Raw genomic sequence first — 144,179 nt, 5'->3', positions numbered from 1 at the left:
TAATCGTACAGACCTGTAAATAGGAATGATTACTCTGTTTTCGGTATGCAAACAAATGGAATGTTTACATATGTATGGCATGTCCAGTTGTACAGATCATTAAAGTATTTTATGAATAAAGTATAATTTTGAAATAAAAAAAAGTGTACTGCCTGCAGGATTTCCCTGCGGCAGACTATTTCGACGTGACCTTCAGGAGCGTGAAGAATTGCGAGCAGCTCCTGAAGGTCTTCAAGGAGAAGGAAGGGGAACCTTTGTTCTCCATGTTGTCGTTTGTCCCGTTGCGTGTGCTTCCTGCGCAGAGGAGTCGGGTTGTTACAATCCATATGTACAACCCTCACGTCCCAGCAGCAGATGTCCTGACCTTCCTGAGAAGATACGTCCAGGTCGAGGGAGAGAGTACCGATGTGGTCGATCCTTTCAGGATCTGGACCAGCAAACGACAGGTCAGGGTAACCCTGAGGGTCGATGCCAGTGGGAACATCCTCCACCCACCCTCCAGCTTTGCCATTGGAGAAGCAGAGGTTACCTGACATACGCAGGGCAGCCGAAGGTGTGCCGAACCTGCGGGAGGTCAGGCCACATGGTGGCAGATTGTAAGGTGACCGTCTGCTGAAACTACAAGCAGGAAGGCCACCCGACCAAGGAATGTAAGGAGGCCAAGAACTGTAATCTGTGCGGAGAGGTGGGCCACATGTACAGCAAAGAGGGAAGCGACACCTACACGACGAGGATATAGGCAGCTCTTCCGACGGTGAGGACGGGCGCAAGGAGGGTCGTCACCAGAGGAAGAGACAGAGCACCACAGGGAGAAAGGAGGGCAGCACCGCCCAAACAGGAAAAGACAATCCCACTGAGGGGATGGGGAAAGGCCTCCCCCCCACTCGGTGAGAACCAAGGGGTACCCACCGGCCCACAGGTCCAGGTAACTGGGAGCAGCGGCCCAGTGACAGCCCCGCTGTCAGATGGAGAACTGGACGGTGCGGATCCTGGGCCCAACCCAAAAACACCAGAGCAGGGAAATGGCTCCAGCGTGGAACCGGACAGCTACCTCAGCCCTGGGAGGGTCCAGTAGTTTGCTGTCACCATGGGGATGCACACAGATACCCCAGAGGGGCAAGACCAGCAGCAAATGGACACTGTTAACCTTGTAAACTGTTAAAATGGGGTTAAAAATTGCCAGCATCAATGTGCGTAGCTTCAAATTGGCTACGCGATGTGTTTCTACGATGGCCTTCCTGGCCGACGTTAAAGCCGACGTCCTGTTTCTGCAGGAGTGTGGGATACCGCACCTCAGCAGCTACAGGAGATGGTCGAGCTTGTGGGCCCATCGTCCGTCAGTTTGGTCGAGGGGCAACAATCGCCACGCCTCCAGCCTGGGTATCCTGTTGCGGGGAGGTAACTTCACCATCTCTGAGGTTAAGGAGGTGGTGGGCGGGCGCCTCCTCGTCGCCGACGTCACGGACAGGAATGCTCCCCTGAGACTGATTAATGTGTACACCCCAGTGGGTAAGAGGGAACGGTTGGCCATCCTGCAGCAGCTTCCACTGTTGCTGGCTACGTCCAGGCCAGTCATTCTGGCCGGAGACATCAACTGTATCATTGATGCAGATGGACGATCCGGCGGAGGGGGAGGGAGGGGGGGACAGTAAACTGGACGCCACGTCCAGAGCCCTGATGGACACGGTAAAAGATGCCAAGTTGCAGGACGTCTTCAGCGCCCCTGCAGATGGAGCGCAGCGTAGATACACCTGGTCAAGGGCAGACGGGTCTATCTGCTCAAGGATCGATGACCTGTTTATGTCCCGAATACTCTCGGTCAGATCCACTGACATCAAGCCAGTGTTCTTCTCTGACCACTGCCTCCTGCTGGCAAACTGTCACCTACAGGACGATAGCTGGCTGGTAAGGGAACGTGGAAGCTAAACACAAAGCTGTTGACCCCGGGAAACATTGAGGAGCTCAAGAGGGACTACACAGGTTGGAGAACCGTGAAGCCCCTCTTTGAGTCCCCAACGGACTGGTGGGAAACAGTAAAAGGGAACATCAAGAGGTTCTTCATCCTTAAAGGTGTTCAGGAGGTGAGAGAGGGGTGGGGAAAACTGTCCCAGCTCCAGGAAAGTATGCAGAACCTGCTCCTGCTGCAGACGATGGGGGTTGATGTCACGGAGGACCTCAAGGAGGTGAAGGGCCAGCAAGCCTCGCTCTTTGTCTCGGAGGCCTCCAAGATAATCGTCCGGTCCAGGGTCCACTCGGTGGAGCAGGACGAGACGTGATCACGTTTCTTCTTCCAGGAGGAGCACAAAGAGAGCTCCGTGCTCAGCAGCCTGAAGGAAGAAGATGGCTCGGTAATGTCATCTCAGGCTGACGTCATGAGGATCAGTAAATCCTTCTATGCCAGCCTGTATGACGCGAAGCCTACCGACAGCGCGGCCTCCCAGTCGTTCCTGTCCTCTATCACGGAGGTCTTAGACGACAGAACACGGGAGAGGCTGGACCAGCCGCTATCTCTGGACGAGCTGACCAAGGCCCTCGAGTCCTTTGAAAAGAATAAAACTCCCAGAAGTGACGGCTTACCGGTCGAGCTCTATTCCGCTCTGAGGGACTTGATTGGCCAGGACCTGCTGGAGGTGTATGTCAGTATACCATGAGTGAATCCATGAGGAAAGGCATCATCACCCTCATCTACAAGCGGAAGAGGGCGAGGGAGGAACTCAGAAATTGGAGACCAATCTCACTGTTGAGTGCAGATTACAAAATTCTGTCAAAGGTAATCACCAACCGGGTCAGGTCTGCTCTGGGGTCTGTGATTCACCCCGACCAAACCTGTGCTGTACCGGGCAGGAAGATCGCTGAGAGTCTCACACTCCTCAGGGATACGATCATCTACATGCAGGACAGAGGGGTGGACACCTGCCTGATCAGCCTGGACCAGGAGAAAGCCTTTGACAGGATATCACACAGGTATATGAGGGATGTTCTCTCCAAAATGGGCTTTGGGGAGGGAATCTGCAATTGGATCAGACTGCTCTACACCAACGTTGTCAGTGCAGTCCTGATGAAGGGCTTATGCCCGAAACATTGATTTTCCTGTTCCTCGGATGCTGCCTGACCTGCTGTGCTTTTCCAGCACTACACTCTTGACTCTGATCTCCAGCATCTGCAGTCCTCACTTTCACCTTACAGGGCCAGATGGCTTCCTCCTGCTCCTATTTGTTACACTATGTTTGTCTTCCTTTCTTTCAGGCATTTTGTTTAAATTCCTCAAAAGGTTCTGTGGACAGAAGGATCAATGTCCTCACTGGAATACAGTTCCACACACACTGACTTTTACTGGGATACAGGGTTCCAGACACTGACTCTCACTGGGATACAGGGTCCCACACACACACGCTGACTCTCACTGGGGTACAGGGTCATCTCCCCCCCCCACACACAAGGACTCTCTCTGGGGTACAGGGTCCCACATACACACACACTGACTCTCACTGGGATACAGGATCCCCCCCCACACACAGGGACTCTCGCTGGGGTACAGGGTCCCACATACACACACGCTGACTCTCACTGGGATACAGGATCCCCCACACTCACTGGATCTCACTGGGGTACAGGGTACCCCACACTCACTGGATCTCACTGGGGTACAGGGTCTTACACACACACACACACAGTGGCTCTCACTGGGGTACAGGCACCATGGCATTCTCAAGTACTCACACAGGCAGCTGTCGCCTGTGTCCATTCTGCAGTTTGCTTGATAACTGGATATTGAACTCCGAGAGAGACAGTCTAGCAAATTCCTTTGCTGGGGCTTTCAGAAACCAACCTCCACCCGAAACTAACACTGCTGCCTCTGCCTGATGCTACAACTGATGTTAGCTCTCTCCCTACAGCCTGGTACCATAGTCGTACCTCTCCAGTGTGTATAGCCCAGTGCCACACACCACTGCATTCACGCTGTGGGAATGATGTTAACAAATTGTGCAGAACTGACAATTAAACAGACACATTGAAGATTTAAAAACATGGTTTCACTCAGATTTTTAGAAAATGTAAACCTCTAGTTGTGAAGTTGCACCATAGGTTGGATTGAAACTGTAAATTTTTGCCAGGGTGACACAGGAAGCACAGAGAGATTAAAGCTCCTTCCTCATCAGCTGGTAGGGACCAGATGGGAATCTGATACCATGACACACACCTCAATCTGTCATCCACACAAGATGATTGCCCTCAGCTTTTCAATCCCAATACTACTCAAAGCATTAGGCAGAATGTTAAATCACAAAACCTTCAAAGCTGCTTTCCCTTTAGCTTGGGGATAATTTTAAATCATATTGAAGCACCCAGAATCAGTTCTCAAGCTGATACCACAATCTAGTATCGACCCAGTCACAGACACCCACCTTCCCCCAACCCAGGGTCGACATTTTCAGAGATCTGCGGGCTACAGACTGTGAGGGTTTACGTTGATATTTGCAGCTGGTCTTTGACAGCGATTGGATTGTCACAAGGCATGGCCCATTACCTAAAAAAAGCCCTCTCTCTCTCTCCACCCATCACTCGCTCTGTCCCTTCCCCAAATCTCCATCCAATCCCTTCCCCACCCTCACTCTATCTATCCTTCAAAACCTCCTTCCAACCCTCACTCTCCCTTCATTCATTTGCTGTCCAATTTTCCTTTCATCCTGTCTCCTTGCAACCTTTCCTGTGTCTCTATACCCTCTCTCCCAGTTTCCCCCCTCTCTCCCCAGTTCCCTCTCAGTTATCCCCCTCTCTCCCCAGTTCCCCCCCTCTCTCCCCAGTCCCCCCCCCTCTCCCCAGTCCCCCCTCTCTCCCTAGTTTCCCCCGTTACCCCCCTCTCTCCCCAGTTACCCTCCCCTCTCCCCCCAGTTTCCCCCCTCTCTCCCCAGTTCCCCCCCAGTTATCCCCCTCTCTCCCCAGTTACCCTCCCCTCTCCCCAGTTGCCCCTCTCTCTCCCCAGTTTCCCCCAGTTATTCCCCTCTCTCCCTAGTTATGCCCCTCTCTCCCCAGTTCCCCCCAGTTATCCCCCTCTCTCCCTAGTTACCCCCCCTCTCCCCAGTTCCCCCCCTCTCTCTCCCCAGTTCCCCCCCTCCCTCTCCCCAGTTCCCCCCCTCCCCAGTTTCCCCCCTTCTCCCCCCAGTTTCCTCCCTCTCTCCCCAGTTACCCCCTCTCTCCCCAGTTACCCCCTCTCTCCCCATTTTCCCCCCTCTCTCCCCAGTTCCCCCCCACTCTCCCCAGTTCCCCCCCAGTTATCCCCCTCTCTCCCCAGTTACCCTCCCCTCTCCCCAGTTACCCCTCTCTCTCCCCAGTTACCCCTCTCTCTCCCCAGTTTCCCCCCTCTCTCCCCAGTTTCCCCCCCTCTCTCCCCAGTTTCCCCCCTCTCTCCCCAGTTACCCTCCCCTCTCTCCCCAGTTTCCCCCAGTTATTCCCCTCTCTCCCTAGTTACGCCCCTCTCTCGCCAGTTCCCCCCAGTTATCCCCCTCTCTCCCTAGTTACCCCCCTCTCTCCCCAGTTTCCCCCCTCCCCAGTTCCCCCCTCTCTCTCCCCAGTTCCCCCCCTCCCCAGTTTCCCCCCTTCTCCCCCCAGTTTCCCCTTCTCTCCCCAGTTTCCCCCCCTCCCTCCAGTTACCCCTTCTCCCCCCAGTTACCCCTTCTCCCCAGTTCCCCCCCTCCCCAGTTTCCCCTCCCCTCCCCTCCCCAGTTACCCCCCTCTCTCCCCAGTTTCCCCCCTCCCCAGTTCCCCCCTCCCCAGTTCCCCCCTCTCTCTCCCCAGTTCCCCCCCTCCCCAGTTTCCCCCCTTCTCACCCCAGTTTCCCCTTCTCACCCCAGTTTCCCCTTCTCTCCCCAGTTTCCCCCCCTCCCTCCAGTTATCCCTCTCCCTCCAGTTACCCCTTCTCCCCAGTTCCCCCCCTCCCCAGTTTCCCCTCCCCTCCCCTCCCCAGTTACCCCCCTCTCTCCCCGGTTACCCCCCTCCCCAGTTCCCACCCCTCTCTCCCCAGTTTCTCTCCCCCCTTGCTGGAGCCGGGAGCCGGTTTGCTGGTGTCGGCCAGGCGGCTGCCTTACCGTGGGCTGCCGCTCCAGGAGGAAGATGTTGCGGCAGCGGCTCTGACACCGGGCCGTGTCTCCCAGGAGGCTGTCGAACGGTTGGACAGCGGCGGGGCTGCAGGTGGCGGCTGCGGCGGAGAGGAGCAGGAGGAGAGCGGCACCGGGACAGGTAGCGGCTCGCTCCATTGTTCAACCCGCGGGACAGAGACACAGAGACAGAGAGAGAGAGAGAGAGCTGCGGCTGTAGGAGCCTGACGTCAGGGAGAGGCAGAGGGGAGGGACTGAGCGGGGCAACAGATAACACAGGGGGTAATAAACACAGGGGTAATAAACATGGGGAGGGGTAATAAACACAGGGGGTAATAAACATGGGGAGGGGTAATAAACACAGGGGGTAATAAACATGGGGAGGGGTAATAAACATGGGGAGGGGTAATAAACACAGGGGGTAATAAACATGGGGAGGGATAATAAACACAGGGGGTAATAAACATGGGGAGGGGTAATAAACAGGGGGTAATAAACACGGGGAGGGGTAATAAACACAGGGGGTAATAAACATGGGGAGGGGTAATAAACACAGGGAGTAATAAACATGGGGAGGGGTAATAAACACAGGGGGTAATAAACACGGGTATAATAAACACGGGGAGGGGTAATAAACACAGGGTAATAAACACGGGGTAATAAACATAGGGGGTAATAATCACGGGTGTAATAAACACGGGGTAATAAACACGGGGAATAAACATGGGGGTAATAAACACAGGTGTAATAAACACGGGGAAGGGTAATAAACACGGGGTAATAAACACAAGTAATAAGCACGGGAGTAATAAACTTGGTAATAAACGCAGGGGTAATAAACACAGGGGTAATAAACATGGGGGAATAAATATGGGGGTAATAAACACAGGGGTAATAAGCACAGGAGTAATAAATACGGGGGTAATAAACACAGGGTAATAAACACGGGAGTAATATGCACGGGTAATAAACACAGGAGTAATAAACACAGGGGTAATAAACACAGGGGTAACAAACACAGGGCTAATAAACAAAGGGTAATAAACACAGGGTAATAAACAGTGTCATAAACACGAGGGTAACAAACACGGGGTAATAAATACAGGATTGTAAAGATGGGGGTAATAAACACGGGGGGTAATATACACATGGGAAATAAACACGGGGGTAATAATACATGGGGTAAAATTTGGGGTAATAACACGGGGGTAATAAACATGGGGGAAATAAACACGAGTAATAAACATAGGGGTAATAAACACGGGGAGAATAAACACGGGGGTAATAAACACGGGGGTAATAAACATAGAAATAATAAACAGTGTCATAAACTCAGAGGTAATAAACACAGGAGTAATAAACACAGGGGTAATCAACACAGTGTCATAAACACGGGGGTAATAAACACAGGGGTAATAAACACGGGGGTAATAAACACAGAAATAATAAACAGTGTCATAAACTCAGGGGTAATAAACATGGGATAATGAATACGGGGTAATAAACACAGTGTAATAAACACAGGGGTAATAAACACAGGGTAATAAACACAGTGTCATAAACACGGGTAATAAACAAAGTGTCATAAACACGGGGGTAATAAACAGAGTGTCATAAATACAGGGGTAATAAACATGGGTAATAAATACAGGGGTAATAAATATGGGTAATAAACAGGGCAATAAATGCAGGGGTAATAGACACAGCAGCAATAAATATAGGGGTAATAAACAGGGGCAATAAAACAGGAGCATTAACGCTGGAGCTATACATACAGGGTCATTAAATACAAGGGCAATATATAGAGGCATTCTCTGGGGTGAGAAATACAGAGACATTAAGACTGGGTGATAAGTAATTATAGGTGTAATACCACTGGATAATCCATACAGGGCAATAATAATTGTGCAATAAATTTGGGGAAATAACAATGAGTGATAAATGCAGGATCAACAATATTGGGGCAGTAGCTACCAAGCAATAAGTACAGGAGTAATAGTATTGGACAATCAATACAGGGCAATATTAATATGGCAATAAACACTGGGGAAACAACACTGGGGTAATAAATACAGAGACAATATTGGAACAATAAATATGTGGAATAATATTGGGGCAATAAATACAAGGGTTGTAATGAGAAAATATCTTGTAAAATGTAAGTACATGGGATTGGGGGTAGTGTGCTGACATGGGTAGAGAACTGATTGGCAAACAGGAAACAAAGAGGAGAAATAAACTGGCCATTTTTCAAGTGGTTGTCAATGACTCGTGAGGTACTGCAGAGATCAGTGCTCAGTCCCCAGCTATTCTCAATGTAAATTAATGATTTAGATGAGGGAATTTAATAGAATATCACCAAGTTTGCAGGTGACACTAAGCTGGAGGGATGGGGAAGTGTGAGGAGAATGCAAAGATGATGCAGTGTGATTTGGGCAGGCTGAGTGAGTGGCAAGCACATGGCAGATGCAGTATCATGTGGATAAATGTGAGGTTATCCAAGGTATCAAAAAACAGGAAAGCAGAATATCATCTGAACAGCAACAGATTGGGGAATGGTACAATGAGGCCTGGGTGTCCTTGTACACCAGCCACTGAAAGTAAGCATGCAAATGGGGAAGAAGGTAAATGGGATGTTGGTCTTCATTGGAAGATGATTCAAGGTACAGTAACAGCGATGACTTGCTACAATTATACAGGGTGATGAGACCACACTTTGGAGTGTTTGTTGCGTGCAGTTTTGGTCTCCTTATCTGAGGAAGGATGTTCTGGTGATGGAGGAAGTGCAACAAAGGGTTACCAGTTTGATTCCTGTAATGGCAGAATTGATGTATGAAGAGAAACTAGATTGATTAGGACTGTATTCATTGGAGTTTAGAAGAATGAGGGGAATCTCATAGAAACGTATAAAAATTCCTATAAAGCCTATAAAGCAGGACTAGATAGAGTAAATGGAGGAATGAAGGATGTTCCTTCTGACTTGGGTGTCCAGAACCAGGGACGACAGTCCAAGGATACGGAGTAGACCATTTCAGACAGAGATGAAGAGAAATGTCTTCACCCAGGGAATGGAGAACTTGTGGAATTGTCTGCCACAGAAAATGGTTGAGACCAAAGCATTGAATGTCTTCAAGAAGGAGTTAGATATTTATCTGAGGGTTAAAGGGAATCAAAGGTTATGGGGAGCAAATGAGAACAGAAAAATAAAATGAATGTGGCCCTTATACTCTGTATCTACTTATCTCAGGGCCTTTTCCTCACCTTCTTCTCTAGACAATAATGAATTTTTCTCCCTAAAATATACTTTATTCACAAAATTTATTCAAAAATACAATAAACATTTCAAGTTAAACTTACAGAATTTGCAATAATATTCAATTGTCCTCATTCAGCAAGTTCTATCCAATATTTAATAGGATTCTCGATAGGCATCTTGCAGGACTGGTGTTTCCCTGTATCTGCTACCTTGTTCTTCTAGATGGAAGTGGTCATGGAGTTGGAAGACGCCGTCTAAGGATCTTTGATGAACTTTTGCAGTGCATCTTGTAGATAGTACACACTGCTGCTTCTGAGCATCGCTGGAGAAGGGAGTGGATGTTTGTGAATGTAGTGTCAATACAGTGGGCTGCTTTACCTGGATAGCATCAAGCTTCTTGAATGTTGTTGGAGCTGCACTCATCATGCGCCTGACTTGTGCCTTGTAGGTGGTGAACAGACTTTGTGCCTTGTAGGTGGTGAACAGACTTTGTGCCTTGTAGGTGGTGAACAGACTTTGGGAAGTCAAGAGGTGAGTTACATGCTGCAGTATTCCTAGCCTCTGACTTGCTTTTGTAGCCACTGGATTTTTGTGGTGAGTCGAATTTAACTTATGATCATTCATAACCCTTAGGATGTTGATAGTAGGGAATTCAGTTATGCTAACACCTTTGAATGTAAGGGGGCAGTGGTTAAATTGTCTCTTGTTGGAACTGGTTAGGTGAGGTGATGACCTCATGGTATTAGTACTGGACTGTCAACCCAGAGACCCAGAAAATGTTTCAGCTAATTATGGAATTTGATTTCAATAAAATATCTCAAAATAAGAGTCCAACGATGACCACGAATCCATTGTCGATTGTTGGAAAAACCCATCTGTTTCACTAATATCCTTTGCCGAAGGAAGTCTGCCGTCCTTACCTGGTTGAACCCATATGTGACTCCAGACCCACAGCAATGTGGTTAACTCTTAACTGCCCTCTGGGCAATTAGGGATGAGCAATAAATGCTGGCCTAGACAGTGAGACCCACATCCTATGAATTAATTTAAACAGTTGTGTGACGTGAATGTTACTTGTCAGCCATTGTCAAGATCTTGTTGCATTTGTACACGGACTGCTTCAGTATCCGAGGAGTTGCGAATGGTGCTGAACACTGTGCAATCATCGGCGACATCCCCACTTCTGACTTTATGATGGAGGGAAGGTCATTGATAAAGCGGCTGAAGGTGGTTGGGTCCAGGACGCTACCCTGACGAACTCCCACAGAAAAATCCTGGAGCTGAAATGTTTGACCTCCAACAACCACAAACATTTTCCTATACGTCAGGTACAACACTAACTAGTGGATAGTTTGCCCCTGACACCCATTGATTCCAGTTTTGCTAGGGCTCCTTGATGCCTCACTCCATCAAATGCAGCCGTGAAGTTGAGGGCTGTCACTCTCCCCTCCCCACTGGAATTCAGCCCTTTTGTCCATGTTTGAACCAAGGCTGTAATGAGGTCAGGAACTGAGTGGCTCTGGTGGAACCCGAACTCAGCAGGTTATTGCTGAGCAGGTGCTGCTTGATAACCCCTTCCATCACTTTACTGAGGATAAAGAGTAGACTGATGGGGTGGCAATTGGCAATTTATTCTGCTTTTTGTTGATAGGGCATACCTTTTATTTCCTGATAAAGCTAAAAAGGTAGGAATAATCCAAAGGTTAGCCCAGCAAAGAACAGGCAGTGAAACAACAGAATGAAGTAATATTGACTTACCAGTGAAGCAGCTTGAGCCTGAGGAAAAATTAAAGCAACTCAAACTCTAACACAAGCTTGTTGTGGAATTTGAAAAGGCAGAACATGGCAAGGAAGAACCAAGAAAGATAAGAAAAGGTAGATGGAATTTAAAAGAGCAGCAATGGAAATGAGAAAATGAGAATTAGAATGGCAAAAGGAGAGGGAAGGAGGAAGGGAGAGACCACAAAAATAAACTTAAAATGTCCAGAATTAAAAAGATCCTCAAATGCTGATGTAGGGCATAGTGGGGAAAAGCCTAGTCTGAATCTAAAATAAGGGAATGTTTGTATTCGTACAAGCCACTAAAATTTGAGGAAAAATTGTGGAGGAATTCTTCATGTCTTTGAAGAAAATGATGGGCTGACTGAATTGGCCAGAAAAAGAGTGAACATTGTCCATGCAGAATACGTTGGCAGGTGAAGCCCAGGAAATATAAGGTCCATCGTTAGAGGTGAATTTAGGGATCATGGTGCTGGATATGTATGAATTTGTGCCAAAGGAATATAGGCAGAGGTGTAGGAATTTAATGGAACAGCCTGTACAAACCTACACTGAATTTGAAAGGGTCAAGAGAAGAAATTTTAACAAGTAGATACAAGCGTTAGAAGTTGCAACCACAGTATGAAGTCCTTGGAGAGATCATTAAAAGAATTTTAAAACTCCCTATTCTTCTGTAATTAAACCTCATGTTGAAGACCAAAGGGTTGCAACTGCTAGACAGGCTGATTATCTGACGGCTGATTATGAGCTGATCCATTAAAATAAAGCTTTATTCTGTTAATCCTAGAATGTGAAAGGAAGGTAAACTGGGAGAGTGAAAGGAAGGCAAGTAGCCAAGGTAAGGGAATACTCCAAGGTCTCTTCCTCAGGTCAGAAAAGAGTGAAGGTAGAGATGAAAATCAAAGACTGAACTGTTTTCATTGTATTGAGGTGGAACATAGCTACTTAGAATGCTGGAAGAAGTTAGGGGTTTCCAAGACTGAGTCCAAAAGAGGACTCAAAAGAAACCTCCCATGGATTTAATTGTAGTTTTGTGTGCCACCAAGAGACTGGAAGTAAACACTGTTGAGTCCAGCAGAAGTATATCAGATAAATTAAAAATATAGAGGAACTTTATCTAAGGGAAGACAATCCTTTTAGAACGAAGATCATAGCACATTACAGCACAGTACAAGGTCTTTGGCCCTTGATGTTGTGCCAACCTGTGAAAATAGCCTGATGCCCACCTGACCCAAACCATTCCAGGTTGAGCTGGTTGAGCAACAGGATACAAAGGGTAGTAGTTGAAGGGAGTTTCTCGAAATGGAGAAAGATGACCAGTGGTGCTCCACAGGGGTCAGTATTGGGGCCACTGTTGTTTGTCATATACATAAATGATCTGGAAGAGGGCATTGTTGGTATGATCAGCAAGTTTGCAGATGACACAAAGATTGGTGCAGTAGCAGAAAGCATAAGGAACTGTCAAAGAATACAGGAAGATGTAGATAGACTGGAGAGTTAGGCGGAGAAGTGGAAGATTGAGGTCAATCTGGGCAAATGTGAGATGATGCATTTTGGGAAATCTAATTCTAGAGTGAATTATACAGTAAACGGAAGAGCCTTGGGAAAAGTTGATGAGCAGAGAGATCTGGGAGTTCAGGTCCATTGTTCCCTGAAGGTTGCTGCACAGGTGGATAGAGTGGTCAAGAAGGCATATGGTATGCTTTCCTTCATCGGACGGGGTATTGAATATAAGAGCTGGCAGGTCATGTTAAAATCATACACGACGTTGGTTTGGCCGCATTTAGAATACTGTGTACAGTTCTGGTCGCCACATTACCAAAAGAATGTGGATGCTTTGGAGAGGGTGCAGAGAAGGTTTACGAGGATGTTGCCTGGTATGGAAGGTGCTAGCTATGGAGAGAGATTGAGTAGATTAGGTTTATTTTCATTAGAAAAAAAGGAGATTGAGGGGGATCTGATTGAGGTTACAAAATCATGAAGGGTATAGACAGGGTGGATAGAGACAAGCTTTTTCCCAGGGTGAAGGATTCAATAACGAGAGGTCACGCTTTCAAGGTGAGAGGTGAAAAGTTTAAGGGGGATACACGTGGCAAGTACTTTACACAGAGGGTGGTAGGTGCCTGGAATGCGTTGCCAGCAGAGGTGGTAGAGGCAGGCACGGTAGATTCATTTAAGATGCATCTGGACAGATGCATGAGTAAGTGGGGAGCAGAGAGATACAGATGCTTAGGAATTGGACGACAGGTTTAGACAATGGATTTGGATCGGCTCAGGCTTGGAGGGCTGAATGGCCTGTTCCTGGGCTGTAAATTTTCTCTGTTCTTTATTCTTCCATTATTATCCATATGTATGTCCAATGCCCATTAAAATACACTTAACATCAGCAAATCTATTACTGTTGCAGGCAGGCTGTTCCACACTCCCACTACTCTGAGTAAAGGAACTACCTCTAATATCTGGCCAAAATCTATCAACCCCCAATTTAAAGCTATGTCCCCTCGTGTTGGCCTACACCATCTGAAGAAAAAGGCTCTCACTGTCCACCCTATCTAACCCTCTGACTATTTTATATGTCTCGATTAAATCACCTCTCAACCTTCTCCTCTCTAATGAAAACAGCCTCAAGTCCCTCAGCCTTTCTTCAGAAGACCTTCCTTCCATACCAGGCAACATCCTAACAAATCTCCTCTGAACCGTTTCAAAAGCTTCCACGTCCTCCCTATAATGCGGTGACCAGAACTGCACGCAATACTCCGCCTGCAGCCTTACCAATGTCTTGTACAGCTGAAGCATGACCTCGTGGCTCCGAAACTCAATCCCCTTACCAATAAACGCCAAAACACCTTATGCCTTCTTAACAAAACCTATCAACCTGGGCGGCAACTTTCAGGGATTCATGCGCCAGGACACCGAGTTCTCTCTGTTCATCTACACAGCCAGAAATTTTACCATTAGCCCAGTACTCAGCATTCCTGTTACTTCTTCCAAAGTGAACTACCTCACACTTTTCCGCATTAAACTCCATTTGCCACTTCTCAGCCCAGCTCTGCAGCTTACCTATGTCCCTCTGTAACCTATAACCTCCTTCAGCACTATCCACAACTCTACCAACCTTAGTGTTATCCACAAATTTACTAACTCACCCTTCTACGCCCTCATCCAGGTCACTTATAAAAATGACAAACAGCAGTGGCCCCAAAACAGATCCTTGCAGTACACCACTAGTAACTGAACTCCAGGATGAACATTTCCCATCAACCACCACCCTCTGTCTTCTTTCAGCTCGCCGATTTCTGATCCAAACCGCTAAATCACCTTCAATCCCAAAACTCTGTATTTTGTGCAAAAGCCTACCATGTGGAACCTTATCAAACACCTTACTGAAGCCCATATAGACCACATCAACTGCCTTACCTTCATACACCTGTTTTGTCACCTTCTCGAAGAACTCAATAAGGTTAGTGAGGCACGACCTATCCTTCACAAAACCGTGTTGGCTATCCTTGATCAAATTATTCCTTTCCAGATGATTATAAATCCTATCTCTTAGAACCTTTTCCAACACCTTACCAACAACTGAAGTAAGGCTCACTGTCCTATAATTATCAGGATTGTCCCGACTCCTCTTCTTAAACAAGGGAACAACATTTGCTATCCCTCAGTCTTCTGGCACTACTCCTGTCAACAACGATGACATAAAGATCAAAGCCAAAGGCTCTGAAACCTCCTCCCGGCTTCCCAGAGAACCCGAGGATAAATCTTATCTGGCCCAGGGCTCTTATCTATTTTCCCATCTTCCAAAATTGCTAAAACCTCCTCTTTGTCAACCTCAATCCCATCTAATCTTGTAGCCTGTGTCTCTGTATTCTCACTAACATTGCCCCTTTCCAATGTGAATACTGATGAAAAGTATTCATTAAGCACTTCCCCTATGTCCTCAGATTCCACACACAACTTTCCACTGCTATCTTTGATTGGCCCTAATCTTACCCTAGTCGTTCTTTTATTCCTGATATACCTATAGAAGGCCTTAGGGTTTTCCTTGATCCTATCTGCCAACAACTTCTCGTGTCCCCTCCTAGCTCTTCTTAGCCCTCTCTTTAGATCTTTCTGGCTAACTTATAACTCTCAAACTCCCTAACTGAGCCTTCACATCTCATCCTCACATAAGCCGCCTTCTTCCTCTTGACAAGAGCTTCAACTTCTTTAGTAAACTATGGCTCCATCTCTCAACAACTCCCTCCCTGTCTGATAGGAATATACTTATCAAGGACCCGCAGTAGCTGTTCCTTGAATAAGCTCCACATTTCAAGTGTGTAGATCCCCTGCGGTTTCCTTCCCCATCCTATGCACCCTAAATCTTGTCTAATTGCATCATAATTGCCTTTCCCCCAGTTATACCTCTACCCCTGTGGTATATACCTATCCCTGCCCATTGCTATTGTAAACGTAATCGAATTGTGGTCTCTATTGCCAAAGTATTCGCCTACCTCCAAATCTAAAATCTGGCCGGGTTCATTTCTCAGTACCAAATCCAATATGACATCGGCCCTTGTTGGCCTGTCTACATACTGTGTCAGAAAACCCTCCTGCACACATTGAGCAAAAACTGACCCATCTAAACTACTTGCACTATAGTATTCCCAGTCAATATTGGGGAAGTTAAAGCCCCCATAACAACTACCCTGTTACTCTCACTCCTATCGAGAATCATCTATGCTGTCTTTTCCTCTACATCCCTGGAACAATTCAGAGGCCCATAGAAAACTCCCAAAAGGGTGACCTCTCCTTTCCTGTTTCTAACCTCAGCCCAAACTCCATCAGTGGATGAGTCCTCAAATGTTCCCTCAGCTGCTGTAATACCACCCTTGATTAACAATGCCACACCCACACCTCTTTTACCATCTTCTCTATTCTTACTAAAACATCTAAATCCTGGAATCTGCAACCATTCCTGTCCCTCCTCTAGCCATGTCTCTGAAATGGTCACAACATTGAAATCCCAGGTACCAACTCATGCTGCAGGTTCACCCACCTTATTCCGGATGCTCCTGGCATTGATGCACACACATTTCAAATCAACATCCTAATTGCTGGCACCCTCTCATGACCTTGTAAACCTATCCCTGACCTCACTATTCTCAACCTTCTGTACACTGGAACTGCAATTCAGGTTCCCATCCCCCTGCTGCATTAGTTTAAATCCCCCCCACCTGAAGAGCATTAGCAAAATCCCCCCCCCCCCCAGGATATTGGTACCCCTCTGGTTCAGGTGGAGACCATCCTGTTTGTAGAGGTCCCACCTTCTCAAGAAAGAATACCAATTATCCAAGAATCCCAAACCCACCCTCCTGCACCATCCCTGCAGCCATGCGTTCAGCTCCACTCTTTCCCTGTTCCTCGCTTCGCTGGCATGTGGCACGGGTAACAAACCAGAGATAACAACTCTGTTTGTTCTAGCTCTTAAGCTTCCACCCTTGCTTCCTGAATTTCTGCCTTAGATCCCCACCTTTCTTCCTACCTATGTCATTGATGCTTACGTGGATCATGACTTGGGATGCTCTCCCTCCCCCCCAAAAACACAATAACCAACATCACAAACCCTGGCACCTGGGAGGCAATACACCAATCGTGAGTCTCTCTCGTTCCCACAAAACCTCTTGTCTTTCCCCCTAACTATGGAGTCTCCAATGACTCTGCTCCTCTTCCCCCTTCCCTTCTGAGCAACAGGGACAGACTCTGCACCAGAAACCTGTGCCCCATTCCTTACCCCTGTTAAGTCATCCTCCCCCAACAGTATCCAAAATGGTATACTTGTTGTTGAGAGGAACCACCACAGGAGATCCCTGCACTGCCTATCGTTTCCCTTTCCTACCCCACCTCCATGTGGCTGTGGAGTAACTACCTCCCTCAATAGCCCCCTCCCCCTCATGAATGATCCGAAGTTCATTTAGCTCCAGCTCCAGTTCCCTAACACTGTTCTTCAGGAGCTGGAGTTGGGCGCACTTCCCACAAATGAAGTCAGCAGGGACACTAGAGGTGACCTCACTTCCCACATACTGCTGGAGGAACTTTCAACTGCTCTAACCTCCATTCCTGCTATTCTAAATTTCCAAATAGACTGCCGGATGAAAAAAAACAAATGAAACATGAAAGAAAACACTTGTCACCTTACCAACCAACACACAGAACTATTCTTTTGTTTGGAGGAGGAAGATGGGTGGGAGACACTACCTGAGTCGTGTTTCAGGTAAAGCAACTACCCAAATAGGTGACCTCGTCGACAACCTCCTGCTCGACGCTCCTGCACTTCCTGCTGCTGGAACAGCAATGCTGCAGCCAAGCCCCTAACTATACCTAGGCATATGGGAGCTACTCAAACCCTTAGCTGGAGAAGGATTTAGTTTTCCGACCAATCAAAGCAAAATAATTGCACAGAGGTCAGTAGCCCGACACCAAGCAACCCTTTATCTACTTTATTTGGAGATACCGGTGTTGGACTGGGCTGTACAAAGTTAAAAATCACACAAAACCAGGTTATAGTCCAACAAGTTTAATTGGAGTCACCAGCTTTCAAAGCACTGCTCCTTCATCAGGTGGTTAAGCAGTGCTTCAAAAGCTAGTGCTTTGAAAAAAACCTGTTGGACTATAACCTGGTGTTGTGGGATTCTTTTTTTAACTTTGGTTACTTGTGCACAGTACCCTGGCTGTGACCAGCCAGCTCAGAGTCAGTCCCCTGAACTGAGGAGATTCTGAATCCCCTGTTTATATCAGCCAGGGCTCCCTGGTTGACCCAGGTTAACAACCCCAATCAAAGATCTCATAGTCAATAAGATCCACCTGGTTCCAATTGCTAGAGAAAGCCAAGTGTTAATAAATGGGATAAGTGGAGAGTATACACTCGTTCCCTTGTACAATGACCAGTTGGAGTGTTGCTTGCTCTCTGAGCTAGAGGTAGTTAGTGTTGTTAAGATATTACCCGGGGATGGAGTTCATTTACTGGGAGTAATTTGGCAGGAATGAAAAATCATAGCTTCACATATAATCACGGAAAGTCTGAGTGAGGCAAAAAGACAGAACCCATTCCAGGTATTTTTCCATTATGTATAGTCACCAGAGCAATGCTTAAATAAAGTCCATCACCAGAAGTCACAGTAATGCTACAAGCAACTGTTAGAATAGCTGAAACTCTATTTAAGAATGAGAATGCTTTAGTATGGCCACATCAATAGAGGTTCAGAAAACAGACCCGGGGTTCAGTAAGTTTACACAGACAGCTCACACTGTGGCGGGAGCTGGTGGACTACCAGAGTGTTATTACTTCAAATTCAAAGTTCTGATGAGAAAGTGGAGACTCCCTCATACACCTGTGGATGAAGAATGTACAGTGTTTCATCTAGAAGTGGTCCTGCCCAGATATCATTAGGAGATATTGCAAGTAGAGCCTGCAATTCCAATGGCAGGACATACAGGAATACAGAAACTGCAGGCATCGAAAAACAGCCGTTTTACATGGGCCAGGGCCTCATAAAGTCACTGCGCACTTTTGTGAAATGTGCCATTCATGTCTGGGTGTAGGAAATGTCAGCATATAATCAAACCAGTTCCATGTGAAATAACACAAGAGGAATTAAAAGTTTCCCAGATGAAAGTGGGAGAATGGGTAGATAAATATTGAGCAACTGGAGGGTTTCAGGTGAAAGATAAATGATTGGTATTGTTTTTGCAAGGTGAGTCTCTACTATTCAGTGATCCATACAGAGTATTTGGGAGGGTGTTTAAAGTGACTTATCTGATAAATACTCCTGATTGTAGGAATGAAACCTTGGTTATGAAATAAAGTGATTTATATGGATGGCTGCATGCTTTGAAAGCAATGAATTTGACATCAATTGTGAGCCTGGTTTGTGCAAATGTGGTTTCCAGCAATGTGCAGACAAATTAGAATGAGGAGGTTGTTACACATTAAGCTGAATGGTGTTTTAGGCTCAGTGACAAAGATCCTCTGCCTGTCAATAACCATGAGATCGATTGCCAAGTGGCTGAACAACTTGGGCTGTGAATAAGACAGAGAGTGAGAAGCCTTCAGGGTCTAAAGAGAAACTAGAAGGTCCACAGCAGCCGGAAACTCTCTCTTTCTCAGTTCTCTGCAATAAGCCATTGTAAACCTGAGGAAACCAGCTTATTGTTCTGTCCACAGATGCTGCAAGTTGTGCCTTTGAATTGGATAAATTAGAGCCGTTCATAAGTAAACCAGCCACCCTGTGCCCCTTGTAAACCAATAGAAGCATTAAAAAAAATGTCAAGCAGAAATCTTCAGATGAACAAAAGCCAACACTCCACAATAAGGACGTTGGAACTGTTTCCAGTTTCCCCTTTGCCCATTGTGTTTGCCCCCTGTTTGTGTGTGTGTGCGTGTGTGTATGTAAAGAAGAGTTTATAAGGGATTTAGAGCTTAAGTTTGTAGAATTTACTTAATTTATTTCTTTTCCTGTAGCTAGATTCTAACTACCTGTAATAAATAGGACTGGTGTTAATACAGACACTGGACCAAGCTTTCTAACAGCCTGGGTCTGAAAATCAAGTAATTTGGAGATTTTGCACAATTCTTTTAAAAGCATTGAGCTTTTGTGATGTGGAGTTTGATTTCCAGCTCACGACCCCAATATGCTGAAATGGCATCATCCTGTGCTGCTTTCATTCATAATTCCACAAAGTTCCCAGAGTGCTTGCTGAAGTTGAATTGTTTCCTGCTCACACTCCCAGGGACTAAGGAAACCCATTTTAATAAAGAATTCTGGTTAAACAATTTATACGTCTTTAGTGCCCAGCCTCTCGCTGGGTTTCAGTCATCCCTCTCTTGGTGTTATAAATTATAACCCTCACATTGCTTCTCAAAACTTGATTTGCTCTCTACTGTTTCTTTAATAAAGTCTTCATCAAATCAGTTGTTAACCATCCAAATATTTAAATGTCTCAGCACCAACTGGAGTGTCACAGGTAACTGCTTTTAATCATTTACTTCTAGCATGACACAGCAATTTATAAAAGATGTCACAATATCTTCAAAAGTATTTTAACAAAATAGGATACTTTAGTAATTTCTGTCTCACGGTGCAGGTGGTATGACTCAAACCAGACTCAACCAGACTAATTTTAGAGATATTTGTGTGTGAGTCACACGGGAGACAGTGATTATCTCAGGAGAGGTGAAGAATTTAAGTAGTGGAATGTGTGGTGATTATCAGTTAAACCACTTTGACCATCACTGATTATTGAATATAAATCAATGCAAAACAAAAACTCGAAAGACTTCAACCTACGATCACACTGACCCTCCCAGTGGAGGACAGAGGGAGTGTCACAATGTTGGAGGGTCAGTGCTGAGGGAGTGCCGCACTGTCGGAGGGTCAGTGCTGAGGGAGTGCCGCACTGTTGGAGGGTCATTGCTGGGGGATTGCCGCACTGTCAGAGGGTCAATGTTGAGGGAGTGCCGTGCCATTGGAGGGTCAATGTTGAGGGAGTGCCATACCGTTGTAGGGTCAGTGCTGAGGGAGCACTGCACTGTTGGAGGGTCAATGCTGGGGGAGTGCCGCACTGCTGGAGGGTCAGTACTGAGGGAGTGCCACACTGTCAGAGGGTCAATGCTGATGGAGTGCTGCACTGACGGATGATCAGTACTGAGGCAGCACTGCACTGTCGGAGGGTCAGTGCTGAGGAAGTGCCGCACTGTCAGAGGCTCAGTGCTGAGGGAGTGGGCACTGTCGGAGGGTCAGTGCTGACAGAGTGCCGAACTGTCGGAGGGTCAGTGCTGCAGGAGTACTGCACTATTGGAGGGTCAGTGCTGAGGGATTGCTGCACTATTGGAGGGTCAATGCTGAGGGATTGCTGCACTGTTTGGAGGGTCAGTGCTGAGGGAGCACTGCACAATCACAGACTCTTTATGAAAGGAAAGCTGCACACTGCCAGGTCCATACTGAGGGAGCACCACTGTTGGAGCGTCCTCATTGTGAATGTGCTGCATGGCCTGAGGATCAGTACTTATAGCACTGTCCAAGGGCACGTACTGAGCAAGAGCCACACCATGGGAGGGGAAGTACTGAAGGGGCACTGAACTGTTGAAGAATCAATGCATTGTCTCGGGTGCATTGTCATTGTCAAGGGTTATAGGGGTCAATGAATGAAACTCAGTCAGATTTGCCAAAATCTTATTGAAGAGTGGAGCAGGTTCAAAGGACCAAATGACTTGCTCCTGTTCCTAATTTGTTCCAGTGAGTTAGTACTGTGGTACAGCTGCATTAGCAGAGGTGTCACCTTCTTGATGAAACATTACATTAACGCCCTGTTTATCCATTCAGGTGGATGGAAAAGGTTCCACAGCTAATTTTGAAGATCAGCAGATAAGGTTTGGTATTCTGGGACCAAAACGTAATCCTCAAAACAGCAACTGACCTGATTGTCAGATTGTTATCAGGTTGCTGCTTGTCAGAGTTTGCCATGCCGATTGGCTGCCATTGCCTCCCATCTTGGTGCAAAGGCTGAACATTGAAACATGTCAATTTGTTGGAAAGCATTTCAGGACACACTGATGTTGTGAAAGTTCTTTATATGAGCACGGTCATTTTTTTCTCAGCACAGAGTACTGAGAATCAGGTAACCTTATCAGACCAAGTGGTTGAAGCTCTGAAACAATCTGGGAGGAGTGGTCTGAGCAGAAGTGAGTGCAGTCTTACTCATAAAACAGAGAGAGAGGGAAGCTGCTGAAAGGCGATATGAAGCTAGAGTCTGGTTAATTGTTCAGCAAAATTCCCTACAATGACACTGCTTGAACCCACAGCAATCCTTCTGCATTTGAATAATGATAATTAAACTTCTGGAACTTTCTTCAGCACTGCTTTGAAAGAAGTGCAGTATATTGTAAGTGTGCATCTTTCCAAAACTGATCCACCTGCGCAGTTTGGGCCAGTCCTGAATGTGAGTGAATAGCATGCAATAACGTCCAGCCTGACCTCACTGAGTGTGTGTTTACAGATGGGAACAATTGCATCCTCTGGCCTGGTTGATGGGTCAGCTTGCTGTCAGCCGTAGGTCTCTGATCTTTCCCACACACTCTGACTGATTGTATAGAGAACAGTTGAATGATGTTTAACCCAGCCAGAGAGTTTGCAAAGTCACAGGGCACCCTGAACAATTCCAGGCAGAAAATAGCGACTGCTTGGGTTTTCTGGTGTGGGGTGGGAAGGGGAAGGCCTGATTTATTAACCCTGGCAAGGCGGGAATACCTCTGATGGCATTGGGATTGAGCGTTCAGCAGCCTGAATGAAGTTACTACGGAGTTAGTTGTTCTCGACGTGAACAGTATTAGGGCAGTAGCATTGGCCTCAGCGTCCCAGCCATTGGACAAGCAACAGGATCAGCCAGGGATTGGAGTTTCATGGGACAGTGGAATTGTTTGGAACGAAAGAAGGCCATTCAGTCCCATCACATTGTGCTGGGTCTTTCCAAGAGTAATCCAGTATATCCTGCTTGTCCACGCTGACCCCAAGCTCCCACAATTATCCTTGCTCAAGGATTTATCCATTACTGTTTTGACAGCTACTTGTGAAGCTGTAGCACTGTCATTAGGCAGAGCATTCCACATCCACAACACAGTACCAGAATAAACACAGAGAAACAGAGGATCAATACCCAGTAGATCCAGAATTAAGATAATTGGATAAAAAAAAGGGAAGAAAGAAAAGAGCATTCAGTATTTGGTGTGAGGTACTGATTTAATGCAGTGCCTGAAATGTCACTGGAAGCAACGTTAACAAAAACTAATCACTAGGGTAAGGGCACCAGGTACCAGTTGGCTGGAGTAAACGTGTAGAATCTATGCTCCAGTCAGAGTCCGTGTACGTGTGTGGGAGCCATACCCAAGGTAGATGTTGGAGAAGGTGGAGTTTAGACTGATGTTCTGAAGTAATGTTAAGAACACTGTATCATGCAATCACAGCATTCTTGCAATGATCTGTCTTTGCAATGCAGTAAGTGATCAGGTTATGAGGCACTACTGTTACGGTTAAGGACAAGAACAATTCACGCATAAGGAACAGTTCACACAAGTGTGTTGCCATGGAGTAACCAATGTATGTAGTCATGGCAACAGATTTTGAGCAGTTAGAAATACAGGACAATTATGAACTTCATGATGAAAGTGCACAAGATAATCAGCTTGGGTACAGAGTAGAGCTCTCTCCACAGTATCCCCAGAGAAACCTCTCTGGACAGTGTGGGGTTTATCAGAGTGCTACAGTGAGGGTTATGGGGGATATCAGAGTGTTACAGTGAGGGGTGTGGGGTCTATCAGCGTGTTACAGTGAGGGGTGTGGGGTCTTATCAGAGTGTTACAGTGAGGGGTGTGGGGTATATCAGCGTGTTACAGTGAGGGGTGTGGGGTCTTATCAGAGTATTACAGTGAGGGGTGTGGGGTATATCAGCGTGTTACAGTGAGGGGTGTGGGGTCTATCAGAGTGTTACAGTGAGGGGTATGGAGTATGTCAGGGGGGTACAGTGAGGGGTGTGGAGTCTATCAGTGTGTTACAGAGAGGGGTGTGGGGTCTATCAGAGTGTTACAGTGAGGGGTATGGAGTATGTCAGGGTGGTACAGTGAGGGGTGTGGAATCTATCAGTGTGTTACAGAGAGGGGTGTGGGGTCTATCAGAGTGTTACAGTGAGGGGTGTGGATATATCAATGTGTTACAGTGAAGGGTATGGGGTCTATCAGTGTGTTACAGTGAGGGGTGTGGGGTCTATCAGTGTGTTACAGTGAGGGGTGTGGGGTCTATCAGTGTGTTACAGTGAGGGGTGTGGGGTATATCAGAGTGTTACAGTGAGGGGTGTGGATATATCAATGTGTTACAGTGAGGGGTATGGGGTCTATCAGTGTGTTACAGTGAGGGGTGTGGGGTCTATCAGCGTGTTACAGTGAGGGGTGTGGGGTATATCAGAGTGTTACAGTGAGGGGTGTGGATATATCAATGTGTTACAGTGAAGGGTATGGGGTCTATCAGTGTGTTACAGTGAGGGGTGTGGGGTCAATCAGCGTGTTACAGTGAGGGGTGTGGGGTATATCAGAGTGTTACAGTGAGGGGTGTGGATATATCAATGTGTTACAGTGAGGAGTATGGGGTCTATCAGTGTGTTACAGTGAGGGGTGTGGGATCTATCAATGTGTTACAGTGAGGGGTGTGGGATCTATCAATGTGTTACAGTGAGGGGTGTGGGGTCTATCAGAGTGTTACAGTGAGGGGTATGGAGTATGTCAGGGTGGTACAGTGAGGGGTGTGGAGTCTATCAGTGTGTTACAGTGAGGGGTGTAGGGTCTATCAGAGTGTTACAGTGAGGGGTGTAGGGTCTATCAGAGTGTTACAGTGAGGGGTATGGAGTATGTCAGGGTGGTACAGTGAGGGGTGTGGAGTCTATCAGTGTGTTACAGTGAGGGGTGTGGGGTCTATCAGAGTGTTACAGTGAGGGGTGTGGATATATCAATGTGTTACAGTGAGGGGTATGGGGTCTATCAGTGTGTTACAGTGAGGGGTATGGGGTCTATCAGTGTGTTACAGTGAGGGGTGTGGGGTATATCAGTGTGTTACAGTGAGGGGTGTGGGATCTATCAGTGTGTTACAGTGAGGGGTGTGGGGTCTATCAGAGTGTTACAGTGAGGGGTATGGAGTATGTCAGGGTGGTACAGTGAGGGGTATGGAGTCTATCAGTGTGTTACAGTGAGGGGTGTAGGGTCTATCAGAGTGTTACAGTGAGGGGTGTGGATATATCAGTGTGTTACAGTGAGGGGTGTGGGTCTATCAGTGTGTTACAGTGAAGGTGTGGGGTATATCAAGGTGTTATAGGAGGGGTGTGGGATCTATCATAGGTGTTACAGTGAGGGGTGTGGGGTCTATCAGAGTGTTACAGTGAGGGGTGTGGGGTCTATCAGAGTGTTACAGTGAGGGGTGTGGGTCTATCAGTGTGTTACAGTGAGGGGTGTGGGGTCTATCAGAGTGTTACAGTGAGGGGTATGGAGTATGTCAGGGTGGTACAGTGAGGGGTGTGGAGTCTATCAGTGTGTTACAGAGAGGGGTGTGGGGTCTATCAGAGTGTTACAGTGAGGGGTGTGGATATATCAATGTGTTACAGTGAAGGGTATGGGGTCTATCAGTGTGTTACAGTGAGGGGTGTGGGGTCTATCAGCGTGTTACAGTGAGGGGTGTGGGGTATATCAGAGTGTTACAGTGAGGGGTGTGGATATATCAATGTGTTACAGTGAGGGGTATGGAGTCTATCAGTGTGTTACAGTGAGGGGTGTGGGGTCTATCAGTGTGTTACAGTGAGGGGTATGGGGTCTATCAGTGTGTTACAGTGAGGGGTGTGTGGTATATAAGTGTGTTACAGTGAGGGGTGTGGGATCTATCAGTGTGTTACAGTGAGGGGTGTGGGGTTTATCAGAGTGTTACAGTGAGGGGTATGGAGTATGTCAGGGTGGTACAGTGAGGGGTATGGAGTCTATCAGTGTGTTACAGTGAGGGGTGTAGGGTCTATCAGAGTGTTACAGTGAGGGGTGTGGATATATTAGTGTGTTACAGTGAGGGATATGGGGGATATCAGAGTGTTACAGTGAGGGGTGTGGGTCTATCAGTGTGTTACAGTGAAGGTGTGGGGTATATCAAGGCGTTATAGGAGGGGTGTGGGATCTATCAAAGGTGTTACAGTGTGGGGTGTGGGGTCTATCAGAGTGTTACAGTGAGGGGTGTGGGGTCTATCAGAGTGTGACAGTGAGGGGTGTGGGTCTATCAGTGTGTTACAGTGAGGGGTGTGGGGTCTATCAGAGTGTTACAGTGAGGGGTATGGAGTATATCAGAGTGGTAGAGTGAGGGGTGTGGGGTTTATCAGAGCGTTACAGTGAGGGGTGTGGGTCTATCAGTGTGTTACAGTGAGGGGTGTGGGGTCTATCAGTGTGTTACAGTGAGGGGTGTGGGGTCTATCAGTGTGTTACAGTGAGGGGTGTGGGGTATATCAGCGTGTTACAGTGAGGGGTGTGGGTCTATCAGCGTGTTACTGTGAGGGGTGTGGGGTATATCAGCGTGTTACAGTGAGGGGTGTGGGGTATATCAGTGTGTTACAGTGAGGGGTGTGGTGTCTTATCAGCGTGTTACAGTGAGGGGTGTGGGGTATATCAGTGTGTTACAGTGAGGGGTGTGGGTCTATCAGTGTGTTACAGTGAGGGGTGTGGGTTCTATCAGTGTGTTACAGTGAGGGGTGTGGGGTATATCAGTGTGTTACAGTGAGGGGTGTGGGTCTATCAGTGTGTTACAGTGAGGGGTGTGGGGTCTATCAGTGTGTTACAGTGAGGGGTGTGGGGTATGTCACAGTGTTACAGTGAGGGGTGTGGGGTCTATCAGAGTGTTACAGTGAGGGGTGTGGGTCTATCAGTGTGTTACAGTGAGGGGTGTGGGGTATATCACAGTGTTACAGTGAGTTGTGTGGGGTCTATCAGAGTGTTACAGTGAGGGGTGTGGGTCTATCAGTGTGTTACAGTGAGGGGTATGGAGTATATCAGAGTGGTAGAGTGAGGGGTGTGGGGTTTATCAGAGCATTACAGTGAGGGGTGTGGGTCTATCTGTGTGTTACAGTGAGGGGTGTGGGGTCTTATCAGAGTGTTACAGTGAGGGGTATGGAGTATGTCAGTGTGTTACAGTGAGGGGTATGGGTCTATCAGTGTGTTACAGTGAGGGGTGTGGGGTATATCAGTGTGTTACAGTGAGGGGTGTGGGATCTATCAAAGGTGTTACAGTGAGGAGTGTGGGGTCTATCAGAGTGTTACAGTGAGGGGTGTGGGTCTATCAGAGTGTTACAGTGAGGGGTGTGGGTCTATCAGTGTGTTACAGTGAGGGGTGTGGGGTCTATCAGAGTGTTACAGTGAGGGGTGTAGGGTCTATCAGAGTGTTACAGTGAGGGGTATGGAGTATGTCAGGGTGGTACAGTGAGGGGTGTGGAGTCTATCAGTGTGTTACAGTGAGGGGTGTGGGGTCTATCAGAGTGTTACAGTGAGGGGTGTGGATATATCAATGTGTTACAGTGAGGGGTATGGGGTCTATCAGTGTGTTACAGTGAGGGGTATGGGGTCTATCAGTGTGTTACAGTGAGGGGTGTGGGGTATATCAGTGTGTTACAGTGAGGGGTGTGGGATCTATCAGTGTGTTACAGTGAGGGGTGTGGGGTCTATCAGACTGTTACAGTGAGGGGTATGGAGTATGTCAGGGTGGTACAGTGAGGGGTATGGAGTCTATCAGTGTGTTACAGTGAGGGGTGTAGGGTCTATCAGAGTGTTACAGTGAGGGGTGTGGATATATCAGTGTGTTACAGTGAGGGGTGTGGGTCTATCAGTGTGTTACAGTGAAGGTGTGGGGTATATCAAGGTGTTATAGGAGGGGTGTGGGATCTATCATAGGTGTTACAGTGAGGGGTGTGGGGTCTATCAGAGTGTTACAGTGAGGGGTGTGGGGTCTATCAGAGTGTTACAGTGAGGGGTGTGGGTCTATCAGTGTGTTACAGTGAGGGGTGTGGGGTCTATCAGAGTGTTACAGTGAGGGGTATGGAGTATGTCAGGGTGGTACAGTGAGGGGTGTGGAGTCTATCAGTGTGTTACAGAGAGGGGTGTGGGGTCTATCAGAGTGTTACAGTGAGGGGTGTGGATATATCAATGTGTTACAGTGAAGGGTGTGGGGTTTATCAGAGTGTTACAGTGAGGGGTATGGAGTATGTCAGGGTGGTACAGTGAGGGGTATGGAGTCTATCAGTGTGTTACAGTGAGGGGTGTAGGGTCTATCAGAGTGTTACAGTGAGGGGTGTGGATATATCAGAGTGGTAGAGTGAGAGGTGTGGGGTTTATCAGAGCATTACAGTGAGGAGTGTGGGGTCTATCAGAGTGTGACAGTGAGGGATATGGAGTATATCAGAGTGGTACAGTGGGGGGTGTGGGTCTATCAGAGTGTTACGGTGAGGGCCTTGAGTTATATCAGAGCGTTAGAGTGAGAGGTGTGGGATCTATCAAGTGTGTTACAATGAGGGGTGTGTAGTATATCAGTGTTACAGTGAGGGGTGTGGAGTATATCAGCGTGTTACAGTGAGGGTGTGGGTTATATCAGAGTGTTATAGTGAGGGGTGTAGGGTCTATCAGGGTGTTACAGTGAGGGGTGTGAGTTATATCAAGGTGTTACAGTGAGGGGTATGGGGTCTATCAGGGTGTTACAGTGAGGGTGTGGGTTATATCAGAGTGTTATAGTGAGGGGTGTAGGGTCTATCAGCGTGTTACAGTGAGGGTGTGGGTTATATCAGAGTGTTATAGTGAGGGGTGTAGGGTCTATCAGGGTGTTACAGTGAGGGGTGTGAGTTATATCAAGGTGTTACAGTGAGGGGTATGGGGTCTATCAGCATGTTACAGTGAGGGGTGTTGGTCTATCAGCATGTTACAGTGAGGGGTGTTGGTCTATCAGCGTGTTACAGTGAGGGGTGTGGCCTATATCAGAGTATCACAGGGAGTGAGTGAGGACTGCAGATGCTAGAGATCAGAGCTTAAAAATGTGTTGCTGGAAAAGTGCAGCAGGTCAGGCAGCATCCAAGGAACTATCACAGGCAGTATCACAGGGAGGGTTGTGGTATATATCAATGTGTTACAGTCAGGGATGTGGTATATATCAGTGTGTCACAGTGAGGGTTGTGGTATATATCAGTGTGTTACAGTCAGGGGTGTGGGGTATATCAGTGTGTTACAGTGAGGGGTGTGGGGTATATCAGTGTGTTACAGTGAGGGGTGTGGGGTATATCAGTGTGTTGCAGTGAGGGGTGTAGGGTATATCAGAGTGTTATCGTGATGGTGTAGGCTGTAACAGAGTGGTACGGTAATGGAGGTGGGGCATATCAGAAAAGTGTGGAGATTCTGAGTTTTTGCCTTTTCTGCTATTATAAGTTGGAGAGTGATTTTCGGATATTCAATGCTGTTTACTGTCCCATTAAGTGTTCCCTGAGCCATTCACCAATATACAGAGTGAGTCATCGCTTAATTATTGGCACTAGCTGCGGGATAGGCTTGAACAATCCGTAGGCTGACTGGAATTGTAGGCAGCCAGGGTTAATTACAGGAAGGATTATTCAGTCTAACACAAGAGGCGTAATTGTGCAGGGAACGACCGAACTTTTTTCAGAATAGTGAACACTGATGAACTGAAGGGGTTTGGAGGGTGGGGCACTGCAAGGATCAACTTGTCACATTACAGCCTGAAAGGTAGAGGACTGCGGAACTCCCTGGCAGGCAGTGCACAGACCTGGAACATTCTCCTGCAGAATCACTCATTCAGACACCAGGCACTGGGAAGAAACTCTCGCTCTTTCTTTAAGTATTTTTCTGACTGATTTGACCCCAACACCACAGGGAAACTTGTAATTTTTAATCAAACAACAGTGGAAGTAAGATGCCGTCGCTCGTTTTCCTTCTTTTGTTGTGTCTGATGAAGCTGGTTTGGAGTCTAACACGTAAGTCGCACTTTGAAAACCAGTTGGGAAAATGTTGCTTTGGCTGATATGAAATGAGGGGGTTAAACTCTGTCTGCACTGGACCCAGAGTAACAGGTATATGAAGCAAGTGAGAGGTCAACTAGTGGTGCTGGAGGACCAATGTGAAACTGTTAAACATTGCTGTGGATACAGAGGGGTCAGTGTCACCCATACTTACCTTCAGTGTGTATTGCTTGGAACTAAACCCTTGAATGCAATCAAGACGTGAGTTACAAATAATTGCAATTCCTGTTAAGTTCTCCCTTTGTTATTGTGCAGCAGGAAACTCTTAAAACCTGGGAACTGCAGAGGGATTTAAATTTTATAATGTTTCTTTCTCTTTGTTTTTTAGTCATTATGTGGGTTTGATGAAAGACGAGGAGAGAGGATAGAGAGAGAAAAGAAAAGGAAAGGAATGAAACAGTTAATGGTGGGGGGTTGGGGGGGTGTGGGGAGGGAGGTGTGCAGATTGATCTGCTAAATGAAATAATGAGAAAGAATGTGGTCGACTCAGAGAAAACATGAAAGACCCTGGGAACGAGCTGAGGCCAAAGTGGGAGTGTAATAAAAGGAGGATTTAGTCAGAGCCCCAGGGCCACATGCACACACCTCTTCCCAGGACAGAGATTGGTAACACAGACCGACGGTTCCTGGAAGTGTTGACTGATGCTGTCTTCAGAGCTGAGAGGAAATCAGTGTGGACCTGCCGTTACACAACTTGGAATGTGCTGGAGGCTGGTGAACAGGACTGTGCTCAGAACCTGCAAACAGGCCATCAGGCTGTTAGCAATTACTGTGAGAGGCAACCTTCAGTGAAAACTCCCTCTACACTTTTCAACTGGAAGAAATGGTCCCCTTATATTGTTCCTCATCAAACACTCCCAGGACACGGACAACACGAGGTTAGATACAGAATAAAGCTCCCTCTACACTGCCCCCATCAACACTCCCAAACATGAACAGCACGGGGTTAGATACAGAGTTAAGCTCCCTCTCACTTTCCCCATCAACTACTCCCAGGACAGGGACAGCACGGGGTTAGATACAGAGTAAAGCTCCCTCCATGCTGTCCAATAATGTACCATGACCATATTGTCTACAGCCTCCTCAGATGTTCGTGTATGACCTGATCCTGAAGAAATGATCTCATTTCTGGTTCTTGGAACATGTGGCCAACAGTTTTGAAATACTTATTTAATATTTAAAGCTGGAAAAAAAGACGTTTTGTCCAACCCCATCACTCCCCTTGCTTATCTTCTCACAAACCTAGTATCACAGACTATCAACATCCCTTCCTGGTCCTTTCTCTCTGCTGTGTTTATCTAGCTTCTCCTTAAATTAGCATATTCATCTCCACCACTTTCTATGGTCCACATCCTCTGTCTTCTCAACTCCTGCTAGTTGCAGCTTGCGGTGAAACGCCTTGAGGTGAAGATTCTCCTAAAGGTGGAAGCGGCCTGACAGTGGCTCCCCTTTCAGACCCCAGTGAGAGGTTAGAACCTCCTACCAGGCCTGCTGTCAGTTGCTGAAAGGGCTGAATGCAAACCGTCTGCCTAATGTTTCTTGACAGTGAAGGCCTCCTCTCGGTCCTGCTCTCATCCTTTCTCCACTACCTCTCTACGATGTAGGTGAGTGAAATTTTCGTGGTTCCTTAAATGTCATGACCTTGGGATATCCTACAGTCAATCTGAGATAAGTTTCCCATACTGTCACTGTTCATAGAATCACAGAACAGTGATAGTATGTGTTGCCTCTCTGTAGGAACTCTTTAGCTGCTCCCACTCCCCCTGCCTCCTCTCCACAACTGAAGTTTCCTGCGACTTTTGATTTTCTGAGGTCCACTGTGGTTTCTGGAATGGGAGGGGGGAGGTGGGAGGTGTGCTTAATGTGTCCACGTGGCAGTCAGCCTGTGTAGACCCTCTGAGTGACTGTGGGATCTCCATAGATGAGAGGGAATAATCCTGCGCATTTTCCCTCCTCAGACAGGAATCCGATTCACTTGGGAATGCCCTGATTGGAGCTGTCACCTTTAGGACGGGAATACGAAGCTTCACCACTCAGTTCATGAAAAAGCTTTTCTTCATGTTGTCTCCTGTCCTTTTGTCATTGACACTAACACTGTGCCCTCGGGTTCTCGATCCTCCCAACAACTGTAATTTAGGAAAAGGCAGTCTCTTTTTAAAATAGGATTCACAGTCAACTTGACACCAGCAGTTTATAGTGTTGTGCAGGATTTAAAGCCTGCTCCCATTGCAGCTCCCAGATCTGCTGCTGAAACTCCACTTTTGGAAGTGGCGTTGAATATAGCCTCTGATCTAACAGCAGACGGGAAGTCTACCCGCTGAAACATAGTCTGTTTTTAACCCCAAAGGAGCTAGGTCATTCAATTACTGATCTTAGCCTCAAGCTTGCTGGTATCAGTGGGGGGTCAGTAGGGTGGGGGTGGGGGGGGTGTTATTGCTGCTGAGCTTCGAGAGCCCAGGCAGCATTGCCAGTCTCTGCCTTTCATACAGATCAGGCAGGAGGACAGTGGGATCTCCCAAAGAAGCCAAGGCTGGGGATAATATATAACAAAGACCTGCATTTATTTATCCCATTTAATAACGTTTAAAACCCTCAAGATGATTCATATGAAGGTAATACTTGACATCAGGCCAGTTATGACGACATGAGTGCTGCGTTGCCAAGAATTTCATCAAAGAGAAACAGACTGTCTGTCTTAAAGAAAAAGAGAGAGGTCCACGGACTGAGAGTTTTAGGGAGGAGTTGAACAACGTGGGGCTGAGGCAATTAAAGGCATGTTGACCAAAGAGGGAGGTGCACCGAGATCTCAGAGGGTGGTGGGGATTCAGACGGTGCAGGATTGAGATGGAGATTCTGAGGGGGATTTGAAACCAAGTATGACGATTTCAAAATCAAAGTGTATTTTAGGCTGAATGACAATGAGCTCCAGCAGAGGGTCAGTCAGTACATAGTGAGGTTAGCAACGTCAGCAACAGCACAATCACTAACTGTGACTCAGTGGGTGACACTCTACCCTCTGTCAGATGGTCACAGTCTGGATGACATTATCCAATGTAGTGCTGCACTGCCAGAGGGAGAGACAGAGGGCTGCACTGCCAGAGGGAGAGACAAGGGGCTGCACTGCCAGAGAGAGAGACAAGGGGCTCCACTGCCAGAGGGAGAGACAAGGGGCTGCACTGCCAGAGGGGGAGACAAGGGGCTGCACTGCCAGAGGGGGAGACAAGGGGCTGCACTGCCAGAGGGAGAGAGAGAGACAGAGGGCTGCACTGCCAGAGAGAGTGAGACAGGGCGCTGCACTGCCAGAGGGGGAGAGACAGAGGGCTGCACTGCCAGAGGGAGAGAGAGAGAGAGAGAGAGAGAGGGCTGCACTGCCAGAGGGAGTGAGAGGGGGGCTGCACTGCCAGAGGGAGAGACAAGGGGTTGCACTGCCAAAGGGGGAGAGACTGGGGGCTGCACTGCCAGAGGGAGTGAGATGGTGGGCTGCACTGCCAGAGGGGGAGAGAGAGAGAGAGAGAGGGCTGCACTGCCAGAGGGAGTGTGTGTGAGAGAGAGAGAGAGAGAGGGCTGCACTGCCAGAGGGAGTGAGAGAGAGAGAGAGAGAGAGAGAGAGACAGAGGGCTGCACTGCCAGAAGGAGTGAGACAGGGGGCTGCACAGCCAGAGGGAGAGACAAGGTGCTGCACTGCCAGAGGGAGAGAGAGTGGGGCTGCACTGCCAGAGGGAGAGACAAGGGGCTGCACTGCCAGAGGGAGAGACAAGGGGCTGCACTGCCAGAGGGAGAGAGACAAGGGGCTGCACTGCCAGAGGGGGAGAGACTGGGGGCTGCAATGCCATGTGGAATACAGCATTGCTGGGTTGCTCCTTTGTGCTCCCATAGGGTGTGCTTTTGGCAGATGGAGGTAACGTTGCACGTGAGAGTGTCTGAGGGAGCACTGCACAGTCAGAAATGCTGCTCTTGGTGTGAGACTTGATTGAACAGTCTTGCTGCTGCTGTTTGGATGTCATATATCAATATCTATAGAAGAGCAAGACGCCAATGTCCATCCCTGAGAAACCGCTGACCATGTTGTTTGTGGGAGCTGGTCGGGTACAAAGTGGCTGTGGTATTTCTTACATTCCCACAGTGACCACGTGTCCAAAGCAATATCACTGGCTGTAAAATACTTTAGCACAAGTTAAAGTCATGAGTTTCCTCAATTTGAAGGGGGAGAATTCTGGGTAAGGCAAGTTCTATTTTGTTTTTGCTGTTTTAAATGTTTCCTTCCTTTGCAGCACTTGCTGTGGTTGTGCCTCAGGACCCCATTCTGACCATTGGTTCATCTCTGACTGCTACATGCATTGTGAACCCTGAGGCTAACGCGGACGCCCAGGATCTGTACTGGACACTGAACGGCGAGCAGCTTCCTGCAAACTTGTACAGTCTAGTGAATGACAGTGCACTGAAGGTGACCCTTCGTGGACTCAACGGCTCACGGCAACAATCCGGTGATAACCTTTTGTGTCACCGTAGTGACAACAGAGTCCTGGCTGGTTCATGTCTCTATGTGGGCTGTAAGTTGCTCTTGCTCCTAATCACTGTTAGCACCAGGATCCTGTCTGAGTGTGCATCATATGTGATGAGCACACTTAGCTATGAGTGTGCAAATGTGAGTTCTAGAACATAGAACATAGAAAAATACAGCGCAGTACAGGCCCTTCGGCCCTCGATGTTGCGCCGACCGAAGCCTACCTAACCTACACTAACCCACTATCCTCCATATGCTTGTCCAATGCTCGCTTAAATGCCCATAAAGAGGGAGAGTCCACCACTGCTACTGGCGGGGCATTCCATGAACTCACAACTCGCTGAGTAAAAAATCCACCCCTAACATCTGTCCTATACCTACCACCCCTTGATTTAAAGCTGTGTCCCCTAGTGACAGCTGACTCCATACGCGGAAAAAGGTTCTCACTGTCAACCCTATCTAAACCCCTAATCATCTTGTACACCTCTATCAAATCTCCCCTAAACCTTCTTTTCTCCAATGAGAACAGCCCCAAGTGCCTCAGCCTTTCCTCATACGATCTTCCTACCATGCTAGGCAACATCCTGGTAAACCTCCTCTGCACTCATTCCAATGCCTCCATATCCTTCCTATAGTATGGCAACCAAAACTGCACACAATACTCCAGATGAGGCCGCACCAGAGTCTTATACAACTGCAACATGACCTCAGGACTCCGGAACTCAATTCCTCTACCAATAAAGCCCAGTACACCATATGCCTTCTTCACAGCACTATTTACCTGGGTGGCAACTTTCAGAGATCTGTGTACATGGACACCAAGATCCCTCTGCTCATCCACACTACCAAGTAGCCTACCATTAGCCCAGTAATCCATCTTCTTGTTACTCCTACCAAAGTGAATGACTTCACACTTAGCTACATTGAATTCCATTTGCCACCTTACTGCCCAGCTCTGCAACTTATCTATATCGCACTGTAACCTGCCAGATCCTTCTTCGCTGTCCACAACTCCACCGACTTTCGTGTCATCTGCAAACTTGCTCACCCAGCCTTCAAACCCCTCCTCCAGGTCATTTATAAAAATGACAAACGGCAATGGTCCCAAAACAGATCCTTTTGGAACACCGCTAGTAACTGCGCGCCAAGATGAACCTATACCATCAACTACTACCCTCTGTCTCCTTCCAGCCAGCCAATTCCTAATCCAAACCTCTAATGCACCCTCAATGCCATACCTCCGTAGTTTTTTTCATTAGCCTACCATGGGGTACCTTATCGAACGCCTTGCTAAATTCCATATACACCACATCTACTGCTTTACCCTCGTCCACTTCCTTGGTCACCTTCTCAAAGAATTCAATAAGGTTTGTGAGGCACGACCTGCCCTTCACAAAACCATGCTGACTATCCTTGATCACATTATTCCTATCCAGATGTTCATAAATCCTATCCCTTACAATTCTCTCTAAGACTTTGCCCACAACAGAAGTGAGACTCACTGGCCTATAGTTACTAGGATTATCCCTACTCCCCTTCTTGAACAAGGGAACCACATTCGCTACCCTCCAGCCTTCTGGCACTATTCCCGTAGGCAACGACGACATAAAAATCAAGGCCAATGGCTCTGCTATCTCCTCCCTAGCTTCCCAGAGGATCCTAGGATAAATGCCATCAGGCCCAGGGGACTTATCTATTTTCATCCTTTCCAGTATTCCCCAGACCTCTTCCCTACATACCTCAAGGCCATCCATTCTAATCACTTTTGACTCAATATTCACATCAGCAACAATGTCCTGTTCCTGAGTGAATACTGACGAAAAGTATTGATTTAGTGTCTCACCAATCTCCTCCGCCTCCACACACAACTTCCCACTACTATCCTTGACTGGACCGATACCTACCCTAGTCATCCTTTTATTCCTGACATACCTATAGAAAGCCTTTGGGTTTTCCCTAATCCTACCAACTAAGGACTTTTCATGTCCCCTTCTCGCTGCTCTTAGCTCTCTCTTTAGATCCTTCCTGGCTACCTTATAACTCTCAATCGCCCCAACTGAACCTTCACACCTCATCTTTACATAGGCCGCCCTCTTCCCTTTTACAAGGGATTCCAATTCCTTATTAAACCACGGCTCCCTCACAAGACCCTTTACTCCCTGCCTGACTGGTACATACTTATCAAGGACACCCATTAGCTGTTCCTTGAACAATCTCCACATATCATTTGTGTTCTTCCCTTGAAGCCTATTTTTCCAATCCACACATCCTAAGTCATGCCTCACCGCATCATAATTTCCCTGCCCCCAGCTATAACTGTTGCCCTGCAGTGCACACTTATCCCTCTCCATCACTAGAGTAAAAGTCACCGAGTTGTGGTCACTGTCCCCAAAGTGCTCACCTACCTCCAAGTCTAACACCTGGCCTGGTTCATTACCTAGAACCAAATCCAGAATAGCCTCACCTCTTGTTGGCCTGTCTACATATTGTGTCAGGAAACCCTCCTGCACACATTGGACAAACACCGACCCATCTAACGAACTCAAGCTATAGCTTTCCCAGTCAATATCTGGGAAGTTAAAGTCCCCCATAACAACCACCCTGCTACTTTCACTCTTCTCCTGAATCATCCTCGCAATACTTTCCTCTACTTCTCTCGGACTATTAGGAGGCCTGTAGAAAACTCCTAACAGGGTGACCTCACCTTTCCTATTTCTAACCTCTGCCCACACTACCTCAGATGGCAAGTCTTCCTCCATCACCCTTTCTACTGCTGTAATACTATCCTTGACAAGCAATGCCACACCTCCCCCTCTTTTACCCCCATCTCTGACCCTACTAAAACATTTAAACCCTGGAACCTGCAACAGCCATTCCTGTCCCTGTTCTACCCACGTCTCTGTAATGGCCACAACATCGAAGTCCCAGGTACCAACCCATGCTGCAAGCTCACCTACCTTATTTCTTATACTTCTGGCATTGAAGTATACACACTTCAAGCCACCTTCCTGTTTACAGGCACCCTCCTGAGAGATCGATGCCTTGTTCCGAACCTCCGTACACTCAAGGTCCTGTACCCTAAAGCTACACTCCAGGTTCCCATGCCCCTGCAGAGTTAGTTTAAACCCTCCCAAAGAGCACTAGCAAACCTCCCCCCAAGGATACTGGTGCCCCTCAGGTTCAGGTGGAGACCATCCTGTTTATAGAGGTCCCACCTTCCCCAGAAAGAACCCCAGTTATCCAGAAACCGGAATCCCTCCCTCCTGCACCATCCCTGTAGCCACGCATTTAACTCTTCTCTCTCCCTATTCCTCGACTCTCTATCACGTGGCACGGGTAACAAACCAGAGACAACGACTCTGTTTGTTCCAGCTCTGAGCTTCCAACCTAGCTCCCTGAAAGCCTGTCTAACATCCTCACCCCTCTTCCTACCTATGTCGTTGGTGTCAACGTGGACCATGATCTGGGGCTGCTCCCCCTCCCCCTTGAGGACCCAGAAAACACGATCAGAGACATCACGTACCCTTGCACCTGGGAGGCAACATACCAAACGTGAGTCTCTGTCGCCCCCGCAAAACCGCCTATCTGTGCCCCTCACTATTGAGTCCCCAATAACTATTGCTCTACCTTTCTCCACCCTTCCCTTCTGAGCAACGGGGACAGGCTCCGTGCCAGAGGCCTGAACCTCGTTGCTTACCCCTGGTAAGTCGTCCCCCCCACAAGTATCCAAAACGGTATACTTGTTCTTGAGGGGAACGACCGCAGGGGGTCCCTGCACTGGCTGCTTCCTCCCAGTCCCCCTCACTGTCACCCATCTGTCTATAACTTTCAGAGTAACTACTTCCCTAAAGCTCCGATCTATGACCCCCTCTGCCTCCCGAATGATCCGTAGTTCATCCAACTCCAGCTCCAGTTCCCTAACACAGTCTTGGAGGAGCTGGAGATGGGTGCACTTCTTGCAAGTGTAATCAGGAGGGACGCTAATGGCTTCCCTCACCTCATACATGTTGCAAGAGGAACATTGCACTGCCTTCGCTGCCATCCCCCGAAAAGGTAAACTTTAAAAACTAGATCTAAAGAAACAAACAAGCAAAATGCAGCACTTACCTGCTTGCTGATCACTGTGCATCAACTGAGCATTTTCCTATTTGCTGGTGGGATGTGGGTATCACTGGTTGGGCCCAGCATTTATTGTCCATTCCTAGTCACCCCTTGAGATGGGGGGGTGGGTGAGCTGCCTTCTTGAACCGCTGCAGTCCACTTGCTGTGCGTTGACCCACAATGCAGTTAGGGAGGGAATGCCAAGATTTTGACTGAGCGACATTGAAGGAACGGCGATATATTTCCAAGTCAGGATGAAGACTGGCTTGGATGGAAACCTGGGGGCGGGGGCGGTGTTTGTGTTCCCATGTATCTGCTGCCCTAGTTTTTCTAGATGAAAGTGGTCATGAGTTTGGAAGGAGCTGTTTGAGGATCTTTGGTGAATTTCTGCAATGCATCTCGTAAATAATACACATCACTGCTACTGAGCGTTAGTGGGAGAGGGAGTGGATGCTTGTGGATGTGTTGCCAATCAAGCGTTTGCTTTGTCCTGGATGGTGTTGAGCTTCTTGAGTGTTGTTGGAGCTGCACCCATCCAGGCAAGTTGGGCGTATTCCATCTTACCATCAGTTACAACCTCTGTAACATTGCCATTCCCTGTCCTTACATAGAAACAGAAGATAGGAGAATGAGGAGGCCATTCAACCCTTCCACCCTGCTCCACTATGGCTGATTGTCCAACTCAATAGCCTAATCCTGCTTTCTCCCCATAACCTTTGATCCCATTTGCCCCAAGTGCTATATCAAGCTGCCTCTTGAATACGTTCAATGTTTTGGCATCAACTACATCCTGCGATAATGAATTCCACAGTACCTCAACAATTACCTCAATCATGTACTGCTCAAATGCTTCATCTAGACCTTTGTTATCATGGGATTTGATGATTTGAACCTGTCCAATCTCCCCCTTCCAACCTTCATTAAAAGGAGCTCATCCAGAACTCTGCAGCCCTCTAACACTAGATTCTGAACATTTTTCAACTGCCCAGCTGTGCACACTGACCTGTATCGGCTCTCAGGCAAAAGTGAGGACTGCAGATGCTGGAAATCAGAGTCTAGATGAGCACCACTCTAATCTAGACTCTGTATTGGCTCTCAGTCTGACAATGCCTCAGTTTTAAAATTCTTGTCCTTATTTTCAAATTTTTCTGTGGTGTCACCCCCACTCAATCTATAGTCTTCTTCAGACCCAGCACCCTTGAAGATCTCTGCACTTCTCCAGCCTCTTGCATGTCTCCCATGTTAATCGTTCCACCTTCTTGGTTGACCACTTCTCTCTCCTACCTCCAATCAAGCTTCTTGTCATCTGTCAAAGTGCTGTATCGCTTTAAGGGTTCCAGTGTTAAATTCCATTTGATACTTGTTCCTGTGAAGTATATTGGACATTCCATTGCATTGAGAGTGTTTTATAAATGCAACTGTTGTATCTGCACTTGTGAATGTCCAAGTGAGTGTCTGTGTGCAGATATGCCTGTGTCTCTATGCGTGTATCTGTAAGTGTTTGTGTGTCTCTCTAGAGTCATAGAGTACTCAATGCTCTGACCAATGAAGGCAATCATGCCAAACACCACCTTCACTATTCTGTCTACCTGTGACATCACTTTCAAGGAACTATGTACCTGCACCCCTAGGTCTCTCTGTTCGACAACACTCCGCAGGACCCTATCATTAATTATGTAAGTCCTGCTCTGTTTTGTCTAACCAAAATGCAACACCTCACATTTTTCTAAATTAAACTCCACCTGCCATTCCTCAGCCTACTGACCCAGTTGTTCAAGATCCCATATTACACTTAGGTAACCTTCTTCACTGTCCACCATACCGTGTGTGTGTGTGTGTGTGTGTCTGAGTTGTTGGGATTCCAGTTGATGTTTCTGGGCAAGTAAGATCCAGAATGAAATCTGGCTTTGATACATTAAATTCTGTTTTCTTTATAAATTAATGTGGCGGTCCTAGAGAAAATGAAATAAAGCAAACCAGGCTATAACACAATATAATGCAGTCTGAAATGTTTTGAGAAACAGCTCTAAACCTCACCCATGACTGCTCCACACACATCTCCTGCCCCTGAAGGAACCTGCTGCTATTCATTGGAAGTTGAGCTTGCCTTCTGCCCAGTTAAACTACTTGAATTTAAAAATAGTTTTGAAGGGACCCTTGTGGTGCAGTGGTAGTATCCCTATCTCTGAAGCAGGAGGCCAGGATTCAAGTCCTACCTGCTCCAGAAGTGTGCTATCTGAACTGCCTATTAGAAAATATCTAAAAATAGTGTTGAGACACAGGGCAGGATCTGCCATTCATTCTGCTTTGGTCTGGGCTTCATGGTAAGTGCATGCTCTTCAGTGAGCCTGCTGGTTCTGCCCCCATCATGGTCCAACATTTACTCACAAGTTCTCTCTTATCTTTCTAGCAATGGCCAATTGCTGTTGAAAGTGGACAGGTTTTGTTGGATTTGTAGTTAATGTCACAGGGACCACTCCCCCCATTCTCTTGTTGTTCAACACATCCATCCTGTCCACTGCCAAAGGAAATGTGAACAGAGTCTTCTTCACCCCAAAGAGATGTTTCTTATCTGTCCAACAGCCCTCCCTGTCCTAGAGCAGGAACTATCATCTCAGGATAAGAGGTTGGCCATTTTGGATTGGAATGAAGAGAGATTGCTTCAACCAGATAGTTACAATTCCCCCTGTGGTGTGGATGCTCCAACACTCTGGGTGTTAGATATTTGGGTTCCAAGGGAATCAGGAGGAATTGGTAGACTACAAGAATAGAGTAGAATGGCAGCCTGATCTGACCAAGCAGGATCATGGGACTATACAGCCAAGTCTTGCTACTATTCCTTCGAGCTCTTCAAAGGATTCAGTCATTCCATTAAAAGCTCACTACTTCTGAACAATAAGATGGGACCAAGTCAGCAGGTGTTCCCTGGACAGAACCGTGAATTCTGAGACAAGAAACCTTTCAGCAAATATACCTTTCACTCTGCTGAGCGGCTGAAATGTAGTTGTTGCTTTATTTTTTCTCTCTCTCTCCCTCCCTCCCTCCCACATGGAGTTCCCCCGGAAAAGCCTACCAACATTACCTGCTGGTCAAAGAACACTAAGGACCTCACCTGTAAATGGAACCCAGGAGGTGAGGGTGAATCCTTCCTTCATACCAACTATACACTGAAATACAAGTTACGGTAAGGCACTGCACATGGCAGCCCTTCTGCTTTGTTGGTTAACATACAGGTCAAAGGATCCAAACTGAACACACTCAATTCAACCTATTTTAATAATCAATAGAAATTGACAGCCATTTATCCAATTTGTTAGTGATATAAAGATTGGTGAAATAGTGAGGAATGCAGATGCATAATTACAAAGAGACATCGACAGGTGATATTGTTGGGTAAAACTGCAACAGATGAGTTTCAACACAGGAAAGTGTGAGATCATTCAATATGGACCAAACAGGAGTACACTTGAGTGTTATTTAAATACTGAAAATTTAGGAAGAGTGGAAGTCTACAGAAATGTAGGTGTCTATGCACATTGGTCACTGATGGAGTTATAGACAAACTAAACAACACCTGGAGTAACTGTGAACCACACCTGAGAAAGGTACACGACACAGGCTTTGGAAGTAATGTAGCACAGATAGGACACACAGGGTAAATTACTAGATGAGATGACAACAGAGAATGGGAATAAAAGGGTCCTCAGGATAGCAGCCAGAGTAGTGTTCTGCAAGGGTCAGTGTTGGGGCCACAATTTTTCACTCCATACATTAATGATCTGGATGAAGGAACCAGGGGCATTCTGACTAAGTTTGCAGAGGATACAAAGACAGGTAGCATTGAGGAGGTCGGGAGGCTGCAGAAGGATTTGGACAGGTTGGGAGAGTATACTCCATCTGCCACTTCTTTGTCCAATGTGGGAAAGTGTGAGGTAGTGCACTTCAGTAGGAAGAATAGGGGCATGGACTACTTTCTAAATGGGGAAAAAAATCCAGAAATTTGAAGTGCAAAGAGACTTAGGTGATCTAGTTGAGGATTCTCTCAAGATAAACTTGCAGGTTGAGTCTGTAGTTAGGAACACAAATGCAATGATGGCATTTATTTTGAAAGGACTTGAATATAAAAGCAGGGCTGTACATCTGAGTTCTATAAGGCTCTGGTCAGACCACATTTGGAGTATTGTCCACAGTTTTGGACCCCATATTTCAGGAAGGATGTATTGGCCCTGGAGCATGTTCAGAGGAGGTTCAGGACAATGAAATGAAAAGCTTATCATATGAGGAACATTTGATGAGTTTATACTCGATGGAGTTTAGAAGGATGAGGGGGATCTAATTGAAACATACAGAATACTGAATGTCCTGGACAGAGTAGATGTTGGGAAGTTGTTTCCATACTGGGAGAGATTAGGACCCGAAGCACACCTTTTCGAACAGAGATAAGGAAAAACATCTTCAGCCAGAGAGTGGGGAGTCTATGGAATTCACTGCCACAGAAAGCTGTGGAGGCCAGGGCATTGAGTATATTTAAGACTGAGATAGATAGATAGGTTCTTGAGTATCAAGGGGATCAGGGTTACGGGGAGAAAATGGGAGAATGGGGTTGAGAAACTTAGCCATGATTGAACAGCAGAGCAGACTTGATGGGCTGAATGGCCTAATTTCTGCTCCCCTATGTCTTATGGACTTATGGACATAAACTAGGTTTATATTCTATGCAGTAGAGAGGGTTATGGGGTAAAGTGATTGAATGTTTTTTTCAGGAATCTAAAAGGGAGTGCCTGGGTAAGTAAAGAGAAATTATCTCCACTGACTGGGGAGATGATGGAGAAAGAGACACAGAGTGGAACTATTTGAGTGACAGTTGGTACAGGGAAAGTGGTATTTGAATAACTCACTGGAGTTGTTTAAAGAGGCAACAGAAATGGTCACTGATGGTAATGCTGTTGATGGCTGTACATGGACTTTCAAAAGGCATTTGATACAATGCCACACAACTGTCTTGTGAGACAAAAAGGCCAAGAAAAGATGTATGAAAATATATTGGAGACAAACTGAATTGAGGCATCAAAAGGTCATTTGATGATTATTTGAATAGAAGCAATGTACAAGGGTAGGGGGAAGAGGCAGGAGAATGGCAGTGTCGTAAACCTCGTTGGAGAGCAGGTACACCTTTCATCACTATAACAATTCAGAGATCCTGAGATTCAACTCAATGGTCTCTATGGGTTGATCTTGATTTTGTGCAATGATAAAAAATGAGCAATGAACAAATTGGTGGAAATGTAAATGGTGTCATGTGATTTGTGTTACCACGTGAATGTTACCTATTTCATATAATGATTGAGTGAGGAGCTAGCCCTAATGCTCCACAATGATAACATTTCTGACACTGCTCTCCTCAGCTGGTATGGTAAGGAGAACGAGTGCCAGGAGATGGCCAGGGCCGGACCAAACTCTTGCTACATTCCCAAGGATCTTGCCCTCTTCACTCCATATGAAATCTGGGTTGAGGCATCAAACAAATTAGGGACTGCAGCTTCTGATATCCTGTCCCTGGACATCCTGGATGTGGGTAAGAGACTTGGATAGAGTTTTCAATGTACTATTGGAGGCATGATTTGAAAGGTCAAAGTATAAGTGATCCAGGACTAAACTCCCGTTTTTCTCTCTCTCACACACACACAGTGTTAATGCTGGGACACAGACCCCTGTTATATATAAACACACACAGTCAATGCTGGGACATGGTTCCCTGTTATATATACAGACACACACAGAGTCAATGCTGAGACACAGTCCCTTGTTATATATACACACACACACACAGTCGATGCTAAGACACAGTCCCTTGTTATATACACACACAGACGATGCTGAGACACAGTCCCTTGTTATATATACACACACATACAGTCAATGCTGAGACACAGTCCCTTGTTTTATATATACATACAATCACACACACTCACACACACACACAGTCGATGCTGAGACACAGTCCCTTGTTATACACACACACACACACACACACACACACAGTCAATGCTGAGACACACTCCCTTGTTATACACACCACACACACACACAGTCAATGCTGGGACACAGACCCCTGTTTTATATATACATACACACAGTCAATGCTGAGACACAGTCCCATGTTATATACACACATAGACGATGCTGAGACACAGTCCCCTGTTTTATATATACACATACACAGTCAATGCTGTGACACAGTCCCCATATATACACACACTGTCAATGCTGAGACACAGTCCCTTCTTATATACACAAATACTCAGTCAATGCTGCGACACAGGCCCCTGTTTTATATACACACACACACACACTGTCAACGCTGAGACACAGTCCCCTGTTATATGTACGCACACACACAGTCAATGCTGAGACACAGTCCCTTGTTATATACACATACACACAGTCGATGCTGATATATACACACACACACACACACACAGAGTCAATGCTGGGACACAGACTCTTGTTATATATACATACACACAGTCAATGCTGAGACATAGTCCCTTGTTATATACACACACACAGTCGATGCTGAGACACAGTCCATTGTTATATACACACACACACACACAGTCAATCTTGACACACAGTCTCTTGTTATATATACACACACACAGTCGATGCTGAGACACAGTCCCTTGTTATATATACACACATACACAGTTAATACTGCGACACAGTCCCCTGTTTTATATACACACACACACACACACACACACACACACTGTCAATGCTGGGACACAGTCCCCTGTTATATGTATGCACACACACAGTCAATGCTGAGACACAGTCCCTTGTTATATACACACACACACACACACACACACACAGAGTCAATCTTGACACACAGTCGCTTGTTATATATACAGGCACACAGTCAATGCTGAGACACAATCCCTTGTTATATACAGGCACACAGTCAATGCTGAGACACAGTCCCTTGTTATATACACACACACAGTCAATGCTGAGACACAGTCCCTTGTTATATACACACACACAATCGATGCTGAGTCACAGTGCCTTGTTATATATACACACACACAGTCAATGCTGCAGCACAGTCCCCTGTCTTATACACACACACACACACCGAGTCAATGCTGGACACAGTTCCCTGTTTTGTATATATACACACATAGTCAATGCTGAGACACAGTCCCTTGTTATATATACACACACATAGAGTCAATGCTGAGACACAATCCCTTGTTATATACACACACACATTTGACGCTGAGACACAGTCCCTTGTTATATATACACACACAAATATACAGTCAATGCTGAGACACAGTCCCTTATTATATACACACACACACAGTCAATGCTGGAACACAGTACCCTGTTGTATATACACACATACACAGTCAATGCTGCGACACAGTCCCCTGTTTTTTACACACACACACACACACAGTCAATGCTGGGACACAGTCCCTTGATATATACACACACAGTCGATGCTGAAACACAGTCCCTTGTTATATACAGACACAGTTGATGCTGAGACACAGTCCCTTGTTATATATACACACACATACATTCAATGCTGAGACATAGTCCCTTGTTATATATACACACACAGACATTCAATGCTGAGACACAATCCCTTGTTATATACACACACACATTTGACGCTGAGACACATTCCCTTGTTATATATACACACACAAATATACAGTCAATGCTGAGACACAGTCCCTTATTATATACACACACACACAGTCAATGCTGGAACACAGTACCCTGTTGTATATACACACATACACAGTCAATGCTGCGACACAGTCCCCTGTTTTTTACACACACACACACACACACACACAGTCAATGCTGGGACACAGTCCCTTGATATATACACACACAGTCGATGCTGAAACACAGTCCCTTGTTATATACAGACACAGTTGATGCTGAGACACAGTCCCTTGTTATATATACACACACATACATTCAATGCTGAGACACAATCCCTTGTTATATACACACACACATTTGACGCTGAGACACAGTCCCTTGTTATATATACACACACAAATATACAGTCAATGCTGAGACACAGTCCCTTATTATATACACACACACACAGTCAATGCTGGAACACAGTACCCTGTTGTATATACACACATACACAGTCAATGCTGCGACACAGTCCCCTGTTTTTTACACACACACACACAGTCAATGCTGGGACACAGTCCCTTGATATATACACACACAGTCGATGCTGAAACACAGTCCCTTGTTATATACAGACACAGTTGATGCTGAGACACAGTCCCTTGTTATATATACACACACATACATTCAATGCTGAGACATAGTCCCTTGTTATATATACACACACATATATTCAATGCTGAGACACAATCCCTTGTTATATACACACATATAGTCAATGCTGAGACACAGTCCCTTGTTATATACACACATACACAGTCAATGCTGGGACACAGTCCCCTGTTATATGTATGCACACACACAGTCAATGCTGAGACACAGTCTCTTGTTACACTTACACACACACACACACACACAGTCAATCTTGAGACACAGTCTCTTGTTATATATAAGACGCACAGTCAATGCTAGACACAGTCCCTTGTTATATACACACACACAGTCAATGCTGGAACACAGTACCCTGTTGTATATACACACATACACAGTCAATGCTGTGACACAGTCCCCTGTGTTTTATATACACACATACACACACACACAGTCAATGCTGGGACACATTCCTTGTTTTATATGTACATACACACAGTCAATGCTGAGACACAGTCCCTTGATATATACACACACACAGTCAATGCTGAAACACAGTCCCTTGTTATATACACACACAGTCGATGCTGAGACACAGTCCCTTGTTATATATACACACACATACAGTCAATGCTGAGACACAGTCCCTTGTTATGTACACACACACATTCGATGCTGAGACACAGTGCCTTGTTATATACACACACACAGTCAATGCTGAGAGACTGTCCCTTGTTATACACACACACACACACACACAGTCGATGCTGAGACACAGTCCTTTGTTATGTACCCACATACACAGTCAATGCTGCGACACAATCCCTTTTTTATATACACACACACAGTCAATGCTGAGACACAGTCCCTTGTTACAGACACACACACATTCGATGCTGAGACACAGTCCCTTGTTATATACACACACAGTTGACGCTGAGACACAGTGCCTTGTTATATATATATATATATACAGACACACACACACACATACAGTCAATGCTGAGACACAGTCCCTTGTTATATACACACACACAGTTGACGCTGAGACACAGTCCCTTGTTATATACACACACAGTCAATGCTGGGACACAGTCCCCTGTTATATATACACACAGTCGATGCTGAGACACAATCCCTGTGCACGGTGGCACTGCTGCCTCACAGCGCCTGAGACCCGGGTTCAATTCCCGCCTCAGGCGACTGACTGTGTGGAGTTTGCACGTTCTCCCAGTGTCTGCATGGGTTTCCTCCGGGTGCTCCGGTTTCCTCCCACAGTCCAAAGATGTGCAGGCCAGGTGAATTGGCCATGCTAAATTGCCCATAGTGTTAGGTAAGGGGTAAATGTAGATGTAGGGGTATGGGTGGGTTACGCTTCGGCGGGGTGGTGTGGACTTGTTGGGCCGAAGGGCCTGTTTCCACACTGTAAGTAATCTAATCTAATCTAATCTAATCTAAACACACACAGTCAATGCTGAGACACAGTCCCTTGTTATATAAACACACACAGTCAATGCTGCGACACAGTCCCCTGTTACATATATGCACACACACACACAGTCAATGCTGAGACACAGTCCCTTGTTATATACACACACACATTTGACGCTGAGACACAGTCCCTTGTTTTATACATATACACACACAGTCGATGTTGAGACACTGTCCCTTGTTATTTACACACACACCCACACACACACACACACACACACACACAGTCAATGCTGAGACACTGTCCCTTGTTATATACACGCACATACACAGTCAATGCTGGGACACAGTCCCCTGTTTTATATATACACATACACAGTCAATGCTGGGACAAAGTCCCCTATTTATATATACACACATACACAGTCAATGCTGGGACACAGTCCCCTGTTTTATATACACACACACACACACACACACACACACACACACACTGTCAATGCTGGGACACAGTCCCCTGTTATATGTATGCACACACACAGTCAATGCTGAGACACAGTCCCTTGTTTTATACATATACACACACAGTCGATGTTGAGACACTGTCCCTTGTTATTTACACACACACCCACACACACACACACACAGTCAATGCTGAGACACAGTCCCTTGTTATATACACACACAGTCAATGCTGAGACACAGTCCCTTGTTATATACACACACACATTTGACGCTGAGACACAGTCCCTTGTTATATACACGCACATACATAGTCAATGCTGGGACACAGTCCCCTGTTTTATATATACACATACACAGTCAATGCTGGGACAAAGTCCCCTATTTATATATACACACATACACAGTCAATGCTGGGACACAGTCCCCTGTTTTATATATACACATGCACAGTCAATGCTGGGACATAGCCCTCTGTTTTAAAGACACATAAACACACAAACACTCACAGCTTTGGGACACATTGCACTAATGTGGCCATGTGGTTGTTTACTGTTTGAAACAGTTACCACGGATGCTCCATTTGACGTCCAGGTGAATCGGGTTGGTGATCTGGAGGATCAGCTCAGTGTCCGTTGGAGCTCCCCACCTGCATTGAGAGACTTCCTCTTTCAGGCCAAGTATCAGATCCGTTATCGTGTGGAGGACAGCACTGAGTGGAAGGTAAAAGGGGCTGGGCCACTGTGCAGGGGTGGGATAACAAAATGAAGGCACATAGTTTTTGATTGTCTATTAGGGAGGGGAAATTCAGCCAAGATTCCAGGTCACCATCTCTGTCCTGGAACCTCTCTTGATGTGTGTACACAAAAGTATGCCTGTGACCGTATAGATGTGTATGCATGCAGCTATGCTTACAGATTGAAGAATTAGAATTAGAAGCCCTACTGTGTGGAAACAGGCCCTTCGGCCCAACAAGTCCACACTGACCTTCCAAAGTGTAGCTCACCTAGACCCATTCCCCTACATTTAGCCCTGACTCATGTACCTAACCTACACATCCCTGAACACTATAGGCAATTTAGCATGGCTAATTCACCCATCTTGCACATCTTTGGACTGTGGGAGGAAACCAGAGCACCCGGATGAAACTCAGGCAGATGCGGAGAGAATTGCAGACTCTACACAGTTGCCCGAGGCTGGAATCGAACCGGGTCCCTGGTGCTGTGAGGCAGCAGTGCTAACCACTGAGCCACCGTGCCACCCTGTGTTGTATGTGTTGTCATATATACGTGTTTCTGAGTATATGTGTGGCCATGTACACACGTAAGTAATTAGCTGTGTGTTGTACATGTACCTTATTCAAGGTCAGGTTGAACTGAACTGTGATGGTTCCTGTGGTCCAACCTCCTGCTGCAGCTGAGTGCCCAGAGCTGCAGACAAACACTGATTGAAGTAGCAGCAGGGAAAGCTCTGCAAATCCAAGCAGGGGCAAGAGGACAGTGTTGATGAAGTCCTGGGTCAGCACTGCAGGTTTCACTCAATAGGCATAGAAATGGGGTTACAGCTGATCTGTATCCTAGCTGTTTACCCATCCTGGGATGATATCCATTAGCTTCCTCACCCATCAATAACCCAACTGTCTGAAATTTCCACCTGCCCTTGAGCTTCAACGGGTTAATGGGGCGGAGCTCCAGGTTTCGGGTCCTTTTTGTGTGAGACAATAGACAATAGGTGCAGGAGTAGGCCATTCTGCCCTTCGAGCCTGCACCACCATTCAATATGATCATGGCTGATCATCCTTAATCAGTATCATGTTGCTACCTTATCTCCATAACTCTTGATTCCACTATCTTTGAGAGCTCTATCCAACTCTTTCTTAAATGAATCCAGAGACCAGGCCTCCACTGCCCTCTGGGGCAGAGCATTCCACACAGCCACCACTCTGAGTGAAGACATTTCTCCTCATCTCTGTCCTAAATGGTGAGGAAGTTGTCTGTGACAACACCCCACTTTGCATTGTCTATCCTTGCCCCTTGCATTTTGTTCTCCCTTCTAATGATGAGACCAACATTTGTTGCTCATCTGTAATTGCCCTTGGACTGAGTGGCTTGCATTTAAGGACTAACCTTGTTGCTGTGGGGCTGGAGTCACATTCTCCCCTTAAAGGGCATTAAGGAACGAGATGGGTTTTTACAACAACTGTTGATAATTCATATGGTCACCGTCACTCGCACTAGCTTTGAATTCCAACTGCATTTAAATTCCCCCTCTGCTATGCTGGGATTTGAATCCAATATCTCCAAAGAAACAGTCCGCATCTCTGCATAACTAGCTGAGTGCTACACTACCATTACCGCACATCTGCTCTGGGTTCTATCACCCGAAGAAAAATATCTGTATTGACCCTTTCAGTTCCTTCAGTCATCTTAAACATGTTAATTAGATCATCCCTTAGTCTTCCAAACATGACAGGTGAGTAAAACCATTAGATATAGATGCAGAATGAGGACATTTGGCCCATTCAGTCTGCTCCATTGCTGATACCTTTTCCCTACCTTCTCCCTACAACCTTTGATCCCCTTCCTAATCAAGAAGCTCCCTGCCCACATAATGTAAGCCACTCTCTGCCACTTTCTGACTGCAGGTTGTGGATGACATTGGAAACCAGACCCTGTGCCGACTGGCAGGGCTGCGACCGGGCACTGTGTATTTTGTCCAGGTGCGTTGTAACCCTGTTGGCATTTACGGTTCAAGGAAAGCTGGGATTTGGAGTGAATGGAGCATCCCCACAGCTGCCTCCACCCCCCGGAATGGTGACTATTTCTTTGCACTTTCCAATATCTGAATATGACAAAAAAATCAAAAATGCAGGTACCCAAATCCACAACACAAAGCGATCCCAAATTCAACAATAGGCAGGCAAACCAGAGAAGGTAACAATGCAATAGGGTAGAAGGGTTACAGTGGATCAACTGCTGAAGCTTGGTTCAGGGATATTAAAGGGGCAATGTAGAGATTTAAATCTATATCTAACACAATGCTGTACATGTCCTGGGAGTATTTGATGAAGACAATATAGAAAGAGCTTTACTTCAAGTTTAAAATAGTAAAGGGAGCTTTCCTCTGTATCTAATCCCATACTGTACCTGTTTTAGGAGTGTTTGATGAAGACAGCGTAGAGAAAGATTTATTTCAAGTTTAAAATAGTAAAGGGAGCTTTCCTCTGTATCTAACCCCATGTTGTCCTTGTCTTAGGGGTGTTTAATGGGGACAGTGTAGAGAAAGCATGTGCTTTACCTGTGCTGATGTGAACAGTGTAGAGGCAGCTTTTCTTCCAGTTTGCAAGAGTAGATTGAGCTTTACTGTGTATCAAACCCCATACCATCCTTATCATGGGAGTGTTTGATGGGAACAGTGTCAAGGAAGCTTTATGTTCAGTTTAAAAGAGGGAGTTTAGTCTGTATTTAACCTGTTGCTATACTTGTGGTGGGAGTGTACGATAGGGACCGTGTAGAGAGTTTTATGCTCTGTTTGAAAAAGCAGGGGAGGCTTGACTTTCCCTTTTAAAAGAGTAGAGTAGGCTTTACTCTCAGCTTGAAAGGATAGAGGAAGGTTAGAGGTTTACTTATCTAATCCTGTGCTGCTCCTGCCCTGGGAATGTTCTTTGGAGGCAGTGTCTAGGGAGCTTCACTTTCAGTTTAAAAGAGTAGATGGATCTTTATCTAACATGATCAAAGGCAGTGTAAACAGACAGGATAGTGAGTTGTTTGGGTCTCAATGGTGTGGTGGAAGCATAGATTTTCAGTATGTTGTCTTTTCACAATGAGCTAATTAGCAAGGCTCCCCCGGTGTCTTGGCAGAGAGATCCGGTGGTACTTGCTACCAGAAGAGTGGGGAGAGCAGCTCCAATCTGCGGCGTGAGCTCAAGCAGTTTTTCGGCTGGGTTAAGAAACATGCCTACGGCTGCGCTGCTCTGAACATCAAACTATACGACCAATGGCGCGTTTGGCTGCAGAAATCGCACAAGACACGGAACCAGGTACACACATAACTGACAGACTCTGGCTAGTGTCCTTGCAGAACAGGCAAACACTGCAATGGTTTGCATTTAAAATATTAGAGTGTTGTCAACAATAATGTACCTCTCTGGAACTGTAGTTATGGTTGGAACATCGGAAACATGTTTACCAATTTGTACAAACCAAGATCCCACCGATTGTAATGTGTCAAAAGATGAGATAGTCATATAATTTTCTTAATATTAGTTGAGGGATAAATATTGACTAGGAGACAACTCATCTGTGGAATAGTTCCCAGCAGAGCTCTCACATCCACCCAAAAACATCAGACTGGCATTGCTTTAATAAAGACAGTAGCTTTGACAGTACAGCACTCCCTTTGTACTGCACTGGGAATGTTCAGCTTAGATTACAGGCCTCTGGGATGGGCCATAAACCCAATGCCCATTAAGCACATGTTGAGCAGTTATGGAGCATCACAATCAGGTGCAGAGTGGTGCAGGGATAGGTGGGTGTTCACCTACTTTCAAGCCTTTGGGCTCCAGTGAAGAAAGAAAACAGCAGATTATAAATGGTCACCTCTGCTGCCTCCACTTTCACCAACTCGAATCCTCTCTTGTTCTCAGCCATCATTGACTCTTCCGCCCTTTCTCTTCTCCCAGAACCAAGAAGTCGCCGTTTTCATTGGACTGCAGGAAGGTGAGTCAGATTAAGCTGGTAAGTGAGTGATTACTATAACAAATCAGTTAAGAGAGAGTGAGCACAACACTGTTGAGAGAAATCAGAGATAACGTTTCAGGTTCAGTGACACTTCCCCGGAACCTAATATTTCCCGCAGGCCAATGCTTTTTCCCATAGCTCAGCAAATATTTCTCCAAATCCCCTTTGAAAATGACGATTGAATCTGCTTCCTCTTGGGCAGCATGTTCCAGATTTACTTGCTGAATAGAAATATTTCTCCCATACCTCCCTAATTCCTGCTGTTCTTTTGCAAATTCTCTTAAATCTGCACTCCCTCTAGTTACTGACCTTCTTCTCTCTGAAATTAGTTCCTTTTTATTTATTCTACTTGAACCCTTCATGATTTTGAACACATCCATTAAATCACATTTTAAACTTCAATCCAGAAACATGGAAAATAGGAGCAGGAGATTATTCAGCCCATCAAAATCTCTCTGCCATTCAACATGATCCTTTGTCTCAACATCACAATTCTGCACTCACCCCATGACGCTTGACACCCAATTTCTTCTCATCAATCCACGAACCCTTGTTCCGGACCCTTAGAAAGGGATAAATAATACCCCTGTCTTCAGTCATAGAACAGAATCCCTACAGCGTGGAAGCAGGCCATTCGGCCCACTGAGTCTAGATTGACTGTCCCAAGAGCATCCTGCCCAGATCCACACCCCCTCCACCCCATCCCTGTAATCCTAAATTTCCCATGGCCAATCCACCTAACCTACACATCCCTGGATACTATGGGCAACTTAGCATGGCCAATCCACACAATCTCCACATCCCTTGACACTATGGGCAACTTAGCATGGCCAATCCACACAACGTACACACCCCTGGACACTCTAGGCAACTTAGCATGGCCAATCCACCTAACCTACACATCCTGCTGGAAGCTAGAGCACCCAGCAGAAACCCACGTAGAGACAGGGAAAGTGTCTGTGTGGAGTTTGCATGATCATCCGAGGGTGGAATCAAACCCAGGTTCCCAGTGCTATGAAGCAGCAGGGCTAATCACTGAGCCACCTTGCTGCCCAGTTTCCAGGAAGCTTCTTTACTTCCTCCTCTCCATTCAAACTCCCACCTAGTTTTCTGTCATCAGCATACTCCGAGATTATACTTGATTCCCTCATCCAAATTATTAACATTGTGAATAGTTGGAACCCAATGCTTGCAGCAATTTTCCTACAACTGCTATCAGGCAACCAAGTTGGAAATTTCTGTTTCTATTTCCCCCCTTTTTTAAGTAGAGGAGTTACATTCGCTATGTTAAAACCTGCCAGAATCTACAGGATTTTGGAAGATGACAAGCAATACATCCACAATTTCCATGGCCCCTTTTTTCATACCCTGGCATGCAGATTGTCAGGCGCTAGGGACTTATTGGCTCTCAGTCCTATTAATTTGTTTACTTTTTTGCCAAATACTGATTTCCTTCAACTCCTCCTTCTGAAATGACCCTAGCATTTCTATTTAGGTCTTCTTTTGTGAAGACTGAAAAAGTCATTGTTTAATTGTTAAAAATCACACAACATCAGGTTATAGTCCAACAGGTTTAATTGGAAGCACACTAGCTTTCGGAGCGTCGCTCCTTCATCAGGTGGTAGTGGAGGGCTCAATCCTAACACAGAATTTATAGCAAACATTTACAGTGTGATGTAACTGAAATTATACATTGAAAAATTGTTTGTCTGTTAAGCATTTCATCTGTTAGAATACCATGATAGTTTCACTTCTTTCATGTGAAAATCACAAAACCTTTTTTTTTAAAAGTTGCGTTCTCAGGTTAGCTGTTAACAATGGGGTGATAAGGCAACTTTTTCATGCAGAGGGTGGTACATGTATGGAATGAGCTGCCAGAATAAGTGGTGGAGGCTGGTACAATTGCAACATTTAAGAGGCATTTGGATGGGTATATGAACAGAAAAGGTTTGGAGGGATATGGGCCGGGTCCTGGCTGGTGGGACTAGATTGGACTGGGATATCTGATTGGCATGGATGGGTTAGACCGAAGGGTCTATTTCCATGCTGTATATCTTTATGAATTATGAATATGTTGAAGGTGTTAGCCCCCTGTGTTCTCTGTCTATGCCATGATGTTTAGATTGATTCTAATCTAAAAAGTGAGATAATGGAGCTTTACATAAATTCATGCAGTTTTTGAGCTCTGAGTTCTACATGAATGCATGCAGTTTTTGAGCAAAGTACAATATAATCCTGAAAGTACAAATTTACCCTTCAAAATATATGTATGCATTTGGGTGTGTGTGTCTGTCTGGGTTCGGGGTTGTGAGTGTGAGAAAGTGTGTGTGCGTGTGTAGTGAGTGCAGAGTGTCTTAAGTCTGTGAGGGGGTGCACGTATGTGTGTCTGTAAGGGTGTGTGTGGGTGTCTGTGTGCGTGTATGTGTGTATAGGAGTGCCTGTGTGTGTGTAGCAGTATCTGTGTGTGTGTGTGTGTGTGTGTGTGTGTGTGTGTATAGTGCAATGGTGATCCCCTGTAATGTGACAGGAACCCAAGGTCCCGGTTGAGGCCCTCCCGATGGGTACTGAACTTAGCTATCAGCCTCTGCTCGGCCACTTTTCTCTGCTGCCTGTTCCGAAGTCCGCCTTGGAGGATGGTCACCCGAAGGTCTGAGGTCGAATGTCCTGGACCACTGAAGTGTTCCCCAACTGGGAGGGAACCCTCCTGTCTGTTGATTGTAGTGATTTTTAACTTTGTACACCCCAGTCCAACACCAGCATCTCCAAATCATTGTTTAATTGTTTTGCCATTTCCTTGTTATTCATAATTAATTCTCCCACTTCAGGCTGTAAGGGTCTACATTGGTCTTCACTCATTTTTTTAAAAACTCATAAAAGCAAACCCTTCAGTGATTCTATGTTCCTTGCAGGTTTACTCTCATACTTCTATTTTTATTCTTAATCATCCTAATGTCTCCTTTGAATTCTAAACTGTTCCCAGTTCTCGGGCTTGCTATCTTTTCTAGCAACTTTAAACAACTCTTCATTGGATCAAACTCTATTTTTATTTTGTTAACCGTGATTGGGCCACATTCCCAGCCTCTCCAGTTTACAAAGTTAACTGCCCCCTGAAGCAATCCTGGATGCAAGTCAGTTGTATTAAAGAAACCAATCCAAGCAGACTTTTAATGAACAGACATTAAAGAAATAAGAAAAACATGTTGCTGATGTCCTCTTACATTTTCTAAAATAAAAACAGGAAGTGCTGGAGAAACTCAGCAGCATTTTGGAGAGTTAACTTTTCACATCCAATGTGATTCTTCTGCCGATACATTTTCTATGTGTTGCTCACACCCCTGCCCTGGAGATTAATTTTAAATGTTGGAGCCTATAGGGTTATCCTGGAGACTTAACAACCATTCAGGATGTCAATAATAGGATTTTCAGTGTCTCGCTGTCTTTGTCTGTGGTTTTATTTATTGCTCTGTATATCTTGCTGTCTTTATTCACTTAGCTCTTTGTGAACCATATTTCTCTACTTCTATTTCAGATTCTCCAGGCCGGTAACTCCAGAGATTCTTCTTCAAAAGGACAGATCCCTTTTGGGGGAGGATTGGTCTTTGATCCAACATGAATGTGTGAAGCACCAGCAGCCATCCCAACCCTTCATTCTCATTGTTAGTCACAGAGCAGTTACAAACACTCCCGTAGGTGTATTCATTCATTAAAGAAAGATATACAAGCTGATTTAGTGACAGCAAGTGTTTAGACACAGAGTTCACTTCAGTGATCTATAATCAAATCCATCACTGGGGTTGGAGGCCATTCCTCTAACTACTGGTCAACATTTCATATTTAACAATCTTGTCTTTCAGTTGTGTTTTCAGAGCCTTTAGCATTCATGTCTATTTCTTGTTCCTAACATCCCCTTTGTGTAGTTTGGTGTTCATTTTTGTTTTATAAAATTTCTTGTGAAGTCTGTTGGAGTGTACTTAAAGGTGCTGTATGAACATCAAGTGTTGTTAAATAGTCCAACATCTCAGCAGGATAGAGTACTTAAAGTTCTGAGGAAAATCCGCCCAGTACAGGGAACTATGTCTTTGCACATGAATGCAAAAAGCGACTGAACCAAAATATTTGGGATTGATCATTTGTTTACTTTCTAATAAACCATTTTAATGTTGTTAAATGTTAAGATTTTCCTTTGAAGCAAAATTCTAGACAGCAAAAGCAGAGACTCTTGGAAGCCCTGAGTGATTGTCAGATCCTACCTTCACAGATAGTTCAGTGGGTGAACTGCTCCAAGAGGTGCTTAACCACAAGTGGCACAGAAATTTAGGAGATGCCACCCCAGGATGTTGTGGGGTTTTAGGATCAATTTGTGCCCCTCCTCATTTGGGGAGGGTTTGTATTGTAAAGGGCAGAATAAATTATTGCACTGACCATTAGGACATCCAAGGATGGGCAATGAATGCTGACCAGTGATGCCCATATCCCATGAAGAAATAAAGGAAAAGATTTGACTAAAGCATTTGATAAGGTCAATAGGGTCAGGACTGAGTCGATTGGCTCCTCAAACCTCTACCAACAGTCAGTAAGATTATGGAATTTGGCTTCTTTATTCAATCACTCACAGGTCATTAACATTACTGCCTGTGCTAGTAATTCAGCTACTGCAGTTAGTATAGTGTAGGAAGCAAGTCACAGGATATTGACCCAGTGACACTAAAGGAATAGTAATATAGTTCCAAATCAGAATGGAGAGTGACTGGAGGGGAACTTACAGGTCATGGCGCTGCATTTGGGTGGTAGGTTTAGAAGGTGCCAGCAAAGCCTTGCCAAGTTCCTGCAGTGCATCTTGTAGATAGTACATGCTGCTGCAACAAGCTATTAGCAAAGGGAGTGAACATTGTTAGAGGATGAGGCACTAAACATGTGGGCTGCTTTGCTTTAATTTGGTATGGTATAAAGTTTTGTGTGTTGTTGGAGCTGCACCCTCTTGACTTGTGCCTCCTAAATGGGGATAGGTTTTGTGAATCAGGTGGTGAGTCACTTGCTGCAGGATTCCAGCCTTTGACCTGATCTTGTAGCCAAAGCGTTTATACAGCTGGTCCAGTTTTCTTTCTATCCAATGGCAAGCCCCTCGATATTGATAGTGAGGGGATTTGGCATTGGTAATGCCATTGAATATCAAGGAGAGATGGTCGTTGCCCTGGCATTTCTGTAGTATGAATGTTACTGACAACTTATCAGCCTACGTTGATCTAAAGTGGCATTCACACTATTTTGTTGTTGACCTCATGAGCCTTGCCCTCTTGCATCAGTCAAAATCTGCCTAAGCATCTCCTTGAATATATTCACAGAACAAGCCTCTACTGTTGCTGGGGTAGAGAAATTAAATCACTTCCTATCCTCAGAGAAGGAATTTCTCTTTGCCTCTGTCTTAAATAGGAGACCCCACATTTTTAAGCTGCGTCACTGGTTCCAGATTCCCTCACAAGGGTGATGATGCTCAGTGTCTACCCTGTCAAGTGTGTGGTCAGTGTGGGTTTGGCTGGAGTGTGAATCAGTGAGAGACTGGCCAGAGGGTGGGGTCAGTGTGGGACAGGCCGGAGGGTGTGGTCAGTGTGGGTCAGGCTGAAATTTGTGTTCAGTGTGGGACTGGTTGGACTGTGTGGTCAGTGTGGGACTGGCCAGAGGGTGCAGTCAGTGTGGGTCAGGCTGGAATTTGTGTTCAGTGTGGGACTGGCTGGACTGTGTGGTCAGTGTGGGACTGGCCAGAGGGTGCGGTCAGTGTGGGTCAGGCTGGAATTTGTGTTCAGTGTGGGACTGGCCAGAGGGTGCGGTCAGACTGGGACTGGCCAGAGGGTGTGGTCAGTGTGGGACAGACTGGAGGGTGCAGTCAGACTGGGACTGGCTGGAGGGTGCAGTCTTCAACAGACTGACCAGTCCCCACATCAGGTCAGGGTTGTTGGAGTGTCCCACGGTTACACTGGCATTAATAAAGGCTAAGCTGGGTGCTGGGGAAAAGATGAAGCACTGCCGCTGTTAAGCGGTAGCACGGGAAATAAGTACACTAAGAAAATAACCAGGAGATTTAGAATATCCTCAAAAAATATAACCAAGAGATCTGGAGTGCCCTCAGTGTAGGGGGCTGACCCTGTGCTGGCCAGGGCAGGCAGTGTGTTCCTGTTGCTGCTGCTGGTTTCCTACGGAGGAGGACGAGAGTTTTCTTTTTCTCTCCCCCTTGTTTAAGGTAAACTTTTCGATTTTTGGTTTTCTTTATTGTTCGTTATGTTTGTTTTTCTGGGTTCCTAAGGAAAACAAAAAGAGAAAAACAAATAAAGGCAAAGCTCGTCGCTGAGCTACGAATTCCACGTCACCTGGCTCACAGACTAAATAATGCCCCCACACTCTAAAAGACACTCACTTTTGGGAACACAACATTACAATTTCTTCAGTACCAAAGTGCCATCATGGTATTACACAAATGCTGTTTGATGGCATTACACTGTTAAAGATCTGTTAAGTCCGGCATTCCCAAAGTGAAGTTGCAACCTCAGAGGCAGTAATGGACATCATGTAGCTATGCCAATTCCTTCTCAAAGATCTTTCCCTCACCCCCAGTTTTCACAGGGCATCACACCCCAACTCACCTTCAGTTCTCAAAGGAACACAATAACTTTCAAGCATCTAAATGGGGAAAACATTTGGAATGCAGTGTTTTAGGTTGTGGGTTCAAGTCTCACTGCAGAGATGAGCTGATAGTCCAGTCTGCCACTCCCAGTGCAGTACTGCACAATTGAAGATGTAATCTTTCAAAGGGAGCATGCAACAGAGACCTGCCTCTTCAGACATATGTGACAAATTCCACAGCCAGTTTTGTACAACAAATGGGGACTCCCCCAGTGATATTGAGCCCTCAAATTACCATTAAAACAGATCAGAGTCCGTCTCACTGCAGTTTATGGGATCTTGCTGTGTTCAGTAGCTGCACTTCTTGTCTACTGAACAGGTAACCGTTCTGAGATTATTTTAAAAATGCACGTTTATCCTTTTCCTTGCATAATATAGAAGCAACGGCTAATATGGATGTTGCAGTTTGAAATAGTTGACAAGAAGCACACAGTCATTTATTTCTCTGAACAGTTTACACAGTGAGTCAACAGGAAGTGCAAATGACATTCAGTAATTCCATCACTGCTTAGGGTCTGCGCTGAGTCCTTGCTGAATCTTGGGATGCATGGAATGAATCAGGTCCCTCTGGAGAAAGGGAAAATTGTTCCAAAGATCTTTGTTCCTTTCCTGCACCTAGACAGCAAGAAATTATCGGGGCTGATTTGGTGACAGTGCATGTGATGAAGAGCAGAAGCTCCAGCTTCAGGAGATGCTTAATGATGCCGAGGTCTCTAACAGATCAACAACACTGGTGAGAACAAATCTATCCGCTGGCTTCGATCTCCTCTGAATCGTATTTGAAGTCCTGAAGAATCTCATTAATTGCCTCAATGGTTTTCCTAATCCTGGAGAAAATGATAAATACATTGTAAAATCAGGAAGGATGGAGAGGCTTGCAAGAAATAAACCCACTGATTCCTCCCCTATGCAGCCTCTGTGCACTGCTCTCAGGTGCCTTGGCAAAGTAATCGTACACACAAGGCAGGGAGTGGCAGCGAACTATCTGACTCAGAGGTGTACCACAGTGAAGTTCAGTCTTATTCAAGCAGTGTGTCCAATCGCATGCACAGTTCAACAAAGAGGGAAGCAAGAGTGTTGGGGCAATCACAGCCAATGTAACCTGCAGCCAAAACTCTCACCAAATTCCTTCCACCAACCTCAGAAGAGAGCATTTACAACCGACAGCCCTTCACATGCTACAGGGAGGAATTTTATTTATTCATAGGACGTGTGCATTGCTGGCTAGCCAGCAGTTCTAGGTTGATCCACAATACCTTTAGGAAGGGAATTCCATGATTTTGATCCATCGACACTGAAGAATTTGGATTCAGAACTAGCTCAAAGGTAGAAGACAGAGGGTGGTGGTGGAGGGTTACTTTTCAGACTGAAGGCCTGTGACCAGTGGTGTGCCACAAGGATCGGTGCTGGGTCCACTGCGTTTCCTCATTTATATAAATGATTTGGATGTGAGCATAAGAGGTATAGTTAGCAAGTATGAAGATGACACCAAAACTGGAGGTGTAGTGGACAACGAAGGTGGTTACCTCAGAGTACAACAGGATCTTGATCAGATGGGCCAATGGGCTGAGAAGTGGCAGATGGCATTTAATTTAAATAAACATGAGGTACTGCATTTTGGAAAGGCAATTCAGAGCAGCTGTTATACCTTAATAGTAAGGTCCTAGGAAGTGTTGCTGGGCAAACACACCTTGGAGTGCAGGTTCATAGTTTCTTGTAAGTAGAGTCACAGGTAGATAGGATAGTGAAGGTGTTTGATATGCTTTTCTTAATTGGTCAGAGCATTGAATATAGGAGTTGGGAGGTAATGTTGTGATATTATTTAGGCCACTTTTGGAATAGTGCATGCAAATCTGGTCTCCTTCCTATTAGAAGGATGTTGCAAAACTTGAAAGGGTTCAGAAAAGATTTACAAAGATGTTTTGAGGGTTGGAGGATTTGAGCTATGGGGAGAGGCTGAATAGGCTGGAGCTGTTTTCCCTGGAGCATTAGAACAGAGGTTTATAAAATCATGAAGGGCATGGATAGGATAAATAGACACAAAGTCTTTTTCCTGAGGTGGGAGAGTCCAGAACTAGAGGGCGTAGGTTTAGGGTGAGAGGGGAAAGATATAAAAGGAACCAAAGGGGCAACTTTTTCATGCAGAGGGTGGTATGTGTATGGAATGAGCTGCCAGAGGAAGTGGTGGAGGCTGGTACAATTACAGCATATAAAAGGCATCTGGATGGGTTTTGAAAGGGTTAGAGGGATATGGTGGCAAATGCTGGCAAATGGGACTAGATTAGGTTAGGATACCAGGTTGGCATGGATGAGTTGGACAGAAGGTCTGTTTCCATGCTGTACATCTCTGACTCTAAATGGCAACATATTTACAGGTCAGGATGTTGAGTGGCTTTGAGAGGAACTTGCAGGTGATGGTGTTCCCATGTATCTGCTACCTTTGTCCTTCTAGATGGAAGTGGTGGTGGGTTTGGAAGATGCTATCTAAGGAGCCTTGGTGAATTTCTGCAATACATCTTGTAGACAGTACACACTGCCGCTACCGAGCATTGGTGGTGGAGGGAGTAGATTCATGTGGATGTGGTATTAATCAAGTGGGCTGCTCTGTCTGGGATGGTGTTGAGCTTGTTGAGTTCCATTGGAATTGCATCCATGCAGGCAATTGTGGAATATTCTATCACTCTCCTGACTTGTGCTTTGTAGATGATAAACAGGCTTTGGGAAGTGAGTTATTTGCTGCAGTATTTTCAGGCTCTGACCTGCTCTTGTAGCCACTTTGATTCTATGGTGTCCAGTTGTGCTTCTGGTCAATGATAACCCCCAGGATGTTGATAGTGAGGGAATTCAGTGATGGCAACATCGTTGAATGTTAAGGGTGGTGATTAGGTTGTCCTTATTGGAAATTATCATTGCTTGGCATTGGTGTCACACGAAATGTTACTAGCCACTTGTCCCTCTAAGGCTGGACAGATGCATCTGTACTCAGCAAATTGGTACGGATGAGGTCAAGAAAGTTTTTCCCTCTAGCAGTGATGTCCCTTAGGACCCAACCAGCTCAGTCAGTAGTGCTGCTGCTGAGCCACTCTTGGTAGTGGATATTGAAAACCTCCTCCCAGATCTCAGCCCACTCTTCACCCCACCCTATCAACATTTCCTTCAACCCTTGATCTCATTTACTGATCTAGCTTAGACACATTAACAGCTTTCACTTTAAAATCCCTCGTTCCATGTGGGACCAAGTTCCACAATCCCACCACACTCAGGGAATTCAGGAGAAACCACTTTACCCAATCAGTGGATTTATTAGTGACTCTCTTAAATCCACAGCCCCAAGTTTAAGTCTGCCTTACCAGGGGCACATCCAGTCAAGCCTGAGCTCCATCAGGTTGCTTCTCAGGTCATTCTTTTCCAGGTAAGAGTATCAGCTGCTTGGTCTAGCCAGTTGGGCACGAGTGCTTTGCAGAGCATTCTGAGCTGAATGTCAGGCAACAGGGCCTTCGTGGAAACAAGACGCCAGGCCTGCCATTGGTGATAGGACACTGCACTGTGGGAATGGACAGCATCTCCCCAAATGTAGGGCTGATAACACGCACAGAACAGCAATGCTCATACCTCTGCTTCAGTTCTCGGGCCTCCTCCTGGTAGGTCTCGTTGCCTGGATGGTCCAACATATTCTGCTTGGCAAGCTGTAGCCTGGCTGTCTAGAGAATAAGAAAAGGGACTCTTGTCAGAAACTTACAATTCTCCAAGGTAAAGGGCACTTTACTTTGTACATAACCCCATGTTGTACCTTCCTTCTTAAAGTCATTCACTGTATGTAGGAGTCACTGGCTGGGCCAGCATTTAATGTCCATCCTACTAGTCCTGAAAGGTTGGTGATGACATGCCTTGTTGAACTACTGCAAGTCATTTGGTGAAGGTGAACCCACAATGATATCTGTCTTTTGCACTCATGTGCTGGGCTAAATATTCAGGGCTATGTGAACTTTTTGAAAGAAGGTAGACAGGAAAGTGTGGTGGAACTGCTTTGATAGTGTACAATGGAATAAGTACAAATGCAAGAAATACTCTTGGATTGGAAGTAGAAGAATCCACATTTGTAGAGATAAAAAAATAACAAGGGCAAGACAATACTGGTACAAGTAGTCAATAGGGCTATCGAACAGTTGCTATACTATAGCAAACATAGGGAATGCTGGAGAAACTTAACAGAATGGGAGTATCTGTGGGGAAAGGAAAGAGAGTTAACATTCTGAGTCTAGTGTGACTCCTCTTCAGAACTAGACTGTAGGACAGAATAAATTAAGTATGAATTATGAAGATGAGGGAGATAATGAGGGCATGATAAAAAAAGTACATTAAAATAAGTGTGATTTTAATCTTCATGTAGATTGGGAAAATAAAATTGCAGAGGGTCCAGGGGAAATATTCATAGTATACATTTGTGACAGCTTCCAAGAAGAACATGTGGATCCAACCAGGGATCAGGCTGGTTTGGCTCTGGTAGTATTTTCCCTCACTCTTCTAAACTCCAATGAGCACAGGACAAACTACTTAACCTTTCTTCATCTGATAGTGCCTCCATACCCAGGACCAATTTATGCAACTTATTTTGGGGGCAGTTCCCTTCTCTGGACTGCCCCCAATATCAGCATATCTTTTCTGAGATAAGGGTACCAAATCTGTTCAATGTTCGAGGTGTGGTCTACCTAGTGCCTTGTACAGTTATTGTAAGACTTCTCCATTATTATGCTTCATTCCCTTTGAAATGAAATGCCAACATTTCAGAACTTCCCTAAACCTGCTAAACATTACAGTTCATCTGCCTTTTGCCTGTTCACTTAAACTTGACATATGATTGGCTTTAATCTCAATAAACACAGCCCGGACCACAGGAGTCCCTTTCAAATAGATAGCGGCTCCGATACCTTCCCAGTGGGAGATCAGCTAAACCAGAGTTCTCTACAGTCTAATGTGTGGGTTCCCACTCTTTGTTCCAGTGGCTTTCCCTGATCCCCTTGAGGTCCTTTTTCCAACTCACCAATTCTAGCTTTTCCCGTTCCCGTTCCTGAACTCTCGCGATGTGCTCAGAGAGATCTGGGCGATCATACTCCTCATGAAACCGGTCCTTGAGCTGAATCACTTCCTTGGAGATCCGGTTAAATGCCTGGGTGATCTCGTGCACCAGCTGCCGGTATTTGATAAAGTCATAGTTGGGAGCAGAGCGGAGATACGCCTGATGTCCTCTGGAACCGGAGAGTTACGGGAGGAGAAAGTTTCTGATTATTATTCAACAACTTTGTATGTTTTAAACTTCTTTGACCCTGGCCCCGAGGCACACAGACCTAATGTCAGTCCTTTGCCTAAGTTCAGCCCAGTGGAGGGAAGGGCCAAGTGGCTCTCAGGCTGAGGCATTTCAGTTTGTCTCCTGCCATCTGAACCAGTATAAATCAGTAACAGTGTATGCTCCAGGCAGTTTCTATAATAGAGACAGGAATGAGAAAGGAAAATGAGAAGCAGAATGGAGAAAGTGAGTGCATCAATAAGGCAGATGTAGAGAGTCAGGGAGGAGCTGTGGATGCTTCAGGATGGTTCCAGGTGAAATGGAAACTGGAAGTGACTGCTGTTCTCTGTTTGAAACTCTCACTATAATCACTGTGGTACTACATCTGCCAAATGTGTCCTCTTTATAATATCTGGTTAGTTATTAACGAATATCCGCACAGGCTGGGTATGTGAGTGAGTATGTTCATGGGCCACTGATAATGAAAGCAGAGAATACTAGAAATCTTGGATGGAGAAAGTCCCAGAGGGATCCAAGATCCAATGAACAGATAACAAACCCATGGCATGCAGGCTCGAGGAGATTCAAGGTCCAATTACAAGGAAATTAGAAACAAAAACATGAGTTACTGGAGCTCAGCAGGTCTGGCAGCATCTGTACACAGGAGGCATGAATAAATAGGATGGCTTATGAAAATAATATTGTATGGGGTGCCATTCAGACAAGACAGTCACACCATAGATAAACAGCTCCCTGTTTTAAAAAGTGCACAGGAAGATACAGGAAAATTGTAGAACTATTTTCTTCTAGAATAAATAACCACCTCAGATTCTGTGTAAATTGGTCTCATACTCACAGATCAAAAAGCCGATAAGCTTCAACACGCTCCTCCTGTAATGCATAAAGGGTCCGCACCAGTGTATTCAGTCCATTTGCACTCTGCGACCAAAAAACAATGAATGTAAAATGTTAATTGGGGGCACAACAAAAGGGGTGGTGCGGTGGCTCAGTGGTTAGCACTGCTGCCTCACAGCACCAGGGAACGGGGTTAGAGTCCCACCTCAGGTGACTGTCTGTGTGGAGTTTGCACATTCTCCCCTGTGTCTGCGTGGGTTTCCTCTGGGTGCTCCTACTTCGTCCCACAGTCCGAAGATGTGCAGGTTGGGTGAATTGGCCGTGCTAAATCGCCCGTAGTGTTAGGTGTATTAGTCAGAGGGAAATGGGTCTAGGTGGGTTACTCTGCAGAGGGTCGGTGTGAACTTGTTTGGCTAGAGGGCCTGTTTCCACACTGTAGGGAATCTAATCTAAAAGCATAATACTATAGAAGAATTGCAAGTGCTGAAGAAACACAGATCTGGCAGTATCTGTGTGGTGAAAAACAGAGTTAACATTTTGAATGAAATATGACTTCTTCAGAATTGAAGGGACAGAGAAATGCGAAGAATTTTGTGCTGTTAAAAATGGGGAGAGTGTGGGAAAGATGACCAAGGAAGGTCAGGGACAGGGTAGTGCGCCACTCTGCTGCTTGGCCTTAGCTGGGGTTATATGGCCATCCTGACATTTCAAATAATCTGCTCATCAGAGCTGGTAATATCAAGGATAGCAAAGTCAATGAAATCAAAAACTACCGAAGTGACCAGTATGGGCTTGTGACAGAACCTGCTCATGCTTACAAGAAAGAAGGCATCAACTTGGGTAGTAGTTGAGGTTCAGAACAATGGCAAGATCTCCAGGGGAGAACAGGCTGCCCTCAAGTCCAGCCATTACTGTCAAGAGGTTGGATTCACAAAATTAATCTCAAGAAGCAAGGACTGCTGCCTCTGACCTTCAACAATCCTGTTGATTATGACAAAGTGCAACCAGAAGTTCAAGTCTCCATCAGTGGGCTGAAGCTTCTCACTTGTACCCTTACGCACCAGGAGGGCAGCCAGAATACAGTAATGTTCAACTACAGCTTCAACGAGGGCCAGGCTGAATGGTTCAAGCCAGCAGTGTACTCAACAGGATGAAGGTGCAGGAGTAAAACCCCTGGAGGATAGGGAACAGGGGGACTGTGCCCAAGGACTCAGTGGTACTTGTACAGCTTTGCACCATGACATTCAGCAACTGTGCACAGTCGAGTCTGATACTCAGATATCACACTTGGACAATCAAAGCCCATGTCAATGACAAATTTTTAAATATAATTTGTTCATTGTTTCCTAATCCGCTGTGAAGTGAATGGATCTAATTTCCGTGGTCTTAGATGTTATTTATTTTTAAATTTTCTGTACATTTGTTTTGCCCATTTACTCACAGAAACCAAATCACACTTCTGTGGGAGGTGAAGGCTTACTGATATTATCACTAGACTATTAACCCAGAGAGAAAGTGAGGACTGTAGATGCTCAAGATCAGAGTATAATAAGTGTGGTGTGGGGGATCCAAGATGGTGACGGCTCAGCAAGTCTAAGTCTATAGTGCTCCTCCCAAGACTTGGGCAAAGTGGGCCACCCGCCTCTACCACGCTCACCATATAATTTAAAATAGTTTTTACTTAATGTAATTAGTTGCTCAGTAGTAATTTAGACAGTCTAGTCTCCTGTAAAAATGACTAGGGGGAAAAGGAGCCTGCAGTTCTCAGCCCCTCCCCCACCCTCCCCAGCTGCAGCAGAGGTGTCCGCAGCCGCCCCGGGGGACTTACCTACGGTGGCGAGTCTTGTGGAAATAACCTCCAAACTCGACGCCTTCATCAAAGAGTCCCAGAGCTGATGGGACTCACTCACAGTCGCGCTACAAAAGCACGGCCGAGACATCAAGGAAATCGAGCGCCGAGTTGGAGGGGCGGATTAAAGGCCACAACCTCCGAGACCATAGCAGAATCGGCTGTGGATCTGGTCCAGCCTCTCGAACAGCAAGTCCGGACCTTCGAGAATCACGTTGACGACCTCGAGAATCGAGGTCGTTGAAAAAATATGTTTGCTGGGCCTTCCCGAATGGGAAGAAGGAGGCCAGCTTACAGCGTTTCGAGCAGTGGCTTCCACAACTGTTAAATCTGGAGGCTGGATCAGGCCGGGTGAGGGTGGAATGGGCCTACCGGGTTGCAGTGCACTGGCCTGGCTCGAACCAGTGCCCCCACCCGGTCCTGTTCCGGCTGCAGAGCTACAAGGAGAGGCAGATGCTTTTGGAAACTTCCAGAAATCTTGGGAAAGATCCCCAAGCCATGATTTATAAAGGATCCAAGATTTTGTTATTTCAAGACTTTTCCCCAGCTTTGGTCTGAAAGAGGAGGCCGTTTGACAAAACGAAGAAACGCTTAAGGGACTTAAACATTCAGTACTCCTTGTGCTACCCAGCTACGCCACGCTTCAGCCATGAAGGGTCTGTGTATAATTTCGGATCACCAGAGAAGGCCAAGGAACTTTTGGACTCTCTTAGATAAATTGTAAGAGTTAATTGATGTTGTTTTTCCCGCCCCCCCCCCCCCCCCCCCCCCAACCCCGATTTACCCCCTTTAAACGGGAAGATCTCCGTTTAATTTTTTTATTTCGAAATAGTTTTTTTTATTATATTGATCTGAGTGTATTAAAGAGCTTTTATTTTTGTGAATTTTATATGCTCTATGGTCGGAATGTTTTGGATAGGGTTTCATTACAGACTTTTTTACAGATTACTTACACTGTGGAACAGGCCCTTCGGCCCAACAAGTCCACACTGACCCGCAACCCACCCAGACTCATTCCCCTACATTTACCCCTTCACCTAACACTACGGGCAATTTAGCATGGCCAATTCACCTAACCTGCACATTTTTGGACTGAGAGAGGAAACTGGAGCACCCGGAGGAAACCCACGCAGACACAGGGAGAATGCACAAACTCCACCCAGTCAGTTGCCTGAGGCAGGAAATGAACCCGGGTCTCTGGCGTTGTGAGGCAGCAGTGCTAACCACTGTGCCACCGTGTCGCCCATCTTCTCCCGAGGGGTCTCGGACTTGCCCGGTGATTATGGTTGATCAGTCAATTAAATGGTGCACCTGGAATATCATGGGGTATAATCCACCAATCAAAAAGGAAGAAAATATTATCAAATCTCAAGAAAGAAAGGATCGATATAGATCTCCTTTCGGAGACACATTTATTGGATAAAGAACATCTGAAATTATGACAGGGAAGAGATTATTTTCCATTCTCTCTTTCTGTGCAAGGAAAAACATTTTGGTAAACTGGGTGGCTGAGGGCCCTCATGGACTTTCGAGTTGGCACAGAATAATTATGGAATATACTCCCCTTGACTCCCTTACAAATATGGTGCACCGGATAAAAACGAATTATTGCATAAAATATGGCAGCCCTTCTTGAATTTCACACATACAGTTATCTCGGTCATCCTAACAAGGGCCTTTATTTAATTACGAGGATGAACCTGGCTGGTCTGGGTCCTCTTAGGAGAGGAATCCCACACGGATACGGGTTTTGTACTGATCTGATGTTAACACATTCCGAGCATGTATATCACTACTCAATTTCTGTTATCCGTCGGTTTTTTTCTCTTGAATAATGTAAGAGATTTAATCATACACTCTGGTTAGTTGTAGGTTAGATGAGTAGTTAGTTGAGTTTTTTTTTCTCCTTTTTTTTCTGTTTGATAGATTTTGGTTATTATTTATTTAAGATTTAATTGTATATCAATGTTTATATTTGGATTTTTTTTAAGTTTTCTTTTGTAAACGTGTAAAAAGATGTTACATTTTCAATAAAAATATCTATTTAAAAAAAGTGTGGTGCTTGAAAAGCACAGCAGGTCAGACAGCATCCAAGGAGCAGGACAGTCAACGTTTCAGGGATAAGCACTTCTTGATGAAAGGCTTATACTTGAAACATCAACTCTCCTGCTCCTCAAATGCTGCCCAGCCTGCTGTGCTTTTCCAGTGCCACACTTTTCGACTATTAATGCAGAAACCCAGGTCATGTTCTGGAGACCTGGGCTTGGGGCACGGGGTGGGGGCTGAAACCTCGGGCGACCCTGATCCTCTCCTCGGCCCTTAGCGGGTTTGAGCCCGGGGGACACAGCGATGGGGGTAGGAGGTGGCCTTACTTCAGGCCTCTATCTCTCCGAAGGCGCCGGCGCTGAGTACAGGGTTAGCCGCCGCGAAGGCTCGTCTGAAGAAACAGGCCGCACTCACCATCCTCCATCCAGAGCGCGACCGGCTCAGGGACTTGCTCCTCTCAGCCGCCTGGTCCTCCTGCGACAGCATCATCTCAGGCCAGGCTGCGTTACTGCAGGCCAGGTTTGACCTCCCACAACAGCATCAGCTCAGGCCAGGCTGCGTTACTGCAGGCCAGGTTTGACCTCCCACAACAGCATCAGCTCAGGCCAGGCTGCGTTACTGCAGGCCAGGTTTGACCTCCCACAACAGCATCATCTCAGGCCAGGCTGCGTTACTGCAGGCCAGGCTAGTCCTCCCGTGACAGCATCATATCAGGTAAAGCTGGTTATTGCAGCCGATGAACATTAAAGATCATTGATATTAAACTCATATTTCCATTTGCCAGCATTTGGCCCATATCCCTCTAAACCCTTCCTATTCATATACCCATCCAGGTGCCCTTTAAATATTGTAATTGTACCAGCTACCACCACTTCCTCTGGCAGCCAATTCCATACACGTACCACCCTCTGTGTGAAAAAGTTGCCCCTCAGGTCCCTTTTAAATCTTTCCCCTTTCACCTTAAACCTGTGCCTTCTAGTTTTGGGCTCCCCTACCCTGGGGAAAAGATCTTGGCTATTCACTCTGTCCATGCCCCTCATGATTTTATAAACCTCTCAAAGGTCACCCCTCAGCCCCTGACACTTCAGGGAAAATAGACCCATCCTATTCAGCCTCTCCTCCAAACTTTAAACCTGGCAACATCCTTGTAAATCTTTTCTGAATCCTTTCAAGTTTCACAACGTGCTTTCTCTAGCAGAGAGATCAGAATTGAATGCAGAATTCCAAAAGTAGCCCAAATAATGTCCTGTACGGTTTCAACATGACCTCCTAACTCCTGCACTCAATGCACTGACTTATAAAGGAAAGCATACAAAACACCTTCTTCACTATCCTATCTATTTGTGATTCCACTTTCAAGGAGCTATGAACCTGCACTCCAAGGTCTCTTTGTTCAGCAAAACTCTCCAGGAACTTACTATTAAGTGTTAATAAAGCATACAATGGTTCTCAATTTTATGAATGGGCACAGAGTACAAGAGCAGGGAGGTAATGATGAACTTGTACAAGTCACTTGTTAAATCTCACCTGGAGGATTGTGTCCAGTTGTGGTGCCACATTAAAGGAAAGATATAAATGCATTAAATGGAGTGAAGAAATAATTTACAAGAATGGTTCCAGGGATGAAAAACTTCAGTAGTAAGGATAGATTGAAGAAGTTGAACTGTTCTTTTTGGAGAGGAGATTTGATGGAGGTTTTCAACATTATGAGTGGGCTGGAAAGAGTAGGTAGGGAGATGCTGATCCTGCTGAAAAAGAAAGAAAAAGGAATGAGAGTGCATAGAATGAAAGTGATGAGCAAATGAAGCGAGGATGATGTAAAAACAACTTTTTCTTACAATGAGAACTTAGGGCCTGGAATACACTGACTGGAAACATGACAGAGGCAACTTGAATTGAGGCATTCAAGAGGGCACTGAATAGAAATGGTGTGTCAGGATAAGGTGATAGACACTAGGTAATCAAACAGGCTCACACACAATGGACAGAATGGCCTCCTCCTGTGCTGGAATATTTCTGTAGTTCGGTCTTTCTTGCTGATCCAGAAGTTTCTTACTGGCCTCCCTCTTCTGAATGCTTCCTCTGGTTTGCAAAAGGCACAGGGTGCTTGATTCAATTGTATAATATTTCTAATGTGCTAATTGTGAGTCACAGCTTCCAGCAATTACTGAAGGAACGAGGAACTGTTTCTCTTCAGGATTAAAGTGAGTTTTGACTGCAGAGAACAGAGAGAGACTGCCCTTGGGCTGATGGAAATCAAATCCCTTTTCAGTATCCCAGTCCCAGCTCCAAGCTGTTCAGTTACCTGCCAACCGATTACATGGCTGTTGGCAGGCAAAAGGCCTTTGTCATTGACAACTGGTCACTCGGTCATACACCAATCATTTAGTACCATCCATAGCTGCATCTGAATGCAGAACCTCTCTGCTCCTGTTTGTCTGCAAACACTTCAATTTCTGCTTGTTCAAACAGCTCACAATGCTCACCATAAATGCGAGCCTCTCAAACTATAGAGCAATATTTTCAAAACACTTTTTAGAAACAATTCTTCCTCATATCAGTCCACAACTTTTAAAAAAAAAACACAGAAACAGAAAGGTGCAGTCTTCTATAGGATTCACTGGATATTGTCTGGGATGAAGCATTTCAACGAAGGAGAGGGGCTGGATAAGTTTGGGATTTTTTCTTTTGAGCAGAAAGGGCTGAGGGGGTCCTGATAGAGGTATGTAAGATTATGAGGGTCAGGAACAGGGTGGTTAGAAAATAACTGTTCCCCTTAATCAAAGAATCAGTAATGAGGGGCAAAATTTTAAAGTGAAAGGCAGGAAGTTTAGAGGGGTTTGAGGAAGAATCATTTTTACCGGAGGGTGGTGGGCATCTGGAATGCACTGTCTAGGAGGGGAGTTGAGACAGGAAACCTCACAACCTTCAAGATATACCTGTGTAAGCACTTAATATCATAATATTCAAGGCTTTGGCCTGGTGCAGGAAAGTGGGACTAGTATAGAGTTAAGATTAGTTATTGGTTAGCATGGATTCAATGGGTTGAAGAACCTGTGTTCTGTGGGATTCTATACAAGAAATTAGTTCAGCCTCAGTTACAATAATACATTCAGCTTTGAGAGGGGTGTGAAGGCATTGGAAAGAATGCAAAAAACATTTACAGAGAATAGTGCTAAAAGATAAATTAACTTAAGTCGCAGGCTTGGAGAAACTGTCACTATCTTTCCTTCTCCACCAAAAACAGAGAGACCTGACTGAACTACTCATGATAAATGAGGGGTCTGGGATGATTAAATAGGAAGAAAGCATTCTCTCTCAAGAAATGATTGAGATTGAGAGAGCATATAATTAAAGTACTTGGTAAAATAAACAAAAAAAGAGATTTTTTTTCTAACTGCTGTACACTGGGTCAAAATCTTGGAATCCCCTCCCTAAGGGCATTGTGGCTCTACCTACAGAATGTGGACTGCAGTGGTTCCAGAGGCAGCTCTCCCCACCTTCTCAAGGGGCAACTAGGGACAAGCAATAAATGTTGGCCCAGTAAAAGATGCCCACAACCCTTGAGAATTTTTTAAAAATTACCCCACCCCGGCTGTAGAACCACAGCTCACCTCTTCATGTTCAAGGAGTCAAGCAGGGATCCAGGTTCAGTTCTGGTCTTGGGTGACTATGTGTGGAATTTGCACGTTCTCCCAGTGTCTACGCGGGTTTCCTCTGGTTGCTCCAGTTTCCTCCCACAGTCCAAAGATGTGCAAGTTAGGTGGATTAGCCATGGGAAAACAGGGTTACATGGAGAGGGCAAGGGTGGGGGGTCTGGGTGAGATGCTTTTTAAGAGGGTTGGTGTGGACTTCGATGGGTCTGTTTCCACAGGGATTCCATTCTGTTAGATGGATAAGACCAGGAGCGCACTACCTGAAAAGATTGGTGAAATCTAATTCCATTGGTATCTTCAAAAAGATTAATTGTGTATGTCCTTAAAGAGAGTGAAGAACAGAGTGGGCCAAGGGGCAGCACAAATTTCACAGAGAGTTCGCACAGGCGCACTGTAGGATTCTGTCCTGCTCTTCGACAGGATCCTGTCTTCAGAACGAAAACCACAGAAGGCAGGGTTGGTTTGCTGTTAGTTTTTGTTTATTGCTTGGTTGAGTGTACAGGCAAGACCTCATCACAGGAGGCTGACCATCATCAGTATTCACACAAAAGCACAGCTCACTGAACAGGGTCCCCCTTGGAATCTCAGAACCTCAGCCCCCAGGCCCAGCTGGATTTCTTGGGGCAGGGACAGAGGCTGAGGTGGGGTGGAGATGGTGGGAAGGTGAGGGGAGGGGGATGGGGGGACATCTGTTGGTACAATGAGAAATGGAGAAGCAAAAAACACACTCCAAAATGAAGGCTAATTCACAAAAGAAGCCCTGGCTAGTTTTCACATATATGTACATTTAATAATTATATAAATCAAAGATCTCTCTGAGGTTCCAAACCATCCAATAACACTAGGTGAGAGTGTGAAGTCACACATTACAGCAGGAACAACTCCTTGTTACTGTCTCTAACCTCTCTGATTATACCAACTTTGTCATGACATGACAACATTTTGTCAATAAAACTTTAAAAGGCAGTGTGTCGAGGGCAAGGAACACACCAAACACAACATATAATAGGGATGTTCTCACATCCATAAACCCAGCTCCTGAACAGACGCCCAGGTAAATATAAGTGCAAGCTATTGTGCCCTTGATTCTATTTCCAAGAATGATCAAAGGTTTTATGTAGCCAAAACTTTCTGGGTGGGTATGGGGCATGAGGCAAGGAACTAAAATTAGTCCCAAAGTCTCCCAACCATGTTGATCCTGTGTTGTATTGTTAACTGGGTTGAAGTGGCAATTTGAGAAACATCCCTGGCCACAACACATCGTCTCTAGGATCAGACCAATAGAAAGTCAGGATCAACTACAGACTCATTCCTCTCAGATATCTTCAGGGCAATATTGCGATCAAAGTATCAGGGCAAAGTATAAACGAACCCTCACCCAGAGGTCAGACAGGGTACAGTGTAAAATAAAACAACAATCTCCCTGACTACTAAAGTTACCAGGTCTGCAAGACTGGCCTGGAGTTGAAAGCACCTGAAGATGACTTGGGGATTCAAAAACCCAGGAATCAAAGAGTTCACAGCTACATTCAAATACTGCACATTTTCTTTTGATCAAAATCAATGATTTGGAAAAAATCTTAGCCTGACTGACAGTGCAGATTCATTCAATCACATCACAGTGGCTGGAGGATAGACCAGTATTTGGGGAGGGTTTGGTCAGGGTTTGAGGTGGGAATCACATGATTAAATCTCCAGGAACTCATCTGGTGAGAGTTGGCAACCCCAGCATCAGGACTAGTCCCAGTCGGAGTACACATTGGCAGGGCAAGGGACCTTGTCTGACTCCCTCTCACTTGAGCTCTGGCTCCATCAGATACCCTGCCTGACCTCAAACCCCTGCTGTCCCTTAGTCGATCAAACTGAGAACTGAAATCTTTCCTTTTACAAAGCTCCTTCAAACACTTTAGGTGGCTCTAGGAATGATATGGACTGCTGGAACGATATAGACGCTGGAATGTTTGGACAATCCTGGTGGTTTCACCATATGACCTGCTAATCTCCCTTCTCATTCAGTGATTGGTCACTAGACTTGCCAATAGGAATGCTGTTCCTACCCCATGGCCCAAATCAGATCATTCTCGATTGTCCAGGTCCCTTCTGCAAGATCTCTACGTTGCCTGGAGAAACCACACCAGGAAATGAAGCTACAATTCTGAAAGCTTGACACCTTCTTCCTGCCCATAGTTTGTCCTATTCACACCAAACAACAACTAGAACCCTCTCTTTCACAGACAAAGAGCCTTAAAATCTAACCCAAGGACAAATTCAAGACCCATCTAGAACAGTTATTCCAGATCCTTAAATGGAAATTTATGGTCTAAATGTGGAAACACTCCTTGCTGTACATTTTTAACAATTTAGAGAATATAGAGATTAAACACTAGAAGATAATTAAAAATCTTTAAGAGCGACAGCACCTAGGACTGAGAACCTGATAGCGTTTACTGAACAAATTTTTAATAGAAAATTATTTCTTTCACTTTCTCCCCTGAAGGTGCTGACTCTTGCTGAAGCTCAGATATAAACTTGCCTCTCCAGTATTTTGTCCCCAGCGGCCTTTAACCAACACACATGGCATAGTAACGGGACTCTTCAGCTATGGAGGCATCACCCCAGAGTTTGATGTTGTCTGAAAAGTGCTGTGCAGTCTGGCAGACCTTCTGGAAACAACTGTGACAGGATGAAAAACTCCAGGCAATTAGGTCAATGGGCTGCAGAAGGAGAAGAGGTCAGATGGTCTCTAACAGTTGTGACCCCCAGGTCAGATCAGTGACAGATGTGGACCTGCTAGTTCTCGCTGTCTCAGCCTGGCACAGAAACAAACTAGACCCTATCAGCATACCACACAAACTGGTGAGCTTAAACTCATTACGTCATTTTGAACTGACACTGCTTAAAAGATATACAAAAAGCCTCAACTGATTCCACTGAGAGTCTAGATTTATTACATCCAGAATTCCTAGCTTCTTGAATCCAAACTGACATTCATAAATCACTGCTCATAAAGCAAGAGGGAACAAGGGTTGTTAACTCTCCAAGATTGTCATGGAGTCTTCAGCAATTCAGAAATTAAATCTCCTCAGAGATAAAAGAAGAGATAAACTCGCAGGAGATTCTGAAAATTAAAATGGAACTGTGAATCAGGTTCATCTCATCAGCTTCCTGTTAGTTTCAAACCTCACTCTAATGCTGTCATTGGTTTAAACCTTCTTGTCTGGAGTAAAATAAGCTTCAAATAGGCCAATCCTCAAAACCATTGCATTTCACGATGAGGTTCCCTGGAACTTTGGTCATCCAAAAGGGGGAAGATGTGTCCCAGAGTCTCATTTTTGTTCTTCAGTTCATTGGTTTCAGGCAGCTCACTGCCTGAAGCTGGGAGCAGTCACTCAGCTCCAGCCAACTACAAAAAGAAACCCAAAGTTCCCAACATTGCATTTTCTACAAAATCAGAATGATTGCAGCAACTCTCATTATCCTCAAACTCTGCTGGAAGAGCCAGAGGTTAACAGAATCAGAACCACTTGTTCCAAAGTGCAATAAATACAGGTTCAGGGTGTGGGGTTTGGGGAAACACTGCACATTGTGAATAAAAGCATTCATATTGTTCCTCCTGGTCCAGTAATAAGTTGCACAGGGCAAGAGCTAAGACTGACCTACAATTAAATTTGGAATGGGAACAACGAAATTCAAAATCACAATACAGGCAGAGTTTAGTTGAGAGATTTTCCATTTAGGAAGAGAAACATGCTGAATACCAAAACATTTAAAAAAAATCACAGACCAAATCAGAGAGTGATTGAGGTAAACTGTTAGATATGTCAGAGTCCATAACCACTCAAAACAGTGGAATCTCTCAAACAGTTCCCAGATGGACAACCAGTTGAGTGCACACACAAGTCTTCATCCAGTGGGAAAACTCCTCACTAGCATCCTGCAAAGTACTTGCCTAGGTAGAAAAAGCAAAACACAGAATTAGTGAGCTGACTAACTGGTCATGATGAAAGACAAAGTGATTCAGCATCTCCTAATTGCTCACAAGCATCAGGACACTGAGTCAGTGTCACTCATTGATGTGTCCTCAATTTCAATCACTTGGAGCATGTGAAATCTTACCTGTAACTAATTTCTTCTTCACCAGAGAGAGTCTGTATCCAGCCCCCACCAAACAGATATCAGCTCCCGACATTGTGTTCCCTTCGCTTGTAAACTGCAGGGCCACGGGGGATGGCTTACTCGGGCCATTCGTCACCTCCCAGCTCGCAGACAGTGATCCTCTCCCTACAGAAGCCAGACAGAGAGAGAGAGAGGGAGTTAGACAGAGAAACAGAGAGAGAGAGAGAGATGCACACAGACAGAGAAAAGGGAAAAGTGGGAGAAGGTGATGGCCACACCAGACAGAGGGAGAACAGAGAAAAACAAAGACACCTAGAGGGAGAGACAGAGAGATGAAGGGCAACAGAAAGACACACAGACAGATAGACAGAGATAGACACACATACTCTCACACGCACACATACATACTCTCTCTCTCTCACACACACACACACACACACAGAGGAAGAGACAGAGCACCTCATTTGCAGGCTTACTGGGAAGGGAGATGAGTGAAATTTATTGTGAAAAGGCTACATACCCCACCCTCTCCAGTCTAGAGTGTCTGGAGAGAGTCAATTCTCATTCAAAACAGGAGCAGCATTAGGGAGTGAGGAGGTCACTGGGATCTGTGAAAGAAACCCTTCAAACAAACAGTGGGAAGAGGTGGCTGCTCCCTCAGGGAAACCAGGGTGGGCAATAAAGAAAGGACAACTGAGCCAGTGACACTGGGTGGGGGTTGGGAAGGGGGACGGCTCTGCCCCATGTATCCTGTGAAAGGGGAGGAGGGAATAGGGAGGGGGTAGAGAGAGAGGAGGCAGGCAGAGAGTTTGGGGAGGGCAAGACAGTCAATGAGGATAGGCAGGGGACAGGGAGAGGGTGGGGGGGGGAAGAGCGTGTGGGGAGAGGGGTATAGAGGATTGGGAAAGGTGGGGAGAAGGGCAGTGAAGGGGATGGGGTAGCAAGTCCTCAGAGAGTGGCCTCCCAGTAGTTGCTCTCCCGTGAACAGTGACAATGAACAGCTCAGCACATCTCAAGACAGGCAGGAGGTGGAGCCAGGACCAGAACCAGGTGGAAACAAACATTCTCCCACTCTCAGGGCGTCAGGAGGGGGAGGAGTAGGGGCTCCGGGCCTAATAATCCACAGGTCCCCATACAGCATAATGGTGCTGGGTCTAGCCTGTCCCTTTCAACATGAGTTACCTTCAGGTCCTGATTGGGTGCAGATATCTGGAAGCTTCCAGCACAGCCTCTTCTGTTTGGAGTTCCTTCAGGAAAAGAAGCAGAAGGTCAGCGCCTGGTTAGCCACAGCATCTGGGTTCCTATCCCCGTCCCCCAACAACAGGTGGATCCTGGGGACCTAACCCTCAGCTTTGTCTTCCACCACTCGGCCCAATAACTCCTCACCAGCCTCAGGGTCAATCCCTGTCCGGTTTCACTGAAGCACCTGGAGGTGATTAGCCAACATACAGGGGCTGCAATAATACAAGATGTTGTTGTTGTGGGAACGTGCCACCAGGGATAGGCATGGCCTCACCTCTGTTCTAATGTTCAGCTTTAGGGAGGGGGAAGAAGGGAGGGGCTGGATGGGGAAGAGGGGAGGAAAGAGAGATGTCCTCTTGGTGAAGGAGAGAGGGGCTCAGTCCTCCCAATATTGGTTAATATCACAACCAGAGTAACATACTGGTTACTCAACCAGCACCCTCTACCCACACCCCCACTGCCCCTCCCCCCACCTCTGTCCCCTCTCCCCCTTCCCCTCCCCCATTTCCAGTAGCCAGTTCCCTCTGCTCACATCCACAGCTGAAGAGTTTCTGTGTCTTACCAGACAGCAGTGGGCTGGGACTGGATGTTACTGACATCCCCTTCCAGTGGTAGCAAGGTCTGCAGGTTTCTCAGCTCCTTCGCTGTGCTGCCCGGGTCAGGCTCATAATCCAGGGTGACCTCTGTGTAACCCAACTCACATTTCCAGTGAGCAGCAACTTTCAGAGGAATGGCCGAGCAGTCAAGAGTAGAAACCTATAAAACACAGAGACAGAGACAGGCACAGAGACACATTCACAGAGAGATATCAGACTGAATCCATCACCAGGAATGTACTGTTTGGAATTGCTGCTGCTCCACACTGACCCAAAGACCCTCTGACCTCTTCCCCCATCCCTATCCCAATCCTTGATGTGTTGCCTCCCAGGTGCCAGGGTCCGTGGTGTCTGTGATTGTGTTTTCGGGATCCTTGAGGGGGAGGAGGAGCATCCCAAGTCGTGGGCCACATTGGCACCAATGACATAGATCCCCACCTTTCTTCCTACCTAAGACAGAAATTCAGGAAGCAAGGGTGGAAGCTTAGAGCTAGAACAAACGGAGTTATCATCTCTGGTTTGTCACCTGTGCCACATACCAGTGAAGGGAGGAACTGGGAAAGAGTGGAGCTGAATACATGGCTGCAGGAATGGTGCAGGAGGGTGGGTTTTGGATTCTTGGATAATTGGAACTCTTTCTGGGAAAGGTGGGACCTCTACAAACAGGATGGTCTCCACCTGAACCAGAGGGGTACCAATATCTGGGGGGCGGGATTTTGCTAATGCACTTCGGGTGGGGAGGATTTAAAGGGGGATGGGAACCTGAATTGCAGTTCCAGTGTACAGGAGGTTGAGGATAGTGAGGTCAGGGATAGGTTTACAAGGTCACGAGAGGGCACCAGCAATTAGGATGTTGATTTGAAATATGTGTGCGTCAATGCCAGGAGCATCCGGAATAAGGTGAACCTGCAGCATGAGTTGGTACCTGGGATTTCGATGTTGTGACCATTTCAGAGACATGGCTAGAGGGACAGGAATAGTGTTGCAGTTTCTGGGATTTAGATGTTTCAGTAAGAACAGAGAAGATGGTAAAAGAGGTGGGGGTGTGGCATTGTTAATCAAGGGTGGTATTACAGCAGCTGAGGGAACATTTGAGGACTCATCCACTGATGGAGTTTGGGCTGAGGTAAGAAACAGGGAAGGAGAGGTCACCCTGTTGGGAGTTTTCTATAGGCCTCTGAATTGTTCCAGGGATGTAGAGGAAAGGATAGTAAAGATGATTCTCGATAGGAGTGAGAGTAACAGGGCAGTTGTTATGGGGGACTTTCACTTCCCCAATATTGACTGGGAATACTATAGTTCAGGTAGTTCTGATTGGTCAGTTTTTGTCCAGCGTGTGCAGGAGAGTTTTCTGACACAGTATGTATACAGGCCAACAAGGGGCGATGCCATATTGGATTTGGTACTGGGGAACAAATGCGGCCAGGTGTTAGATTTGGAGGTAGGTGAGCACTTTGGCGATAGTGACCATAATTTGGTTATGTTTACAATAGCAATGGGCAGGGATAGGTATATACTGCAGAGAAAGAGGTGTAACTGGGGGAAAGTGAGGACTGCAGATGCTGGAGATCAGAGTTGAAAAATGTGTTGCTGGAAAAGCACAGCAGGTCAGGCAGCAAAGGAGCAGCAGAATCGACATTTCAGGCATAAGCCCTTCTTCAGGAATGAGGAGGGTGTGCCAAGCAGGCTAAGATAAAAAGGTAGGGAGGAGGGACTTGGGAGAGGGGCGTTGGGAATGCAATAGGTGGAAGGTGGTTAAGGTGAGGGTGGTAGGCCGGAGAGGGGGTGGGGGGGCGGGGGGCGGGGGGGGAGGGGGGGGGGGGGGGGGGGAGTGGAAAGGTCGGGAAGAAGATTGCAGGTCAAGAAGGCGGTGCTGAGTCTGAAGGTTGGGACTGAGAAAAGGTGGAAGGAGGGGAAATGAGAAGGCTGGAGCAATCTGCATTCATCCCTTGTGGTTGGAGGGTTCCTAGGCAGAAGATGAGGCGCTCTTCCTCCAGGCGTTGTGTTGCCATGGTCTGGCAATGGAGGAGGCCAAGGACCTGCATGTCCTTGTGGTGGAGTAGGAGGGAGAGTTAAAGTGTTCAGTGATGGGGCGGTTGGGTCGGTTGGTATGGGTGTCCCAAAGGTGTTCTCTGAAACGTTCTGCAAGTAGGCGGCCTGTCTCCCCAATGTATAAGAGGCCACATCGGGTGCAGTGGATGCAGTAAATGATGTGGGTGATGTGGGTGATTAGATTAGATTACTTGTTGGCCCTTCGGCCCAACAAGTCCACACCGCCCCGCCGAAGCGCAACCCACCCATACCCCTACATCTACCCCTTACCTAACACTACGGGCAATTTAGCATGGCCAATTCACCTGACCTGCACATCTTTGGACTGTGGGAGGAAACCGGAGCACCCGGAGGAAACCCACGCAGACACAGGGAGAACGTGCAAACTCCACACAGTCAGTCGCCTGAGGTGGGAATTGAACCCGGGTCTCTGGTGCTGTGAGGCAGCAGTGCTAACCACTGTGCCACCGGGTGGAGGTGCAGGTGAATTTCTGACGGATATGGAAGGATCCCTTGGGGCCTTGGAGGGAAGTGAGGGGGAGGTGTGGGCACAAGTTTTGCATTTCCCTCGGTTGCAGGGGAAGGTGCTGAGAGTGGAGGTTGGGTTGGTGGGGGGGTGTGGACCTGACAAGGGAGTTGCGGAGGGAGTGGTCTTTCCGGAACACTGATAGGGGTAGGGAGGGAAATATATCCTTGGTGGTGGGGTCTGTTTGGAGGTGGCAGAAATGACAAAGGATGATACGATGTATCTGGCAGGTGAGGACCAGTGGGGTTCTGTCCTGGTGGCGATTGGAGGGGCAGGGTTCAAGGGCGGAGGAGCGGGAGTGGAGGAAATGCGGTGGACAGCATAGTCAACCATGTCTGAGGGGAAATTGCGGTCTTTGAAGGAGGAGGCCATCTGGGTTGTTCGGTATTGGAATTGGTCCTCCTGGGAGCAGATGCGGCAGAGGCGAAGGAATTGGGAATATGGGATGGCGTTTTTACAGGGGGCATGGTGGGAGGTGGTGTAGTCCACGTAGCTGTGGGAGTCAGTCGGTTTATAGCAAATGTCCGTGTTGAGTCGGTCGTCCGAGATAGAAATGGAGAGATCTAGGAAGGGGAGGGAGGAGTCTGAGACAGTCCAGGTAAATTTGAGGTCGGGATGGAAGGTGTTAGTAAAGTGGATGAACTGTTCAACCTTCTCGTGGGAGCACGAGGTAGCGCCGATACAGTCATCGATGTAGCGGAGGAAAAGGTGGGGGGTGGTGCCAGTGTAGCTGCGGAAGATGGACTGTTCCACATATCCAACGAAGAGGCAGGCAAAGCTGGAGCCCATGACCACTCCTTTGGTTTGGAGGAAGTGAGAGGATTGGAAGGAGAAGTTGTTCAGAGTGAGGACCAGTTCAGTCAGTCGAAGGAGGGTGTCAGTGGAAGGGTACTGGTTGGTATGGCAGGAAAGGAAGAAGCGGAAGGCTTTGAGGTCTTCGTGATGGGGGATAGAGGTGTATAAGGACCGGATGTCCATCGTGAAGATAAGGCATTGGGGGCCAGGGAAGCGAAAATCATGGAGGAGGTGGAGGGTGTGGGTGGTGTCCCGAACGTAAGTGGGGAGTTCTTGGACTAAGGGGGACAGGACTGTGTCAAGGTATGGAGAGATGAGTTCGGTGGGGCAGGAGCAGGCTGAGACAATGGGTCAGCCGGGGCAGTCAGGGCTTCCCTGGCCCCCAATGCCTTATCTTCACCATGGACATCCAGTCCCTATACACCTCCATCCCCCATCACAAAGGCCTCAAAGCTCTCTGCTTCTTCCTTTCCCGCCGACAGAGAGGAGGCTTTAGCAATTTTGGAAGATCTGAAAATAGATAAGACCCTGGGCCGGATGGGATTTATCTTCAGATTCTCTGGGAAGCCGGGAGGAGATTGCAGAGTCTTTGGCTTTGATCTTTATGTCATCGTTGTTGACAGGAGTAGTGCCAGAACACTGGAGGATAGCAAATGTTGTTCCTTTGTTTAAGAGGAGGAGTCGGGACAATCCTGATAATTATAGGCCAGTGAGCCTTACTTCTGTTGTGGGTAAGGTGTTGGAAAAGGTTATAAGAGATAGGATTCATAATCATCTGGAAAGGAATAATTTGATTAGGGATAGTCACCACGGTTTTGTGAAGGGTAGGTCGTGCCTCACTAACCTTATTCAGTTCTTCGAGAAGGTGACAAAACAGGTGCATGAAGGTAAGGGAGTTGATATAGTGTATATGGGCTTCAGTAAGGTGTTTGATAAGGTTCCACACGGTAGGCTATTGCACAAAATACGGAGTTTCGGGATTGAGGGTGATTTAGTGGTTTGGATCAGAACTTGGCGAGCTGAAAGAAGACAGAGGGTGGTGGTTGTTGGGAAATGTTCATCCTGGACTCAATTACCAGTGGTGTGCCGCAAGGATCTGTTTTGGGGCCACTGCTGTTTGTCATTTTTATCTGGATATGGGTGTAGAAGGATGGGTTAGTCAATTTGCGGATGACACTAAGGTAGACAGAGCTGTGGACAGTGCCGAAGGATGTTGTGGGTTACAGAGGGACATAGATAAGATGCAGAGTTGGGCTGAGAAATGGAAAATGGAGTTTAATGCAGAAAAGTGTGAGGTAGTTCACTTTGGTAGTAGTAATAGGAATGCAGAGCACTGGGCTAATGGTAAAATTCTTGGCCGTTTGGATGAGCAGGTGTCCTGGTGCATAAATCCCTGCAAGTTGTCACCCATGTTGATAAGGTTGTTATGAAGTGATATGGTGTGTTGGCGTTTATTGGTAGGGAGATTGAATTTCGGAACCATGAGGTCATGCTTCAGCTGTACAAGACACTGGTAAGGCCGCACGCGGAGTATTGTGTACAGCTCTAGTCACCGCATTATAGGAAGGATGTGAAAGCTTTGGAAAGGGTTCAGAGGAGATTTACTAGGATGTTGCCTGGTATGGAGGGAAGGTTTTATGAGGAAAGGCTGAGGGAACTGAGGCTGTTTTCGTTGGAGAGAAGGAGATTGAGAGGTGACTTAATTGAGTCATATAAAATAGTCAGAGGGTTAGATAGGGTGGACAGTGAGAGCCTTTTTCCTCAGATGGTGATGGCTAACACAAGGGGACATAGCTTTAAATTGAGGGGTGATAGATTTAGGACAGCTATCAGGGGTAGTTTCTTTCCTCAGAGTGGTAGGGGGTGGAATGGCCCGCCTACAACAGAATTAGACTCGCCGATGTTAAGGACATTTAAATGGGCATTAGACATACATATGGATAATAATGGAACGGTGTAGGTTAGATGGGCATCAGATTATTTTCACAGGTTGGTGCATCATAGTGGGCCGAAGGGCCTGTACTGTGCTGTAACATTCTATGTTCTTTAGTGTGCAGCTATTTCTGAATGGGGGTGGGGTGGGGCCAGGAGGTAACGCTACTGGCAATGTCATTGATGTAACACCCAGTCTCAACAAAAAGCAAAACCAGCAACTCCTCTGAAAAATAAACTCATTCATTTAGGAAGGAAACCCGTCACCTTTACCCAGCCTGGGTCGATACGTGACTCCAGACCCCATCAACCTGACACCTAAACCCTCCATCCACACCGAGCCAAATGGATGAAACCAGGTCTTTTAGACAATGATGGCCTTATCAGTAACATGTATGATTAAAAAACTGGTCAGTTGGTTGACTGACCTTACCGGGATCCTGCTGTGCTGCTTACATACATAACCATAGGAACAGGAGGCCATTTAATCCTTCGAACCGGCTTCATGTTTCGATTAGTTTGGGGCCAAATTATACTTCAACTTATTCATTTCCCAGTAAAAGTGACCATGTAGGATGAGCTCTGCAGTGTGATAGGTGCTACGTAAACTAAAAGTCCATTTCAACAGTGTTTCCTTTTTGCGTACCTGGTATTTGAGGAGGCTAATGTTGAAGTAGGAGGCACCAGGATTCTGCTTGGCTTGTTTCTGTAGCTGGACAGTGAGTGCAGACATATTCAACCAGAAATCTTTCACATCGGAATCGCTCTGTGACAGGTCACTGCTCAGAGAGACAGAGACAGTGATTAGATTCAAAAGCAGCTGGATTGGATCTCCATGTCGTAACTTCAGCAGAAACGGTGTCTGCAGAACCCCCTCAATTTCAAGAACCTTCACCAGTTCCTGCAGACTTTCTGAAACCGCCCTTAACCCTTATTGAGCAAAAGAGGCCAGACCCAACACTCAACCCTTTCCTGGTCATGGATCCTCACCCACAAATCCTCTGACACGGTCTTGTCTTGACATTTGGTTTGGTTTCAGAGCAGCAGTCCATCGAGACTCTGCTCTGTTCAGGTGGTCAGCGCTGGCTGACCTCAGCAACTCCAGCCAATCCCAACTACTCCACATCCCCTCGGTGTCTTTGCCCAACAGAAACTTATCAACCCCAGTCTCGAATGCTCCATCTGACCTCTCGCATTAACAGCTTTTTGACAGAGAAGCTTCTAGATTCCCATGCCACTTTGTGTAAAACATGTGCCTCCTGCCATCAACCTGATCAGCCTGGATTTTAAACCCCCACACCCCTCACCCCTACACCACCCTACCCCTGAGGAAATCATTGCTCTCCATCAACCTATCCATTCCTTTATCATTTTAAACACTCAATTTAGATTCCTGCTCAACTTCATAAATCCCAAGAAACACTAGGTTCTTTTGTGTGAACTGTCCTCCTCATCTAGGCCCAGTTTCATGGTAGTGAATCGGACCAGAGACCTCCCCCACAAAAGAGTCTGACCAGACATCTGTACAACTGCAACATCACTTTCACCTCCTTGGCATTCTGGCTACTTTGAGATAAAGTCCACTATTTCACTCACTTTGTTTTAGAACACAAGATTTACAGCACAAAACAGACCATTCAGCCCAACTGAACCATACTTATCTTTCTATTTCGAACAAGCCTTCTACTATCCCACCTTCACCCAAATACATGGGCCTGTCAATATTTCCTTTGCCTCTTCTCTCCCTTGTGTACACCCATCTTTTCCTCCAACCTATTGATACTATTCACCACAACCAGTCCCTGTGGGAGCCACTCCCACCTATTCCTCGCTCTCTGATTGGATTATCCTGATATTCATATTCAGTGGGGAGGCAATGGCCTAGTGGCATTAATTGAGCAACTATTAATCTAGATACCAGCCAACATTTGGGGGACAAAACAAATTGCTGGGAATGCTGAGCAGGTCCGGCAGCATCTGTGGAGAGAAATCAGAGTTAACGTTTCAGATTGAGTGACCCTTCCTCACAAGGGTCACTCAACCTGAAAGGTGAACTCTGATTTCTCTTCACTGATGCTGCCAGACCTGCTAGCTTTTCCAGCAGTTTCTGTTTTGGATTCTGACTTGCAGCATCCACAGTTCTTTCGGTTTTTAATTTAACGTCCTGGGGACCCTGGTTCAAATCCCACCAAGGCAAATAGTACAAGTTAATTCCAGATTTTTATTGAATTCAAAGAGTCTGATGATGACCATGAAATCATCACCAATTGTTAGAAAAACCCATCTGGTTCACGGATATCCTTTAGGGAAGGAAACTGCCCCCTTACCTGGTCTGACCTATATGTGACTCCAGACCCACAGCAACGCGGTTGACCCTTAACTACCCTCTGGGCGATTCAGGATGGGCATTAAATGCTGGCCCAGTCAGCGATGCCTACATCCTCATGAACGAATTTAATAAATTACCTCCAGTTCTGGCCTCCCCAACACTGGAAACATTTTCTCTAAATCCATCAGGTTATTACCCAGCTTTTATTTAGCAAAGAGACTGCAATCCCCTTGGTCCTAGTTCCCCTCTATTGCAAGAACTCTCATACTCCGTCACAAACCCCTCCCCTTACCTGGATACGGGCAAGAATTCCAGCTTTTTGAAAAAAAAACAAACAGAGATGAATTGTGTCCCCCGCCATGTTAACACTCTCTTCCTTCTGGAAGCTCACCTGTACAGTAGTTGTGAGTTGGACAGAAACTGTGAAATGCGGTTAGCGTTCAAAATCCTGAAGCTGATGACAGCTGGCGATGGATTCCCGCTGAAGATCCGAATGATTCCCGCTGGGAAGGACATGGTGAGATCTCCAGTCAGCTTCACAATCACACTGCAAAAGGAGGAAAGCTTCACCATTCCCAATAGAGAGCAGAGACAAGCCAGAACAAAACTGCAGGATTCCAGGAACGGGGAATCAACAGGATGCAGGTTCTTTGTTACCTGTCACTCACTAATCCTCATCTAGACTGCTCGTCAGCTTTCTCATTCACATCATCATCTCTTAAACTCTGATGTTCTGAAACTAATTCCGACCAGGTCCTGTTTACTCATCACCTGTTGTGTTCATTCCTGAAGAGGGGCTTATGCTCAAACCATGAACTCTCCTGTATCTCGGATGCTGCCTGACCTGCTGAGCTTTTCTAGTGCTACACTTTTAGACCCATCACTGGTTGTGCTCGCTGACGTATACTGGTGGCCACTCTGACAATGTCTCCATTTTATAATTCTCAATCGCGTTTTCAAATCTCACCGTGGCATCCTTAGCCTTCTCCAGTCTTGTAACTCTCTTGAAACCCCTTCAATGTTTGCATTCTAGTATCCCTCATATCCCTGGTCACTTCTGCATTGGTGACAGCGCCTTCAGTTGCTTGGGCCCTAAGCACCCGATTCCCTCCTTAATCCACCCCTTCTCTTCCTTAAAAATGTTTTCCACAATCTCCCCCGAGCAAGGGTGACACGGTGGCACAGTAGTTAGCACTGCTGCCTCACAGCACCAGAGACCCGGGTTCAATTCCCGCCTCAGACGACTGACTGCGTGGTGTTTGCACATTCTCCCAGTGTTGGAATGGGTTTGCTCCGGTTTCGTCCCACAGTCCATAAATGTGCAGGCTAGGTGAATTGGCTATGCTAAATTGCCCGTAGTGTTAGGTGAAGGGGTAAATGTAGAGGAATGGGTCTGGGTGAGTTGTACTTCAGCAGGTCGGTATGGACTTGTTGGGCCAAAGGGCCTGTTTCCACACTAAGTAATCTAATCTAAGTAAGTAATTGAATCTAAGACTTTGATCACTGGCCTGAATATCAATTGTATTTTAAAAGTCTTTTCTGAGACATGCCTTTGGATCTTTTACCATCGTGAAGGTGCTAAATCAATGCACATTATTTTCATAAATCAACACCATAAAAGCAAAGTTCCGGATCAGTGTCAGACAGCAGATCATACAGACAAACACAGAATCATGGAGAGAAAATAGAGATTACATCAGCAAATGCTTCCCAAACTCAAATTGTGTTCCTTTTAAAGGTTTTTTGCCTGGATTTGTTAATATGATTTCCTTGTTCAAAGCCAACATGCAACAAAGGAAAAGGGAAGCATTTGCATTTCTATATCACCTTACACAAACTCAATGTCCCAATTTTCAGTGAGTGTAGCTGTCTCTGAAACAAGGTAGCCAATTTACACACAGTAGGATCCCACAAACAGAAGTGAGGAAAGGAACAGGTTATTGGCTTTACATCTTGGTTGAGGGATAAACTTTAACTAACACACTGGAGAGAAATCTCCTGCTCTTCTTCAAAATAGTCCTGATGGAAACTTTCACATCTGCCCAAGGGGACAGACAGGGACATTGTTTAATGCCTCAGCTGAGTGTTTTCACAGACCAGCACATTGAGACACTGTGTGCCTGAAATGAATCTCGATTAAATCCTGGAGGGAAACTCAATCCCATAACCTTTAGACTCGGAGGTGTGAGAGACTGAACACGAGCCGCTCCCCATGGTTGGCACCAACTTTATTGTTGGATTGATTGAAGAAAGCTGAATGCCTGTAATGATGAAAACATCAGCTTCTGAGACACTTGGCTCTGTATATATCTCTGCTGACAGTTAGCAGAGTTTTCTGTAGCTGACGATTACACTCACTTTGCAAAGTCTCCAGCCCTGAAGTAGGCATCAATACATTCTGTAAAAGCAGCTGCAATGGGCAAGGTGTCATGGCTGCCTACAGTCACTGGGCTTGGTCCTCGGGAAATACCTGGAGAGTAAAAATAAATCATCCGTGTCACCACCTTCAGTTCTACTATTCCATACGATCATGGCTGATCCTCGAGCTCAATACCCAAATTCACCCTCCCACTCCCCACGTCCCTCCATCCCTTTCGTTACAAGAGTTACGTCTATCTCTTTCTTGAAAACATTCAATGTTTTGGCCTCAACCACTTTCTGTGGCAGAGAATTCCACAGGCTCCCTGCTGTCTGGGTGAAGACATTTCTTCTCCTCTCAATCTGAAATGGTCTACCCCGTATCCTTACGCTATCTAGCTGGATTCATACGGTTAAATCCACTTTAGGATCCACTGAGGACTGTCTATTTCAGGCTGAACAAGTTGCTGCCTCAGCAGCACAGAGATAGGGCTGGAGAGCAGGACGAGCTGGGTAGCTGTTTCTAGAGCCAGTACAGACACAATGGGCTGAATGGTCTCCTTCTGTACTGGAAAATTCGATGATTCTATGAAGCTGCCTCCACTGCAGTTGGGTGAAGTGCTTTCCATACTCACTGTGTGAGAAAGTTTATTCTCAACTGGCATATACCCACACACACAAAGTTCTCAAAAAGATCAACCATACATTTGAGGAGGATTCTGACTTGAGGTCAGAGTAGATGTAGTGAGTTGCTGTTCATTGAGCCACTAATTGGCCCCATCTCATAGATTGATATTAACAGTGAAAGAAAGACTTGCATTTTGGAATGTAGCTATCAAACCTCAGAATATCCTAAAGCATTTAGCAAATCCAGAATTACTTTAGAAGTACATTACTACTGCAATGTTGAAAATGTAGCAGTCCATTTGTGTACTCCAAGTTCCCACTAAAAGCAATATGATAATAACCACAATCTGTTTTAGATGTTGGTTGATGGAAAGATATTGCCAGGGGCACCAGGGGTCCTTCCTAGCCCACCTTGGAATAACATACCCAACTCTGAGAACAGATTTAATGTCTGTTCCAAAACAGAAAAAGGTATCTTGGACAGTACAGCTCTCCCATACTGGGACTCTCATCCTGGGCTAAGGGCTCAGATTGCTGGGGTGAGACTCAGAGAGCGCGACCCTGTGAGACATGCTGGAAACATGGCGACATCACGGACAATCCCCAACATGAATCAAGTCTGACTGAGCACGTACACACACTTAAGGCTGGAGTCGTGGTTCGATTCTGGCTGGGATGTGTCGTGGCTGCTTCATCAACAGGACTCTGACTGGCTGCAGGGGATAGAATCGATGGGCTGACAGGCCTGGTCTGATGGAAACAAGGAATCAATTAGTTTATGAAAACATGCAGAGATCATCACAGCTATTCACAGATTGAAGTTTCTAACCAACTGCTGAGAGATTGGTGAATAAGTTACAACGAAGAGAAACAACATCTTCCACATCTTCAGGACCTCCCACAAGGCCTTACACTTAAAGTCCCTGTTGAAGTCTAGTCCCATATTAAAATAGGAGAATGGCTATGGGACCTAATTACAGCTGTGGGAGCTTACTATGTACAAGATAAACAGCCAGGTTCTGTTTTTGTGATATTGGTTGTGGGGTTAATATTGGATTGCAGATCACTGGAGAAAACTCACCTGCTCTCTTTCAAATAATTGCTAGAGGATCCTTTACATCCACTTGACAGGGCAGGCAGGACCTAAGGAGAGTGTACCTTCCGAATGACAACAGTTCCAACAGAGCAACATACCCCTCAGAATCACACGGAGACCAACCAACCAATAGGGAGAGGCTGAATCGGCTGGGCCTGTGTTCCCTGGAGTGTCGGAGGCTGAGGGGTGACCTTATAGAGGTTTATAAAATCATTAGGGGCATGGATAGGATAAATAGACAAAGCCTTTTCCCTGGGTTGGGGGAAGTCCAGAACTAGAGGGCATAGGTTTAGGGTGAGAGGGGAAAGATATAAAAGGGATCTAAGGGCAACTTTTTTCACACAGAGGGTGGTGCGTGTATGGAATCAGCTGCCAGAGGAAATGGTGGATGCTGGTACAATGACAGCATTTAAAAGGCATCTGGATGGGTATATGAATAGGAAGGGTTTAGAGGGATATGGACCAAATGCTGGCAAATGGGACTAGGTTAATTTAGGATATCTCATCAGCATGGACGAGTTGGACCGAAGAGTCTATCTCCACCACTTTCTCTGGCAGTTTATTCCACACGTACACCACCCTCTGTGTGAAAACATTGTCCGTTTTAAATCTTTCTCCTCTCACCCTAAATCTATGCCCTCTAGCTCTGGACTCCCCCACCCCAGGGAAAAAACTTTGTCTGTTTACCCTATCCATGCTCCTCATGATTTTATACATCTTTAAAAGGTCGCCCCTCAGCCTCTGATGCTCCAGGGAAAACAGCCCCAGCCTGTTCAGCCCCTCCCTGTAGCTCAGATCCTCCAACCCTGGCAACATCCTTGTAAGTCTTTTCTGAACCCTTTCAAGTTTCATAACATCCTTCCTATAGGAAGGAGACCAGAATTGCACACAATATTCCAAAAGTAGCCTAACCAATGTCCTGTACAACCGCAACATGACCTCCCAACTCCTATACTCAATACTCTGACCAATAAAGCCAATAGGACCATATATATCCTCCCAGATGCCAAGTTGCTATCACTTTCCTGAGTTTGAGACTGCTCACATTTGTGTTTTTGACTGGTGGGTGTGTTGGCGTCTTACACATTGTAAAAAGTTGTTGTTTTTGTCATGATTATCTTTCACATTTCCACTGTGAGCATATCTTTCAGTGTTCTACACAGTTCTCCAAGTTTAATTCTGTTCCTCCTTGAATATGGCTACACCTGGTGTTATGCCTTGCAGGATTTAGGCTCCTGGATACCTGGGAGTAACCAGCTCCCTGGAGTGGGATATCTGGCTCTGCCCATCTATCCTACAAACAACTGAGCCACTCTGTCGCTGTGTGTCTGTTGTGTATCACCCATTTGCTTTTGGTTTTAAAGAGGTTGTTCTGGGTTTTGGGAGAGCTAGGTGATGGCTAAGCAAGGCTGTCGAAGTTGCCTTCCACATGATCTCTGCTGGCAACAGTAATCCCACGTCCAGATCTATTAATCCTCAGTGTAACATCAGAATGTCTATATCCTATTTTTCACCCTACACGTCATGATTAAATGCTTTAGCAGCATGAACTACCTACTCAACAAGGCCATCAAATTGGAGGTAATATGGTGAGGCTGTCACACCTCCTTAAAAAGGGTCTTCCTGTAGACTGCTGTCAAAACAACCTGTTCTGAAGGGTCACTGGATCCAAAACAGTAACTTGGATTTCTCTCTCCACAGATGCTGCCAGACCAGCTGAGATTTTCCAGCAATTTTTTATTTTGTTTCATTACATTTCATATTGTCCAGCCTGTTGTTGAAACTCTTGTGAACACTGTACTTTCTGGAAGGGTCCATTAACAGAATTCCATCCTCTTTGAGGTGTACTACTGTATCACCTTTGACATTTTCTATGGTATCAAACCTGTCCGGATACAATTGTTCCAAGTCCTGGAGCATCAAGGTAATTATTTCTGGCCTCTCTGGCACAATTGGTGTCTTGGTGATCTCCTGAATAGACACATGCTGTCTCTGTACACACTGGCAGTCCTGCTATTGTGGTTTCACTCCTGTTCACCAGGCAAAATACTCAGGGGGGTTTCTACGGAGACTCACTATTACAGCTATCCGTCATCAATGTAAAAATGTGAGCAATGGCCATTCCATGACATGCAGTCAGTTTTATGGCTGTGGGTTGTACCATTGACTCCCAATGGTCCATGTTCATGTTCTTCTCCAGTCTGACTGGAAGACCGAGCAAGTGCGCCAGCTCCTGGGTTGACTTGAGCAGGTGTTGCCAATGTTGAGTGTAGAATGCTATTTGTCGGGGGTTACTGCGGTGAGGTGGCCATGTCCTTACCTCTGAGCCAGGGGTTCCTGGTTCAAGTGCTATCTGCTTCAGAGCTGTGTGATAACATCTCCGAACAGGCCAATTAAAAATATTTTGACCCTAATTGTGGCAAAAGCCTTGGTTTCACTTTGCTTGCGACTTTGTCACAGACAGGATGTGAAAGGTTTGCTTGCCCTTTCATTGAATGATCTTCCATTCCGAAAATGGAGCCTTCTCAGGCTGGCTGAGAATATGGCATATGCACCAGGTTTATGGGTGAGGTCTCCAACATCACTACCCGTGTACTGCACAGGCCTGTTGTTCGGTTGAATCCTCTTGTAGCCTCTGGTTGTCCTTCACAGGTCCTTTTACACTGTATCACTTACCTACAGTGTGGATCATGGGCTGCGGTTCACACTTGGTGTATCAGACCAAACCTCCCACATGGCTACTTTCCTTACAGCGCCACCTAATGTCTGCAGGTTTTGTTGCCCGGCTCCAGGGACTGGCTACAGTTTCAGGTAATGTGTGGTACACTATATGAATTTCAGGCAGCAATGATATTAGTTACGGAGGCTCTATGTCCCAAAGATTGGTAAATTATATCAAAAATTAGGTGACAACCAACCCGTGTTTGAAAAATTCAAAACCGTCTCCAGCAGGAGCTGGAGGCTGCCGTCAAATCACATTGTTCTGAAGGGTCATGGACCCAAAACATTAACGTGGATTTCTCTCTCCACAGATGTTGCCAGACCAGCTTAGAGTTTCCGGCAATTTCTGATTTTGTTTCATTACAGTTCATATTGTCCAGCCTGTTGTTGAAACTCTTGTGAACACTGTACTTTCCGGGAGCGTCCATTAACAGAATTCCATCCTCTTTGAGGTGTATTGCTGTATCACCTTTGACATTTTCTATGGTATCAAACCTGTCCGGGTACAATTGTTCAAAGCCTTGGATAACACTTGTTAAATAACCTTTTTTGTGCTAATAAATACACTAATAACCAATTTGGTAGATACTACTTTTATTCGTTTCCGGGACTCTCTTGCAGACAGAAAGACCCTGCTTACATATGGCACCTGTTCCAACTCAACAAAATAGGTGACTGCCATTTCTCTCAGCAATGCTTCGCCAAGCCAAGCTGCCAGGTTTAACTGGAATAAAACACAAACTTGGCAGTTAACTGTCAATCATAATCAATCTGCTGCGATTTCTAAGGCAATACCTCTACCAGTGTGCACTTAGACTCAGAGATGTACAGCATGGAAACAGATCCTTCAGTCCAACCTGTCCACGCTGACCAGATATCCCAACCCAATCTAGTCCCACCTGCCAGCACCCGGCCCATATCCCTCCAAACCCTTCCTATTCATATACCCATCCAAATGCCTCTTAAATGTTGCAAAGTAGGCACACTCTTCTCACACTGTACTGAAACATCATTTCCCTTTACACCAGTACTTCTTGCAAACTGTCCTGAGGAGTGCATGATGAAAATCTTTGATAAAAGATGGCCTTTTTCAGCAAAACTGAAGCCCTGTCCTACCAAACGGTGTTCACCAAACAGAGCCGGTTGCAAGACAGAAGTAACCACACACTCTCCCACTAACACAGAGCATCCTGATGGACAATGGCTGCTGGTCACATGTTCTACATCCTGGTCACTTGCTCTTTAATATGTTCCCTTCTTAAAAGGATATCACAACACAGTTATTAGCCAATCACAGCTGAACAATTGGCATCGGGATGGATGAGGAGAAATTTGGTTCATCGGGATTTTGTAAAGTTGGGTGCGGATGGAAACAGTTTTAATCAATTGGGAATGACCAAACAGGAGTGAAAAGGAGGGGAGGTGGGTCTTTGAGATTCTATACCTTAATCAGCTATTTTCTGAGTGAAAATGAGAAAATGATTGGAGTCCATACATACTGCGTCTGTCCCTTCGAGCGGAATGGTGAACAGTTTCTTTTTTGAGTGACGGCGTGGAGGAGCAACCAGTGTTGTCTCCCTGACAGAGGCCTCTGCTTGGACACTGGGAGCTGCTGTGAACACAACCAGACACATGAAAACAACCCAATTGCAAAACCTGCTGTCACAATGTCCTGGGAGTGTTTGATGCGGACAACGGAAAGGGAGCTTTACTCTGTATCTAACCCCATGCTGTCCCTGTCCTGGGAGTGTTTGAAGGGGGACAATGTAAAGGGAGCTTTAGTCTGTATCTCAGCCTGTGCTGTCCCTGTCCTGGGAGTGTTTGATGCCAATGTTTTTGCCTGTAATTCAGAATATTGTAGTCTCAGCAATGGGCTTTGCTGAATTTACAGGCTTCCTTTACATTACAGGTCTCTGTTGACTGCACCCATGTCACCAGAAGAACACCAAGTCATCAACCTGCCTCCTTCTCAACCAGGAGATCTTTCCACTTCCTGAATGCGCAGATAGCGTACAGCTACATTAATGTGTTCTTGCATCCATTTGCAGGAAGCTGCCACGACTTGCGGAGCCTGAGGAGTTCACAACTGCCTCGTGGGTTTTTTTTTCCCCTGTGGTTAGCTTCACCTTATAAAACAATGCTGTTTAAGTGATGATTGATGATACCCTTTGTTTAGCCACTAAAGGAACTCAAAAGGCCCTCCTACCACAGCCACTTATTCACCAGTGTGGAGCAAGCTACTGACATCTTGAAGGTATACTTTATGTATTTTGACCATTCCGGAGGAGATCTACTGAATTCCACTGCTAGGGTGGCCAAAATAGTCATTGTGTGCTACATGCTACACAAGAGTGCAGTTGGAAAACTGACAAGCAGAGAGGCCAGAGGCCAGGCCTATAACATCTGAAGAGGTGGATGATAAGGAATCAGGGAAGAGGCTCTGGAGGAGCAATGGGAAATCAACTAAGATTCACAGCCATGTAGCCATTACTGCTTCTTTACTGGAAGGGTTATCACCAGAAGCCTGCTAATTCAGAGCAGATTCTCCTAGGCTCTTGAAAGGTCACAAGTCACTTCAGCTGGTAGGTCGCAGAAAGCAGCTTCCATTTAAAAAAGAAGCCACCCTTCCTTGAGGAAATGCTCATCTGCAACAAGAGAGAACCAGTAATGCACACTGAACGACAGTGCCATAATATGATCTCCACATAATTCACTAAAATAGCTTGAGAAGTTAGTTCACAATCTGAACTATTTACATATTTGTTGGAGGTTGTCAATGAACTCGTGAAATGCCAACCTGTGCTAACTCAAACCAAGTCCACAATTCCAAGATTGCCAGAAGGAACCTGAACTTTACACCCATACCCCTCAGATATGATTCTTCAGCTAATCGTGTAGCAAATACTACACTTGTACAGTGATACTGGACACGTGTTACAAAAGGGTGGCACGGTGGCTCAGTGGTTAGACCTGCTGCCTCATAGCTCCAGAGACCTGGATTCAATTCCCGCCTCGGGCAACTCTGTGTGGAGTTTGCACATTCTCCCTCTGTCTGCGTGGGTTTCCTCTGGGTGCTCCAGTTTTCTCCCACAGTCCAAAGACGTGAAGGTCAGGTGAATTGGCCATGCTAAATTGCCCATAGTGTTAGGTGCAGGGGTAAAATGTAGGGGAATGGGTCTGGGTGGATTGCTCTTCAGAGGGTCAGTGTGGACTTGTGGGCCGAAGGGCCTGTTTTCACACTGTAGGGAATCTAATCATCTAAAAAAAATTCTTAAGTCCCTTTCCCATTATCGATGTACACTGACATCCAATATCAGGAGGGCTCCAGTTCCTCATCACTGCCCTCCAGTGGCCCATCAAGGTCCTCACAATCAAACTTAGCTCATTGTGTTACTACACAGTGAGAATGAATGGAAAGGGGTTTGAGCCATTGTCTGTGTCAAGAAAGCAACTGACCATGACCTCTGCTTGATAGGAAGGAGTAGGCAATAAACGCTAGTCTTGATGGTGATGCCCTCAGCCTGAGAATAAGGCATTCGCCAACAGCTCAGGTTAAATTTGAACTGGATCAAATACAGTCCGGAATCTCATACAAGAGACTGGCAGAGGAATGGAAATGCTCCCTTGCCCTTTCTGCCCCCAAACTCCATCCAGGCACCGTGCTAAGCAGACTAGCTGGACAGAGGGTATCTGGGAGGCTGTCGGAGCTTTAAAATGGCCACTGCCTTCCAGATAAACTCCTGATTGTCACTGTGTGCTCATCTGGACACTGGAGGTGACCAAGCCTATAACTGTCCAACACTCTGGTTGATAAAGGGACAATACAGAGTTTTTTCCGCAATGCAAACAAAACGAGAAGCAAACTAGAAACAGAACCTGTAGCTGAAGCGATGGTGTTAGTGGCCAGTCCCTGGGGTGTTTGAACTGAAGGCTCAGTGTTTGAGCAGGTATCCACAGGAGACAGCTCTCTGTCTGCGCCACAGTGAAGATCCGTACTTGAGGGCCCCTCATTTGATAGGAGGTTACAAACAGGAACAGGGCGAGAGGAAGCTTCGTTGCAGGTTGGGGAGAAGCAGCTGTTAAGTGGTAGTGAGACTGGAGGGGTGACAGGCTGGGGGGTCCAAGGTCGAGATTCAGGAGATGGTGAGGAAGTGTCAGTAGTCGGGAAAGAAGGTGAATCGAGACCAGAGTCTTCCACAGTTTCTAGTGCACTGGAGCTGGTCGGAACATTCAATGGCAGAGGATTCCCATCGACCTGGTGGCACTGAGCTGGGGAGAGGAGGAAAGACGTTCAGCGAGATCATTGGCATCACAAAATGGAATCTCATTCTCAACCTCTCCCCTTGCCTGAGGAGTAGCTGCCCTCAGGTTAAACTGTCTCTCTCTCTCTCTCTCACAGAGCAACCCCACGGTCTGGTAAATCTGTAGCGACTTTACTTTCACAATTAATTTGTAATAATTTGGCAGGATAAAGATCAACTTCATGCAGAAAGGATGTTATTCATGTTTGGGTGAAATATAATCTGATAAACATGAAAGTGGTGCAGAAGATGATCGTAGAACCCCCAATTTTTCACAGTCCCATAGACATACAGCTATGTCATAATCACAGAAACAGGATGCACCCGCTGTCTTTCAGTCTTTCATACAAGATTCTGGACAGGGTAAACATGGGAAGGGCTTATGCCTGAAACATCCACTCTCCTGCTCCTCAGATGCTGCCTGACCTGCTGTGCCTTTCCAGCACCACACTTTTTGACTCTGATCTCCAGCATCTGCAGTCCTCACTTTCTCCTGGGGTAATAGGCATAGGGAAGAGATTGTCTCTAGGTTGGGCAGAGACACAGAGTAAGGGGACACTAAGTTTCAAACCGATTTTTCTTCTCCCAGAGGATAGTGAAGGTCAGAATTCTCCCCCCCCCCCCCCCCCCCACCCCAGGCAGATATGAAGGCAAGATCACACACAGTGTTTAAACAAGAAATCAATTTTAGAATTTGAGGGCTATGAGAAGCTGCCATAAAAGAGCCAAGATTAGAGTGGTGCTGGAAATGCACAGCAGGTCAGGCAGCATCTGAGGAGCAGGAAAATTGACTTTTTGGGCAGATTAGCCAAGATCTTATAGAATGGATGAGGCTGGCTTGAGGGGCCAAATACCAACTGCTGCTGTCATTTATGTTCTTACATGCTTCCACCCCTCCTTCATCTCTTCTGATCATCATATCCTTCGATCCCTTTCTCCTCCATGTCCTCTCCAGCTTCTGCTGAAATATATTCAGTACTATTCCTTCTTGTGGTAGGCAGTACCTTAACAGTTGCGTGAATGATCAAATAAAGTTTCTCTTGAATTTATTTCTCTTGGATTTATTAATGATTCTCTTACATAGACGGCCAATCGTTCCGGTCTCACGCACAAACAGAAACATCTCAATGTCAAAGTAAACATGAGGCAGAGTGAGTGAGTGAGTGACACAGAATAAGCCAATCCCATTACCTCCAAGTTCTTGTTTCTCAAACATGGCATCCAACGGAGGCCCAAATAGTGGATCCAGAAAGCTGTCACTATTTTGTGAGGCAGTTGTCCTGCTGGAAGAGAATGGGGAAAGGGGAGATAACACAGCAATATATATCACAGTTAATAGGATCAGGTCATTTGTGAATCCAGACACAAAAACTACAGCCTGAAACATCAGGGGTTACAGTTGGTAGAGAGCCATATAAGGCAGAGAATCCCTGAGACCACAAACCATTAGGCAGCCAACCTGAAGTAGGCCATTCAGCCCATCAACTCTGCTCTGCCCTTTGATGAGATCATAGCTGATCTAATCACCCTCAACTCCACTTTCCTGCCTTTTCTCCATACCCCTGATTCCCTTCCTGGTTACAAATCTGTCTACCTCAGCCTTGAATATACCTAACAATCCAGCCTTGTCAGCCCCCTACGATAAGGAATTCCATACATTCACTACCCTTACAAGGAGTTCCTCCTCATCCCTAGCCTTCAAAATGCCAAGTCCTTATTCTGAGATGACATCCTTGGTCCTAGACTCTTCCACAATGGGAAGCTGGGTTACCATCTCTGTCGGATTGTTCTGGAGGGTCTGGGAACAAAAGATGGAATTGTCAGGACATTGCCTAGAGCAAACCAGGGAGAAGAATCCCAGGACAAGTGCCAGATATGAATTGCTGTCCTGAAAACAAATTCCAAATATGAAGGTGCAGGAATGAAACTCCAAGACATTCCAAAATCCCTGGTGGATCCTCTCACTGAAGGGTGGATCACATACCTGCTGGCCTCGGAGCCTGGGCTGCTGCATTGGAACATAGTTGCCTCTGTATTTGGAGCAAACACAGAAATCAGAGTTGTCATGTGAAAAAAGAATAATTTAGTGTCAAGATCAAGACCAGGAAGCAACAGAATTATATTCCATTAGGCTCACTAACACGCACCAATCCAAGTTTCCTGAGGCAACCCTGTGCAGACCATCTAGGAGATCTGAAGCTGATGTGCAGAGCAGATGTGTGCAGGGAGGAACTGTTGTGCATTGTCACCACTGAACACTGCAAAACCCATACATTTATTCCTATGTTTTGGGTGAGGGGACTTTTCATCAACAGCTCTGTTAATAGGAGCCTGTAGATAAAAATGAGGAACTGAGATTTGCTCTAACACCTCATTACGAGAGATGTTAACTCTTTTGTACTGGTGCAGTTTCATAAGAAATCGAGTTGAGTTTGGGAAGGAACATGGTCATACATGGTCAGTAGCTACCAGCCAAAGACTGAATGATCCAGAAAACTAAATGGAGGAGACCTTGAAACTGGTTCCAGTTACAGGCACTTTGTGAAATATTGGTCATTACAGTAAGACAGGCTAGAAAGTTGGCAGCAATTGCCTGTTTTGATGGTTGTGTTAACACACATCTGACAGTCTCCAAAACATCACCTTACCTCTCATGTGAACACCCTGGGAGTTCCCTTCCACTGCAAGTGGGGCCAGTTGGATTGAATGCCCTACAGGAGAGAGATAAGTCAAAGATAAAATGGACAGACAGCATAGACAGTGCCAGATAAAAACATGGTGGCATGGTGGCACAGTGGTTAGCACTGCTGCCTTACAGCACCAGGGACCCGGGTTCAATTCCTGCCTCGGGCAACTGACTGTGTGGAGTTTGCACGTTCTCCCTGTGTCTGCGTGGGTTTCCTCCGGGTGCTCCAGTTTCCTCCCACAGTTCAAAGGTGTGCAGGTCAGGTGAATTGACCATGTTAAATTGCCTGGAGTGTTAGGTGCATTAGTCAGGGGTTGAATGTGGGGGAATGGGTTTGGGTGGGTTGCTCTTCGGAGGGTCGGTGTGGACTTGTTGGGCTGAAGGGCCTGTTTCCACACTGTATGGAACCTAATCTAGTCATAATAAGAGACATCCTGATGAAAGAGACTGTAGCTTTTAAGATCAGACATAGCAAGGGACACTGAGAATGATCGCTCTACAAAGACTATTAACCCTTACCTGGTTAAGTCCTTTAAATGTAGGTTCCTGTTTAATACAACAACAAACTCCTCTTTCTGGCTTCTCATCCCAGACATAACCAAACCCAATCGTATTCCTTAGCTCACATGGCTGCTGGCCACCCCAAATCCTGGGCCTCACTTTGTCCTTTCCCCATGACACAGACTTAAACACACACTAACCACACAGAGCTGTACAACATAGGAGGCCATTTGGCCCACCTTGCCCATGCCAGCTCTTCTAAAGAACTTTCTAATTATTCTCACTCCTCTGACAATTCAATCATGGTGATAGACATACAAATGGATTGACAGACACTTACGTGTGGAATTCCTTTTGGATGGAATCTGGAAAAAGAATGGGAAGTAGATGGTCAGTGCACTTATTACTTTGGACGCTCCTAGAGCTCCTAGAGTTGGGATTCTCCCTCCCCCAACTTCTCAGGGATTCCTGGTGAAGATTGCTCTGTTTGGTTGAGGAAAGTTCCTGACCGCTAGTGAGTGGAGCAAAGTATGAAACCCATATTTCCCAATGGACACTGCCTTCTCTGGCAGGTCACCCTGGAAATGGCCCTCTCCTGGTAGGCCACTCTGAAAATTCTCTGTCTCTCTCTCTCTCTGTCCCTGTCTCTTTCTCTTTCTCTGTACCTGTCTCTCTGTCATGGAGCTATGATCCTGGATGTTGGGCCCAAAATCTATCCCACCCCGGAAACAATCACCTTACCAGAAATAGAATCACCGATTTGCTGTGCTCAGTCTTGACTTGTTTAACACAAATTTGCAGCTTGCTTCAGGACTTGGTACTTGTACCACTAATCCCCCCTGCCCTCACTGAGCTCACCTCACAGCCTCAAAACCTCTGCTCCAACCTTGGTGGACCCCTCCCTGAGTTACCACTGCCCGTGATTGGCTGTTATGCCCTCTCTTGCCTAAAAAGCGACGGTCAGATGCTTACAGTCGGATTGGATGAAAGGACGATATTTCCGACGGAAGCCCGCAGCTGCTCCACCGATATGGCTGGGTCAGGGGCCCAATCTCTCACCGTCACCGGCTTGATCTCCACGTGGAACTTTCGGGGTTCATCATCATCGAAGTCTGAGTCGCTGGAGGAGCAGGGCTGGGTCTCCCTCTCATGTTCGGAAAAGTCAAGGAATTCCCACTAGAACTGGGCAACTCCAGGGTGGGTCAGTTAAAGCACACGGGGGTGCACCAACATCACCAACCCCCAGCCACCTTCGCACTCCTCTTTCACTGTTTCTTTTGTTATTCTCTTCCCATGTCCCCATTTCTTAGCCTCACTCCCAGCAGTCAACATTAGCTCTTGTTAAAGTCAAACTCAGTCTCTATTGGCCACTTTTTAACTCTCGAAATCAACCTTTCAATGTTTTCCTTAAAAACCTCAAAATTAGGGGACTTTCTGGCTGCCATCCAATTTGAGGATGCAAGACATGTCTGTTTGTGGGGTGGGGAAGTTGGCAGTGAAGGGTTGGGGGGCTGGTGGGAGTGGACAGTGTAGGGTTGGGTGGGTTGGGGGGAGGTGGCAATGAAGGTTTCCTGTCATGGGCCCAGGTATCACCGCACCGGTGACTGCATTTCTCCATTTCTGGACTGACCATCATGGGTGTGCAGCCTCCATGTTGCCTTATTACCTCATGGTTACTGTACACTCGAGATAATCTCTTCAATCTTGCCAACATTGCCCTGTGGCAAGTTCAGCCTGGACTCTGTCAGCAACCTGGTGGTGAGGCCTGAAGGCTCAGGGTTCAAGCCCCCACTTTATACATGAGGACAAACTCTAGGTGGACACTCCAGTGCGGGACTGAGGGAGTGCTGCTGCACTACCAGAGGTGCCTTCCTCTATACGAGGTACTGAATGCAGGCTCGGTCAGTATGGTGGCTGAATGGCCAGTTTGTGATGCAGCGTAACACCAACAGTTCAATTCCCCACCAGCTAAGGTTACCATGAAAGACTCCCCTTCTCAATCTTTCCCCTCGCCCGAGGCATAGTGACCCTCAGATTGAACCAATATCAGTCATCTCTCTGTAATACAGCCCTATGGCACTCTCAGACTTTGGAGAATTTAGCATTTACTGATACCACTTTAAAAACATGTCGTTGGCGGAAAAACACTTTGGGATAGCCCAAGACTATGCAGGGTGCTATATAAATTCAAGACACCCTTGCTTCCTTTCAAGCACCAAGCAAATTGGCCGATCTCCCTAAGTGCTAGTTTCAATCCTGAACCAGAAACCAGGCTGTGCACCTTTCTCTTCCCCTGTCAGATGTTGATTCGAAATCAGTAACACAAGGAGCTAGGGAGTGGATTTTGGAAGAGTTTTCCCATGGAACTTTATGTTGCAATGGAACAGCTAACCCAGAAAAAGGCACACAGGGGCAAGGATATCATTCCGGACAATGTCAGGTCTGATGGTGTAACCTTCTTCATCCACCTCGGGAGAATTCTGTAAGACAAGATAAGACAAGAAAAGACAAATGTACCTGCAATTACCAATCCAGGAGAAGAAAAGGATGTTTTCTCTGAGGGACATTGATTTTTTGATCTCTCTTCCCCAGACAGCAGTGGTGGCTGGGTCAGTACGAATTCGGAGTGTGATGGAATACTCCCCGCTTGCCTAGATGGGGGCATCCCCAACAACATGAGAAGCTTGACCCGAAGAAAGGCTCATGCCCGAAACGTCGATTCTCCTGTTCCTTGGATGCTGCCTGACCTGCTGCGCTTTTCCAGCAACACATTTTTCAGCTCTGATCTCCAGCATCTGCAGTCCTCACTTTCTCCTATCCAGGACAAAGCAGTCTGCTTGATTGGCACCACATCCACAAACATCCACTCACTCCACCAACACTCTGTAGCAGCAGTGTGTATATCTTCAAGATGCACTGCAGAAATTCACCAAAGATCCTCAGGCAGCACCTTCCAAATCCTTGACACTTCCATCTAGAAGGACAAGAGCAGCAGATACATGGGAACACCACCACCTTCAACCATTCACTGTTTTGCTCTTAGAAACATATTGCTGTTCCTTCAGTGTCACTGGATCAAAATCCTGAAATTAAGATTAGTGTGGTGCTGGAAATACAGGTCAGGCAGCATCTGAGGAGCAGGAAAATTGATGTTTTGGGCAGGAGCCCTTCATCAGGAATGCATTTCCAGCACCACTCTAATCTTGACTCTAATCTCCAGCAATCCTCACTTTCTCCAAAATCCTGGAATTCCCTCCCAAGAGCATTGTAGGTAACCTACAGCACATGGACTGCAGCAGTTCAAAGCACCACCACCATCTCAAGGGGCAACTAGGGACAGGCAATAAAGACAGACCCAACCAATGATGCCCATCTCCCAAGATCTGTCATTAAAAAAAAAGACTAAATTAAACTGATTTTTGATCAAAGGAGTCCAGGGTTCTGTGATGCAGGCAGGAATGTGGAGTTGAGACAGTAATGGGCTCGGTCACAATCTTATTAAATATCACAGATGGCTGAAGGGCCTGATCCTAATCCAAATCCATATTCTAACTCCCAATGCATTAGAATGTCAGTTTTCCCATTCTGTCTGTCCAGGGCCAAGCACAGGTTGTCCCAGTATTATGTTAAAGTTACTGAAGCCTAGATACAGAAACGTGCAACAGGGGATTTGCCCAGTGTGCACTGAGCAATTAAAGCAGGTTAAACGTTTATATTGGGGGTCATAGACAATGAAGGATCTTGACAGGGAAAGAAATTCCAGCGACAACTCTCACAATCCAAGATGCTCACCATTGTTTAATTACTACGATGGCCCAACATTGGCCTATCCCACAAACCTCACTACCCAGTCTCGAATATTAAGATGGCCACTTGAATAAGGTAATCCAGAACATTCCAACCAATCGTTCAATGACCACAGCAAGTCAATAGGCCTCACAGTCCAGTGATGGCTTACACACACCATTACTCATGAGGAGCAAAATATTTTACTACAACCTTCCCCCATTCCCCCCCCCTCGTAAAAGAGGTGGGAGCAAATTGTGAAAAGTCACCAGCTAAGGGTCAGGCTAATGATGGTTGGTTTACTCACAATGGAGTCAGCATCCGGAGAGCCCCTGCAACAGGAGAAAAGGCAATGGTTACAAGCAATGCAAATAGTCTCAGAACAACAGACAGCATCACACCTGCTCCTCTGACAGCCTCTCCACCTCTGAATTACACCCCATATTCCCACCCACTCCCCCAGGCTCTCACCCTCCCCCCACTCCATGATCTCTGACCCCCCCCACCCCATTCCGAGATCACAGTTTGTCAGCTGTGTGTGAGGTAAAGAACTCCCAGATTTACTATCCCAAGACAAAATTCCTGATCCTCTTTGTCTTAAAACCTGTGACCCCATATTCTGAGATGATGTTCTCTGGTCCTAGACTCTCTCACAAGGGGGAACAATCTCTCTACATCTTTCCTGTCAAGTCTCCCTATAAATCCTGTACATCTCAGTGAGGCTGCCGCACATTTTTCTGAACTTCAGTGAGTTCAGACCCCAAACTAGAAATTTCTGGAGAAACTCAGCAGATCTGATAGCATTAGTGGAGAGAAAGCAGAGAGTTAACATTTCAGAACCATTCTGAAGGGTTACTGGACCCAAAACTTTAACTGTTTTCTCTTCACAAATGCTGCCAGATCTGCTGAGTTTCTCCAGTAATTTCTGTTTCTGTTTCAGATTTTCAGTACCTGCAGTTCTGAGTTTTGTTTTGCCAAATCCACCCAACCTCACCTCATAAGACAGTCTCTCTATACTTGGGAGCATTCTCTGGACTGCCTCCAATACCAAGACATCTTTCCAAAGCTCTTCATAGTATTCCAGCTGTGATCCCTGGCATACTTACTTCAAGCCTTCACTAGGTTTATACCACATTCCCTATGGGAAAACAGCTCAGTTGCCTTCCCCATTACCCATTGAACTTGGATGCGAGCTTTTTGTGATTCATACACAAGGACTCTTGAAACCCTCTGTCCTGTCGCTTTCTGCAGTCTTCCTCCATTTTAAATAACGTTCAGCTTCTCTATTCTTCGTACCCAGGTGCATCACTCTTTATATCCCCACATCACATTCCATCAGCCAGGTTTTTTGCGTGCTCACGCCCCATGTCTACATCCCTCTTTGTTTTATCATCACCTTTTGTTCACCCTCCTAATTTTGCTCCAAAGCTGATTTATTGGTTACATTGACTAATAGCTATCTGGGGATATGGAGCAAACATGGGTAAATGGACCAGAGGTACAGGCTAACAGAGGTGGCAGGAGATTAACTGGATGGGGAAGATAGATGGCAAATTCCTTCGAGAATGAGGGTGCAGGTGGAGAAATATGAGAGGTATTAACATTTCGATAGATTTTTAATCAAACATTATAGGATTATTAGGAATTTCCTAAATATAATGAAATGGGTTAATCTCCAAATGGAATGAGGGAAATAGACCGAGTGGCCTATTTCACGCTGCTGTTTATCATTAATTCTCTTGGAGTTGGAACAACGGGAAACTCACGTGGAATCGGTGTCCTTCTCTCTCTTGCCAAGTCCTGGGATCACAAATGATTTCCTCTTGCTTTTCTTTGGAGCTGTTTCACAAGAGATAACAAGTCACAATTCCCATTAAAGCCCTTTACTTTCCACAGGCTGGAGTCCTGATCGATAGAGGCACAACCTTTGTGTTGGCTAATCAGTTCCCCTGACCCTTGAGCCTCCCTGAGTGATTGTGTGCCCATGTGGTGCTGACTCAGCACACTGATGGCACTGCCCTCTGGCATGTGCTGTCAACTTGAGCAAGGTGCCAAGGCTGTTCAAACAATCCCTGTTCTCTGTGCTGGGACAATGAGCTTTAAACCCTATAAATCTCCACGGAGAACTCCAGCCCAGCAGTTGCTGCTGGAATGTGGCTCTGGGAATGTGGAGTCAGGGCAGGAGAGAGGAAAGTTCTCAATCTAGTGGAGATCCTATGGATCTCATTACAAAGCCATGGTAGGGCACAGAAAGCTTAGAAGATAAAAGGTATTATTCCACTCCAAGTGTTGATGACAGGGAGCTGTAACACAGAGTCTCTCTGTGTAGCTCAGTCCCTGACAGGAAGACAGCAGATCTGTGTCTATGTTGATAGTCAGTATCTTAGGGAACAGCAACACCAATGAGAAGCAGCTCACCTTCCAGCAGAACCTCTGGGTTACATTCCTCAAACTCAATTGGCCCTGGAAACAGGAGAACAGAGGCAGGAGTCAGACCGAGTCTCCCTACAACACTCCGAAATCAATATCATACTTCTCATGTCACTCACAATACCCACCCACAGGGCAGGGTAAACACAACCCCCAGTCAGAACTCATCTCCCCAGAGTGGGCAGTTGGGGGAACACACCCACGTTACCTGGCTTCTCTTTGCCGGTCCCTTTGGTCAGGGCATACTTCTGGATCAGGTCTTGTACCCGAATATTCTCCACATTCTGTTTGAACTCTTCATGAACCTGGAGAAGGGAAAAAAACATATTGGACTTGTGGGAGACTCACCTAGGTTCTTCCGATAGCTGGTTTGGAATGTCCGCTCTCCCTAATCAAGAAGGACAGCAGATACATGGGAACACCACTTCCCCACCAAGCCACTCACCATCCTGACTTAGAAATAGATCACTGTTCATTCAGTGTTGCTGGGTCAAAATCCTGGAACTCCCTCTCTAACAGCATTGTGGGTGTGACTGCACTGGTTCAGAAGTCAGCCCCCCCACAAATGGTATTCCAATTTACCCGTCAAATACCCTAACTTTCCATTTTTAACATCAAATTGGTGCGAAGGCCCCTCATATTTTTGCTATCACAATCCAGCATTTGAGTCCATTTCACTCCATCCCCCAACAGTCTCTATAGCATTGATTTTGACCATCTGTACAAAGAGCTCTCCATTTATTTACTATTTTTCTCTCGAATATCTAATAATAAAAGAAAATCAAGTGTCAAACAATACTGGGAGCACCAGACAGTGACAATACAATTAAAATGGTTACAATCAGGAGTAGGTCATTGAGTCCAGCAAACCTATTCCATCATTCAGTTCGATCATGGCTGTTCTATAAAATATCTCTTTCTATTGGTCTCTGCCGTGTAATCCCCAACTGTTACCATCTAAATGTAGCTGGAGTGATACTTGAATCCTAATGGTACAAGGGAATTGGCGCTGGATTTATTAATTGAGTTAATTGAGTGATAATTGGTTGAATAAATATCAGAAGCTAGCAATCATGGAGAGTTTATTTTATGGAGTATAATTAACTGAAATAAAGCTCACACTAAAATTGTGGACTTGAACTCAGTTCATAAACAGTTACAACTTCCAGTGTATACTATAAAACTCTGTACCCAACAAGAATCTGTCAGTGTCAGGGGTGGGGGTGTTAGAAGGAAGTGCTTTCTGACATCATCTGAAAAGCCTGGTTCAGATTCTAAACTTCTCTCCCTTGCTCTGGACTTTCACATAAAGAAGGAATAATTTCTTCAAATTTACTTCAATAACTCCTTTAATCATAAACCACCTCAGTTTGATCGCCCCTTAAATCTTCTAATGAGGAATCCCATATACTCCAGAGATGTATAATGACATCTCAGAATAGACTGATTGAAAAATATCTACAGTCTCAGGAACACAAGCCCAGTCTAAGCAACCACTTCTTGTCATTTAATTAATTCTCATTTGCACGTGGAAAGAATATTTCCAAACTGTAGCTCAGTCAGAGAGTGAGCTGCAGCTCTGAGACTCACCTGGCCCACCTGAACGTGAGTATCTTCAATGGAGTGTGAGTATGACTTGATTAATCCCTTCATGTGTCTCAGGTGAATCTCTTCAACTTGCTGGAATTTCTGCAGAGTAAGAAATCAGAGGATTGGGATCTCAGAATGACAAAAACCAAGGAGAAGAGATCTTGCAGGATCCTGGATAGAATCTGAAACCGCATTAACCCTTTCAGAGCCAGTTCAAGAGCTGCAACTCAGTATCACCTCTCCCGCCTCAGAATCCCCCTGACCCACATTACCGAATGATTTTTATTTTCTCATGTACTTTTCAAACTTTGCATTGTCCTGCGGACCTCGGGCAGTTTCTGGGATTTCTAAATTCACCCCACCCCACACTAAAATTATATTTCCTTTCTGTTTATTTTCAGTGTGGAGATATATTCCCACTGTCTGTCTGGTCACAGAGTGCAATCCCACTGTGACAGAACCTTTGACAACAATGTTCCTATTGTGGACCTCCTAATGACTGCTGTGACACAGATCCATGCTCTCAGTCTAATACCTCCTTCGGAAGGAATGTCTATCCCTGAACTATTTCTCAAATGCAAGTAAAGTATTTGAGTTCTCCCTCCTCACTTGATCATTTGAATGAGGTTGAGGGAGATGGCCTGTTTCTGCAAATTCCTGAAAGACAGGAGGAGTTCACACACACACCCCTCCCATCACAGTTATTTCCAGTCTCCAACACAAGCAAACTCCATGACATTACACTGGATATACATACCATTCGGCCCCACTGATCCATGCTGGTGTTTAAGTGACATTCGAGCCTCCTGCCCAACTTTCCTCATCACAATCCTCTATTCCCTTCTCCCTCGTGGCTTTCACTAAATTCCTTATAAAGTCATTGATATTAGTCTCTCCCAGTGGGAATGTGTTTCACCTTCCCAACACACTCCAGGTGAAGAAATTCTCCCAAATACCCTCTTGACTTTCTTGGGGATGGTCTTCTTTTGATGACCTCTCATTCTAGTCTTGCCCTCCCACCACATGAGAAAACATTCTCTTTGATACCATTCAAACACAACCCTTCCCCATTTTAAGGATCTTGATTAGATTGCCTCTTTGAGAGAGCAAAACAGCAAGCCAGCCTGTTTATCACTTCTTGATGTTAAACCTTCACATTTCTGGTTTTTTTTTTATCCTTGTAAATCTATTCTGTCCTGTCGCCAATGCCTCAAAATCTTTTACTATTCAGATTAGAACTGCACACATTGTCAAATGTGATCTAACCGAGATTGACATCAGTAAAGCAGTTATGCTGAATCTTTCAATTTGACATCTGTAGAAATAAAGCCTAGAGATGATTCTTTGTAAAATAATCCTGGAAATCCCCAGTACATCTTGCAGCAATTAATGTATCTGTACTTTCAGACACTCAATTTCTTCTCCACACCCAGATGCACACACTCAAAGTAATAAAGAATCTCCCTCTTAACTAACATTTTTGAACTTCATTTACCTAATCCATGCCAATTCTGGAGTTCTTGTATGTATTCCTGTAATGGGTTACAGTTCCCCTCAGTATTGGCTACCCACCCATCCCCCAATTTTGGTGTTATCAGTTCAAACCTGGGCAGCATCTGCCATCTTCAGCTGGTAGTCAGAGCGGGCAGTACGATATTTCTTGATGCTTGCCTTGTAAGATTCTGCAGCTTTCTTTGATTTGGCTTCAGCCTGTGAGGAAAAGCCAGGGCTAGTGACTGAAGCAAAAAAAAATGCACACACTGTCCCAGCTGAGGCAGGAGGCTCGGAACCCTCACTGGAGCGAGGCAGCTCACCAACAAACCACACCCCACTTCAAATCAGACCCCAGTGAGAGTCAGTGTGTGTGTGTGTGGGGGGGAGCCCGTACCCGAATGAGAGTCAGTGTGTGTGTGTGTACGCGTATGTGTGTGTGTGTGTGTATAGTTGTGGGCATGAGTGATTGTGTCTGTGCGGGGTATGTTTGTCTGTACCCCAGTGAGAATCAGAGTCTGTGTGGGGGGGGGGGGGGGGGAGAGGGGTGGGTCGGTACCCCAGTGAGAGTCAGCCATATTGAAGTGGGAGTCAGTTCCCAAGAAACCCAGACACATTGAGCCCTGAAAGACTGGTACCTTATCAATCTCTTTCTGAGAAGCCCCATCCTTTTTCAGTCTGTCCCACTCCAGCCATTTGCTTTGATAATTGTCTTTATATTTCTGCAGGAGCTGGCCACTGGATTGGACATTCTGCACAGCTTCCAGTGTACCTGACACCTCCTCCTTTGTCTGCAGGTAGTGGGAGAGAGAGACACACACATAAGGGGAAATGAATTTGACGGGTCACATTTCAGATTTGTACCAAATTCCGTTGAGGCAGCAAATGCAGTGTATCCCATCTAGCCAGAGCATGGAGTCTGTGAGAGATTATAAACCACCCAACCCCTGCTCCAGTCCCGACCCCTGGACTGTTTGGATGTGACCCTGACAATCGCTGACAGGGAGATGGTGATCAGTGCCTCATTACCTTCCTGTGCATTTTGACCTGCTCCTCGTTGAACCGATTCATTTCTTTGATCAAGTCGTTGAGTTTCCGCACTAACTCGAAATGACAAAGTGCCAATTTATCAGCTGAGGTCCGGAACACATCCCACATTGGAGCGAAAGTCCTGAAAAATTCACTGTATTACACTCTGTGGAGCATCTCACTGGCTGCAGTTATAAACCAAATGCAATTAGTTGGGAAGCAAATCCTGCATTTGTCTCTCCATGACCCCCCCCCACCCCCCCAACAAAGATTCACTCCAACTCACAGTGCACAGCAAATGCTGACCCTGACTCTTGATGTGTATGGGTCTGAGAGGGTTAATACTTGATTGAACCCAATAAGCACCACCCCCTGTGATGATGTTGTGGGTACCCTGTCAGAAAGGACAGACCTGAGCTTACTGTGACCCTAAGAGTCGCTGTAATAACGTGGGCCATATTTGTGTAACCTGTAAATCATTACAAAAGTGCAATAAACATCCTATTATTTACTCAAAAAGACTCTTCTAGTTAGACCAGAGAGTGGATATTCTCATCCATGCTATATCAGTATGAAAGTATTGACACCAACACAACACATACGCAACATGGTGAGCTGTGCTATGCTGCAATATCAGCTCCCTGCTACAATTCAGTCTATAGCAGGGCTCGCTGCTGTTACTAAAAAGGTCAATTTAGGGAAGTTACACTTTACAGCCAGGAAGGGTAAAAAAAACAGAAGCTGATGATTCAGAAGATACAGACACTGCCAATTGCTGAAGACAGTGAACCCCACAGACATTCTGATATCACTCAACACAGAAGAATACTCCAGACAGACACAGAGAAAGCATTGCAGAGCTGACAGAACAGGAGAAACCTGCAGCTTTAGGGCAGGCAGACAGGCTGCTGCATCACAGGGTGGTGGTCAGCAGCTACAGTCCCAAGTCCAGGTTGAGCCTGCAATCCAATCAGACAGCGAGGTCGGAGGGATTCAAAGCATAAAATAAAACACATTTTTTTAAATTGCTCACTTGAAAAGAGGAAAATTAAAAATAAAGATGTGGCTCTGATTGGATACCGCTGCCATAGCTAGAAACTCCGAGCTCTCACTGGAGCCAGCTACCTCATCAACAAACCAGACTTCACTTCAATGTGGACCCCAGTGAGAGTCAGTTGGTATGTGTGTGTGTAAAAGTAACAGGGGACTGTGTCCCAGTATTGACTGTGTGTGTGTAACAGGGGAGTGTGTGTGTGTGTGTGTGTGTGTGTGTGTGTGTGTGTGTGTGTGTGTGTGTATGTGAGAGAGAGAGAGAGTGAGTGAGTGTGGGGGGATGTGGAGAGCCTGTACCCCTGTGAGTACCTGACTTAGTAAGAATTCATCTCCAGGTTGCAGAGATGAGGAAGTGACATCTTTGTGTCACCCACTACTTGAATTGCTGAGAGAGAAGCAATCCCAAAATATTCCAGAAATTGAAATAAAAAGCCCTACCACTTTAGTTCAGATCTATAGACAAAATGAATTAAAACATAAAAGTACAGAGATCCTGAAACAAGCTAAAACAGGAAGTGCTGGAATAAATTAAATTAGTCCATTCTCAAGTCCAGTGGCTAGTTCTAAAGAAGAGACTCAAAATGTTGACTGGGTCTTCTCTCCACAGATGTTTACAGACTTAGAGTTTCTCCAGCAATTTGTGTTTTTGTTTGTTATGGGCAGAATGGGTTCCACCGACACAGAGTGAAGGAACAGTGCATACAACTCTGTAAGAGATACCACTAACAAGAGAGAAGGCAAGTAACATGCAACGATCCAAAGTACTGCACAATGAGGAAACAAAATCATCTGATTTTTTTCCAGGAAGTTGGAAAAAGGCGAGAATTAAATCAGGGCCATCCTCTGTAAAAGAATTACAAAAAGGCTAAAAGGTTATCCAGTTGAAAGGGAACTATAAACCTCAGGTTGTTGGGAAGACAATAATTCAATTATCACCCACCCAACAAATTATCATTGTCCAACTCTGAAGAGATTGTGATTGGAGGAAACTAGTGAAACCTCCAGATTATCTGCATTTATAAATTATGATGAAAATTTATGATATACTTTTATTGCGTTTATTTGGAAACTCAGGTTCTAACTTGAAGAGCAATGTATAGTTTAACTTTGATCTTTCTTTCTAGACTGTGCATTCAGAAGGGGTCAGACGGAGTATGGAGAGGAGTTTCTGGAAGTTTACTTCCTTATGTGTACATTAAGGAGGTTATTAATCCCTTGGAGACAGACAGTCCAGCATTTGAGGAAAACAAAAAGGGAGAAAGCTGTTGCTATCAACAAGAGTCTAATTCTGGAATGTGCCTATGCAGAGGAAGTCTGGAGAGGAATGCAGTGGTGCTTGTCGAGGTTCGTCCCGAGCAGCGCCGTGACGCGGGACTCCGTGCTCTACGGCCTGTTCCCCGGGACTCACACCGAGACGAACATTAACTGCGCCTGGAGGATCATCAACTCGGTGAAGGACGCTCTCTGGGCGGTCCAAAACCTGTTGATCTTCCAGCTGAAGGAGTTGACCCCGACCGAGTGTTGCAGACTGGCACATTCCAAGGTCCAAGACTACGTGTTGAGGGACGCGCTGAAGCTTGGGGCAGCTGCCGCCAAGGCGCGGTGGGGAAAGACCACCGTGTAGGATCGGCCTGCCGAAAGAAGAACAGGGGGCCCATACAGACGTTTTTTTGGGCTCTGCTGATGCCTCAGCCAAATATATGTATATATACAAGATTGAAAAATGCACAGGATTGTAAAGGACAAGAATAAAGTCGAATCTGTGTTTGTAAATATGGACATATGTATGGCATGATCCAATGTACAGACCATCAAATCATTTATGAATAAAGTATATTTTTGAAATAAAAAAAAATATCACAGAAAGACAGACTCGGTTAAGCGCAGGTTGAGAAGGAAAGGGTCCATCTCAGTAGAACTGCTGTTGATAACAGTGTCCAAAGCAGCCAGGGCGAGAGAAAGATCCCCACAGTAAAGTCCAGAAGCAGAAAATGGTGTAAGTCTTGGGTTTAGGGAGCCCATGGTAAAATAACAAGTGAGCAATGTTAGCAGACTATTTATGGGACTGAGGAAGATCTTAAATAAAGAAAATAGCAGAGAGAATACTGAAATACAATATAAAGAAATCAATTACAGCTCTACCAACTGACCAGAGAACTTTAGTGTGAGGCCAGGTGACCCCTCACTGAGTGGGTGTTTTCCTTGGGTGGTTAGAATTGTTTTTTTTAATAAGTAAAGAAACTTGATCAGTGTTCTCGGTTTACACAAATCCAGAGAGATTAATTTAAGGATTTTGCTAACTTTGACTATATCTTTAACTTTTGTGACAATCAGGGAGTACGGAGGCTTGTGCACTTTTGCAAGTGGGTCATGTCACTTGTCTAGAATAAAGAAGGAGCCTGTGGGAGACAGACTTGAGGGTAATCTGCTCCTAACTGTCTCTGTTGTAACATAGCCTCTGTTCACATAATCTGTAAATAGTTGCCGCTTGCACTAAACTTCCAATTGTTGACTCAACAAGCCTCTTCTGGTGTGACCACTTTAGGGTTGAAAGAAACCACACAAACACTGATACTGCAGCTCAATCCACACTCTCCAGACATTTCCAGCTCTGACAATCCTCCATCAGCTCACAATATGAGGAAGCAGCTGTCAATGTTACCCCAGTCCCTGTAATGCTCTGAGAATCTGGGCATTTAGAAAATGGGAGAGTCAATTGGTTGAAGAGAATGCAACACTGACATCTCAGCCTGAGAGAGCTGGGGTCAACTCCAGCCCAGATAGAAGCAGCAATAGACTCCTGTCTCATATGGCACTTACCCCAGTGAACTGTTGCTCACCATCTTTGACAACTTGGACATTGATTTTGAATACGTTTCTTCAATCAGAGCCCTGCAAAATGAGACAGCAAAGTGTAACCACTAAAATTAATCAAAAATAAAATACTGCAGGCCAGAAACTTAGCAGTTAATGCATGGAGACAATGATCTTAAATGAGTTGATGTAGTTCGAACATGGAGGGCCAATCAGTCAACCCACCTCAACCATCAGCTCAACCAACTCACGATCTACACAGGCAGCACCCCAGAGCCCAGTCCACTCCACACCCGACTCTCACTGTCTAACCCCCCCCCCCCCCCACAAGGGTCCACACTGACACACACCACCTCCCCTGGGGTGGGAGAGATCCTTACCCAGTGACTCCGTCTGGATTGCACAGTCCCAGGGATTCACCCTGCGAAGGAAATCTTGCCACATTTACAGGATGTGTGAATGTGAAAGCATTGTGGGATCCTCATGGTGTTGCTTCTCTCAGCCCCATCCCTGCAGGAACCAGAGCTGACAGGGTTTAACACCAACAAAACTACAGGTATTGCCCGCTTTTCGAACGCTCGCTTTACACCAATTCACTTTTACTGAAGACCTACTTTTATGAAAAGCACGCACAGCAAGACTGACTCCACCAAGCACCTTTTTGGAAGGTGTTAATAAGCGACCCTCTTCCTCCCTCTCCTACACCCCAGTCTCATGTACCACCCAACACCCAAATCTCCAACAACTCAGTCTAACATACAATCACCACCACCACCCCTCAGCCTTCCAGTGTGCTCACTGCCTTCCAAATTCTGGTGAGAGAAACTACACTCTACATCCATTATTTCCATTGTATATTGTTGTGTATTTATCATATCATTCCTGCTTTTACTACATGTTGGTGTTATTTTAGGTTTTGCGTGTTACTTGTTCGGTTATTTTTTTTGGGTCTGGGCATGCTCAAAACTTTTTCCCGTCTAAGTTAATGGTAATCGCTTCTTAGCTTTACGCCAATTCGGCTTACGAAAGGTTTCATGGAAAGCTCTACTTTTGGATAGCGGGGGATCCCTGTAACGGCAGCTCCCAGGGTAGGAATACCGGAGGAGGAGGAAGCAGGGAGCACACTCACCTTTCCCTCACAAAGTCAGCCAGCTCTTTGACGGAGATCTGTCCGTGTTTCATGTTATGGTAAAGGATGTCAAAGCCATTGTTTTTCTCCCCCTGTTAGAGACAAGGAGGGGAGGATTAGTACAGCGCCCAACTGCCCAGAACACCACATCCAGCCCACACCCCACACCCAGCCCACACCCCACACGGAGCTGGGAAAGAAGACCAACTCAGTAATCCCAGAGCCTTCTACGACAGTGAGACACCACCCCCACCCCTTCTCCCACCAAAGGGAAATCATCCTCAGCCCCATGACACTGCCAAATGACCAGGGTTTGTGTTTTTAACATTGTGCTCTGACTGAGAGAGTCTGAATGTAGGTAATAGGTGCTGTCCAAACGCTCAGGTGAAGTAACCAGGTTTTGTAGAATTGGACCCAGAAGGCAGACCGAGATGGCCAGAAGATTTCCAACACTGATGCCTTGTATTACTGTCGACTTGATGTGGAGATGCCGGTGTTGGACTGGGGTGGACAAAGTTAAAAATCACACAACACCAGGTTATAGTGCAACAGGGTCATTTGGAAGCACTAGCTTTCAGGGTACTGCTTGTGTGATTTTTTTTTAAAACTTACTGCAGACAGACAGTGAGCTCTGCTTTCACAGAAATCATAGATGCTGGGTTGCAACCTGAACTGGCAAGCCCAGATTTCACAGACTAAAAAAAACAGAAATCGTTGGAAAAGCTCAGCAGGTCTGGCAGCAGCTGTGGAGAGAAATCAGAGTTAATGTTTTGGGTCCAGTAATCCTTCTTCAGACCATTCTGAAATGTTAACTCTGATTTCTTTTTACAGATACTGCCAGGCCTGCTGAGATTTTCCAGCAATTTCATTTCTACAACATGGTTTTTGTTTCAGATTTCCAGCATCTGTCCAACTCTCAAAACCAGCTCCCCGTTAGGCAGTGCCAGTAAGTGCCCCACAATTGGCATTTCCTGGGTTCTGTTGGTATGGTGCTTATGGTGATGGAACATTCTTAACCGAGTCATTTGTCAGCAGTTATTGTTCACAACTAGAGACAAATTTACATTTATATAGCACCTTCCCCCCCATCCCAAGATATCCCAAATTGTTTCCAGCCAATGAAATACACTTAAAGTTTAGCAGCTGCCATATTAAAAAACATGGCTTCCAAATTGCACACAACAAGATCCCAAAGTGAGCAATGAGATATTAGGGTGTAAGGTTTGAAATAGTTAATGCTGATGAGTGCATGAAGCAGCACCCAATATGATGCCATGTGGGTGATGGTGCTGACCAGTTTGGACCTTGAGAGCTGAAAGAAGTGGCAGATGGAATCGGACATGGGAAAGTGTGAGGTTATGCACTATGGCAGGAAGAATAGAGGGTAGACTATTTTCAAAATGGGGAAAGGCTTTGGAAATCTGAACACAGAGACTTGGGAGCCCTTGTTCAGGATTATCTCAAGGTTAACATGCAGGTTCAGTTTACAGTTAGGAAGGCAAATGGAACGTTAACATTCATTTCAAGAGGTCTAGAGTATAAGAGCAGGGATATACAGCTGAGGCTTTATAAGGCTCTGGTTAGACTTTGGAATATTGTAGCAATTTTGGGCCCAGTATGTAAGGAAGGATATGGTAGAATTGGTGGGAGTCCAGAGGAGATTTACAAAAATGATACTGGGGATGAAGGGCTTGTCATTTGAGGAATGGTTGAGGACTCTGGTCTGTACTCAGAGTTTAGAAGGATGGGGTGGGGGATCTGACTGAAACTTAGAGCATACTGAGAGATGTGGATAGAGTGGACATGGAGAAGATATTTCCAATAGGAGGAGAGACTAGGACACGATGGCACAACCTCAGAGTGAAAGAGCGACCCTTTAGAACTCTGAGATGAGGAGGAATTTCTTCACCCAGAGGGTGGTGAATCTGTGGAACTCGTTGCTGCAGAGAGCTGTGGAGGCCAAGTCACTTGGTGTCTTTAAGACAGAGATAGATATGTTGGATTAGATTACCTACAGTGTGGAAACAGGCCCTTCAACCCAACAAGTCCACACCGACCCTCCGAAGAGCAACCCATCCAGACCCATTCCCCTATACCTAACACTATGGGCAATTTAGCATGGTCAATTCACCTAACCTGCACATTTTTGGACTGTGGGAGGAAACCGGAGCACCTGAGAAACCCACGCAGACACAGGGAAAATGTGCAAACTCCACACAGAGAGTCGCCTGAGGCGGGAATTGAACCAGGGTCTCTGGGTTGTGAGGCAGCAGTGCTAACCACTGTGACACTGTGCTGCCCACACAGTTCTTGATTAATAAGGGGATCAAAGGTCATGGAGAGAAGGCAGGAGGATGAGGTTGAGAAATACATCTGCTATGATCAAATAGCAGAACAGATTTGATAGGCCAAATGGCCTAAACCTGCTGTTGTGATCTTACAGTCAAGATGCAACTAAATGGATCACTTTAGTTACTGGCATTTTCTGATTCTGGCTTTTTCACTTGAGCACCGAGGGTCTGCAGAACCTTCTGGTGTAGTTGCAGTTCTGGTTTTGTTTTATTAAAAAAAACCAAAAAAATTACCACAAAAACTCACTTCCTCCCAGGTGCAGAGACTCACATTAAGGAAATCACAACTGAGCGTGCCTCTATTTTTAACTCTTCAGTCACAAAGTCTTCTTTTTCCCCTCAGTTTACCATTTGTTGTTGGGAACTTGCATGTGGGTGATTGCCTGGGAACTGGATTCAAATTCCATTCATAATGGAAAGGCCTTTCCTTTCCTGGCCATGCTGATCGATGGGTTACAGTCCTGGGCATCAATAGAGATAGAGGCTATGGATTGGAAAATGGAGCATGGAAAATGCAGATACTTTGGTGGTGAGGCCTACTCCTGCCTCACTGCCTGGACCTGAATTTCATTCCTTTCCCCACACACAGGTGACGGTCTACCTCCTTGATCCTCTACTCGCCATTGCCCCATCATTAAATTGTTACAGAAACATCGTGGGTGACTAGAGTTTCTAGCTGAGCTTCTGCCATGCAATCCTTTTGAAAATTATACATCAGAACAAAAATTGATAACTTGCATTTATAGACCCTCTTTAATGCAATAAATAACCCAGGAGGTTTTGCAGGAATGACTGGCAAATTTGACATGAGCCACAAGTGACAACATAGGGCAGACAACAAAAAGCTAGCTCAGAGAATTAGCCAAAACGAGGAGACAGAGATGGAAATGGTTATGGAGGAAGTCCCTGAGCCTGGGCTCAAGCAGTTGAAAGCACAGTTGCCAACAACAAGATAGAAAATGGAGATGCACAAGAGGCCAGAATTGAAGGAGTGCAGACATCTTAGTAGGTTACGGATTCAAATAGGTTAAGAGATAGGGAGGTGGTGATGGGATAAAGAACGAGAAGACAAACAGGAGCAGAGTTTAAAAATTGAAGCATTGCTGGAGGAGCAGTCTATACAACTCCATGGGCTGAGAGGGAATGGGTAAACGGGACTTGGTGTGAACTAAAGATATAACTGGTAAACTTTTGGATCAACTGACCGTTATGGAAGGTGGGAACACGACGCGAGCCAGGAAACCATTGAAACAGTCAAGTCTATTGGTAACAATATTGGTAACAACATGGATAGACCATAAGATATTGGATGAAGAGTGGATGAAGGGCTTTTGCCCAAAATGTCGATTTTCTTGCTCTTCTGATGCTGCCTGACCTGCTGTGCTTTTCCAGCACCACTCTAATCTAGACATAAGATATTGGAGCAGAACGATCATGACTGATAAGTTTCTCAACCCCCATTCTCCTGCCTTGACCCTGTAACCCTTAATCCTCTTATTAATCAAGAACCTATCCATCTCTGTCTTAAATACAATCAATGACTTGGCCTCTACATCCCTCAGTGGCGATGTGTTCCACAGATTAACCACCCTCTGCCTGAAGAAACTACCCTATTTCACTTGTAAAGGGTTGTCCCTTCACTCAGAGGCTGTGCTGTTGAGTCTGCATCTCTCTTACTAATGGAAACATCTTCTCCATGTTCACTCTATACAGACCTCTTAGTATTCTGTAAGCTTCAAATCAGATCCCCCTCATCCTTCTAAACCCTATAAAGTACAAACCCAATGTCTTCAACAGTTCTTCATACAATAAATGTTAGCAGCAGACTAGGCCCCAACAGCATTATGGGATTTCCCACAGCAGATGGACTGTAGCAGTTCATTACCATCTCCTGAAGAACAGTTCAGGATGGGTAACATCTTCTGGGCCCACAATACTCACCCCTGTGGAAATAAAAATGAGGAGCCAATGCAGGGACTGAGACTGGCAAGGTTACCAAGTAGGTATTCTTGCTGAAGGAGATGGCTTGGGATCTGAAGCTTAGCTCAAGTCAAACAGGCAGCAAGATTGTGAATGGTCCTGATCATTATCAGACAGTGTGACCAGGGGATTGGTGGCATTACACAGACACAGACCCTCAACATAACGCATCTAGGAACCAAGAGACTGCTGCTCAACCTGCAACACTCTAATAGAAGGTTATGGGGCATGTGCTGGAAAATAGGATTGGAATAGATGGATGTTTGATGACTGGTGCAGGCATGATGGACTGAAGGGCCCCTTTCCACGCTGTAACAATTCTATAACTTTATGACAGTCCAGTTGTCCTTTGATATTAACATCACACACAAAGATGCCCATATCACCTTCTCACAAATGTCACTACACACCATCTGAATAATAGCTGATGGAATTGAGTACAATGTGCAGACTTTGGCCAAGACTGAGTTACCACTTTGGATTTCATTGTCAGTTTTAGTTTGGTATAATCTGTGACTTGGTGTCGAGTTTGTGACCCAGGACTACTGCAATGAATTAGTCTCAAGCAGAAGTCCCACTCAAAACTCCTGAGGCAACACCACCAGACTGGCCCCAGATCCCCAAGGTTCACAACATGGAGCACACAGGTAAGACTCTGGATCACAACAATGTAAATCACAACTGCTCCCAACACGTTACTGAGATTGGATTTCATCCCTGCCAGACTTGTGCTTTATTTCCCACAGTTCAAACTGGTAAACACATTCATGGAAACAGTGCAATTATGCACTTGATTACAACTAAAAGCTTTTGAAATACAATTAAAAGGCAGAGTGCAGAGAGAATCCAGAACAAACATGAGGCCAGCAGCCATTAATTATTTTGCAATTCTTTAATCATTTTCCTGGTTTGTGATTGGAAAGCTTTTGTGCATCAGGGATACTCAAACCGGCAACTGACGTTATTTAACAATGACAGCAGTGACTGTCGGTTCATAATCAGGATTAAGTTAACCTCCAAGGTCAGTTTGCACTGTCTTGTCTTGTACTCTTTGGACTTTGGAAATTTAAGGGATGATCTCATTGATGCATTTAAGATGATCAAAGGAGAGGATTGGGTAGAGTGTAAGAGAGGGAAAAAACAATTTCCACTGGGGGGCAAGTGCAGAACCTTTAAACATGAGCCAGGCCACTGGGAGGTGGGGCTTGCCAGGAAGCATTTCCTCACAGCATAGGAAGGAAAATCTGGAAAACTGTCCACCAGATCAGTTGGGTCAATGGGCTAAAGAGGTGGCAAATGGAGTTTAATTTGGATAAATGTGAAGTATTGCATTTTGATAAAACAAACAAAGACAAGGCTTCTACAAATAGAGGTACGACCTTGGCTAGTCTTGCAGAACAGAGACACCTCGGGGTTCAGGTACATAATTCTTTGATGGTTGCAGTGCTAGGTCTAGCAGATAAACAACATAACGAGGACATGCCACAACCTAACACACTAGCTATGCTACCTTATATGTTACCAAAAAAATCTTGGAACTAATAGCCAGACTTCTTTGAGTACTCAGATTCATGACAGCCCATAAACCGACAACCACGCTCAGATAACTCACCAGGACAAAAGACACAATACCCATCATGTGTAAGACAAATGTAACTTACAAGATTCCATGCAAAGACTGAACACAACACTCCATAGAGCAAAGAGGCAGACAACTCGCAATCCACATTAATGAACACCAACTGATAACACCACGACCAGATGTCCCTAGTAGCTATACACACAGATGACAGGGACCACAAATTCAACTGGGACAACAATGATCATAGGACAAGCTACACAGAGGACAGCCAGAGAATTTCTAGAATGGCACTCATCCACTGACTCCATTACCAAGCACATTGACCTAGACCCAATATTCCGGCCATTACAACAAACTACTGGAACTGACAACCAGAAGCAGCAGGAACGGAACCAAATAAATGACATAAGACACAGTACAACAGTGCTTTACAGGAGGCCTCAAAGCACTGAAGATCTGACTGGACAGGGGAGGAAATGTCTGCAAATCAACTTTCCAGCTTGGTGAACATAACCATGTCAACCAGCACCTGAGCTCCAAACCTTTACGCAAATTTTTGAAGTTTGCATCACATTTGGATAGGGTGGTTCAGAAGCTGTTTAGCATGCTTGCCTTCATTGCTCAGACCTGAGTATAGGAGTTGGAACGTTACGTTGAGGTTGTACAGGATGTTGATGAGGCCTCTTCTGGAGTACTGTGCCCAGTTTTAGTCTCCTAGTTATCAGAAGGATGTTATTAACTGGAGAGTGTTCAGAAGAGATTTACCAGGATGTTGCCGGATATAGATGGTTTGAGTTAGAAGAACAAGCTGGATAGGCTGGGAATTTTTTCATGGAGTATAGAAGGTTGAGAGATGACCTCATATAGGTTTATAAAGTCATGAGGGATACATGGTGAATGGTAGATGTGGGGGATTTCAAGACAGGGGGCATATTTTTAAGTCTAGATTAGAGTGGTGCTGGAAAAGCACAGCCAGCCAGGCAGCATCTGAGGAGCAGGAAAATCAACGTTTCGGGCAAAAGCCCTTCATCAGGAATCCTGATGCTGCCTGACCGGCTGTGCTTTTCCAGCTCCATTCTAATTTAGACTTTGATTTCCAGCATCTGTAGTCCTCACTTGTGCCAAGCATATTTTTAAGGTGAGAGGAAAACAGTTTAAGTAAAAGACACAAGGGGCAATTTTTAAAAAACAGTGAGTAGTTTGTGTGTGGAATGACCTACCAGAGGAAGTGGTGGGTGGGGGTACAGTTACAATGTTTAGAAGACTATTTGGATAGATTCCTGAATAGGAAAGGTTTGGATGGATAGAAGCAAAGTGCAGGCAGGTGGAAGTTTAGTTTAGTTTGAGATTTTGGTTGGCATGGACCCAAGGGTCTGTTTCCATGCTGAACAACTTTAAATACCCATTACGTTTGCAGGGTCCACAAGGTCTTTGAAGTCTGAGATTGTTAGATAAGGAGATTAAAGGTTACAGCTTGTCTGGATGGTAAAGTACAGATATGTCTTATCTCATTGAGTAGTGGAATAGATTGGATGGGCTGAATGACCTTCTCTTGACTCCCCTTTAAGCTCCATTTTCTTCTCCACCTGTCCATGCATTCTTTCCCATCAAGAACTTCTGTTGGCATTTTCCTGCTGACCCACCCAACACTCCTGTGTGTCCCAGTCTGAGATCAACATAGCCAATACCTTCAACATCTACTTCCTCAGCCACCACAAGCTGAGTATACATTGCTACTACGACTATGACTACGACGACGACTACAACTACGACTACGATGACTACTACCTACAAGATGCACTGCAGGAATTTATCAAAGAGATTCTCAAAAAACCCCCTCCAAACTCAGTCATTTCTATCTAGAAGGACAAGGGCAGCAGATACATGGGAACAGTACCCCCTGCAAGATCCCTTCGAAGCCATGCACACCCTGACTTGGAAATATATCGCTGTTCCTTCACTGTCAATGGGTCAAAAACCTGGAACTCCCTGCTAAAGGCATTGTGTGTCTATCTACAGCACATGGATTGCAGTGGTTCAAGGCAGCAGCTCACCCCCACTTTCTCAAGGGGCAACTAGAGATGGGGACTAAATGCTGAGCCAGCCATCAACATCCATATCGTATAAGTGAATAAAAAAGCATTAACATCTCTCCAACATCTTGCATTAACAGAGGCCCAAAACTAAAATACTGTGAGATAGGAGAGTTGGAGGACAAGAGGAATGGGAATTGAAGTGAACGAGTTAGGGGCTGGAGGAATGGGCTGCATTGTTGAGGGAATATGAAACCGGGGTCAATTTCGACTCTGTAAAGTTGTCAGTCTCTTGACCGATATCATTCTATTTTTCCATCAGTTAATCGGAGCTTGTAAACTGAACTCTGTCAGCCCAAGGAATAACTGCCACATGATCCACCATCATCAACATTTAATGAAACACAACACAAAGGAAATACACTCAAACTCAGGGGTGACAGCTGTCCCCTGACACAGCTCAGACACAATGAAGACAAGTGTCACCTCCAGACCAGAGTCCACTCTTCACCACTCTCCATCTCGCCCCCCCACACTTGTCTAACAGCAGCCTGTTAGAAACACTGAGGCTAGGAAATCATACATCCCCCTCACCTGCTCCCATCAGGTACAGAATCCCTGCTGAAACACATACTACCTTGGGTAGGAACAATGTACTCGATACATCACCCAGTTCCAAGCGATCAGGACAAAAGAAATTTCAACGTGCAAAAGTCCTGGGGAAATGGCATAGTCTCAGAAGCTAAATCCCACTTTCTCAAACTCAGTCTGTTTACAATCTTCAAAGGACACACTTCGGAAGTTGGTGGGAAGGAACTGCCCAGGAATGGAGCTCTGACCCAGAGACACTGACATGCCAATGCCCTTCCCTGAAGCCTGGCATAATTCAGACAGGAACTAGCACATTCTGATCCTTATGATGCCAACCTGGGAAACAATATCTGTCGTCCAATTGAAGGAACAAGGAGAAGAAACAAGACCGATTCAATGTTGGTCCAATCAAACTCATTGGGCCAATTCCAACTGAAACCAAGTGGCCCACATTTTATTGTGGGAGCCCTGGACTACACTCCAACACTCCTTCAGTGAAAATACTTTGCCAATAAATACCTCTGTGAAATCACAGAATATCACAATAACAAAGGAAGAAACAAAATGGCAGCTCCCAGTGTCTGTTTGTCTAGTACCATAACCCTCCCACTTGAGCTCACATGTGCGTTATGGAATGATATAATATTTTGTGTGGCAGACTTTTCAAACATTTATTGTGATTCACCCTTAAGGATGCTGTTTGAGTGATGTTCCCCTTGTCCCATCGTCACTAACATGCTACTCATATAGTCATAGAGATGTACAGCATGGAAACAGATCCTTTTGTTCAACCCATCTATGCCGACAAGATATCCGAAATAAGTCTAGTCCCAGTTGCCAGTATTTGGCCCACCTGCCTCTAAACTCTTTCTGTTCATATACATCCAGATGCCTTTTAAACATTATAATTGTACCAGTCTCCGCCACTTCCCCCGGCAGCTCATTCTATACATGCACCACCCTCTGTGTGAAAATGTTGTCCTTTAGGTGCCTTTTATATCTTTCCCCTGTCACCCTAAACTTGCGCACCCGGCTATTCAGAGGCAGTGTGGAGCTGCTCTGGGAGCTTTCACCCAATCACTGAGCAAGGGCTGATGGTAAGGGACAGTGAAGAGATCACCTCCAACTTGAAAGAAATGGAACATCTCGCACAGAGATTGCCACCTCTAAATCATTAACAGTGTCCATTGTAGCTCAGGGGTGAGTGATCTCCCCTCGGTGTCAGTAGGGTGTTGGTTTGAGGCCCACTCCAGGGATTCAATCTGGAGTGAACACCTGGTGCAGTGCTGAGGGAGAGCAGCACCTTGAGGTGCCATGGTTTGGAGGAGAGGTTAAACTAAGGCTCCTCTACAGGTGTTAAAAATTTCAAGGTTTCTAATCTGAACAGAAAGTGAGGACTACACCCCCCACCTCCACCAAGGACCTCCACCAAGGACCTCCACCAAGGACCAAGTCAATATTCATCGCTCAACCATAAAGGGAAATATGGAGCTATGAGGGAGCAACTGGCCAAAGTTCAATGGTTTAATACCTTAACAGGGAAGACCGTGGAGGAACAATGGCAGATATTTCTGTGTATAATGCAGAAGATGCAGGATCAGTTCATTCCTAAAAGGAAGAAAGATCCCAGGAGGAGACATGGGCGGCCGTGGCTGACAAGGGAAGTAAAGAAACATATAAGGTTAAAAGAGAAAAAGTATAACTTAGCGAAGATAAGCGGGAAAACGGAGGACTGGGAAGCTTTTAAAGAACAACAGAGGATTAGTAAGAAGGAAATACGCAGAGAAAAAATGAGGTACGAAGGTAAACTGGCCAAGAATATAAAGGAGGATAGTAAAAGCTTTTTTAGGTATGTCCAAGGCAAAAAAATGGTTAGGACAAAAATTGGGCCCTTGAAGACAGAAGCAGGGGAATATATTACTGGGAACGAAGAAATGGCAGAGGAATTAAATGGGTACTTCAGATCTGTGTTCACTGGGGAAGACACAAGCAATCTCCCTGAGGTAACAGTGGCTGAAGGACCTGAACTTAAGGGAATTTCTATTTGCCAGGATTTGGTGTTGGAGAGACTGTTAGGTCTGAAGGTTGATAAGTCTCCGGGACCTGATGGCCTGCATCCCAGGGTACTGAAGGAGGTGGCTCGGGAAATCGTGGATGCGCTGGTGATTATTTTCCAGAGTTCAATAGAATCGGGGTTGGTTCCTGAGGATTGGAGGGCGGCTAATGTTGTGCCACTTTTTAAGAAGGGTGGGCGGGAGAAAGCAGGAAATTATAGACCAGTTAGTCTGACCTCAGTGGTGGGAAAGATGCTGGAGTCTATTATAAAGGATGAAATTACGGCACATCTGGATAATAGTAACAGGATAGGACAGAGTCAGCATGGATTTATGAAGGGGAAATCATGCTTGACTAATCTTCTTGAATTTTTTGAGGATGTAACTCGGAAGATGGACGAGGGAGATCCAGTGGATGTAGTGTACCTGGACTTTCAGAAAGCTTTTGATAAAGTCCCACACAAGAGGTTAGTGAGTAAAATTAGGGCGCACGGGATTGGGGGCAAAGTACTAGATTGGATAGAGAATTGGTTGGCTAACAGGAAACAAAGGGTAGTGATTAACGGCTCCATTTCGAAATGGCAGGCAGTGACCAGTGGGGTACCGCAGGGATCCGTGCTGGGACCGCAGCTTTTTACAATATATGTAAATGATATAGAAGATGGTATCAGCAATAACATTAGCAAATTTGCTGATGACACAAAGCTAGGTGGTAGGGTGAAATGTGATGAGGATGTTAGGGGATTACAGGGTGACCTGGACAAGTTAGGTGAGTGGGCAGATGCATGGCAGATGCAGTTTAATGTGGATAAATGTCTGGTTATCCACTTTGGTGGCAAGAACAGGAAGGCAGATTACTACCTCAATGGTATCAAATTAGGTAAAGGGGCTGTTCAGAGAGATCTGGGTGTTCTTGTCCACCAGTCAATGAAGGCAAGCATGCAGGTACAGCAGGTCGTGAAGAAGGCTAATAGCATGCTGGCCTTCATAACAAGAGGGATTGAGTATAGAAGCAAAGAGGTGCTTCTGCAGCTGTACAGGGCCCTGGTGAGACCACACCTGGAGTACTGTGTACAGTTCTGGTCTCCAAATTTGAGGAAAGACATTCTGGCTATTGAGGGAGTGCAGCGTAGGTTCACGAGGTCAATTCCTGGAATGGCAGGATTGCCTTACACGGAAAGACTGAAGCGACTGGGCTTGTATACCCTTGAGTTTAGAAGACTGAGAGGGGATCTGATTGAAACGTATAGGCTTATGAAAGGACTGGACACTCTGGCAGGAGGGAACATATTTCCGTTGATGGGGGAGTGCCGAACCAGAGGACACAACTTAAAAATACGGGGTAGACCATTTAGGACAGAGATGAGGAGAAACTACTTCACACAGAGAGTGGTGGCTGTGTGGAATGCTCTGCCCCAGAGGGCAGTGGAGGCCCAGTCTCTGGATTCTTTTAAGAAAGAATTGGATAGAGCTCTTAAAGATAGTGGAGTCAAGGGGTATGGAGATAAGGCTGGAACAGGATACTAATTAGGAATGATCAGCCATGATCATATTGAATGGCGGTGCAGGCTCGAAGGGCAGAATGGCCTACTCCTGCATCTATTGTCTATTGTCTATTGTCTAACATTGCACAGAAATAACCATGATGTTCTGGTCATTTAATATGTTGCTGTTTGTGGGATCTTGCTGTATGAAAACTGGCTGCTACCTTTCGTACAACAGTGATAACATTTCAAGGAGTTCTTCAATTGTAACCCACTTTAGAATGTCCACGGGATGTGACGGGTGATAGAAGAATAAAACATTCTCTTTGACAGTGTACTATTACAAAGTAAACCTCTTTAATTCAACAGCAAGATCCCACAGATGGTCACTACTCTTGATGTTGCCAAATGCTGGGAGAATGGCCCCTCTTCCTCCTCTAACCAGGTTGATGGAGAGGACCATTCAGCCCTTCATTCCTACCCCACCTTTCCACAAGACTGTGACTAATCTTCTGTTGAGCTCTGTCTGAACTATCCACATTTCCTTTCATTCCATTAATACCAACAATTCTATCAACCTCTGTCTTGAATATACTCAACAAGCGAGCATCCACTCTCTGCAGTTGGGAATTCCAAAGATTCACAGTCCTTTGAGTGAAGAAATTTCTCCTCATGTCAGTCTGAAACAGCCAACCCCGTCATGTCCACAGTCACCGAGAGATGGAGGGGCAGGGAGTTGACTCAGCATCTAATCTGAAACGACCGGAGTGAGGGGAAAAAGACCAGAATCGGGAAGGTTCCGGCAACAGCTCATCATTTCGCCACAATCCTGAAGGAACTCAGAGAAATCCGCTTTCTTGAAGGTGGCGTTTGGTGTTTCTGGGGGTGGGGGCAGTAGATGTCCATGTGCAGCCGGGGGTGGGGGAGCTGCAGCATCTAACAGACTTTCCATTGTGCCCCAGGAACAGTAGCTGCAGTGACAGTGGGGAGAGGGCTGGGCAGAAGTGGAGGGAGGGGTGGGGGTGGGGGTGGGGGGAAACTGGCACACTCCAACACAACACTGCTATTCTATCAGGCCGGGTTGCCAGGCAGCCCCGGGTTGCCTGGCGACTGGTATTATCCCAGTGGATGCAAGGCGAGCCAGCTGTGAAACACGAAGCTCTGTTCGTCACTGGGCAAGAGGCGACTTTCATCACAGAGACTGAGGTAAACACATGCGGAGTCCGAGTGCACAGGCTGCAGCCAGTGTTAAAGGGCCCTCCCCAGTCACTGTAGCTCAGACTCTTCCCTTATTCTCCAAATGTACTTGCGCCTTTCCCCAGGTCAGTAAGTCCCACTAAAAACATCTAACAGTTACAGTACAGGAGATGGCTAATCTCTGGGAGACTTGTCAAATCTCCACTCCGTAAATCCCACACTCCTGTATTTTCCCCACAGCCCGCAAAACCTTCTCTGTATAATTATGCAATTCTGCTTTGAAAGCCACAGTAGAATCTCCCTCCATCGCACTCTCAGAGAGTATTCCCAATCTGAACCACTCACCGTGCAAAAATGTTGTTCCTCATGTGGTCTCTGGTGCTCTTACTAATTACCTCAAATCCATGACTTCTGGTTCTTAACCTTTCCAACAGGAGGGGTAGTTTCTCACTTTCTATTCCATCCTGATCTCTCAACTTTGAACAGTTCTATTGAAACAATCCTGACTTCTGCAAGGAGAACAGTTCCGGCTTCTTCAATCTATCCATGTAGCTGATGTCTCTCAGATCATTCTCAGAAATCCTAATGGCATTCTCTGTATAGCCTTACATCCTTCCTAAAGTGACCAAACCAAAATAGACAATGGTCTACTAAACGCCAAGCCAGTGAAAAGATTCATTGTAAAACGCATTGCTTTTCCCCCTATGCCACTATTTATAAAGGACAGGGTGCCATGTGCCTTGTTAATTGCTTTCTCAACCTGTTCTGCCACCTATAATAATTTGTTAACATCAACCCTTAGCTCTTTCTGCTCCTTTACTGCATCATTTAATGTATCTTGGCACCAGGGGCACAGGCTTGCTAAACTGCCTTCAATATTTTACCAAAATGCCAACCTTCACACTGCTGGGCATGAACGGCAAGTGCAACTGCTGAAGGGCATGAGGGGAACCACAACTGAGCCCATGCCTGTTCTCCTTCCACACACGTACACAAACCAATGTCCCGATCACTGTGTGAGGGACAATTTTAAATACCTATAGTGTGACAGCAATCCGTTCAATCTCTCCTGGAGTGTGGGGAGCAGGTTTTTACATCTCCCTATACACTGAATGTTCCCTGGGAAATAAAAAGAGAGCTGCAGGAATTACACAGCAGCTTGTTCAGGAAGGTTCATTTCTGGGCTGGGTGGTAATGTCTCTGGGGGGGTGCGGGAGGTGAGTAATTCAGAACTCCAGAACCCATGTCCCCAGAACAAGTCCCACCACGGCAAATGGTGACATTGTATTTCAATAAAAATCTAGGATTTAAAAGCTTGTCCAATGGCGACCATGTAACCACTGTCAATTGTTGAAGAGAATCCATCTGGTCGCCAATGTCCTTTAGGGAGGGAAGTCTGCAGTCCTTACCCAGTCTGGCTTACATTTGGCTCCAGACCCACAGCAATGTGGTTGATGTTTGTTCTTCTCTTTCAAAAGTACCTTTTAATAAAGCTGCTATTATCAACTGGAGTGAATTACCCACTAACTGGCAGCGGCCATTGACTTTAAATAGCTCCACAGTGCTGCACACCCAGTGTAGGGTTAATACAACCTTCACTTAATGCATGTCAACTGTGGGGGAGCAATGGGACAAATCCTCTGGTCAATTATGGATGGGTAATACCATGTCAGTGATACCCACAGACAAAAATAAAATCAACTGTACAGAATCACTATTTATTCACTGGGGCAGAAGGGTTAACTATTCTGGTAATTTCACCAGTAAAAGACAAAATTTGATGATCTGTAACTGACTCTTTGGCAGCAATGAATGATCATGGATTAAATTTGCAAAGTTAAAACAGAAGGTGTTGTAACCAATCCAAAGGCAACAGGTGCAGAACAAGGAGCTGCTTATCTCTGGTCCATCTTAACTTTGGTGTTTGCCTCTCTCTCTCTCTCTCTCTCCCTCTCTCTCTCTCTCTCTTCTCGCTCTCTCTTTCTGTTTCCACATCTTGCCAAAGCTTCAATATCTCAGAACAATCTACACATCATTTTAATCTCTAGGATAAAATTAGGATACTTGAAAAAGGGTAAAATACTTGGACAGGAAAGACAGCTATCAGAACCACCGAATGCCTCAAAAGAGACCTGGATGTCTCGGTGGGATTTAATCGATTCTGTGTTGACCTGGACAGATAGTTTGTAAAGATCCACAGCAAGAACAACCCAACCCTCACAGACAGGGGCCTTCAGAATAGGCCCTTTAACTGAAATGCCTTGGCTGGTGGCACTCCTGTCTCCGAGTCACGAGATTCCAGTTCAAGCCCAACTCCAGGACCAAGGACTGTTACCCCAGTGGTGTGCTGAGGGGGTGCTGCTCAGACACAGTGTCATCTTTCAGAGGAGATGCTGAACCAGGTCAACACCAACAGTGGAATGTGGAAGATTCCATGACATTGCTTTGAGGAAGAGCAGGTAAGTGGGGGCTGGAGCAGAGGAGGGAGGGATTCTGGCTAATATTCATCTCTGAAACAACATAACTAAAATAGATCATCCAATCATCACCTGCTTGTAAATTGGATCCTACTGTGAACCATTTGGCTGCCATGTTTCTACATTAAAACAGCACCATTACAACATCAGCATCATTTCATTGACTGTAAAGCCTACTGGGACATTGTCTGATGCTCTATAAATGTAAGGCTTCACTCCGCCCGGGTGTGGGAAACTGACATGCCCAGTGCCCAACTCCTACAGCACAATGGAGAACATGCCAGGGCAGTGAGGCTGGAGTCAGGGCCTGCAGTATCTAAAGGGAGGATGCTCTACTCCCATCCTCAGCCCTAATTCTGTATAAACCAGCTGATCCTTGTTAGAAAGATACAGTCTCAGTCTAGCTATTTTTAATCAAGATATGTTATGACACACCTTTGGAACAGCTGTGGCCTGAACCCAGATCTCGCCAGATGTGGGGGAACTACCACTGCATCACACAACCTCGTTCTCCGTAGGTCAGCATAATAAATTCAGGTGAGGATTCAATTGCCTGGGCTTCGAGGTGTCTATTAAAACTCTGGTTGCTTAAAGGACAGGGCACATTTTTTCTGGGCAAACCTGAACTACATTTCATTCATTCATTCATTCATTCATTCGTTCATTCATTCACTCTGCAGCACAACTGACAACAACAATAGGATTCCTTTCGTTAATGCCATTACAGAATCCAGTCTGGCTGGTGAAGGAACAGAAGGTGGGGGATGGGGTTGAGCTACAGGCCTGCAGTGAGCTAATGGAATGGACCAGACTGGAGGAGCCGAATGGCCTCCTCTTATTCCTAATGTACTATTCAAGCTAGAGAGAACAAAAACAAACTTTTGGTAGACGTGGTCCTCTGCTTCTCTAGTCCCATATACTTCGGGATTAATCTCTGCTAGTCCTTTACCTTGTCCTATCTCTGTCACCTCCTCCAGCCCCGACGCCCCCTCCCGATCAGTTCCCTCCTCCAGCCCCGACGCCCCCTCCCGATCAGTTACCTCCTCCAGCCCCAACGCTCCCTCCCGATCTGTTACCTCCTCCAGGCCCCTACATCCCCCTCCTTATCTCTATGCTCTTCCAATTCTGAAGCTTTGACCAATGTTGATTTTAGTCACTCCATCAAGTGGCTGTGCCTTCAGCTTACAAATTCGCTTCCAAAATCCCTTCACTTCTCCCATGCCACTGCCTCTAGATAGTCCTTCAAATCTACCTTTCTAACTAAATCTTTGTTCATCAAGTGTCCTAATATTTCTTATTTGTTTTAGTGTCAATGTCTATCTATAAAATCAGATTGTTAAATAACTTGTATTGTTTATGACATTGAAGGTAAATGAACATTATCATTATAGACGGGTATAACTTTACCTCCCTCACAGGCCTGTGTGATGGTGTACCAAGATATCAACTAGGCACATTTATGTGGTACATTTAGGTTAAGAAAGGCTGGAAAGGGGTGTGTGTGTGTGTGTGCGCGTGCATGCACGCATAGAGAGAGAAAATGAAAGGGAATGAGAGTGAGCAAGAGAGAGAGGAAGAGAGTGTACATGAGGAACGGGAGCACAGCTGTTCAGACATCAGAGAAGACAGTAGCACTGGTCAAACTGGCAGATAATCACAAGAGTTGGACCAGCTGCTTTTGCACAGAGTTAATCACTTCTTTTCATGTTCTACCTTTATCTGAATAACTGAGAATGACTGGAGCTTCAGCTGCAGTATCTAGAAATCCTTGAAGTGTATTTAAATTTTTTTTTTGAAAACCCAGGAAGAGTCTAGTCACAGAGAAGTACAGCATGCAAACAGACCCTTCGGTCCAACTTGTCCATGCCAACCAGATATCCTAAATTAATCTAGTTCCGTTTGCCAGCACTTGGCCCATATTCCTCTTAAACCCTTCCTATTCATATACCCATCCAGATGCCCTTTAAAATGTTGCAATTGTACCAGCCTCCACCACTTCCTCTGGCAGCTCATTCGATACACGCACCACCCTCTGCATGTGCAGATTCACTGCTGCGTCAGTTAGCAGTGCAGGTTTCTCTTTCTCTCTCCCTCAGTGACCACGTGCTCGCTGTCTTTGTCTGTCTTTCTCCCTTTTAAAAGTGCCGTTGTTTTGACTTTTTCCTCCAAGGTTCCAAAACAATGACAAGTCAAGTGGTTTGTTCAAGCAGCATAGACACAGAGGGAGATGATGCTCTGTCCTCCAATACAAAACTCCCAACTGAGGAACATTTCAAGGTAAAACAAACTCAAGAATAATTAAAAGCCAAAAGAACTGTGAATGCTAGAAATCAGAAACAAAAACAGAAGAGCTCACAGGTCTAGCAGCATTTGTGGAGAGAAATCAAAGTTAACATTTCGGAGTCCATTCCAAAGAAGGGTCACTGGACCCAAAATGGTTTTCTCACCACAGATGCTGCCAGACCTGCTGAGCTTTTCCAGCAATTTCTGTTTTCGCTGAATAATAATTAAAACACTTTTAAGAATGCATTCAGCCAGATTGGTTCTCCTCACCAATCAGCTCACAATAGCCTCACACCTCTCCTGCCCTCTAAAACCAGCACACACTTTAACCCTGCAGCAAGTCGACATATCTCTCGTTTCAACAGCAGTTAAACAGAACAGTTTCCTCTTACATTTATAGCAAGATCAAAAACATTAGATTAGGGTGTGATAACCATTCTGCAGTTAATGCAGAGTTGGAAACAGATTAAAGCCCCCTCTGAAAGTAATGTGCCTTCAGTTCTTAAACTGCAAGTAAAGCTCCATCTTCATGGTCCCTATCAGATGTTACATTCAGGGACAACACAGGGTTAGATACAGAGTCAAGCTCTTTCTGCTCTTTTAAACTGAAAGTAAAGCTTCTTCTACTCTTTTTCAATTGAACGTAATCCCTCTTTGCAGTTTTGCTGTCTCCATCAAACACTCCCAGGACAGAGACAGCACAGGGTTAGATACAGAATAAAGCTTCTTCTACATTGTCCCCATCAAACACTCTCAGGACAGCGACAGCATGGAGTTAGATCCAGAGCAAAGTTGGTGTTGTTTTAAAAAAAAAATCAATCCATTCTCTCATTTGAAAGCTCATGCCTCAAACCCTATCAATGGGAAATGGAAGGTCAGTTTGCAATATTCCAGCAGTGAAAACCCACTAGCTTGGCTCACGATTCCAAACCTTTTCTGGAATATTGGAGAGAGTAGTGATGCTGTTGATAGATTAGCAACAAATTGTCAATGTTTGGAGCTACTGCTGGAGAGCTTTTGTTGAACAAGGACATTTTCTAAATTTGTTTTTATTGCAATGCTAGATAAAGAGTATCTTTTTTTCTTTAAAATACATTTTCCAAAGGATTGTATTGCCTGTCAGGCATTTTGGGAATCACCAGGAGGCCATTCAACCCATTGTATCAGTGCAGACCCTCTGAAAAACTAATTAACCATATGTCTCTCCCCTAACTTTTCCCTATATCCCTGCAAATGCCTTTTTTTTTAAGATAACGATCCAAATCCCTATTCAGTATCTTAATTGAACCTGTTTCCAGGAATGCTCAGCTAGAGAGTAACAACTCACTAACTGTAGACGTTTTCCTCAAAATTGCCTTGACCTTAATGCCCAAGGCCTCTGGTCCTTGATCTTTTCACCAGGTTTTCCTAAACTCCTTTATCCAAACCACTTGTGATTTCAAACATCTCCCCAAAATCTCCTTTCCAATCTGTTCAAGGAACTGTACTCTCTCATCCCTGGAACTATTCTTGTGAATCTTCTTTGCACTGTCTCCAGTGCCCTCACCAATGTTGCAAGTACAGTGCCCAGGATTGGACACAATACTTTAGTTGAGGCTGAAACAGTGTTTTACACAGGTTTCACACAAAGTCTTTGCTGTATGAATGCCACTATCAACCAAGCTTAGGATGCAGTTATGATTTAATAACTAGGCTCTCCTATTTTAATAACTAGGTTGTCCAACCAACTTCAGTGATTTGTGCACATGCACATTGACATCCCTCTGCTCCTACACCCCCTTTAGAAATGCACCTTTTACTTTATATTGTCTCTCCATGTTCTTTCTACTAAAATTAATGATTTTACACTTCTCTGAATTAAATCGCGTGCGTCACTTTTCTGCCTGTTCCATCAACCTACTTACATCCTTTGGAATTTTTACTCTCCTTACAGTTCCTCAAATCAAATTCTGTATCATTTGCAAATGTTGAAATTGCTTCCTGTACATTGAAGTCCAAGTCATTAATATATATCAGAAAGATCCTAACACCAGTCCCTGGGGGATTTTTGCTAAATTCCTTCCTCCAGTTTGAAAGAGCAACTACTCATCTCTGCTTCTGAACCATTCTGAAGAAGGGTCCCTGATTCCAAATGTTAATTCTGCCTTCTTACCCTACCTGCTGAGTTTTTCCAGAAATGTCTGTTTTCGTGTGATTTTCAGCATCTGCAGTTCTTTGGCCTTTTGGTTCATCTGTGCTCTCTATTTGCATTCACTCAACAAATTTAATGTTCATATTGATACTGACCCTTTTATTCCATGGGCTATAACTTTGCTCATAAATTCACTAGTTTGCATTTCATCAAATGCTTTTGGCAGTCCATATTTCAAAGGCATTACCCTCATCAACCTTAAGAATTTAAAAATAATTTGTCCTCGACTTTAACTGGCTTTCCTTATCAACCCACATTCACTCAAGTGACTAGTTAAGTTTATCCATAATTATTTCTAAAAGCTTCCCAGTCAACAAGATTAAACTAACTATAGATTTATCTTTACATGGTTTTTGGAAAAAGGATGTTACATTTCTAATTCTCCAGTTCTCTGACTCCACCCTGTGCTGAAAGAAACTTGAAACTTTTCAGTTGGTGTTTCCACAGTTTCCTTCAGAATCCTTGGATGTATCTCATCTGGTCCTGACACCTTATGAACTTTCAGTTCAAGCAACCGATTCAATATCTCATCAATTTTAAACTCTCAATTGTCTGAATCTTCTCTTCTTTCACCATAACCCGGGTTCAGTCATCTCCCTTGGTGCAACCTTTTCACTTATTTCCTCCTTCTGTAAATCCCCTTTTGGTTCATCATTGGCTCCTTGCCTCCTTTTACCATCCTTTTAACACTTCTAATAATTTTCAGGTGATTGGAGGAAGGTTTAGGGGAGACATCAGAAGTTGGTTCTTTTACACAGAGGGTGAATGCATGTAATGCACTGTCAGCATTGATAGTAGAGTCAGAGACATTAGGAACATTTAAGTGACTCTTGGATAGGCACATGGAAGATAGTACAATGAAGGGTATGTAGGTTAGTCTGATCTTAGAGTAGAATAAAAGGTCAGCACAATGTAGAGGGCCGAAAGGCCTATACTGTGGTGTACTGTTCTATTATCTATCCCAGTAGAAGTCTTTTGGATTTACTTTTATGTTAACTGTCAGTTTCTTTCATATTCTGTTTATTTTGTTTTCTTTTCCAATTCCACTCTGAGCATTTGGCATTCAGCCTTGTTCACCACTGCATTATCCCTCTGATTCCATCACACTTGCTGCTTCACCTTAATCTCTATCTGTTTGGTCATCCAGAGAGATCTGGATATGTTTATCCAACCTTTCCCCTTCTTAAAAGGGATATACCGTGACAATGTTTTAGATTAGATTACTTACAGTGTGGAAACAGGCCCTTCGGCCCAACAAGTCCACACCGCCCCGCCAAAGCGTAACTCACTCATACCCCTACATCTACATCCAACCCTTACCTAACACTACGGGCAATTTAGCATGGCCAATTCACCTGACCTGCACATCTTTGGACTGTGGGAGGAAACCGGAGCACCCGGAGGAAACCCACGCAGACACGGGGAGAACGTGCAAACTCCACACAGTCAGTCGCCTGAGGCGGGAATTGAACCCGGGTCTCCGGCGCTGCGAGGCAGCAGTGCTAACCACTGTGCCACCGTGCCGCCCACAAATGTCTGACCATCTTGTCTTTAAAAGGTAGCCCATTGTTCAGGGACCAGTTTGCCTATTGTTTGATTTCTCTACATGTGGACCAGACCCACTCTTACCCCACTGAAGTTGCATTCCCTTCAGTTAATTATTCTTACTTTGATTGCTCCATGTCCTTTTCCACAACCCAGACCTGATGATACAATAATTACTAGATCCACTCATCCCACCTCAGTCCCAAGAACTAGTTGTAGCAGTGGCTCCTCTCTCACTGAGATGGACACACACTGCTGTGGAACATTCTCCTGAGCACACTGTCAGGACTCAGGCTCTGTTCTCCCTTTACACTGCTATATTCAGATAATTAAAAATTCCCTGTTATAACTATTCTAATTCTTACACTTCTCGATAATGCTTTTGCAAATCCCAGGATCATGAAGGATGGTATACAAATGCTAATCATCCTTTGAAAAAAAATAAATCTTTGCTATGAAATTTAGTTTTGGGGAAAAAGGCATCTTTTGAAATTGTGGTGTTTGTTTTGGAGTCTCTAAAGCCTCCCCTCTCCTCCAATAAAACCCACTTCCTTTAGTTCCCCTCCCCTCCCCTCCCCTCAAGCCCATGATCAAACTGACTAAGTGGGCGGCATTCTCATCGCTGAGACAGACAGAGGAGAAGAAGAAACTGAAGGGGAAACCAAGGCCAATATTCAACTGTGCAGTACACAAAGAGTCAGTGCTGCACTGTGAGAGGTGTTGCATTTTGGACAAGATGTTAAACAAAGAGCCATATTCCATCTCAGCTGGATGTAGAAAATCTGATGGCACTTTTTAAAGGAAAGGAAGAGTGTGGGAGATCTCCCGTATACCCTTCAAAAACATTGGCATAAAACCAATTGCCTGTGATACAGGAACCTAGAGGTGGTCGGTCTTTGACTGTTTTTTGTTTGTAAGATCTTGCTGTGTATAAGTTGGCTCCCACATATCCTTCATTACAACAATGACTACACTTTAGGAAATTGTTTCAGTAGCTGTAAAGTACTTCATGTAGTTCCAAGGTCATGGAAGGTGCTACAGAAATGCAAATCTTTCATTGTTTCTATAGTCACAGGAAGAATAGCATTTGGGGGCTCGTGGTTGGATGGAATAAAATGGGTGAAAATCGGCAAACAAGCAAAATTAAGATGTCACAGAGACCAACACAGCAAGAGAATAAATGCTCACAATCAACATTTCTCTGTTTAAAACCTTTTCTTTTCCCAAAAGCTGGCAATATGTGTGAGTATTCTTCTGGGATTAGGACCCTGCTGAATATGCTGAGGAATATTTAAGGAAACAAGGGCAGGTGTACAGGGAGTTGCGAAGGAAATCATTCACAGCTCCTTAAATACCACAGTTCCAGTCTAGTTATTTCCCAGTGTTGTAATCCTGTTAATTACATGCCTGTTAGTTTAATGCCTGGAGCTGGGACACACAAACACTCAAATAATCAGCTGTGATAGATGCTTTGACAATGCCATGCCATTTGAGGTCAATAGGCTGAGGAGGAGAGGTAGGGTTTCACTAGCTCAGAGACCATTCTCAGTATATCCACTGATACCCACCAAGAATAATTACCCCACATTACCAGTCAACTCTGAATAACCTTTCATCTTTTTGTTTATCAAGATGCAGTCTACTCGTGCATTGAAAAGATTCAAAAAGATTTTCCATCCCCTTTTCAGGAAGGGGAGTTTCAAAACCTTACCACCCTCAAAAGGGGAGAAATTACGCTCAGCCCTGATTTTTAAAGAGTGGCTTCGATTTTACAGTTCATCTGCATTCACCCTGTCCAGACCCCCTAGGATTTTATGCTTCAATTAAATCGCATTTACTGTTGCAAACTCCAACAGATATAGCCCTGACCCATCCAACCTTTCCTCATGAGCAATCCACCCAGTCTAGGTGGGAATGGAAATGGCCATTCAGCCTTTCTAGATGAGGGTGGTGCTGGAAAGGTACAGCAGGTCAGGCAGCATCCGAGAAGCAGGAAAATCGATGTTTCAGGCAACTGCCCTTAATCAGGAATGATGAAGGGCTTTTGCTCAAAACATCGATTTTCCTGCTTCTCGGATACTGCCTGACCTGCTGTGCTTTTCCAGCAACACCCTAATCTAGGCTCTGATTTCCAGCATCTGCAGTCCTTGTTTTTACCTATTCAGTCCCTCTAGCCTTGTTTGCTATTCTACTGGTTTAGGGTGCATCAGTGTCCCAACTCCCATTACTCAGCCTTGGTTGCACAAGCCCTAATTCCCTCACCCCTAGCCCTAGCCTTTTGAACGACACAGTTCTAGATTTCTACTCCTCTGAATGAAGAAGTACTTCCAGAGATTACTCCTGAACAGCCTCTCTTCTTGCACAAGGTGGTGGAGAATCTGCTTATTTTTAGCCAGAATCTTCATAAACAAGAGGATGAAAGATTATCAGGAGTAGACAGTATTGTGGGGTAATAAGATCAATCACAACTTATTAAAAAGCAGAGCTGGTTTAAAGGTTCAAATGACATACAGCCGGCTCCAATGTGAAGATTCTGCCCTCGTGTTCTAGACCTTCTCCACAGGATCAATTCCTGTTTCACCCTAATAATATTCCAATCACCTGTATGACTGGACAGGACAGGACTTACTCGGTGTAGTCATTTTGGCAAAGAACTATTGGGAAGCTGGTAACCCCCCAAGAAAGAGGGTCCTCAGTGAATGTGACTCAGACAGTGGCATCATACCAACCCCACCACCCCACTGTGCAACCCCCCTCAAACCCAACTCCCATCTCCCAACTGACAGGTCACTTATGGCTACTGACCATATGCCAAGTTTGATCTTCTCCTAGGAACCTTAGGAGAGAAGTGCAATCTGGAGACACCCCAATTTGTCCTGCACTTATTCCCCCCCTCCCCAATGTGGCCATATTACTTATTCCTCAACTATACTTTTACTCAGCTCTCACACTCCTCAAAGATATGATTAACCTCATCATACTGCACTATATACCTGGGCTCTAGAAGCTCATTTACACATTTATCTGATCTCAGCTACTCCTTAAAACCCATTGCTTTGACTATACTTTCTTGCTTCGGCCATGATCTCGCTTAGTCTCAGGTGTCCATTTTCTGTGGAATATTACAGCACAGGAGGTGACCATTCAACCCATCATGCCAGTGCCAGCTCTTTGAAAGATGTATTCAATTAGTCCCACTCCCCAGGATCTTTCTCTATTATTTGGCAAATTCCTCCTTTTCAATATTTATACCAGTCACTTTAGAATGTTATTATTAAACATGCTTCCCCCATCTCCTGCCCTTCCAGGTAGAACGTTCCAAATCACAACCACTCAATGTGTAAATAAACTAGCATTCTCCTTGATGCCCCCCCTGCTTCTTTTTCTGACCATCTTAAATCTGTGTCCCTCTGGCTATCAACGTTCAGGCCATTGGGAAATGTTTGCCCAATTTATTCAGTTGAAACTGCTGAGCCTTATGTGGTTTCGTGCCACACTGAGTTTGGTCTCTTTACAGAGGACAGAGTGAAATCAAGAACTGTCTTCAGATTTATATTTCAAAGTAACATTATTCATTGTACATTAGTGTTAAATAATACAGTACATGGCAATCATAGATATATCAGGCACTGACTTATTGTTACATGAGGCAAGGACAAATCTATCATCTTCACACATTCATGTCGACATGCTTTTGAGTTTTCCTGTCTAGGGTGTTTTAATGCCACCCACACTGTAGTCTTTACACCCAGTGTAGTGCAGCTCCATGATATCGTCCCAAGGTTGCTCCGGGTTCCGAAAGTCCTTACACAGCTCAGGATTTTAAACACATTGATTAAATCTACCCTTAACCTTCTCGACTCCAGGGAGGAGGACCTCAGCTTCTTCAATCCCTCCACATGGTTGGAAGTTCCTCCCACTCAGTCCCATCTTATCTGCCCACGATTGAAGACAATACTCGAGTTGAGGCCTAAGTTATGGTTTGTAAAGGTTCAGTGCTACTCCCTTGCATCTTGTACTCTATACCTCTATTTACAAAATCCAGGATCCCGCATATTATTTTAAAAAATAGAACACAAAAATAGAAAGATTTGTGTCCATGTACCCCAATTTAAAAATCTGTCATGTTTATTTCATACTTTTGTCTGTTTAAATTTCTGTAACAAAGCTGAAATATTCTTTTCCATTAAAGGTGCTCGGAGTTATGGTTGGAATGAACCCAGTCACTGAGTAATAGAAGACTATCTTACTACAGAGGGCATCACAGCTGAGCAGTAACCACAGTCATGCCTGGAGGTAGAGCACAGTTACTGGGTAGAGGTGGAGAGCACAATCCTCAGCCCATTCCCCCCACCCGTCTTCTCACTGAAGCCAAATGTTATTTGTTGCGGGGAAGGGGACGGGGGAAATCACTGATTTCAGTCTCCTCCAGAATTCCACTCCCACTTTGTGTAAGGATGTGATTCCTGAAATCCCCTGCATGGCTAGCTCGGATTTCAAGATGCTACTCCTCTGCAAGGGGTTAGTTTCTCTCCACCTACCCTACCAACTCCTATAACATCTCGATCTGGTCACCTGTTAATCTTCTAGAGAATTTATCAGCCTCACTAGGCAGGGTCAGCCATCGGGTCAACCCAGAGAGGCAGGAAGTAACGTCCACTTCTCACACAGAACTGTCACTACACCCAAAGGGTCTTTACCCTCCCCCGAACAACTACTCACTCAACTACTCCCTTCCCCACCCTTTCCCCAAAATATGGAGAAAAGGTGCAATACACATTGCCAAATATTTCATTCTGAAATTTAAATTACTTCCATATTTACAACGGTATCTACTGCAGATATTACACAGAGCTTAAATTACCCGGCACCACACAGAGACAGAGAGAATGAGAGGGAGACACCGCCGGCGAGAGAAAGAGAGTCAGATACACACACACTTAGCGTTAAGAAATTCTGATGAGTATTAATGGTATCAGTGAAACAGACGACAGCCGGTCACTGTCCCTGCATTCCGGATCAACGCGCGGTGTCGAGCTGAGCATCAAAGCGGGTTATAGTGTATCCGCGGGGTGCAGACGGTTCCTGCTGCTCACCTTCTGCAGGTTTCGCTATTACACACTCGCCTTGCCAACATGCGCTGCAGCCTCTACCCAGCTCAGGCAGGTTACACAAGGTGCCTGCAAACCCAGCCTGGCTCTGTGGCTACCCAGTTTCCCCCATCTCCCCTCTCCCCCTCTCTGCAGCACAACTAGCCACTTACCCAGAAATTACTCCCAAAATGTTGCATCGCGAGTCCCAGGAGCAGCTCCTGAAACTGATACAGCTCCCGAAACTGACACACGGCGGGACACGCCCCCACTTCCACATAGGTTCAGACAACTGTCAATCAAAATCAACCCGCCCACCTTACACAAACAAGCCAGCCGTTTGAGCAACTATTGGCTGTTCACCATGTCACTCATAGCGATCCGAATGCTAATTGGTTATCTTTAACTTAGTAAGCTTTGATTGGCCAGCAGGGCACATATCATGATCAGCCTTG

The 144,179-nt window shown here is 45.6% G+C and overlaps 4 protein-coding genes across 15 annotated transcripts in view; 1 reads left to right on the top strand and 3 right to left on the bottom strand.

Annotated features, from left to right (window-relative positions):
- tmem59l (transmembrane protein 59-like) overlaps positions 1–6,324 on the bottom strand; it is a 48,745-nt gene extending 42,421 nt beyond the window's left edge. For all 3 annotated transcript variants that reach the window (XM_072594437.1, XM_072594435.1, XM_072594436.1), the window contains exon 1: positions 6,087–6,324. In XM_072594437.1, coding sequence (XP_072450538.1) covers positions 6,087–6,254 — 168 coding nt within the window. In that variant the 5' untranslated portion in view covers positions 6,255–6,324. The remainder of the gene's footprint in view (positions 1–6,086) is intronic.
- Positions 6,325–29,291: 22,967 nt separating this feature from the next.
- Positions 29,292–57,469, top strand: crlf1b (cytokine receptor-like factor 1b). 4 transcript variants are annotated; one of them, XM_072594430.1, is made up of 9 exons: positions 29,292–29,700; positions 34,017–34,295; positions 41,405–41,534; positions 43,756–43,925; positions 49,128–49,285; positions 51,207–51,375; positions 52,423–52,601; positions 53,208–53,280; positions 56,831–57,469. In XM_072594430.1, exons 1-9 carry the CDS (start codon positions 29,640–29,642, stop codon positions 56,845–56,847), a joined length of 1,236 nt encoding a protein of 411 aa, XP_072450531.1. In that variant the 5' UTR covers positions 29,292–29,639; the 3' UTR covers positions 56,848–57,469. The 4 variants fall into 4 exon arrangements, with proteins under 4 accessions (XP_072450531.1, XP_072450532.1, XP_072450533.1 ...); XM_072594431.1 differs by having other exon boundaries at positions 53,208–53,298; XM_072594432.1 differs by having other exon boundaries at positions 29,294–29,700; positions 53,244–53,280.
- A 2,919-nt stretch (positions 57,470–60,388) lies between these two features.
- On the bottom strand, positions 60,389–70,525 carry rex1bd (required for excision 1-B domain containing). Its single transcript, XM_072594438.1, has 5 exons — positions 70,425–70,525; positions 66,117–66,199; positions 65,018–65,222; positions 63,589–63,677; positions 60,389–60,803 (listed from the first exon to the last, which is right to left on the bottom strand). The coding sequence occupies exons 1-5, from the start codon at positions 70,497–70,499 to the stop codon at positions 60,722–60,724; spliced, it is 534 nt and encodes a 177-aa protein (XP_072450539.1). The 5' UTR covers positions 70,500–70,525; the 3' UTR covers positions 60,389–60,721.
- Positions 70,526–74,123: 3,598 nt separating this feature from the next.
- Positions 74,124–143,968, bottom strand: LOC140494806 (F-BAR domain only protein 2-like). Of its 7 annotated transcripts, none has more exons than XM_072594425.1 (27): positions 143,898–143,968; positions 116,867–116,958; positions 115,744–115,815; positions 111,871–112,012; positions 111,480–111,632; positions 110,956–111,060; positions 109,351–109,449; positions 107,969–108,065; positions 107,749–107,793; positions 107,097–107,169; positions 105,638–105,662; positions 103,967–104,024; positions 102,517–102,695; positions 101,885–101,909; positions 101,006–101,068; positions 100,342–100,387; positions 99,549–99,640; positions 97,933–98,325; positions 95,556–95,668; positions 90,875–90,989; positions 89,613–89,724; positions 87,646–87,801; positions 85,572–85,704; positions 79,587–79,780; positions 78,965–79,029; positions 77,783–77,947; positions 74,124–77,615 (listed from the first exon to the last, which is right to left on the bottom strand). In XM_072594425.1, exons 1-27 carry the CDS (start codon positions 143,922–143,924, stop codon positions 77,593–77,595), a joined length of 2,862 nt encoding a protein of 953 aa, XP_072450526.1. In that variant the 5' UTR covers positions 143,925–143,968; the 3' UTR covers positions 74,124–77,592. The 7 variants fall into 7 exon arrangements, with proteins under 7 accessions (XP_072450526.1, XP_072450529.1, XP_072450528.1 ...); XM_072594428.1 differs by lacking the exon at positions 143,898–143,968 and adding an exon at positions 143,731–143,750; XM_072594427.1 differs by lacking the exon at positions 143,898–143,968 and adding an exon at positions 130,484–130,519.
- Between the last annotated feature and the right edge of the window lie 211 nt (positions 143,969–144,179).

The sequence above is a fragment of the Chiloscyllium punctatum genome, chromosome 24 (assembly GCF_047496795.1).
Source record: "Chiloscyllium punctatum isolate Juve2018m chromosome 24, sChiPun1.3, whole genome shotgun sequence".
NCBI classification, from domain to species: domain Eukaryota; kingdom Metazoa; phylum Chordata; class Chondrichthyes; order Orectolobiformes; family Hemiscylliidae; genus Chiloscyllium; species Chiloscyllium punctatum.
Note: the sequence above shows the minus strand (reverse complement) of the source record. Positions and strands in the feature narration are given on the sequence as shown.

Excerpts from the sequence above, each read along its gene's own strand:
- rex1bd (XM_072594438.1), bottom strand. The coding sequence starts at position 70,499 with ATGATGCTGTCGCAGGAGGACCAGGCGGCTGAGAGGAGCAAGTCCCTG. Across the intron at positions 66,200-70,424 it reads CGCGCTCTGGATGGAGGATG|AGTGCAAATGGACTGAATAC; the intron begins GTGAGTGCGGCC and ends TTTTGGTCGCAG. Across the intron at positions 63,678-65,017 it reads AACGGGAAAAGCTAGAATTG|ACAGCCAGGCTACAGCTTGC; the intron begins GTGAGTTGGAAA and ends CTTATTCTCTAG.
- LOC140494806 (XM_072594422.1), bottom strand. The coding sequence starts at position 129,615 with ATGAGGAGAAATTTCTTCACTCAAAGGACTGTGAATCTTTGGAATTCC. Across the intron at positions 111,061-111,479 it reads CTCAGAAAGAGATTGATAAG|GCTGAAGCCAAATCAAAGAA; the intron begins GTACCAGTCTTT and ends TTTTCCTCACAG. Across the intron at positions 99,638-100,341 it reads CCAGGCTCCGAGGCCAGCAG|GACAACTGCCTCACAAAATA; the intron begins GTATGTGATCCA and ends CTCTTCCAGCAG.
- crlf1b (XM_072594430.1), top strand. The coding sequence starts at position 29,640 with ATGCCGTCGCTCGTTTTCCTTCTTTTGTTGTGTCTGATGAAGCTGGTT. Across the intron at positions 43,926-49,127 it reads CCTGGACATCCTGGATGTGG|TTACCACGGATGCTCCATTT; the intron begins GTAAGAGACTTG and ends TGTTTGAAACAG. Across the intron at positions 51,376-52,422 it reads TGCCTCCACCCCCCGGAATG|AGAGATCCGGTGGTACTTGC; the intron begins GTGACTATTTCT and ends GTGTCTTGGCAG.